Here is a 133024-nt window from a genome sequence, read left to right on the forward strand (position 1 = left end):
AACAATCTTGCACTGTAAGACTGAAGACGAGGCTGTGTTTTGAAATGCGTGTTGGTTACATCAAGATCCCTTGATGGGGGTCAGCTCTATGTTCTCACAGCCCAATGGTCCCACAGCTTATTCCTGCTGCTCCATTTTCCCACATTTTAAGAAATTATTCAAATATAGGCCCACAATTCCATGCTGCCACATTTCCGAGTAAACTGAGAGCATGTGCCTTTCTCCCCGCCATGGAACATATGGCCTAAATTTGAAAAAAATCTTAGAAATGTGGGAAATGGAGCAGCAGGAATATGCAGTGGGACCAATGGGCCTAAAAAATGTTAACGTTAAAAGTCTTAGTGATGTGGGACCAATGGGCTGTGGGAACATAGACACGCACCCCCTTGATGGCCCATGTTCCCAACGGTGTTGGAATATGGCTATGTTTCTGAGGGAAAGATATGGATGACATTTTACCAAATTTGCACTTAAAGAGTGAATACAAGGTTGTATTTTGAAGTGCATACCGACCAATGTTCTCATTGTTAGCGTATGGCTGTTTCAGAGAAAAATGTGTATTTTTATGGGTTTTATTTTGACCTCAAGGAAATTTTTATTTCAAGCTCAGTTTACTTACCAGACATGTTGAACCTTATGGTATTTAGGTTGTGCAGGCCCATCTTCTGAATCAGCCATTGTGTATTTAGGCTGTGTAGGGTCAATCAGTATCTACCGTTAGAGGGGCCGTGTCAAAACATGCAGCTTGTGTTTCAGAGCAAGTAGATCAGAATGACATGACGCCCCAATACAAGTGCACTTGTTATTGCAGCTTGGCCTGTGAAACCAAACTACTGAAGGGCCATATTTTGATTTAGACATTAAACCCCATTTAACCTCATGCTTAAAAAGACAAAAAATAGGTATAACTCAGGGGGCATGCTCTTAAATTGTATGAATACTTGTGATTTTGTTCAAAGTACTTGTTGAAATAAAAAAAATCAAAGTGTGAAGTTTGTTGTACATTATTGAAATTTTGTTATTGTGTAGAACAATGACAAAAGAAATGTATACTTGACTGATACATTTTGATTACCGCAATTGCCTTTTTGTAGTACTGTGAATGTCACTGTTCAGCAAAAAGATTAATCCGTGTTGGTAGAATGAGGAATTGAAAATTGACTTAATTAAGAATTCTTAATAAACATTACAGTGTTATCATAGTTGAGATTATCATGGGAACATTGTTGGCAAAACATGCCGACTGTTCAGCAAACAGATTAATCCCTGTTGGTACAATGAGGAATTGAAAATTGACTTAATTAAGAATACTTAACTATGATAACACTGTAATGTTTATTGAGATTATCATGGGAACATCATTGGCAAAACATAAAATTCTGAATGCAGACGGTTGCCTGCAAATTTTCAATATCCTCAACTATTTTTTTTAATGACGCTGATTAATGGAAAAATCTAATTTCTCACCATCTCCTTGGCTGACTCTATCAGCCAATGGGCTAAAGGGCCGGTCCACAAAGTTCTCAGCTTGAACCACAAGAGCCTTTTTCACCTTTTTATTGCCAGTGACAAACACAGTATGATCTCGGCCCAGATGCAAAGCAAAAATGTTGCCATAAACCTCAGCCATCTACAAAGACAAAATTGATAAGTTAGCCTACCTTTGCCTTAAAAAAAAAAAGCAGAAAGAAGAACCCTCTGAAATTTTTGATTTTAGAATTAAAGGTTGTATCAGTGGGGTAATGTCACTTCTGTTGACGTTCAAACAAAACAGAAATCTCGCTACTCCCTCCCCCTCCCTCCCGTGCAATTGAATTTCTCCTAAACGTGCATCTCGTCGGTGAATGGCCACTCTAGAATCTTTGGTTTGAACACTATTTATTTTGGTTTTGGGTGGTTGTCGTTATCGGTTGTCGTTTGGTTTTGGGTGATTATCGAGCTATCGATAAATTACTAGGCTACTGCTTTATTTTTTATATTCCTTTTCCATGAAATAAACACTGTGCAACAAAGAGCTAGGCCTATTTGTCAATTAACATACAAAGTCATTTCGGTCTAGTCATGAATATTTCATCATTGTTATCGTAACTGCAACTGTAAATAGTAATTTTTCCATTTTCACCACAGTTACCTGTAGGCTAGAGCTTGAGGCTACTTTAACCGTCTTCTCAAGCAGAATGAACATGTTTGCAATAAACTATGTAAAATATATAAATGATTATTAAAGCTATTCAATGGCATTTGTTTTAATGATATGGGAAAAGAAGAAGTTGAGTTTTTTTTCTCACCTTGGTTAGGTAAATATGTATGGTTGTTTGGAGTCAATACTGAAGAGGTTTCCCACGAAGGGTAATGCCAATGGCCCCGGGGGATAGTTTGGAGGTTTTCGATTCGTCAGGTAGTTGAAAATTAGAAGGAATATGACGATAAAAAGCATTAAGCCCTTTAGGTCAAGCAAATTCAATATCATATTAGGCTGCATGTTTGAGAAAAGGTTATTGTACTGCAAAAGACCTAATCCTTCACTGACTGTTTACTCTACAGAGCAGCTAGATGTTGTAGCTAGGGAACATCCATGTTGTTATTGCAGGGTAATAAATGTAGGGTAATAAAGGGTCATTCTGTGTCAATCACACAGTATCAAGGAAAAGGGTTGCACAGTCTCAGATTTTGCTCAAAGCTTGTCTACTACATAATGTTTAATTAGGTCCCAAAATGAAGACCTAAGATTTTTGTTAAATTTCAATGTTTTTATATTTTCTTTGCCCTTGGATTTTAAATGTCTTATGTTGGGAGCCATGTTTGAACATTGATATTTTAAGTAAGGGACAACGGCTGCTGAGGTATCACTATATATAGCCTACAGAATCAATGGACTAGGCAGAGGCAAAGAACTCCATGACGCACAGGCAGCTACTAGCAGCTACAGCGCTTGGGGGCATGTACATGGGATCTCACAGACATGACCCTAGAGTGTAGTGCTGTAGCTGCCTGGCTGCGTTAGCTGCTGGCTGTAGCAACTCGAGATTGGGAAAACCCCCGAAAACAATCAGTTTTACCTTATAAGGATAGGACTCAGTGATCTCAAGAAACGGAGATCCAGGGGATAAAAAGTATTACTCCTGGTCTTCCCCAGGACTTGTTTTGGGACCCATTCTTAGTATAGACAAGGTCAACAACATCAGAAATGGTGGAGCAACACCCTTTTCTGATATGACATGATTTAACATGAAAAGCCCCTAGGGGAACATTCTTTTAGTTCATGCAGGTGATTTGGAACCCAAAAGAATGTTTCTCTCACCCAAGTATGAATGTTTTACTCCGCCACGCTAGATGGCGATATGCGCCCAAACGCAACACAAACTCTCAATCTTAGCTAACTTGCTAGCGAACTTTCCATATTAGCTTACTTGCTAGCAAACTTTGCATCATCAGTGTAACTAGTTAAATAGTTGACATTACTTGCTGAAACTTTTCGTATGGACATTTTGGGGGATGTTAATTTGTATATGAGAGAAGCTTCAACTTCTGGGTATGTAGCATTGTGGCATAAAGCCTAACTCTGGCAGAAATCTCCGGTGTTTTTGTTCCATGTAGTTTCCTGCTGCAGCCACAGGGTTGCAGCAACAGCACGTAGACTAGCCTACAGGAAAGCTGCTGCGCATGAACCATGAACTCATTCGTAATATTTTGAAAAGGTAACAGCTATTCTGTCTTCTCATTTTGTAGACGAAAATGGAAGAGACATTTTATCTTAGTTTTTATTTCAAGCAAAACATTTTAGTTTCGTCTTTTTTCGGCAACAATAATGCATCTTAAGATAGTCTTAGTCAGTGTTTCAGGACATTAGTGCAGTCTCGTCATCATCTCATCTTAGTCATGGAAAAAAAGGTTGTTGACAAAAAACATTTTTCCTCTCGTCTCGTCTGACGAAATTAACACTATCTCTCTAAACCGGACAAACTTAATATGGATTTTTTGTTCTTTGGTTTAAATCAGCTTCCTTATGATTTTTCCCTCCTCTTTCTCTCTCAAATAGCAGGGTAATGATGCTTGTACGCTTATGGAAACATGTTTCCATGATTAGTGATTCATTTGTGCCTGTGTAGATCCTCATACCAAAAGAAATATACTCCCTATTGCAACTCTTTTAATTTTCATGCAAAACATTAGGCCTATAATGTGGGCAGTCGTGGCGGGCTTCGGGCTTTGTACCAAAAGGTTGCCCGTTCGATCCCCGATCTGTAGCGGCTGAAGTGCCCTTGAGCAAGGCACCTAACCCCACACTGCTCCCCGAGCGCCGCTGTAACAAGGCAGCTCACTGCTCTGGGTTAGTGTGTACTTCACCTCGCTGTGTGTTCACTAAGTCACGGATGGGATACATGCAGAGACCAAATTCCTTATATAGACAAGTATACTTAGCCTAGAAACCTGATTTACATTTACATTTAATGTTGCTTACTCAAGTTTACTTTGACCTATTCCAGGGCAACCCCTAGGATTTGAGATAACATGGATATTGAGATAACAAGGATTATTGTTCAGAGGCACAAAAGGCTTTGGCTTAGATGGCCAGAAGTTAGTCTTGTAGTATTACAACAATATAACTATCTTGCTGCTATTTCTACACATTGATGGTACATTCAAATGATGAAATACAATATTTTATTTTCAGACACACAGGCTCATGTTCAATATCAAGCACTTATACTATGTGAAACTAACTACCCCTTTTTATTCCAGACATGATTGTTGAACAGCTAAACAGGCATGTTTAAAATAATGTGCTTTCAAAACATAACATTATGTAAAATAACAAACAGAAGCCCTTAACAAAGGCAAACCCACCCAGCACTCACACAATATACTGTAATAGACTATTTAAAGGTTTCACAGGCAGGCAGCAGCCCAGGAGACCACATACAAGCTCGGTCAGGACCAACAAAAGCCCTGCAGACTGTTGTGTGTGAGAGCATTAGCAAGCTCTGGGGTTGCTTCCCGTGAGAACAGGAAGAGAGCTGTCGCTCTGTTTAAAAATGTGTGTGTGTGTGTGTGTGTGTGTGTGTATGTGTGTGTGTGTGTGTGTGTGTGGAGGGGGTGCGTCAGCTGGACAGCTGGTTATGTAAACTGGATTCAGACAAGTTTTCCTGGAAAACCTAAGGGTGAATAGAAGTCCACACATTCCTTTTCTGCACTTATACCCCTCCACTTGCAAAAGAGGCAATCTATCACCACAGAAAACACAAAATACATACTAGTGAAGGGCACTGTGAATACACACTCTCACACATTTTTTAAAGGCATCTTTACTTTACTTTTATTTTACCTTTCCATTGTAAATACTTCTCATGGCTTGAGCCTTTCCCCCTGGACATGCACATGTGCATTTGTTTTGAAGCCAAATTACATACTATGGAAGAATATTAGACTCAAAAGACTGTTCTGGCACTTTCTGTTGAATAGCCAAACCTTAGCATAGCCATAGGCTATTCAACAGGAAGTGCCAGAACAGTCTCATAAGTATTTGTACTTGCAGAAAATTTACTTGTGCGAGCGGCAGAGATTCGTAATGGCAGAATAGCTTTGTAATTCAAAGACAAGCAACTGTGGAAGGTTTAGTATCTGTGGAATATATTTGTAAGTGAAGGATATATGAGTAATCCTTCACTTACAAAAGTCCAATGTCAATTGAAATGTGCCCAAACAACAATACGCAACAATTACCCATAAACATAGATAAAAAAGCCTACAAAAAGTAGCCTTTTGTATCATCAGCTTAAGAAAGAGCTATTTCTATTTAAGACTTTTTTGACTACACAGTGATTTATATATGACGACTAGGTTTTTCACAATCAGACATGCATGCTAGACATTAATCTAAATAAACATCTCGCCTTTACATGGTTCTATGGTTCACATGATATGACATCCATTTCAGGATGTTAATGTTCAAAGTGATCCTATACCAGTATTATGTTGAGACTATCTTTGTTTGTTTCTTTGTGTGTTTCTGAAGGAAGAGGGCTTGGACATCACCGAGGCTTGGCACAGATCTTGTGGGGAGGAGGCGAGTAGGTGAAGCCTAGCACTCCCTCCAAGCTGAGCTCCACACCTGGGACTGCGGAGAAGGTGAACCTCTGCAGCAGCGAGGCAAACAGCAGGAAGAGTTCCATTCGAGACAGCTGCTCTCCTAGACAAACTCTCTTCCCTGGGGGGTATGAATACATGTGACAACATGAAGATACATACCGGACCTAAATGTACTCAGATAAAAAGCATTGTAAAAAAGAGTCAGTGACAACAACAACATTCTGTCTGTTGATTGCTTAGTCATTGACTACCACGGCAACAACAAACATGTCAGTTTGATTATGACATAATAATAAGTAAGGGATAATGGACTACACGTGGTCTGTTCACAGAAGTTAATGCACGGTCGAGGCCAAGATTCTGATGAACTTTAGCTTTGAAACATCGCTATTTTACTTAGCCTGCTGTCATCCATCTAGCTAAAAGCCACCTCCGTCATATGCTACAATGTTGCAATGTTCTGAACGTCTGCATTTTACAGCTCGGATGCAACGTGACAGTTCATTTAAACTTCACAACGAGTTCGGCGAATTAATATACTGTGTGATACGGCCAAAAAAATGGATCTACTTCATAGGTGTGCAGATAACATACGGTTAATGGTCGTTCTAAATTACGTAGGACAATGGGAAATTCAACCAAGCAGTGGAATAATGTGATAATAACATGTACTGAAGTTTTATATAAATGTGTGATGAGAGTCAGGCCCGTCGCTAGAAGGCAAGCAAACCAAGCAATTGCTTGGGGCCCCGAGCTGGCCAGGGGCCCCAAGACAACGACTGGTTAAGAATAAAATGCAACGACAAACTGTGAGCGCCCCTTTGATAGTCAATGCAGTAGTGCAATGACACTGTTACCGGCAATACCGCGATCCCCCTCAAGGGGGCCCCTCTCAGTAGTCGCTGACAGCAGCCAGCCAGCCAGGTTTGTGATCTCTGCTGCCGGGAAAATTAAATATAAAACCTCGGAAGTCATAATGAAGCGGAGTTATGTGTCCGGAAGCTAGAAAAGAATGAAGAGAAATGAAGAGGATGACAAGAAAAAATAAGATAGTGGTAAGTGATAAATTACACTGGATAAAATAGCTCTACTTGTCTTGTACAAATGATGTAATGTCGCAGCAGGAAGGCTAGCCTAGCAAAAAATGTTTTGTTAACTACCTGCCTGACGGCCCATGCTGCTTGTAACAAACTAGAACAGTTAGCGCAACTTTTTTTTTCGAACGGACGGAATATGGTTACATACTGTAATATGTTTATTAACTGGATAAGGAAGACGCAGATCTGTTCCAGAATCACTGTTTATCGTATTTAATGACATAACAATGCTATAGCTTTGTAATAGGTTTTGATGAAAGTGGCATAGCTTAACTCTGCTATACTAACTATTCGACCGTGATAATCTATTTACCAAATGGGGGTTAGGAAAACCACACGATAAATTCCGTGCATCAAAGCAGACTGGAACATTCATGTCTAGCAGTATTCATGTACGCCAGCTGTTTACTGTCTTTAAAGCACCAGGTGCGTCTGTCTAATTCTCAAACAGCAGAATGCTTAAATGCTATGTTAAGCTACAAGTAGGCCTAGGTCAATGTATAACATTAGCTTGGGATGTTTTTACAGTAAGCATTGGTAATTGTGAAACAGCTGCATCCCTTCTAAATATCAAAATATGGAAATGCTAACATATCTTTTCTTTCTCCCTCAAGGTGCTTTGCTTAAATTTATCAGCCCTCAGCCTTACTAAGGATACCTCCACTGATGAAGGTAGAGTGAATTTCTCTCACTGAGCTGAGCTGTTAATGACTCATTCCAATATGCTAACAGTGAAATGGTCAACGTACTTTACAGGTAATTTCAGATTTTTTTTTCAAAATGTTCAAAACTAATGCACAGTATATATATGCAACAGCAGTATTTTCACTGTCAACATTTTTTGTTTATATAAAGTGTCGGTGAACTTAAACTGCATGGCTATGCTGTGGTTCCTGTAGGCTGTGCGGGGGGTGTGGGGGGGGGGGGGGCCTTCAGGTCCATTTTGCTTGGGGCCCCCAAATTCCTTGAAACGGCCCTGATGACAGTTTTAAAAATAGATTTAGGGCTTGATATTTGGTCACCTGCTGAAAACGGAAAGAAAGCATCTCTCTTGCGGAAGTGTCCCTCGGAATCCAGGAAGTGTTCAGGGTTAAACACATCAGGTGTCTCCCACTGACTTTTATCATGGAGCACAGATGACAGGTTTGCGGTTATCGCTGTTCCCTGAACAGGAAAAAACAACATCATACCATTTATTAATAAATTCCAAACAATTTAGGCTGTGTTCACAAAGGGCTTGAAGTTTAACAGCTTAAATGCTGTTCTTGTTTGTTTGTTTGGTTGGTTGGTTGTTTTTTTTCACACACACACACTTTTCCCCCTTGCTCTCCATACTTATAGGGGTTCAATGAGCTAGGAGGGTAAGCATGTGGTTTTGCTCAGATGATTGAAAGGTCAAAGATCATTCACCTTGGGTATAAAGTATCCAGCCAGGGTGGTGTCTTTGGATGCCATTTTTGGAAATCCTAGTGGCACAACATTTCCCAACCTCTGAGTTTCATGGATGACTGCTTCAGTGTAATGCAGTTTAGGTCTGTCAGTCATGTTCGGGAACCGTGACTGGCCGATCACATTGTCTATCTCAGCCTGGACCTTTTCTGCAATAGAGAAATAGATCTGCTGGCTTAGACATACGTAGACACTTAAATCTGCTGATTATAGTGTGGAAACCTCTGATGTACTGTGATCAGTACTAAATGTCATATCTCATTCATAATGTCATTGTTATACATTATGCACTGGTAGGCATAGCATTGTTGTTTGTAAAAAAATCATATACATAGATGAGCATTTTCATGGTCTCTAGTGACAACTGGAATGAATGTTGTATGTAAAATAATGATAAAAAAAACCAGATTGATCACTTACGCTGCATCTCAGGATACTTCATCATGAAGTACAGGGCCCAGCGCATTGTAGTGGCAACAGTCTCTGTGCCAGCCTCAGCCATGTCGAGGGTGCAGACAATCAGGTTCTCCAAATTAAATCCTGCCTCCTCATTAGTACTCTGAAATGCAGAGAAAAGGAAGGGCAACAGCCCTTGCTACAGCATACTGGATGAACTTCCGATGTCAGCTTAGCTTGCTAATGTTGCACAATGGTGTTCTATCACAAATCTAATGTCAATGTGATGTAATCTAATGTTATCTTTAAAAAAAGATAACATCACAAAAAAGCCATGGCTACCTGTCTGTTTTCTCACAGGAACAAACTGTCTTCTGTCTCACCTTCTCCATTTCACCCAGAAACACATCTACATAATCACGTGGGTCTGACGGATCCCTGTCCTCAACGTGTTTCAGAATCTGCTGTCGCAGGAAGTCTTTGAATATCTGATAGTTGGAGTGAACGGTCTGGTGGGGACCTGGCAGGTAGTGGAAGAGGCCTGGGAAGGCATTGTACAGCTGGGAAGGAGTAGAACATCGACACAGATGAACATGGGAATGTGGATCAAAATTGATCATGGTGCATTGTGAACAGGAGTGTTTGTGGTAAAATAAGAGGTAAACTATGAATTCTGTTATCACGTTAAGGTGAACTGCGCCATGCGGTATCGGATTTTAAAAAAAGGCATTCAGAACATGTTTGATGATGGTGGAAGTTATTGCCCAATGTTTATAACAATACCAGTGATATTAAATGGTTCCTAGAGTGTTGATGAGTGTACATATTATGATTGTGGATAATACAGTGTGATTTTTGAATGTTAAAAGTTGCAGTTGCCGAATAAACTCTTTTGAGAGGTAGATATGGCTGAAATTTCAGAGGTGGATAAACTGTGTTTTATCTCCACTACAGCCCTGATTGTGAGGAATCAGAATTGTGGATTTTGCAACGTGTGATTCACTGACCTGTGCCTGTGCAGTCCCTGCCAATATAACCGCCTCAGCATCTGCCCGGAGAACGTTCTGGAACTGCTCATCACTGTACTCAAACCGACGCCCAAAGATGACTGAATAGATGACATTTGCTGTTGCACTGCACAGCGTGTACTGCGGATCAAACGGCTCTCCTGGACAAAACAAAAAACAAAGACAGTCATTAAGCATGTTTGGCCTATTAAAAACATGCTGCTGCTGATGACTTAGTGACTGTAACCCCCATAGTTATATATATACATAGATGCCCCCATAGATATAATACATCTATGGATGCCCCATTGTTCGTTGAGTTCTACTGACATGTATACGTTCTAGAGTCCAATGCAGTATCTATGGTAACACCTCTCTTACAGGGAGATTTTTCAGTGTGTTCAGCAGATTTCCCTCGTCGGAATAATATAAGACAATTTGGGAACTATTATTGCTCATTGCAAATCCATGAAATTTTGTGTAATGGCATGCCTCCGCAATGGCAACAACAGCAGTGGGAATGAATCACTGACTATTGAGTGTTGACTACCAAAGAGCGCTCCACTGACTTTGTCCCTTCCCCTATGAACCAAAGGTAATAAATGTCAAAATCAGAAATAGATTGACAGATCTACTTCTAGTAATCAATCACTCTTTGAAGCTAGACCTTAGGTCAATAGTCTTTCATTAATAATCTACAGCTTAACCAGCCATGTGTGGCCTCATTGATATTTACTGACACTGCTTTCGCTAACAGCTGTAGTGGCATATGTTTTGGAGTTACAATAAGCATGCATTAATATCTAAGCATGGAAATTATCTGTCTTTGACAGTTCAGTGTTGTTTCTATGTGACTCACACCTTGTTCCTCCTTGAATGCTTCACAAAGGTAGTGGCACTCTTGCTGAATGTGAAGCTCCAGGGTTTTCTTTCCTTCGCCAAAGTGTCTCAGATGGGCATTGGCAAATTTCTTCTGCACCTTCCACATATACCCATTACTCAAGGCAATACCTTCATTCAAAGACATACAACGCAAATGTTTTACATTCAGCATGGCCTTGCAGAACTGGCATGTCAAAATCAAAATGCCAATCATGCAGTTTAGCATCAGATTCTTTACTCACCAATCCCTTTAAAGACCTTGTGGAAAAGAGGAACGATTGGTCGGTCTGCAAAACTGTCCAACTGAGTAACCAGGGCCTCCTTCACCATTTTGTATCCTGATATAAACACTGTTTTTTCACTGCCCCACCTCAGGCTGTACACGTCTCCATACACCTCAGCCAGCTTTAAAAAGTAAACACAGTGTAACTTGTCAGGAGGTCAGAGATATTCCTACTTACTTACTTAGTTAACAAATAGTTTTTATGGTTTTAATTTTTTTTTTATGGTTGATAGCCTTCCAATTCTGTCCTGCTGAAGCAGCACACTGATTGGCTTGAAAAGTGTATAGTCCCAGCACCTTTATTGGCTTATTTCCCACAGACAAAGTTCAGGACCATGCACAGATATGTGCAGAGTTTTAATGATTATTTTATTATTTTTGAGGGAACAGAGTGGATGGAAAAGCTAGAGTTACATGAGGAGAATATGGCAGGAATTTATTACATGGCTCTTCTTCACAAGGCAAGTAGAACGCTCCATTGACTTGAATGGGATTTCCCAAAGTTCTAGCGGTCATTATTTTGTCCGCTGCGCGTCAGGGTCCGGTTCGCCCTGTCGGGACTTATTTTCCCAATAATGACCAGCGTTCTATAGGCTACATTATCCCTTAGGCCTACTTAAAATAGCCACCAAGCTGTGATGTATATTGGAAATAATGCAGGCTAAGGTCAAATAAATACAAGAAGCTATTTTTTACATTTACTGAAATACATTTATGGGTCTGTATTTAGAATTCTGCTTGATAAAGCAAATGCCACAGTTATGAAGAAATTTACTGAAATAATACAGCAATCTAAGCTAAGAACTCTGGTGGTGATACTTGTTTGTGTGCAATGACAATGTGGAATATTATTTTCCTACCTTGTCCATAGTTTTGAAATCTACTCCTGTGAAGACATTCCCAACTACTGGGAGAGGCCATGGTCCAGGTGGATAATTGGGAGGATCTTTGTTTTTGACTATATCCACTACAATCAAGAGAACACAAAAAACCACTAACCATCCTTTTAAGTCAAGCAAATCTAGCAACAAGTTTAGTATCATGACTGGACATGTCCTCAAAAGAGTCTTACTATGTGAATGCCCCTCTGTTGGGAGAGGAGACTATATGCTGTGTTATGTAACCCATTGCAAATTCTTCCTGAGTGAGGGGATGGGATGGGTGGGACTTAGTTCCTTTGTTTATAAAATGTGAAAGTTTATGCTCGATAACACTGTGCAATGGGAGTGAAGTTCTTCCAAAGTAAATTGCTTGAAAGGAAAAAAACCTTGGAGTTATGCCAAATGCAGTGCAGCTGGGAGCTTTGCAGTGTGATTGCTGTGTGAGCTATTTGTTGAATGTATTTGTGTTCCCTTTTTATATAATGTTCTCTTTATATATAGTGTGTGTGTGTGTGTTTTCTGTTTGCGATTACAATCAGTATGTAGTAGAAATTCCCTATTGTGGTAATGGTAATACAATAAGATTTCTATAGTAGACCTAGATAAGATAGTATAGTGGTTATATAATACTTCTATGATGTACACCTCTATAATATATTACTCTAGTGTTCCTAGGCTACAGTCTTAGTAATATTTTTACTACCATATTTATCTGGAGACTCAGTCAGGAAGGTCAATCAGGAAACAGGCTTTATTCTTTTCAACGATGTGCATCATGGGAGATGCACCCACAGTATTCACCAGTATCTCTGTCTATACAAGATTAATCTTAAACTAAAGTTAGGTAGACTGTGTGAACTGCAAGCAGCATGCTATTCAGTTAAAAATAGCAAAGATCATTATGCCTATGTTCACCTCACCTCACTATTTCTTAATCCGTGCTTACAGCACTGCTATGTCCTCAGGAAAAGTAGCCTACCACAGGAATGCTCTTGTAATATGACTTTATTTTAAAGCATCTTATCAAGAAGCACTGGCAGCCAAATTTGCTTGTTTTTATTACAAATTAGCTGGTTTTCAAAATGATGAGACGTCTTAAAATAAGTCAATTAAGTAAAAATGGGAAAAAAATATGAGAAAGTGCTAGGAAAATCTCTTTATAAGCTACTAAAACAAGACCACCAACTAGGCCACCTAATATAAGTTGAATAGCACTTGGTTAGAAGCAGTTTTTTTGCAATGTGTGGCATTTGCATTTTGTGTCTGGAGGCTGTAGCCTAGTACACACATGCCTATTGTCCGTTCCAATCTGAACAGAACTAGGACATTTGCAGGCTTCAGAAGTAAAACAAAAACCCAGATGAAGTAAATGAAAAGTTGATCGCTGTGATCTAAACTTATACGAATAGCTTGGACGACAAAAGACGAGGATGTCGCCGCTTTCTTTCTGTGCTTCTGAAGCAACTCTGAAAGACTGAATTGTTTATGGCTGCTATATACTTGCCAGGATTATAGCCTATGATTTTGAATGCACGCAAAACTGGACAAAAAAAGTCTAGAGAAAAGGCTAGAGTGGGCAGAGGCGATTCTAGAGTCTGTGGGGGCCCCAAGCAAAAATTTCAAGGGGGCCCTACCGACCAGTGTTCATCAACATTATGTTAGGCTAAAATAATCGGATACCAACGGAAAATTTATTAAATAAAACCTTTTTTTTAATTCCAAATGTTCCAAACATGAAAAACTTCTTTGGATAAAGTCTATCTTTTATTCTTAAATAAGCTACTTGGTTGACCCATCTCCTGACAATGTTACAATGTTTATTGTTTGCTTACAAGAATTATTAGCATGCAGAGTGAGAAGCGAACTGAAGGAGTTGGAGCTGGGAGAAAAATAACTGAGCCTATAAACAGGAATGGAAAGAAAACTTTGCGTTCATCTTACCCAGTTTCACAAATGCAAAACCTGTGTATCAGATATGAAACAACGCTGTCACAATAAATAATATTATACCACACTACAAAACGCAGCTATTTGCTCCAAACAAGCACAAAGGCGCAATATTGAAGCGCTGGCCGAGGTCTATGCACAGCTAGCAGGATCCAGTGCATTCTGGTGTTCTTTCTCATATTTGTTTAAGCACCAACTCACAGTCTGATTGGTGAATAGGTTATTTGTAAATCGATATCGTAAAATAAAAGATTTAAAAAAATAGGACTGCCAGAATAATTTGACTGGGCCAAACAATATAAGTGGCGGCAGCTTTGGCCGCCTGTTGCTGACCCATGTCGTAGATTATAGTTTAAACTCGAGGTGTGTCAATGATATTTTAATTTCATGTCGACTGAGCCGACAGGGATTTTACATTTTTTTTAAAAGTATAACGCCCATTCAGCCGACCGGGAGTTCAGAACTGCGTTAGGCGTTAGTGTTTGTTATCTTCATGACTAGGCCTACAGGAGGAAGGCAGACAGTAGTTAGTCAGTTTGAGGACAATAAACGATGCATCAAAGGGTCAAAATATTGGCACCAAAGAGACCGAGGTGAAGTTAGTTTGATATTTGATATTCGGATATTTGACAGATATTCAAAAAAAAATATGCGGCCTGTTTCACCCCGTGTTTGCAGACAATGTACAAACAGATGACCTGTCTACTTGCTCCCAGCCGACCTTAGGGACCGTCTAAAAAGTACCTTCTGAATTACCTTCATAGTCTTTTTTGTCAATAGCTTTGACATCATGTGACCTAGTGACTCCAAACCAATGCAGAATAGTTATCCTATATGGGACTCATCGGGCACACCTCTTTTTATGATCACTGTATGCACACTGTATTTTATATGAATATTTTGAAGAAAATACATTATTTCCCATAAGGAATGGTCTCCTTTTTTTCAATACCTCCCAAGTCATGTGACCTAGGAACTCCAAACCAATGCAGAATAGTTATCCTATATGGGACTCATCAGACACACCTCATTTTATTTTGGAAAATGGCCGCCATTAAAAATGGCAAATCAGGCAGATTTTATTGTATTGGTCTTGAGCTCATACATGCCTAATTTCATGCTTGTATCATAATATCTTTGGTCAATTCTGAGCAATAAATCAATTTCTGGGGTCTTTTTTTGGCGGCCATCTTGGAAATTGGCCACCATTTCAAGTGGCCAATCAGGTAGATTTGATTGTATTGGTCTTGAGCACATACCTGCCGAATTCCACGCTTGTATCATAATTTGCACGATTTTTCCTGTAGCCGCTCTACTCGCTGTCTTACATGCTGTCTTGCCGTTTTAATATTTTCCCGAATATCCCATATTAGCCTACTGTAGCCTAATAGGCTACTCTCATAACATTAGTCCTGCCATCTGGCCTGTCTCTGTGTTGTCCTGTTGTTACCTGTAGTAATGTGTCGAAGCGGATGGTGAGGCAATGAAATTCAAGTTGACGTAATTTCCTTTTTTTATTATTATTAATATTAAGCTACCGGCAGATTTAAGCCTATGGTACGCTCCCGCGTACGCGGCACTGGTGAGCGCGTGGCGAGAATTGCATCATTTTTAAGGCATGCGTAGCGTCTTTAAGTCGACCAAAATTTAACACCGCGCGTCAAAGTGACGCGTAGACTGCGCATGTGTGAAACGGAACTGCTGTAAACACTCCCCTCCAGTAGGTGGACCACATAGAAGAACAACACTTAAACCTAGAAACAAACCTAGACAGAAGAAGACTTGTTTGGTTACCATAACGATGATGGAGCAGAGTGCCTGTCCTCAGCTTGCCTGGTTTTGAGTTACGTGAGACACCACGACATGGAGTCAACTTCGACCGATGTAAAGCCACAATCCACAGATACATTCTTTAACATTATATTTAACGGTTACTTTACCATCTATGGTGTAGAACCCAAAGTATTTCATGACACCACATTTTAGATGAGTTGGGGACGTAATTGTCCACTCAGGCTGGCCGTTCTGTGCGTTATCTTTCATTGTCGAAACAGGGTGGCTGCATGGGCTCATTGTGGCTACTGGCTATTATATTGGCTTGATTTGGTCATGAGCCCTGGATCATAGAGCACTGAATGAGATGGCTAACAATAAAATAAAACGAATCATAGACTGTAGAAATGCGCTACACAGCACTAAAAGCCGAATAGTTTATTTATACGGATATTTCACGTCATGTTCGAATAAAAAGTGACAGCCCTACTCCCTGCATAGAGAGCTGACATGACTTTGGATTAAATGCATCTTTTAAAAATGAGCGTAGCCTAGCACCTATTACTGAACAATGCTGAAATCAAATCGCGAAACCCAGAGCCATATAGGCCTAAAGGTATATATCTACAATGCTCAGGCGAAACCCAGTAACACTTGCTGATCGAGATGCATTTTCGCCTGTTCCGTATATAATGCGTTATCAATAGTGATTATAATAATAAAGGGAATGTAGCCTACTGTACCTCTCCCAGGTGCAATCATTATCACCTAGGCTACTCCTGAACAATGCTGAACTCAAATCTCGAAACTCGCCTGTCAACACCGGATAATGCGTTATCATAATAATAATAATTGAAGGAATAACCTAGGCTACCTCTCGCTCTAAATACACCCATTATCACAGTGAGACATTATACATTATGAACACAAATACTTCAAAAAATTTTCTTGACATGTCATAATTACAGGTTTTTGGTTAATACTTTTTGGTATGAGGCAGGTGTGAAGACTCAATACAAATTTAATTGAGGACATCTGTACGCACAACTCTTTCTTACCATGACACTGCTGTGTTTAGAAAAATGTCTTTACTTTGTATCGCACCAATATTGCTGCCTTCGCGGCACCGAGTCACTTAGCTATAGGCATTATAGCTTTATTACTTAGCTATAGGCTAAGTAGCCTAATAAGCAAGTAGGCTAAGCTAGTCTCTCAGCTATACCAACAGGTGTGCTGTGTGTGTTCTGGTGGATGATAAATGGAGCGATGCGATGGGCCAGCTTATCAAACTTCCCAGCAGACAGGCGAACGTACTCGTGGGGCTTTTTCCTTCATCAGCTCTTCCTTCGTTCAGTGCTGGCACATCCCACGTTCTTCTTTTCTTCAGGCGTTTCAGGCTTCTTTGGTGGTTGTGTCCTACTTTAAGGCTTGACGTACCGCCTCCAGTTGGTGGGGCAGAGTATCACAGTTAATCCGTGGTGCGCAGTCGCTAACCTTAACGATTTAACGCGCATTCAGGACAGCAGAAGTTGGAGTATGCTTCACGTCCACGGCAAAAATGACGCACGTCTTGGACACGGGCAAATGTGACGCAGGACCATACCAGAGCCTTTAGGCAACAGACAAAACAGAAAACATTAAACAAAAACAGTGATCAAACGAAAAACAAACATGGGACAATGCCCGCAATAACTAGGCCCTCCATAATAACACTTGTCACACACATACGCCCTCTCACGACAGAGGCGAACTCCGAATGCAGCGCTCACTGACATTTTATACCATCGGTCCCAACCAAACCACAGCGAATAATCAATCGCCCATTTGACCTATTCTTTTAAGCCATAAACTGCATTAGCGCACACACTACTCTACAACATTCGTGTTCCAACATCCCCAATGCGCTGCAATACCCTAAACAACAAATAAATAATAATTGTCCTAAACACCCCTGCCTAAATGAGCGCTTCCCTTACGGGAGCGCGCCCCGACCATTTAAATGTGTCCCACCCCCTACCCTACTGTTTGCACCCCTGCACCCCGGAAGACAGGCATACCACAGGTAAGGTGAACATTCAATACATAATACAAACTAACATACAGGCACAGATGGAGCGATCTCACAAAGATGTAAAAAGTGCGCACATGAAACCCTCACAACCGCCCGACGCTATGCTTTGCATCAGACCATTTAGCGATACCATAACCGCGTATGACATTTCAATATTCCTTTGCTTTTCCCACACAAAGTATACAATTCAATACATCGTCATTCTTTTTTTTCCACATGCATCAAAGAAACATTTCATTTACCGCACCAGTCCGTATCCGTATATAATTTTCTAACACAAACTCCGGTCCCATTGTTCTACAACTGGTGGGAATTTTATTCCCAATATTACCCCCCCCCCCCCCCCCCTCAAGAGTCTTCGTCCCCGAAGACCCTCGACAGGAAGTCCGCAGTCACATTTTCTGTGCCAGCCCTGTACCGCACAACAAACCTGTACGGCTGCAGGGACAGGTACCACCTAGTTACCCGAGAATTTGTGTACTTCATACGATCGAGCCACTGGAGGGCCCAATGGTCTGTCTCCAGTGTAAAGTCCTTTCCAACCAAATAGTACCTTAATGAGTCCAGTGCCCACTTAATCGCCAGACACTCCTTTTCAAAAGTTGAGTACCTTTGTTCTCTAAGAAATAACTTCCTGCTGAGGAAGACCACCGGTTTTTGTTCACCCTGCAACAGGACGACCCCTAGCCCCACCCCTGATGCATCAGTCTGCACCGTGAAGGCCTGTGAAAAGTCTGGACTCTGCAGTATTGGGCTCTTGGTTAGACAACTCCGCAGCTCATCAAAGGTCTTAGCACATTGCTCTGACCACTGCACATGATTGGGGCTAGACTTCCTGGTAAGGTCAATCAGTGCTGCCGCCCTGCTGGAAAACTGTGGTATGAAGCGCCTATACCACCCCACCATGCCCAGAAAGGCCCGGACTTGGCGCTTGGTGGTTGGCACAGGTGTCTCCAGGATAGCACTGACCTTCCCCACTTGTGGCTTGATTGTCCCCCCTCCGATGATATAGCCAAGATAGTGCACCTCTGACTGGGCTAAGGTACACTTTTGGGGATTGAAAGTCAGGCCAGCCATTTTCAGCCGCCCTATCACATCTCACACAAGAACCAGGTGCTGGTCCCAGGACTGGCTGTGGATCACCACATTATCAATGTATGCTGATGCGTAGTCCCTGGCACCCTCCAGCACCTGGTCCATGAGACGTTGAAGCGTCGCTGCTGCCCCCTGTAGGCCAAAGGGCATGTAAGCAAACTGGTAAAATCCGAAAGGTGTCCGGAAGGCTGTGAACTGCTTTGAACCCTCCGCCAATGGCACCTGCCAGTACCCCTTGCTCAAATCCAGGGTTGACAGGAACTTTGCATTGCCCAGGCGGTCGATCAAGTCGCCTTGGAGAGGTGTGACAGCTCAACCCTTGTCTCCTTGGGCTGCGCCACTGGAAAATACTGTTCTTCCCATTCCTCTTCTTCTGCAACTGCCCTAGCAAACAGCTGCTGCCCCACAGGATGCTCCCTGGCCTGCCATTCCCTGAGCATGTTGATGTGGAAAGTTTGGTTCTTTTTCTTTTTGCCGGGGGTGGCGATCATGTAAGTGACCTTACCGGCTCGGCTGAGGACCTCATAAGGCCCCTGCCACTTGGCTAACAGGCTGCATCCGGTCTCGCATTTTTAAGACATAGGATAAAATGTTAATTCTCTGCTCTGGCTGTTCACCCTCCCAAGCTTCCTTGAGAACATCTAGCGGCCCCCTCACCTTTCTTCCATAGAGCAGCTCAAAAGGTGAGAAGCCTATGGAAGCCTGAGGAACCTCCCTATAGGAAAAAAGGAGGTAGGGTAGCCAGTCATCCCAATCGGAGCCGGTCTCTGCGACAAATGACCTGAGCATACTTTTAAGTGTCTTATTAAAACGCTCCACTAAGCCGTCCGTTTGGGGGTGGTAAGGTGTTGTTTTCAGGCCTTTTATACCCAGGTAGTTATACACCTGCTTCATCAGCTGTGATGTAAAATTTGTCCCCTGGTCTGTAAGAACCTCCTTGGGTATGCCCACCCTCGACACTAACTGAAGGAATGCATTGGCCACTTGTCTAGCCCGCACATTTCTCAGTGGGAACGCCTCTGGTTATCTTGTTGCGTAGTCCATGATCACTAAGATGTACCTGTTGCCCTTATGGCTACGCTCTAGTGGCCCGACGATATCCATAGCCACCCTGCTAAATGGGACATCTATGACTGGCATTGATACTAATGGGGCTTGATCCCTCTTCTTATTGGGTGCGGTCATCTGACGTTGAGGACAGGTTTTGCAGAAGTTCACTATGTTGGTATACATGTTGGGCCAGTGAAACCTATCCACAATCCTCTCCCAGGTCTTGTTCTGCCCTAGGTGCCCACCCCACCCCCTTGAGTGACCTAGCTCCATGACCATCTGACGTGACCTTTGAGGAAGTACCAACTGTTCTTCCTCTTCCCCATGCCGATAAAGAATGCCTCGCTCTAGTTTGTACTTGGGCCCTAGTGCATCACCCTTCTGATCCTCAACCAAGTCTTTAAACAAAGACTTGATTGAGGCGTCTTCTCTTTGTAACTGTCTGATATCAGTTGGTATTGCCAGATCAAAATCAGCTCCTAAATTGGGCTGTGGATCCCTCTCATCTAGTTGAGTACCCTGGAACTTCTCTTTCCTCCTAAGGTTCTTAGATTTTGGACGTGAGCCCACTGGACAAGGTAAGGACTCCCATGACCTAGCCGTCACCCCTGCCTTACTTTGTGCCCGTGTAATTGCCATGTTACAACTTTTCTCTGGCTCAACTAGTGAGGCTAACCCAGGAATATCCTTTCCCAACACCACCTGATAAGGTAAGTTGTCAGCTACTCCGACTGTGACTACGTAAGACACTCCCTCGACTTCCAGATAAACATCTGCTGTGGGGTAAGCTACCTCATCACCATGGATACAACGAATTACCAAATTCTTATCTGAGTGGACCTTCTCCTTTGCTAGCCACTTAGCACTAATCAAGCTTTGGCTCTAATCAAGCACCTTAACCATGGTCATGGATTCCCACCCCACCGAGTCCCCATCTTCCCTCTGCTGAGGTACGTAACAAATATGGGTTTGCTTAGGCTTTCTACTGGGGCAGTTAGGCTTAATGTGTCCTATCTGGCCACAAAAATAACATTTAACATCGTCAGCATTTTGTCTAGAACTTTTTGTTCCCCTTTTAATCTCCTGCCCACCCTCCTTTCTGACAGAATGTGGAACATTGGATTCTCTTACCCACCCCAGTTGGTATGATCTCTGCCCCCGCCGTGCTGTAATGAAGTCCTCTGCTAAAAGCACAGCTTCTCTGGCCGATCTGGGGTTATGTTCTCTGATCCAGAGGCGCACGTCACTGTTGACCATCCTGAGGAACTGCTCTAGCACGAGCATGTCTCCAATCTCCTCTTTAGACTGTGACTGAGGGCACACCCACTTGTTGAACAGCTCCCTCAGCCTAGTGAACAGCTCCTTAGGTGATTCACCCGGCAGTACTGGGGAGTTACGAAACTGGTGCCTGTACATTTCCGGGTGTATTTCGAACTTTTCTAAGATGGCTTGTTTGACTTTGTCGTAATCCCATGATTCTGTTATATCCATTGCCAGGTATGCTGCTCTTGCTTTTCCCGAGAGCAACGGTACCAGGTTCAATGCCCATTCAGCCTTTGGACACTGACTGATAGCTGCCATATGTTCGAAAGTAGCCAAAAAGTGCTCGATATCCTCGTCCTCTGCAAGACGTTGCATTTTTGGACCCTTCCATCCGGTGAATTGTCGTCCCTGCTCCGTTGCCGCTGGACCCCCCGCCGCCGCTGCTGCTTGGACACCTGCCGTTGCCGCTGGAGTGGCTGCCGCTGTTGCCGACGCTGTTGCTGCTGCTGGGGTAGGTGCTGCTGTCCACCCTGCTGCTGCTGTTGGAGTAGGCGCTGCCATCAGATCTACTGGTGCTGCTGTTGCTGGCGTAGGCCCTGCCGTCAGACCTGATGCTGCTGCTGGTGTTCTTGTTGGGACTTCTGCTTGGCCCCCTGTCGCCGGCCCTCTATCCCAACTCAGTATACCTCGTGCTGGGCTTGGGGCTCTGGATGCTGGCGCCGACGTGGAGGGTCCCCTCCCTCTCTCTTGCCTTTCTCGCTGGACTTCACTTTGCAGAAGGGCAAATTGCTGGGTCATATTCTTCCATCTTTGTTCTTGTCGTGCTTGCTCTCGAACATACCGTTCTTCTTGTTGCTTCTGCTGATGCATGAATTGCATGAACATTGTTTGTAGATTGTGGAGAGCTTCCCCCTCTTCACCTTGTGTCTGGTCGTCAACACTTTTCGCCTCCGTCCCATCTTCTTTTTTCTTGTGAGCCTTTGGAGCCATCTTTACCTTGACATTTCAGCCTGGTCTTTGGACACTTGTAGTTTTCCACTGCCACCAAATGTAGTAATGTGTCCAAGCGGATGGTGAGATGGTGGACAATGCCCGCAATAACTAGGTCCCCAATGCGCTGCAATACCCTAAACAACAAATAAATAATAACTGTCCTAAACACCCCTGCCTAAATGAGCGCTTCCCTTACGGGTGTGTGCCCCGACCATTTAAATGTGTCCCACCCCCTACCCTCCTGTTTGCACCCCTGCACCCCGGAAGACAGGCATACCACAGGTAAGGTGAACATTCAATACATAATACAAACTAACATACAGGCACAGTTGGAGCGATCTCACAAAGATGTAAAAAGTGCGCACATAAAACCCTCACAACCGCCCCGACGCTATGCTTTGCATCAGACAATTTAGCGATACCATGACCGCGTATGACATTTCAATATTCCTATTCCTTCAATATTGCTTTTCCCATACAAAGTATACAATCCAATACATCGCCATTCTTTTTTTTCCACACGCATCAAAGAAACATTTCATTTACCGCACCAGTCCGTATCCGTATATAATGTCCATTTTTCTAACACAAACTCCGGTCCCATTGTTCTACAACTGGCGGGAATGCGCCCGGCCTAGTGACAGACGCGGTGCGCTCTCACATTACCCCTTGCCCTTCCAGTGAAACAGATGTATTCAAATCATCGTTTGGCTTGCTTGAATGCGAACTCAGAGTGATGTTAACCTAGGCCTATTTAAGTTAACGACGTGGTTGTCGTAAGAGCACAATTTATTGGCTTGCAGTGTTCAGCCGTATGTCTACGTGTGCACCTGCCTATCAGACTCAGCTACGAGTAGACAAAGAATTCCCCTGATTGTAGCCTATATTCACTCCAAGTTGGCCTACCATAACTTACCAGTTCTACACTGTAGACCATAAACTGGCTATTTACCAAATGTATTTGTTCAACTTTATGAAGCAGAATTACGCACTGCTATAGCCAAACACATTTTTGTTTGCGCAGGAGAGAGAATGACAGCGATTAGCTATTGCACTTGTTTTGCAAAAAGCACTTGCAAATTGCACTTGTTGCTGGTTACCAATAAATACTATATATATTTTTTGCAAACAACAAAAACAGAAAGGATGGAGACAGCAAAGCTAGAGATGGGCAGGAACAAGGTCAATTGGTAGAAATGCTTGTCAAAACTGGATGTGTGGATAAAGTATGCTTTATGTTAAGCATGCACACTGTTTAAAGTTAAGCTACATGGTAAACTACAAGTAAACCAAAGGTAATTTTAGCTTTTTTAGGGCTGAATAAAGTTGACCAAATGAATAAAGGTTGTTAGGCGTGAATAAAGTAGGCTACTTTGTTGCTCCAACCCTTCCAACGTTAATGGGGACGAATGTTGACATTTTCCGTATTTTGCGTGAGAAACCCAGGAAATCTCCCTTATTTTCATCGTTCAATGTTGACAGCTATGGAACGAAATATAACGTTATATGGTGACAGAAATCAACAGTCAAACAAGCCACTTTGATTTGTTGCTGTTTTCATGAATAGGCTACAAAAGATGGGTGACCCCCCTCCTAGACAAAAAAAAGTTAGGTGACCCTCCCCTCAAAAAAGAATAAAAAGACATGACCCTCCCCTATTTTCCTCCGGTGGCCCCTTCAATAAATAACGAACAGTTCCTTAAAGGTGCCATGTGTAATATCCGCCAAAAAATCAATTCATACTCCACATTCCATAAAATATGGGGGCAGTATACCTCCAGAAAGTGAGTTGGTCTACCCTAGAGTAACAACCGAGAAACGTGTATTGCAGTTTGGCTGGCGTTTATGTTGCCCGCATACCGCCTCCCATGGCCAAAGCTGGTATTATGACACCTGTCGGGCTGCTAGTAATTTAGCATGATAATTCTGGTTGATATCTCTGCAGCACTATACCTTGCCATTTTTTAATGACATCATCGCCCTTATTTCTTCTCATTCTTTTGATGCGTGTAGCTCATTTTTTGGATATTTTTACCTCAATTCTTACACATGGCACCTTTAAAAGCAAAACGGACAATCTTCTGTCTCCAAGCAGGGGTGCCATCACTTGTGTGAAAGTAGTATTGCCAAATTTCTTGCCAAACCTATTTATTATATTGGAGAGAATACCATACCATAGCCTACCATAGCCTATAGGCCTACTCATTATAAATGTAATCAAAATCAAGCAATCCACATCCCAATCACACAGGCCATTAAGTCACATATGCTGTTACTGACTGCTGACAATTGTAGGTCTACTCTGTAGGCAGTGTTGTAGAAGTTCACAAGAGTTAGATGGACGTTGGACGTCGGAGTAGGCCTAGGCCTATTTTGTAAGAGATAGTGTGGATCAAAAAGGGGGGCGGGCATTTTTTTTTACAATTCTGGCTGTTAAATAGCCTGCACAATTTTAGCGCAATTTGGGAGGGACAGAAATACCTAAGAGAACAGAGCAGGACCCGTCTTGGTAGCTTCTTTCTGACTCCAGTGACGTGAACATTGGCTACCTGCAACCAGGGGCGGACCTGCCATTAGGCCTCGGCCACCAGGGGGCCTCGTCATTCCCGTATCGTATTTCGTTTTTTTTTTTTTAAATAAATGATCAGTGCATCCAAACAATATATTCTAATCCATAATAAAGATTGAAAAAATATTTTGCCTCATGATTGCTCATAAACTCATCATAAATCAGCTCTGTTCTAGAATCTTTGCTATGAACGAGGTCTTGGTGAGGCGTGGAGTTGAGCGATTGACAGCAGCCATGAAACGTTTCCAGAGTGGAAATGAAAAAAGAAAAAGCGAGGAGGAAGAATTTAGAAGAAATTGCCTAAATTAACCAACTTCTTCCAGTCGAAGAATTCTTCCACGGAAGAAAGTCATTTGGATAGCTCTTGTACTAGCCTACATATTGTAGAATGGGAATTATGTGAGGATGCAGTTCATTGACTTTAGTTCAGTATTCAACACGATAGTCCCTCTCACCTTGGTCACAAAGATGAAGGCCTTAGGACTGAACACCACCCTGTGTCACTGGATATTTGACTTCCTCACCAACCGTTCACAAGTGGTTAGAGTGGGGGGTCTGACATCTGACTCATTAACCATCAGCACCGGTGCTCCCCAAGGCTGTGGTTTGAGTCCACTGCTGTGGTTTGAGTCCACAACATCTACACACATGACTGCAAAGCCAACAGTAGTCATACCTCCATCATCAAGTTTGCAGATGACACAGTGATCTTGGGCCTGATTAGTAACAACAATGAACAGCTCTACTTGGATCAGGTTGATGAGGTGGCACAGTGGTGTCAATCTAACAGCTTGACACTGAATATCAATAAAACCAAGGAAATGGTAGTGGATTACAGAAGGAAGCAGCAGAACTACAGTTACACCAAGTCACAAGTTTTAAATACCTTGGTGTCCACATTACTGAAGACTTAACATGGACTGTTAACACTCAATATGTTCTCAGTAAGTCCAGACAACGACTCTACTTCCTTCGTCAGCTAAGGAAATTCAAAGTTTCTACATCCATCATGAAGGCCTTCTACACTTCAGCGGTTGAGAGTGTTCTAACTGGTAGCATCATCACCTGGTATGGCAACTCCACAGTTAGAGATTGTAGTACTCTGCAGAGAGTAGTGCGCTCAGCTGAACGTACTATAAGAACTCAACTCCCTGCTCTACAAGATATCTATTCCAGAAGAGTACTCCTAAGAGCCCAAAAGATTCTGAAGGACTCTTCTCATCCTAACAATGGTTTATTCCTACCGCTGAAATCAAGAAGACGCCTATGTAGTCACAAAGCCAGAACTGAGAGACTCAGGAGAAGTTTTTATCCCCAGGCCATCCGAACTCTGAACTCACACTATACTGACTTTGCACACATTCACTCCTCAGCACTCTCAAACATTTCCCAACTCTGAATTCACACTATACTGAATTTGCACTCATTCACTCCTCAGCACTCCTGACCCCCCCCCCACACACACACACACACCACACACCTACATGACTTTTAGCACTTTTATATCCCTCTCCCTATGCTACAGACCTTTTATTTATTTTCTTATTTCATCACACGTCAAAACACACACAAACACATATCTGACTTTCTCCAACTTTTGCACATCTCCATAGAACTTTTTATTTATTATTTTTGATTTCTCCTCCATCTATCTACCCATGTCCTTGATTGCCTAGCCTTTCTGCCCCCCCCCCCCCCCCCCCCCCCCCACCCCACCCCCATCCCCAACACACACATCATCACCTCACATACATACAGCACACTGCTTGCTACAGTAAGCCTCCTCTACATACTTGCTGCACACTGCCCCCCCCCTACATACACAGCACATTGTCTTCAGGATCTTCTCCAACACACATCCTCTACATACTTACAGCACACTGCCCCCACCTACCCACACACACACCACACACACACAGTCACTGCTCCACTCCCCTCCCGCCCACACACACATCTTCACTGTCATCACTCACATACATCATACATACTGTACAGTACTCTGCTTGCAATAGTAAGTCCCTTCACCATACTTGCAGTACACTGCCCCCCCTCTCCCCTACCTACACAGCACATTATTTCATCAGGAAGCTTCTCCAACACACATCCCCAACATACTTACAGCACACTGCCCCCCCCCCCCCCATACACAGCACATTGTCTCATGAGGAAGCTTCTCCAACACACATATTGCACACTGCCCTCTCCCCACATACACAGCACACTATCCCATCTCCCCTGTCATCCCCCCAACAGACACACCAAGACCCCTGGCAGTTGGGTTAGCCCCTTGAGCCGTGGATCTGCCTAAGGTTTCTTCCTTGGTAAGGGAGTTTTTCCTTGCCCCTGTTGCTCTTGGGTGCTCCTTGTTGGTGCCCCCCCCCCAATCCCAATCCTCCCCCACCTTTCTTATGCAGCCCTTGCCACTTAATCTACCCCCCTCCCTCCCCCATAAATGCACAAATAGGCTGACACCAGACATAATTTCACTGCATTTCTTACCTATATGCATGTGACAATAAACTTCCTTGTATCCTTGTATGTTCTACTGATGATGATGAATATGATGTTGATCTAAGTGAAACAGTCGTGAGGGGTCACTGTCACTGCCGAAGTCCGCACTGATGCTGTTGGTGCTGCTACGAACACCATTTCAGTAGCAGAAGCTTTGGGTGCAAACGAAACCAGTACGTGAGTAGCCCTAACACAACACCTAGCACTAGGCTACAGTTATCAGTGACGACCCTGCGTTATGGCCAGACACCATAAGAGATGCAGAGCGAGTTGAAATTGTTAAAAAAAGGCCCTGTGCAAATTAAGAACTTTGAATTCCCCAAAAATGCAGATAAACCACCCAGAAGATTCACGGTTGAACATTATTACATGACCATGAAAAATGGAGAAAAAATAAACAGAAAATGGCTAGTTTATTCGGTCAGTGCAGACGCTGTTTATTGTTTTGGATGTCGGCTTTTTGGAAGATCGAACACCTCACTTAGTTCGCACGCACACACTCACTCTCACTCTCTCTTTCTCTCCCTCTCTTCTACACATAGCCTACACAGACAGACTCTCATACATACTGTAGCTACAAAGAGTATATTCACACACAGAGACCCCAAACCCCTAGCCTACTCTCTCTCATCTCTCTCTCTCACTCTCTCTCTCTCACACACACACACACAGACCATTCATAATTGTAATACTTTCAAAGGTTTTTACTAATGTTTTTTTGATTGTCATCTATGGCAAAATATTTGTTGTATTTGAGTATGCCTCAGCGTCCCATTATTACAGAAAAAAGTGTGTTTTAGTTTTAGGGTTGTGGTGTGTGTGTGTGTGTGGGGGGCGGGGGGCCTTGGGCCTCAAACTGTCCAGGTCCGCCCCCTGCCTGCAACTGCATAATGTTATCATTTCACTAACACTATGGAGACATATTTAACGTCAACAATGGAGATGAAAACTAGCTTTCGATTAACTAATTAATTTCTTTGCACAACAGGCCATTCTACGTTCATTTCAGCGAGATGAGTGAAATAAATCTTTTTTTTAAGCTGCCATCGCCATAGGCTACTATTTGCTACAATATTCACCAGTTAGAACTAAAAACAAGTTGCTATTTCCTTTTTTTCGTGCAGTGGATTAGGCTATCAAATCGCTCGTTTGAACAGTAACAGTAATCCACGTCATTCGTGGTTTTAAATATAGTTGTTTCTGGCCTACCCACGAGAGGTTCAGTTTGTCAGTTTCACTTGTGTAGACACGTACATTGACACTCTACATGGACACTCTACTAGGCTACAATTTAATGTTATGCTTCTATATTTTATGACACCAAAATTAAGAAGTATGCTATATCTTGATCGGGTAAACTTTTAGTTTATTTTTCTTTCGATCCGATAATAGCCTGCTGCAAATTAACAGACAGAAGCACGGCAGGGCACGCCCCAAATGCAAATGAATGAATGGAATCTTGCTTCTCGCGTCAGTCCGGAAAAACACTGTTCACCAAGTCACGATGATCAGCTTGATCAGCAGCAGTGTGTGATGTTTAGTCTAGGCTGAGCTTAATCTTAGGTAATGGCATGTCATGTATGAGAACTAGTATTGCCTGGCAATAGGCCGACTACATTGAAGTGGCGGCGGCCATGTCTCCAGCCATGTTGGTGCTGTTAAAGTTAACATTAGTTTGCTTTGCATGTGAACATGACGGTGATGTGCGCTGTATGACACGAAGCAGTAGGCCTAACATTCCCTTGCACTAAAATTAGTATTACAAATAATTTAGATATTAAAGTCATATACCAAATTATAGCCTAATGGCATACTACAATTATAGCCATATGATATATTACAAGTCATCGCGAGTCCGAATGCACGATAGGGGTGTGCATTGGCACTGCCCTCACAATTCGATCTGATTACGATTCACCAGGTAACGATTCGATTCAATTCAATTCTATGATGCATTGCATGCATCAAAATTCTACTGCACACAACAAGGCAAATTTTGAGGTCATGAGGCAATACAAACAGTCAGATATTGAACAACAGATTTTATTGGCTGCTATGTGTGTAAGTTTACATTAATTTGTGCGTAGTGCCAGTGTCATTCATTTATTTTACATGTCTTACAACATAAATAAATGCATTCATAGTGAAGTCAGATATGAGCATACAAAGACACTTAGAACTTATGTTAAGCCTATAGATGCACACTAAATGCGAATGCGCAATTTGATGCAAGTAAAAGTATCGACTGTTACTAACAGGTATTATAGCAATATTATAAATGTGGCGACGGAATAGCCTAGAACTTGGGTACGCCTAGCCTTTGCACTTGCAGTGATAACCAAAACTAATGTGAATCGCGGACTATCCTACAACCAAAGAAAGTAAAGGAGATTATTTTTACCTGCGATAGCCAAATAAAGGACGGGACTGCACCCTTCACAAACCGTAAAAATTAAGTTTATTAGTTTTACAGTTCACTAGGCCTACAGTTGACAGTTGACTAAGTCCACACAAACAATTCTGGTTTCCTTGCACTAGCCAGTTTTGTCGTAGCCTACTCTGTCTGTTGTATGGCCTACACAGCACAAGCTTTGGTCAATTTCTGTAACAAACAGTGCCACCTATAGGCCTGGGATATGAAGTAACGCGTTGAGTCGTGTTGAGATGGATCCGTTTGGACACAAATATTTTTCATACGGTTCGAGGGAAGACGGAGGGAAAAAGGTCGGTATGGTACGTGTGGACTAGGCCTAATTCAGAAGGTACTTTAAAGACAGTCCCTAAGTACGTCAACTGGGTGCAAGGAGCCGGGCTGGGAGGGAGGAGACGGGCTATCTGTTTGTACACTGCCTGCCAACACTGGGTGAAATAGACCGCAATAACTATTTTGAATATATCAAATATCCAACATCAAACTAACTTCACCTTGGTACTTTACCTCACGATAATGACTGCTCCGTAGCCTAAACATTTTCATATTTTTGTATGCAGAGGAAATAAGATGTTAACTGATCATAAAAAGGCGTTATAAAACTAGACTATATAACGATAACTACTAGGCTACAGAAGGCTATTCAAACGTCTATCAACAAAAGAAGCAATCAAAGAGTATATATTCACAATTAAAATGACGACATTTAGCAAATATAGCCTATTATATATATATATATATATATATATATATATATATATATATATTGTTTTTATATACCTTATCTTATAAAAAATCACATGGATGTCTGATTTGAATTACAGCTGGCTGAACCAATACGCCAATATAATTAACATTAATTAACTAAGCCTGACGGCCCAGGCACACAGAATAAATTCCCATAATTGTGGCTTGTGTGCCATCTCTTTTATAAAACCAAGTCAAGGCTAAATTCAACCAGGATAACCAAAAATCCCCGCTTAATCCCTTATCTGGGTTTTTTTTTATTATTTATTTTTTAATTGCTTTATTGAACAATTTGACACAATACATATACATTAGACAGTACAAAAAGGACACTAATAATAATAATACAATAATAATAATAAAAAAAGTAAAAAAATAAAATAAAAAAAAACACACATACACAAACAATAAGTACAGAAAAGATCAATTATGTAAAGAGAAGGCAGATTATCTGTTAAGTGCTGTGTTAATAAGACACAACAGCCTATAATTTTTTGAGTTGTTTCTAACTACCTGTAAGGTATTGACAAGCGTATCCATTTCTAAAGAAAATAAAGATAAAGAAGGCTGCGATTTTTGCCATTTTTGCTTGTGAATGAAAAATTTTGCTTGCAAAATAAAGAAATTTACTACATATTCAAGGGATTTCTTTTCATGGTTTTCATAATAGAAAAAAATATCTTTCATACTAAGGGAGTAAGTTATATCTAAACGATCAAAAATGTACTTATTGAGGTCAATAAGAAACAATTCAGTTTTTTTACATTCAAAGAATAGATGAACTAAAGTTTCATCTACATCACCACAAAAGGAACACTCACTTTGTACATCTGCATATTTGGAGATAGCCATATTCACAGGATATATTTTGTGGAGGATTTTAAAATGAACCTCTTTAACTTTGTTTGTAACACAATATTTGTTCGGCAAAAGCCAAGCTTTTTTCCACGCAATTTCCTGAACAAAAGAGCTCCAATAAAATTTGCCCCTGGGAGTGATTATTTTTTTTGTTTGAAAAATTCGGCGTATATGTTTATTGTCACATTTCCTATCAACCAGATTGATTCCACCCAAACAAAGGCTATATTGCAGTACATTCTGAGTACCTGATAGGATAAATGGTTTCTAATAAGTTGGGTCAGCCCTGTGGGGATAGATAGAAGATGTTGCCAGAACTATCAAACAGCAATATAACATTGTGTATGCCATTATCAACCCATCTGGGGAAAAACAGAGATTTGTTCCTGATAGTAATTTGGTCATTATTCCAAAGTAGCATTTTGTGAGGAGAAAAATTGTGAACAAAACATAATCTCCAAGCAAGAAGGCACTGCTGATGAAACTTTGATAAAGAAACTGCTAATTTTGTAGGTGAATAATTGCACTTTAGAATAAAAGAGAGGCCCCCAACCTGGTTAAATATATAGTTAGGGATAAAAAACCATATAGAATTTGTTTGTATGAGACATCTTCTGATCCATCCTACTTTAAATGAATTAACTGTATCAGAGAAATCCAGGAAATCTAACCCACCCTGGGCTTTAGAACTAGATAATACCTCTTTTTTTAGTTTATGTGGTTTATTTTTCCAAATGAAATCCAAAAAGATTTTGTTTATCTCTTTTATAGTTTTGTCAGTGATAAATAGCGGAATGGAGGAGTATACAAAATGAGACAAACCATCCGCTTTTGCTAGGAGAACTCTGCCCAGCATGCTCAAATCTCTTTGCAGCCAAGAATTAAGAATATTCTTGGCTTTAATGATTTTCCCTGAAAAGTTTAAAGTTTGCCTATCCTTTATTTCTTTAACTATTTGAATACCAAGATACTTAACTGTATTTTTTATTGGAATATGGTGTATAAAGCTATCTTCACACTCATGTATAGCCAAAAGTTCACATTTAGAAACATTTAATCTCAGACCAGAAGCCTCAGCGAATTGCTCAACTAAAGATAAAGCATACAATAATTGAGACTTATCATGCAAAAATAAAGTTGTATCATCCGCCAGCTGGGCAATCTTAATAACTCTTTCAAAAATTGTTATGCCCTTTAGTTCAAGGTCATGAACAATAAATAGAGATAGTAGTTCAGTAACCAGCAAAAAGAGAAAGGGAGATATCGGGCAACCTTGTCTGACACTTCGCTTAATATTGAATCTTGTAGATGTATCACGGTTAATGATAACTAAACTGTTTATTCCTTTATAAAACATCTCAATTATACTAATAAATGAGTCACCAAATCCAAATAATTTAAGGGTTTGCAGTAGAAATGAATGCTCAATGGTGTCAAAGGCTTTATAGAAGTCTAGAAAAAAAATAAAAGCTGGGGATTGAATCGCATCAGCATAATCTAGACTGAGACTGTGTCTAAGATAAACCAAAGCCAATATCTTGTAATCAATGGTCAGAAGCGAAATTGGGCGCCAATTATAAATTAAAAGTGTGTCTTTGCCTGATTTAGGAATAAGGGAAATGATCCCCTGTTTCATAGTTGTAGACATTTCCTTACGTTTTATGCATTCGTTGTACGATGTCAAGCAAAGGAACTTTTATGTGTTCCCAAAAATTAATATAAAATTCAACTGAGAGGCCATCTATGCCAGGGGCCTTGCCTTTTTTCATGGAGTGTAGAGCTTTTCTAACTTCATCAAAAGTAATTTTAGTTATAATCATCTATAATTGGAACATATGTCCTTACTTTATCCATAAACGTAACGCATCTACTGGTATCAAATCTGGAAGAATAAAGCTCACTATAGAACCTAGTGACAAATTTAGAAATCACCATAGGGTCATTACATTTAATTCCATCAATGTTGAGGGAAGTTAAAGCCTTCCTCTGACCATTCCTTTTCTCTAATGCAAAAAAGTAGCCGGAATTCTTTTCACCTTCTTCTAACCACTTTGCTCTTGATCTGAAGGCACCTTTAGCTAAATCTGAGTACAGCCCATCAAGTTTTAAACTAATGTCTTTTATTTCTACTTTTTCCTCTTCAGTAATATTATTTCTTGTCAGTAACTCATTGAGTCTTTCAACTAATTTGGTCTCATACTGATATCTCTTGGCCTTCATTTTTTTACATCTTTCAATAGCAGTACACCTTGTCTTATATTTAAAGAATTCCCACTTTTTTGTGCCTTCCTTATCAGGATCAGAAAACAGTTCTACTATGAGATTCTTAATACTGTTAAATAAATAAATAAGTTTATTTTATATAGCGCCTTTCTCAAACCCAAGGTCGCTTTACATAGTAGGAAGGCAGGGAAACACAATAACAAACAAACAAACAATACAACAGAGACAAAAAATGAGCTACACGCATCAAAAGAATGAGAAGAAATAAGGGTGATGATGTCATTAAAAAAATGACAAGGTATAGTGCTGCAGAGATATCAACCTGAATTAGCATGCTAAATTACTAGCCACAGCCCGACAGGTGTCATAATACCAGTTTCGGCCATGGGAGGCGGTATGCGGGCAACATAACCGCCAGCCAAACTGCAATATACGTGTCTCGGTTGTTACTCTAGGGTAGACCAACTCACTTTCTGGAGGTATACTGCCCCCATCTTTTATGGAATGTGGAGTATGAATTGATTTTTTGGCGGACATTACACATGGCACCTTTAATATACTATATTTCAGCAAACAAGGCTTTGTTACAGGCATGAGAGTTGTGACCGTAGATATTGCATAAAATAAAAGTAAAATCCTCTTGCTTTATAACCATCATTAGCCATCTTCCTTCAGCGGATTTGGATACCTCCAGTACCTCCCCTTTAAATTTGTGTAAAAAATAGCTTCCCCTGCTGAGTTACTACTTCCATGATTATAGTACACAGTATTTCCCCACTGAACATTCCAAAACTTAGTGTCTGCTTCAGTCGAGTGTGTCTCTTGAAAAAAAATTAAATCTGCTTCACTTCTCTTACAAAACAAAAATAAGGCTTTTCTCTTTACCATATCCCTTATACCTCTTACATTGAAAGACAAGACAGACAAAGACTTAAGAACATTTACCATAAAGACAAAGTTAACACTTAAACCTGAACTTGGAAACTCACCTAAAGGAGAGGTGGATAACAACTGCAATTTACTATAACACTGTAAGTAAGTTCAATACTCAGTATCATATAAGTCCTTAACAGAAAATATTAGGTTTAATCCCAGAATAGCCTATTATGTACTAGTAGGAACATAGTAAAAAGTTATTCAGATTTGGGTTTTGCCAAACAAAAAACAGCTGGGACACTGCAAATGGAATTAACAAGGAAAATCACTGAGCAGAAAAAGGACAATCTGTTAAAACAAAAGTAGCCTCAGACTACCTAAACCATGGAAAACAATTACCCTAGTTTCTTTCAACTTTCAGGTCTATACGAATGTAATGGATAGGTGGAAGTTGGTTGATATCTTAATAGTTGACCTAGCTAGACCACCAAAATGTTTACCTTGAACTTTATTTGACATCAGAGAAAAGGAATTTCTTTCCGTCGATTAGGGCAAATGAGGCCCTGAAGGAGGCCTTCTCTAGCCTTCAGCAAGGGCCAAAGTTTGTTCCTAGCTGCCCTGTCCTCTGGTGACAGTGGCTCTGTGATGCGTAGATTATTCTCCTGAAGGAACTTGCAATTTCTGGCTGCTTGCCAAACTGCATCTCTGACGGGCCGCACTGCAAAGAGGATGATGACGGATCTGTTTTTCCCCGATTCCTTCGGTCCTAATCGATGAGCGATGTCCACTCCCATTTGTAGACTGTCACGGATGTTCGGCGCCACTTGAGCAAGAGATTTAATGACTTCTTCCCTTACGTTCTCTCCATCATATTCTTTCAGACCGTGCAGTTTCAGTAGAGATTTCCAGCTGTAACGTCGACTCTATTCCACGGCTTGTTTCAGCAACTTATTTTCCTCTTTCAAAGTCAATAATTCGTTTTGGTTTAGCTCCTTCCTATTTTCACCCACATCAAACACAAGCTGCTTAACAGTCGCCGATGAATTCTCAATTTCTTTAGAGGTAACTTGTGTGGTCTTTTCAATAGCTGAAATCTTACTAAATGTGGCGTCATGTTTGGCAGACAACTCGCGAATGGCTAACAGCACGTCCTTATTTCTGTCACTGTCCTTATCAGGACAGTAGCTAAAACATTGTTGCCATCAAGAACTGGGGATGAATCAAACCATATTTTGGCATCCTCCTCCCCAGAGTCGGCCGGGGTCTGAACTGCACTGGAGTTAGCACTCATTAATGCCATACCATCCATATCCTGTAGCATCGTGACTTCTTCGACTTTCTTTTTACCTTTTCTCTTAGTCTTTCTCCCCATGCACACTCAGTATTGAAGTACTCAGCTTAAGCAAGCAGAATACCCTAGTGTTTTAAAAAATCACAACGTAATTAGCAATTGTATTACCACTTCACTGAAGTTTTCTTGCAGAACTTACGCACGCTTTTGGTTTGGTTTCGGTTTTGTGAAATACCCCTCCGGTTGGGTGTTGCACCTAGTGAATCAGCATGTTATGGAGATAAATGAGCTGGCTAAACCAACCCGATCTGTAAGTTGCAGCCAGGGGCTTCTCGGCTAAAGAGCTTTCGGTGCATAAGGATAAGGTTAGTGGTGTATTCTACAACTGGCAGGTTACCTTACTAGATCTTGCTATCTTGAGCAAGTAACATGGCAGCATTATTGTATGTTTTAGAACTGTTAGACATCAAGAGTTTTTTGCTTTTTCTCGTAATTTTCCTCCTTCTGTTTGACTACGTCAAAAACAAACCACCAAAGAATTTCCCTCCTGGACCGTGGTCATTGCCTTTTATCGGTGACGTACATCATATTGACCTTACCAAAATCCATCTACAGTTTGTCAAGGTAGGCCTATGGTATGTGTGTGCGACCATTCTGCTGACTACATTGTTGTAGCCTACTTGCTCGGGGATATGCTTAGCCTATGTAAGAGGAACTACAATCTAGGGCATCGCGGGGCAAGTAGCCTAACACTTTTTGGTTATGGCTAAATAATTCTAAAATCATTTGAGTTTCACTAGTTATACTTTTACGTCATAGCGTAGGCCTAGACTAGTCTATCTCATTTTCACTTGTTGAACTGATTTATCAGGAAAAGTCTGATATTAAACCCCGTGCACAGACAACTTGCCTTCGTACTACATTGACTTGAAGGCTTCGGTATGTTGGGAATTCCGATTTGGGTAGGCTATAGGTCGCCAAGTGTAACATGCCTTATTTCGGGGACAATATGGCTATGTGTGTGTCAATTGTCAAAATACATTCATTACGAAAACATGTAACATCGTAACGCCTGTTGTCCACGGAATGCACGAATGAGTTAGCATTATGTCCAGGGAACACCTTCCTTTCGTGGACATTCTCAGGGGGGGCGGTCACTTTTTTTTTTTTTTACTTTTTACTAGAGCTTTGCAAGAACGTTTTGACGTCACTTGATTTAGTGAAAGATAAACAATGTTGTTGTTCCATGAGCAAAGTCACTTTTTATTAGCGTGCTTGCTTTAGCAAATCACACTATTCTTAAATGTCCTATCGCATTATTCTAGTTTGGGAACGTACGCACTGCAGCGCACATCCAAATTAAGGTGCACCCAGCAATTTATGGTAGGTGCACCAACAATTTATGGTAGTAGTTTTTGTAACTGGAGGGTTGCTGGTTCGAACCCCGACCAGTAGGCACGGCTGAAGTGCCCTTGAGCAAGGCACCTAACCCCTCACTGCTCCCTGAGCGCCGCTGTTGATGCAGGCAGCTCACTGCGCCGGGATTAGTGTGTGCTTCACCTCACTGTATGTACACTGTGTGCTGTGTGTGTTTCACTAATTCACGGATTGGGATAAATGCAAAGACCAAATTTCCCTCACGGGATCAAAAGAGTATATATACTTATACTTAAGCTGGACTATTGTAATTCACTGTTAGCTGGCCTACCTGCTTGTGTAGTTACAACTATTTCAGAATGCTGCAGCACGCCTGGTCTTCAATCAGCCGAAGATGACACATGTAACTCCTCTCCTAGTTACTCTCCACTGCGTCCCTATAGTGGCCAGAATTAAATTTAAATCGCTCACTTTGGCCTATAGAACACTGACTGGATCTGCTCCCTGCTGTCTTAATTCAATGATCAAGCTATACGTAGGCTATCCCCAACCGCCCACTTCGGTCTTCTGATGAGTGCCTGATGTGTCGACCAACCATAAACGCTAGGTCAAATTCAAGACTCTTTTCCTCAGTGGTTCCTTGTTGGTGGGATGAGTTGCCCAGGGGGCTATTCCAAATACATGGTTTAGTAACAAACCTGGGTAAGTTAACTCTGAGTGACTTTTCCCGCTATCGCTGATACAACCTTTAACTTTGTTAACAGGTTAACAGGTTTATCACTAAACCACGTACTTTGAATACCCCCCAGTGCTCTCCGTTCCTGTGATAGTTTTGGGTCTTTCAAGAGGTCTAAAGGCATATCTGTTCAACATGCACTTAGTTTATTAAGCGTTTCTTATGAGTTATGGTTAGTATATTAAGGTATTTATTTATTTTCATTAGGCTATTGATTGAATTGACATTGTTGTTTATTATTGCTATTCTCCTTAATGTAGTCTTACCAGCTTTTTAAATTGTTTACTGTTAAATTTAACTTTGTATTGTTGTTATTTGTATGTCGCTTTGGACAAAAGCGTCTTTTAAATACCATAACCATAATGAGCCCAGCGCCAAGCACAACAAAAATATTTGGGACATTCTCTCAACCAAGAGCAACCGGCGAGCGCATTGCATGCTGCATGCAATGTCATATTTATATGTTTTTCTCAGTAACTTACATCCCTTACTACATCGTCTACATCCACACAATCTGTACATCAATATCTGTAATAGGCCTACAGATGACTTAAAGGAACCGTATGTAAGAAATGTATTTCAATTAATCATAAAATGGCCCTGGTATGTCACTAGACATTAAGAAATCATGTTCATTTCAAATACTTATATCACTGACAACAGCAGTCCGGCCAGGATATTGTCATTTTAAAAAGTGAAGTTGAAGCCCTCAACTGATGTTGATGTTGTGTTTTGTCATGTCATGTTGTGTTTTGGCCTGATGTGCCACCCTCCACCTATGTACTAATCACAAAGTCAGTAGTGTTTCGGCATCCGGGTTGGGCAACCTCGATTTAGGGGGGAGGGAATACACTGCTCTACAGTAATTTGAAAGTGATTGCAGTACCAGTTTTGGCCACAATCTTAAATATGGTTCCTCTAATTGATTAGAAACACTGTGTTGTGCATTTTCATTGAATGCAGTTTTATGTTGGTATTTGTATTTCCTTTGTTGTCTTTGATAGTGTGTCTCTTACAGTTTGCTGAGAAATATGGACGCATTTTTAGCATTCAAATTTTTGGACCAAGGATGGTTGTTCTTAATGGACAGAAGCTAGTGAGGGAAGTATTTGTCCATCAAGGAGAAAATGTTGCTGATCGACCATCCATTCCTATAGCTGTTGATCTTACAGGAGACAAAGGTGATTTTCCCTCAGGATTATAAAGATCACTGTTTTCATTAATCATATAACATGCTCAACATCCATGTTAAAGAACTATTCTGTTATTATTTGGATTATTACTGTCTGATGTTCTCTGTGTAGGGCTGATTATGTCTAATGGCTATGCTTGGAAACAGCAGAGAAGGTTTGCTCTTCACACCCTGAGGAATTTTGGATTGGGCAAGAGAAGCCTTGAGCCCTCCATCCTTCAAGAATGCAGATATCTAAATGAAGCATTCGCTAATGAGCAAGGTGAGTGAGTAAGATGTATGGTTAAACCCTGTACAACTCACAGCTGAGGAGTGTATTAAATTTGTATTTGTTGAATTCAGTAAATTCTCTTTAGTTTTGCATGCAGACCCACAGTCTTTTTATTTTGGTGCTCCTAGGTAAATCCTTCAATCCACAATTTATCATTAACAATGCTGTGTCTAACATCATCTGTGTGCTGGTGTTTGGGGACCGCTTTGAGTACACTGATGATGACTTCCAGTCTCTCCTGAAGAACATCAATGAGGTCATCCTCTTAGAGGGAGAAGTTTGGGCCCAGGTGATTCTCTTCTCGTACTGTCTACTCTTTATATATCAAGAAAATGAAACATGGGCAGTCCATAGCTCAACATAGTGAAAATATGATAAATGTTTTTTCTTTGTTTATTCATAGTTGTACAACATGTTCCCATGGATAATGCGCAGAGTGCCGGGCCCACACAGGAAATTCTTTTCTATTTGGAACGGAGTTATTGATTTTGTAAAGAAAAAAGTAGAGGACCACCGAGTAGAATTTGATCCTTCAAACTCTAGGGACTACATTGATTGTTTCCTTGGAGAAATGGCAAAGGTGAGATGTGTCATTCCAACAATTACTTGGGGAGTATACCATAGATATTGGAAACCTACAGTAGATACCGCATTGTCCGACAAGTTCTATTAGGTGGCATACGTCAACGGCAACGCGGCCACCATGTTGCTGGGGGCAACACCTTACTGTCTATGGGCAACACTTGCCAGCAATCAGACACACCTATTTCTCCAATGGCCTCCAGTAATTACCGCTCGATTTTTGCCCCCACCAAGATGGCGGTGCTATTGACATACGTTCTGGAGCCCAACACGGTATCTAGGTTTCTAATATCCATGGTGTATACATACGGTTTTAAGTAAATGCAACAGATATTCCAACAAATATTGGGATACAGATTTAGTCAGATTGTATACCAGTATGGAATCATCTCAGCAATTTCTACATCTATACAGCACCATCCACATTTTTGGCACCCCTTATAAAGATGGATAAAAAGAAAATATATTACATTACATTTATTCATTTAGCATGCAAAAAAAAGCTTACAAAAAAGGGAAACAATCAAGAAACAATCAAGGTAGGCTATAGTGTGACAAAGACATGTTAGTGCAGTAATAAATACTACTCAAAAGTATCAGTTCTAGAAGGGGGATAGTACGGAGCCCGGGAGAGCTCACTTTAAGTGATATTTTTTTCTGGTCGTGATAATTTGTGAGCACATTTTCCTTTAATTGAGCCCTCGAATTAATAAAACGTGACCCCGTTGTAGGCCTAAATTGAGCTCTCGTAATATGTATTTCGTGCTCACATTTAGTATGCTTCGTGCCCTCGTTTTGTATGCTTAAAATGAGTGCTCAATTTAGTAAAATGAGCGCACACTATAGTAAAACGAGAGCACAATATAATAAATTGTGCACACGATTTAGTAAACCGAGAGCACAATTTAGTAAAACGAGCGTACGATTTAGTAAAACGAGTGCACGATATAGTAAAACGAGCGCACAATTTAGTAAAACGAGCGCACAATATAGTAAAACGAGCGCACAATGTAGTAAAACGAGCGCACATTCTCTCAACATGCAAAACATTTTGCGATGACACCTCTAGGGCTCCGTCGGATAGTCTAGTGGTAAGTGCTAGAATTGGCATGTCTAGTTGCTGGTAGTGCTAGATGAGGAGGTACTCTCTGAAGAGCTGGGTCTACAGCAGTTTTTTTGAAGGTAGAGAGGGACGCCCCTGCTCTTTTAGGAACTGGTAGCGCGTTCTAATAACAGGAAACAATAGTTATTAAGCAATAAGCCCCAAGAGGCTGTAGGTTACGCTGATTCTGTAACAGCTGAGGGGCGTTGTTAGGCACGATGCGCTAGCGGAGCGTGATTCAGCCAATCACAATCAAGAACGTGATTCAGCCAATCACAATCAAGGACAGGAACTATCAGTTTTAGAAGAACAGTTTGGATTGCTCTAAGCGTACATGAGGCAGAGCCAGACCCCATTCATTGGTCTGGAGATAACATATGCCTGTATAAGGGCGTTTGAGTAAGTGGGTGCAGAACCGGAGACTACTTTGTAGGCAAGCATTAGCGATTTTAATTTGATGCATGCAGGTACAGGTAGCCAGTGGAGCTCTATGAGCAGCAGGCTAATGTGCCCTTTTGGGTTGATTGAAGACCAGACACACCCTGCTGCGTTCTGGATCATCTGAAGGGTCACTATGCAGGCTGGGAGATCCTTCAGGAGGGCATGACACTAATCATGACATTAATTTGGATCAAGATGGTTGTCCCGTGAGTGGAATTCTGAGACCTATTTGGAGACCACCTGTTCGATAGCTTTGGATAGGACGGTGTTACCCGAGCCACTTTGAATGCTGTGGGAAAGCGAAGCGAAGCATTAATCTTATGTGTGATAGCTGATGTGATGGTAGGGCTAATGGATTGAAGTAAGTTTGTTGCTATGGAGTCGAACGAGCGCGTAGTAGGATGGCTACATGTCAAGAGTTTGGATACCTCACTCTCAGAGAGAGGTGCGAATGCAGAAAATTAAGTGCCAGCAACCGTTAAAGGTTGTGGATGTGCAGTATCTGATTCGGTCACGCCCTGCGAAGATAGAGACAGAGAGAGATATGTAGTAGGACTGCTACACGCCACAGTGTTGGGGGTATCCTTAAGCGGAGGAGACCGGTTGAGAGCGGACTGGTTAGAGAATTTCTTGCTAATTGCCTCCACTTTGTTCATGAAAAATCAGGCATTAGTATCAGCAGTAAGGCTGGTAGGAGGAGGAGGGTTGAGTAGTGATTTGAAGGTAAAGTTTCCAGGTGTCAGTGACACTGTTCATTTTGTCATTGTAAAAAGCCGTCTTTACAGCAGTAATGCTGGCTGAGAAAGAGGATAGGAGTGTCTGGTAGCTTTTTTTCTCAGCAGGTCTTAGCTCATTACACAGTGATCGAAGGGTATTATGAAACGTGTGAGATTGGTTTGATCGAGCTGGCCTCGTAGATAGAGGACACAGTTTGTCCAGACATGAGCTCAGCGTGGAGCAGAGCAAGTCTGTGGCATCGTTAACCTCCAGAGAGGAGAAAGTGCTGAGTGGAGGTAGAGTGGAGGCAACAATAGAGGAGAAGTGGGTTGGAGACAAGTCATGGAGGTTGCAATGGAACGTGACCATCGGCAGAAGAGAAGTTGGTTGCTTTGTCAGACTGACATTAAACCGGATAAAGAAGTGATCTGTTGCAGTTTTATATTTCAAAATTTTCATTTTTATAGGATTTTTTCTTCTCAGAATAAATGTGCTTCCCTTCAAGGTTGCATTTTTCCTCATTGTTTTCATTACAAAACTAAGATAAAATGCCAAAAAAGGATGTGTTACCCATCTTTTAACTAATTTTTACCAGGGATTCTGTATTATTCTTATCAACACATTAGTAGTCTTAAACATCTTCTCTGATGACACATTCCACTGTTATTTTTCTTACCTTTCTTTCTTTACATTTCTCTGTCTCAAGCGGAAAGATGATGAAGCATCAGGCTTTAATGTGGAGAATTTGTGCTACTGCACTCTGGACCTGTTTATAGCGGGAACTGAAACCACATCTACTACCCTATACTGGGGTCTCCTGTACATGATCAAATACCCTGAGATACAACGTGAGTATGTGTGTCATTCAACATATATGCACTTATTACCATCATGGACCAGGTAGTTGGCTGGAATCCCGCCCGGACCACTCTGATTTGGGCAGCCATGGCCTTACTGCAAACATCACCTAACCAACCGCTAGCTGTCTGTGTCCTGAATACACCGTAAAAAAAATGCAATCTCTGTGGACAGTCCAGTCTCCAAAAACGGGGACCTGGACAAACCTAGCCCAGAAAAACATAACAAACTGTTCCAGCAAATCACAGACGAGATGCGCATTTAGGATAGTTTCAATTGCACGGGAGCAGCGCGGGAGGGAGGGGGAGGAAGTAGCAAGCTAGCTCTCTGTTTTGTTTGAAAGTCAACAGCACCTTTAACCACATAGTTCATGGGCCAATTTCAATTTTCACCAGAAATTGCACCACACCTACTCCAGAGGCCACTGTTACCACCTAGTTTGGCCTATAATCAAATGCTTGACCTCTTTGAAAATCGGAGACTCTGTAGTTTCTTGGGAAACAATCAGAATAACTGTGTGAAGTACTGACAGTGTTACAGACATTAGAATATTGTTTTATTTTTCATTACAAGCACCACAACTGACCACATTTCAGCCTTCTAGGTCACTTTATATGACTCCGCTGAGCCCTAGCACCAGGTCTTGTGAAGCTGTGTGTAAAAGTAGATCAATAAAGAATAAAATATGAGTAGTTTAGAACATTATTTGCAAGGGTATGCCCATGTGTTTTGCAAAATGCCTTATGGAGACATCCAGTAAAGACCCTTGGTTACCCAAAATGCATACTGACAATAAAAGGCTTACTGTATAAGAACCCCTTTGTGTACAAGCATAATTTTGGTCTCAAATGAAAGGTTGACGTTTCATGCTTGCATTTGGATTGTATGTCAGGGGCTCTGATATGGAATGACTACACTAAATATGGAAATAATAAAACAAAAATATACATTTTAGCAATTTTATGTTGGTTCAATTGGTGTGTTTAAGATTAACTATACATCTACACAACATATCCATATAAAAAATGCATGGTCACTGGCGAATAGCTTAGGGGTTTGTCCAGTCCACATTGAGGGTGGTTTTGTTATCAAACGTTATCAAACATCGGACGCCTGGCGCAAAAAGGCGGTTCTTGTTTCTTAATCAGTCATGGATGTGTTTTGGGTGTAACATCCTTTAAACCAATGAAAATGACACCTGTCATTCCCTTTAACAGCAAGCAGCGCAACTTCAAACAGCGCATCGGTATTTTGATAGTCAGTGGCGCATTTGAAGGAACCTGCTTGCATGGCATGCACGCGAGACCGCATGGAACAGGTATTCCACTAAATCATCCTTTACTAAAACCTAGCAGAGTATAGCCTACACGCATCTGCACTCGTCTATTATTTTAACTCATTGGCAAAGTGAAACTAACTTCACCGTGGTGTCATAGTCAACGACAAAACAGTTATACACAGTTTACTTTCACTACTGGCTGACAATGGGTTACCATCGAAAACATAGCCTGAAAAAAGCAACACTTACCCCAATAATGTTCGAATGACTGAATAAAAAAACCTAAGGACATTTATCTTACAGAGGAGTTGCTGCATCTCGTGACAGTGCGTCTTTAGCTGTGCTTGATATGCGCCTTTCGCTACAGACCAGGTTTTTCTTGGTCAGTGGCGTAATGCTTTTTAAATAGTATAAGATAGCCATTTTTAGATAATGCGCCAGACCACACCTTAGGTCATTAATTGCCACACCCCTGAGCGCATTGTTCAATAAAAGAGAAAAATTCAAGTATAAGATTTGCATTGTGATAACGCTTTGCGTTGTGATAACAATATGCTTGATCGCCAAGATAGAGCCCATAGTAAGATCAATTTGATCATGTAAAGCACTACACATGTTTTACATGAAAGATGTTGTCATGTATTGATTCCTAAGAGTCCAATATGACTGCACTACATAACAATATGCATACTAAGTGAGTAGAGATGCTCTGCTTAGATTCAATTCTACCAGAGGATCTTTGATTCACCCTCTCAGATTTGTAAAACCTTTCAGATTTGTAAAACGACCTTTCAAATTATTAAAACATTGTCAGTCACACCTTTTGCTGTGCGTTTTTAGGAAAGGTGCAAGAGGAGATAGACCGAGTTGTTGGATCTTCACGTCAGCCCTCTGTGGCTGACAGGGAGAACATGCCTTACACTGATGCTGTTATTCACGAGACACAGAGATGTGGCAACATTCTTCCATTGAACGTTCCCAGACAGACCACCAAAGACACCCAAGTCGATGACTTCATCATTCCCAAGGTGACCATGACACATTGGACTGCACTTTAAATGGTCTATACTGCCAAATAACTGCCAATAAATCATCATTTTCTTTTCAGGGGAGATTTATCTTGAACTTTGTGATTAGAATAATTGACAAAGTGTTGCTCTCTAGAATTGTTTAATTGTCATGATCTTTTGTGTCTTCAGGGCACAATGGTGATGGCCAACTTGACCTCTGTTTTGTTTGATGAGACGGAATGGGAAACCCCTCACACCTTCAACCCACAACACTTCCTTGATGCAGAGGGGAAGTTCAGGAAGAGGGAGGCCTTCTTGCCTTTTTCTATAGGTGTGTGTTTATTTTTGAACGTGTCAGAAATAAGACTGAAACCATTACTGTAATAATCCATACACATGAGCTCATGCTATTATTTTTCAACTAAGCAGCTATTGCATTATGTTCTCGTATTCCCAAGCCTGTTTTTTGATTGTTTTCTGTGTGATTTTGTCAGGGAAGAGAGTGTGCCTGGGAGAGCAGCTGGCCAGAATGGAGCTGTTCCTGTTCTTCACCTCGCTGCTCCAGCAGTTCTCCTTCTCACCACCACAGGGCGTAGAACCCAGTCTGGAGTTTCGGTCTGGAGGCACTCTCAGTCCCTATCCCTACCAACTCTGTGCTGTTCCTCGCTGAGGCGCACATATCAACTATTTAAAATCCTATGCTTACCTGTAGTTGTTTTTAATTATATTAATAGTGAAGTAATACACAAATTCAACTCTGTACACACTTGTGGGGGCAGCCGTGGCCTACTGGTTAGCGCTTCGGACTTGTAGCCGGAGGGTTGCCGGTTCGAACCCCGACCAGTAGGCACGGCTGAAGTGCCCTTGAGCAAGGCACCTAACCCCTCACTGCTCCCCGAGCGCCGCTGTTGTAGCAGGCAGCTCACTGCGCCGGGATTAGTGTGTGCTTCACCTCACTGTGTGTTCACTGTGTGCTGAGTGTGTTTCACTAATTCACGGATTGGGATAAATGCAGAGACCAAATTTCCATCACGGGATCAAAAGAGTATACTTATACTTACTATACTCAAGTGACACAATCAGACACACTATTGTTCCAGGTAGAATCTAGTTACGGATTTTGCAACATTCAATGCATTTATTTACTATAGGACAGTAAAAGACCATGCCTCATACCTACTTCAATGGATACTATTTGAGACAATGTGAATAAACTTCCCATGCAATAACTGCCCATTTCTTTTTTGGAGCCCTTAACACAGCTTAGGCTACTTGCTCTCCTTCCCCTTCCATTTTCTACCTTCACAGCATCGGCACACAACAGCATACTGTGTTTACATGAAGGGTGCCCTGTTCTGCCCCGTCTTTTACTTTAAAACAGTCTGTGAATGTTATCCAATCCACTTTTGTAATATTCAGTGAATTGCAGAGGCATGACATGATTTCTTTCTTAACAAGGAAGATCATAGATTTAAAACAAGATAACCACACACAACCATGTCATAAACAGACATATGAATTTAAATGACATCTGATCCAGCGCGGAAAAAAAAATGTTACCATTTTGTCAGGTTGATGGGGTCAGGTTGGCTTGAAAATTACCCACCTCCAATGTGGGGAATGACAGAGAAAGTTTGAGAACCACTACTCTAATAGAATTTCTCTTGAAGAAGCCTGGAAGTTTAGCAAATAGTAGTAGCCGTATACTTCAGGACCAAGATGTGTGTGTATTCTGTGTTATCAAAACCCGGAAATTGTAGTTCAGTCTATTATACCTCAGTGTTCACTCTAGTGTTTGTAGCCTGGGCCACATCGTAGCTGGTTAGCCCAGCTGAAATGTGTAATATTTTGTGTTTTCTATAGCTTAAAGCTCCACCATTCTAAATTTAAAAACTGAATTTCCCCTTCAGTGGCTCTGAATGTCAGAACATTTTGCACAAAACAGAAACATTTAAGAAAACATAACAATATTTCAGAAAACAAAATGATATTTCACTAAACAAAACAACATTTAGAAAAACACAATGGCATTTCAGATTATTATCTACTCTTGGAACTTAGAAGTCAGCACTTTGTTCAGAGATTTTTTAGGTCCTGTATGGTTTATTATACCTTGTTCCCAAAATACATAAACCTTCAGACTTGTGGACAATACCAGGCATTTTATGGATCAAATAATTAAAAAAGATATAATCTGTGAGATCCCAGTAACAAACCAATTCAACCACAGCTTTGCCGATTTGGTCCTATTGCCTTCCAATGTCAAGACTGGTTTCTGAAATCCAACAGCTTTCGTTTAAGGTTTAGCGTATTTCCCTTCAACATCCTCACCGGTCGTGTTAGATCTCAGGTCAGTGTAGGGATTCTATTTCAACTTGATTTTATTGTATATTATACAATTCATCTCAGTGAAAAAGAAGACCTCTCCTTTTCACATGTATACCCTCCCATGCTACAAACTGTTAAAAGACTGCCTTTGTTTGTTGGTTTGTTTTCAGGGAACATTGGAGACAATGGAACAGCTGGAGACATTGAAGAGCTGGAGATCCAGGGAAGTTGCAAAGTTGTGAAGTTTGAAATGTAAAGTTTAAAATGAATTGAAGTTGAAGAGTTATCCTTGCTTGCTGTGAGGCAAGGGAATATATTTGGTCCGGAGTTATGCAGTGTTGCCTTGTTTGGACCTGGTGTGAAGAAATTGAAACTGTTGCCAGAGTTTGCTGAAGATCCTTTTATGCCTGGACTCCAATTGTGCTTCCCGGTTAAATAAATCCTGTATTTTTGTACGGAACTGCTGAAGAATCCCTCAACTCCACATAATCCAGTGGCACACCTCCCTAAACGTGGGGTGGCCACCTTGGTCCCTCACACTCTTTCAGCTCTCATTCTCCTAATTTTACATTAGGGACATCATCAGTCGATGCCTACTAGTTGTTTGTCTCATCTCTCTGCTTCATTCCTCAAACCATGATTTTTATCTATCATGATTCTATCGCTTTTTTAAACACACATAAATTGTCAGACAAGCTCAATGTCTATCATTGAGAATCTGGGACCTTTATTGAGGATTTGAGCCCAATTTTACAGTGGCCTATAACAGAGATGAAAATATGTAGTAAATTAAGATAATGGGGGTACCTATTAGCATCAAATCACTTTTTTGTGAGATCTGAATTAATGGTAGTGAGTTATAAAAATTGATTCCATACAACTCCCATAGACTGTTACTAGTGTGGACATCTAGTTCACTACAGAACTTTTCTGAACTTTTCTGAGAAGCAAGTGGATTATCTTTCTCTTAAAACTGTACAGTAACTCTAAGTTAATGTCATTTGAACTATTTAAGGAATGCTATGCAACTCAACTGGCATTGAAAATAGCCTACCATGACATGTCAACCGTGCCAAATGGTTGTTCAAGACAACGTGCCTATCCTACATATTTTTTCATTAACAATTCAACACTTTGATTTTATTACACTGCGAGTTGCAATGGATTATGCTACTGATGTTTAACTCCTACATAAATCCTACAGATGTTTTGGATATCAAGAGTGTTTTGTTGTTTCTTTCAATGTTCTTTATATATGACTATGTCCTGGAACGTGGTCATTGCTGTTCATAAGCGACATGCATAGCATTGATTTCAGTAGTTTTTCTGTAGCATCCAGTTAAAAGGCTTGCTACATTTAGTGCATTTACAGGCCCATGTCCAGGACCTGTGGATACTTCATGAGGTGATAATGGAATACTCAGGCAATACAATTGTCTTTATATTTTATACTCTCACTAACAGTAATAAACTCATGTTCTTTTGGGGCCCTCCTGTGGCAGAAACGTATTAGCGACCATTTAATCCCTGATACAGTGACCGCCCTAGACATTTCTGATAACAAAAAGCAAGTGTTATTTCTGTGAACAAGGCTGATAGGTAGGCCTACAAAGGGAAAAGGTGGGGAAGAAGAGAACACCGTACCACGTGATTTTCCAGTCCTGTTGTGTATTGGGTTGGTGTTTGCAGTCTATAACAGTTGCCTAACCGTCGCTAGAGCAAGCAAAATGACGGCAATATTGTATATTTTGGAACTGTTCAACATCAAGAGTTTTTTGCTTTTTCTCTCAATTTTCCTCCTTGTGTTTGACTACATCAAAACCAAACCACCAAAGAATTTCCCTCCTGGACCGTGGTCATTGCCTTTTATCGGCGACGTGCATCACATTGACATCACTAAAATCCATCTACAGTTTGTCAAGGTAGGTGTAAATCAACCTATACTGTATGTGTGTGAGGCCATTCCATCTGCGCACAAAGCTGTGTTCGTTGCGCTTCACACGAAGTCTTAAGAGTTTTTTAAGTCATAGCGTGATTTATCAGGAAAGGGCTGCTAGAGAGCTCTGTGCGTGGCACAGACAAACTTAAATTTGCCCCTTGTCCTTAGGCTACTTCTCATTTAGGCTCTGGTATTTTGGGATTCACTGCGGGTGAGGGAGGACAGTGTGTTAGGCTAGGCCATTCAGAAATAATTCAGTGACATTTCATTCATTCACACTCACAACCCACAGGTTGGGTTACTTTTGAAATGTAAAAGGCTACAAATTAGGCCTATTTTACCATGTTGACAATGTAAGCTAATAAGTAACAATATAGCCGCAAGCGGCGATGACGGGCCCGAGCACGTAGGCCTACGGTTCCTTGTCCCATGACATTTGCCTTATTCACCCGGCAGCCAGAATGATGCTACAGGGTACACTTGCCATTACACCTCAGCCCAGCAAATGGTGGTAATGCACTCCGTTTGCAAACTGCCAAAAAAAGCTCACGGAAAAAAAGGGCTTGCTTGCGCATGGCCTTCCAGAGTTAGGGGGAGGATTTTTGATTTTCGAAGACATTTGCCCATCACAGCCGATCGAAGCCACAGCAAAGCCGCCAAACAGGAAGTGGGGTCTAGGGCTGGGCGATAAAACGATAGCAAAATATATCGGGATAGACATGTAATCGGGTCAATAAAAAATATGTTCAATAGAACATTCGATAATTAAAAGCAACACGTTACGTTACGTTGTCCATAAATAAATAGGCTAAATATTGTATCTAGTATGTGCAACTCTACCAGAGTAGGCTATAGGCCTACCTTAACACAGACTCTGATTGAGTCCTTGCCCCATGCACTCTCTCTCTCTCCCTCTCAACAGACACATCCATCCTCAGCATGCACATTTAATCCAAACATTCACAATCTTGCAAGACAACTGGCTAAATTGCTATTAAATCCGGTTAGCATCATTAGCACACTGCGCAAATTTGTTCAAAACTGTTGCATTCAAGTTGACTGCTAAGTTCTTATCATCTCAATCCCGATGTAAATGCAAAAGTATTTTCCAAGACTCAAACAGGCCTGTCTCAAGGAGAAAAGTATTAACTTGAAAAACTTAAACACACATGGGGAAACTGAATAGTCCAACCAGTAGACTATGATGACTAACCAATTAAGCTACTTTGTTTACAATATTTCCAGGCTTCAACCAGTGCTGCTTTTCATTCAGACTTAAAATAAAAGTGTTTAAATGTAACTTTTTTTCTTCTCTTCTCTGCTCTGGTGAGCATGGTGTGAATGCAAGTGCGTGTAATTTAATTAGAATTATAAGCTATATATATATATGTACATATATATGTAGTTAATGTGCCAGCAGCTGCCTAAGCTATAATGCCATTTTCCTAATGCCTACCTTCGCTGCTTGCGACCCCTAATAATACAGATTACAATACAGATTATACTTTAATTGTTTGATTAAAAACACTATGCTGTGACATTGTGCATTTGCATTGACTTCAGTATTTGTATTGTGTCTTTGATATTGTATCTCTTCCAGTTTGCTGAAAAATATGGACGTATTTTTAGTGTCCGATTTTTTGGACCAAGGATGGTTGTTCTTAATGGACACAAGCTAGTGAGGGAAATGTATGTTCATCAAGGAGAAAACTTTGCTGATCGACCATCCTTACCTTTATTTGCTGATATCGTTGGAGACAAAGGTGATTTCCCCCACATGAGTATTAAGATCACTATTTTCATGTAAGGGATAATGTATAGAACGCCGGCCATTATGCATAAGTTCCGACAGGGCGAACCGGACCCTGAAGGGACTTATTTTGCCCTGAAGGGACTTATTTTCTCGATAATAACCAGCGTTCTATACATGATCCCGCTTGTTATACGGCTACTTACCAAAACAAAAAAAATAAACTCTTTAAATAAATGTCTCTTAACATTTATTTATTACCGTTTCATCGTGGCTTTTGCTGCAAATAGTTGCTGCAACAGACGCTGAACTTAAATCAAAGTTCCATTGCAAGACGTGACCGGACTACTAGCGGAGTAATATGAAAGACGTGAATCAGAAGCACAAAACCTGTTGCCATTGACAGCTGTCATTATATGTTTCAGTGGTCATTACATGGTGTATATTTGACCGTAGAATGTTTGGAAATCCCATTCAAATCAATGGAGCGTTCTACAAGCATTGTGAAGAGCCGTATAATAATACTGTGTAATGATAATGTACAGTGGAGAAAATAAGTATTGAATGAATCAACATGTATTAGCCTATGTTTCAGCGGTCATTACATGGTGTATATTTGACCGTACAATGTTTGGAAATCCCATTCAAATCAATGGAGCGTTCTACAAGCATTGTGAAGAGCCGTATAATAATACTGTGTAATGATAATGATAATGAGAAAATAAGTATTGAATGAATCAACATGTTTTTCAGTAAGTATATGTCTAAAGAGGCTATTCACATTACATTTTCACCAGACATTACTATTAACTGAGGGAATCCTCAAGTATGAAGTATTTACAACATTTAAGTCCATAGGTAAAGTGTGTGTATAATAAAGTGGAATGACACAGGACAAAACGTATTGAAAACGCTAAGAAAAAGCAGTTCACCAAGGTGTACGAGGTACATTATCCCTCATCTGTGCAAATTAATATGAGATGGGTTTGTAAATGTTGATGGGCTATAAATAGGTTTTTCCTTAACAAGGTGTCACACTAGAAACATTTCATAATGGTTAAAGCAAAAAGCTCTCCTAAGACCTTCATAAGCTTATAGTTGCAAAGCATTAGCCTGATGTATGTACAAGAACTGGTTTGTGATCCAATGATTCATTCATGTTGCTCAGTCTTTGTTTGTGTTGCACCTTCACCTAGTGTATTACGGGGTGTCTGTGCCACATTGAAGCCAAGTGTGAATTTCTCAGAGTTGAGAATTGTGGTTACCACTAGAATCACCATAATTTCATAACTACCAGAGCTGCTGTGGGCAGCCATCCTTAGATTTAAAACTCTATTCAATCATGGTCATTTATCATTTATTTGATAGATTGCATTTATGGTATTAATATATTCGGTAGCAAAATGAAATAACACCAAATGGCACATTTTAACAAGTTAATTTAAGCATTTGTCCATATTCATCCCCAATATAGCACACATGCTACTTTCATTTTTACTCCAATCATGGTTTTGTTGTAAGCAAGGCTAACTTGAGACAGCTTAAGGATGTCCATTTATAGCTAGAGGCTACATCATTCTAGCAAATGGTTCTATTTACCAGGAGATTCTTGCCACCCATCAGGATTATAAGGACTTCCAGCAAGACAACAATCCAAAGCATACAGCAAAGGAACTCTCAATTGGTTTCAAAGAAAGAAAATCAAGGTGTCATTCACGGCCTAGTCATTCCCCAAAAAGGCCCAGTCATTCACCTGACTTAAATACAATTGAACATTTTTTACGGAAGAAGCTAAACATCAAGGTTCACAAGAAAGCCCCCTAGAATCTTCAAGGTTTAAAGACAATCTGTTTAGATGAATGGGCCAAAATCACACCTGAGTACTGCAGCTGATTAGTTTCTTCATACAGGAAGTGTCTTGAAGCTGTCATTACAAACAATTAAATACATTTAAATTGCCGTGTTCAATACTTTTTTTCTCCATGTCCACTTAATTACACATATCTTTATTTACGGACTTTAATGTTTGAATTTTTTATATGCGTGGATTTCTTGAGTTAATACCAAAGTCTGGTGAAAATGTCTTCTGGATATATTTACTGAAAAAAAAAAATGTTGACTTGTTCAATACTTATTTCCCCCGTTGTATCATACTCAACTATATTCATGTTAAAGTACCGTTCTGTTATTATTAGGATTGTTTCTGTCTTATATTCTCTGCTTAGGGGTGGTTGTGTCTAATGGATATCCTTGGAAACAGCAGAGAAGGTTTGCCCTTCACACCCTGAGAAATTTTGGATTGGGCAAGAGAAGCCTTGAGCCCTCCATTCTTCAAGAATGCAGATATCTAAATGAAGCAATCGCTAATGAACAAGGTGAGTGAGTAAGATGAATGGTTAAACCCTGTACAACTCACAGCTGAGGAGTGTATTACAGTTTTTCTCAGTCGCTTTGGTGCATTTCTCAAATCATTATTAACATTTGTACAACAGTTAGTGCATTTCTCAAAACAAATGGAGCAAACTGCACTGCATAGTGTATTACCTACAAAAGCGTGTATCTTGCTCAAAATGCAAAATAAAGTATCTATCTACAGTATTTAAATGCTTTGTCTATGCCTCAAAAGCAAATATTTATATCAATGAAACTGTCAGTGCAATCAAAATTAGAAGTCCTGACGCCATTGTTTATGTCAAGATAGTCAAACTGTTTTGTCTTGTTGTCAATAAGACAGATTACTCTGTAAGTATTTTCTAATTAACAATGCACAAGGTAGCACTATTTTTTATTTCAAAACTACAAAGTTACACAGTGTTTACTGTTGACAGACATTGTGATAGTGTAAAGAAAACAAAGGCTTTTACAGCATTATGCACATGAGAAATGACCAATATACAGTAAAACACCCCTTGATAAGAGCTGTGCACCACTGTGCATCATTCTATATCCTGATGTTTCTGTCTGTCAGGTCGCATATATTTATATACAGTACCCTCCAGAATTATTGGCACCTCTGCTAAAGTTGATTAAAAAAACAGTATAAATAATCTGTTGGTGATTTATTGTAATCTCACAATGAAAAAAAAATAGGAAAAATCCAACCTTGAAGGGAAACAAATGTATTTTGAGAAAAAGTAAAATCTCATAAAGAAATAAATATTTTTAACAAAAACACATTGCTCACAATTATTGGAACCCCTGCTTATAATACCTTCTTAATCCTCCCTTTGCCATTAAAACAGCTTGGAATATTCACCTATGACACCCCATAAAGTTGGAGAATACAAAGCAAGAGATTTAAGACCGTTGACCGTTCATCTGACAATAGACCACACTTCCAGACAAAGTCACTGTACCATTTAGTAACTCCTGCCCTTTACATTGGTAATTGAATGACTGGACAGGCTAGCATGCCCTCTAAATAAGCTATTAGCAATGAGGTCCCTTTTGAAGATTTTCGGGGGAACTTGGTGACCCCAAGATGACACCTTTGTCTGTAACTCTCCAATAGTGGTTCTTATGTAATGTTTTGCCTATCTTACCATCCTCCATACTGTACGTGGGGGCAAGATAACCTTGAGTCTTTGTCCAAGCATGTTTGTCACATTTCCAGTTGATTATAAATCATTGTTTTAACTGTAAATATAGGCATTTTCAACAAGGTAGTTTGTAGACATTCCCCGACTTACAAATGTCAACACACTTTCTTTTCATTTAAATTTAGTGTATTCTCTTGTCTTTCTGATGTTGAAAAATGACTAGAGGATTTAGCCTCCGTGTCACCTTATTTTCATACCTTAGTGAAAAAGAAAGTCATGAACTACTTCTGAAAGTTCACAGACACTCTGATTAACTTAAATAAGTTTAAATTAGATAGGAAAATGCTTCTGTTAGGTTTTGTATATAAGATTGTTCTAGGGGTGCCAATAATTGTGAGCAACGTGTTTTCGTTAAAAATATTTATTTCTTTATGAGATTTTCTTTTCTCAGAATAAATTGTCTTCCCTTTAAGAGTGGATTTTGCCTCATTGTTTTCATACAATGAATGAGTACAATGAATTATTTTTTATACCTGTTTTTAGTCAACTTTACCCAAGGTGCCAATACTGGAGGGTACTGTATGCTAGACAGACTATGACAACTAGTTATGACAGCTAGATGAAATAAGACCAATTTGTTTTATGGGGTAGGACTATTCAGCAGAGAACCAGTATAGTGCATTTGACCAACAGGACATTAGCAATGGAAAATTAAAATGAAATGAAATGCAATGAAAATTAAAAAAAACAGCAGACACAGTTGCATGGATGTACTAAAGCATTGCTATTTGTTCAAGATAGGGAGAAACTGGTTTAATGTGATAAGATGATATGGAGTTTGGACAAACAGTTTTGAGAATTTCAGTTCTGATCTGAGAAATATGCCAAAGCAACTGAGAAAAACTGTAATTTTGTATTTGTTGAATTCAATAAATTCTCTTTAGTTTTGCATGCATACCCACAGTCTTTTTATTTTGGTGCTCCTAGGTAAATCCTTCGACCCACAATTTATCATTAACAATGCTGTGTCTAACATCATCTGCGTGCTGGTGTTTGGGGACCGCTTTGAGTACACTGATGATGACTTCCAGTCTCTCCTGAAGAACATCAGTGAGGTCTTCTACTTAGAGGGAGGAATTTGGGCCCAGGTGATCCTCTCCTCGTACTGTCTGCTCTTTATATATCCAGAAAATGAAACATGGGCTGTCCATAGCCCAACATAGTGAAAATATGTTAAAAATGTTTTTCCTTGTGTATTCATAGTTGTACAACGTATTCCCATGGATAATGCGCAGAGTGCCTGGCCCACACAGGAAAATATTTTCTATTTGGAACGGAGTTATTGCCTTTGTAAAGAAAAAAATTGAAGACCACCAAGTAGACTTTGATCCTTCAAACTCTAGGGACTACATTGATTGTTTCCTTGGAGAAATGGCAAAGGTGAGTTAAATCATTCCAACTATTACAATGAGTATTATACATTAACATATATATATATATATATATATATATATATATACACATATACATACATACCGGTACATGCAATTTTAAGTAAAGTTAAGAGATATAATGTGCTATTCCAACAAATAGTGGGATACAGATTTAGTCAAATTTCGTACCTGTATAGTCATCTCAACAATCACCTGAGAGATAATGCAATGCAATCATATGTAACATTCCTGATTTTAAGACCTCTCCCCCTCGGTGAAAAACTGTAAACCATCTCTCTCTCTCACACATGTCTTCATCTCTCTATTTGCACAGCTATACAGCACCCTCCACACCCCTTTAAAGATGCGTAAAAATAAAATAATCTGTTGCCGTTTTAAATTTCAAAATCATCTGTTGCCATTTTGTCATTTCTTTTTGAGGGATATTCTTGTTAGAATAAATTTGCTACTCTTCAAGTTGGGATTTTTCTTCATTGTTTTCACTATGAAACTAAGATAAAACGCCAAAAAAGGATGTGTTACCTCTTTTACTCATCTTTACCGGGGATTCTGTATGTATTCTTATCAACTCGTTATATGTAGACTTAAAAAACATCTTCTCTGATGACACATTCCATTGTTCTTTTTCTTACCTTTCTTTCTTTACATTTCTCTTTCCTAAGTGGAAAGATGATGAAGCATCAGGCTTTAATGTGGAGAATTTGTGCTACTGCACTCTGGACCTGTTTGTAGCAGGAACTGAAACCACATCTACTACCCTATACTGGGGTCTCCTGTACATGATCAAATACCCTGAGATACAGCGTGAGTATTTGTGTCATTCAACATCTATGCACTTATTACGACCATGCACCAGGTAACTGGTTCGAATTCTACTCGGACCACTCTGATTTTGGCAGCCACACTCTAAAAAATGTTGGGTTAAAATAACCCAAATATAACCCAGCCGCTGGTTAACTATTGGACCAACACCACATTGAGTTATCCTAACCCAATGGTCTGGGTACATTATTAAACCCAGCAGATTGGGTATGATTCTAACCCAAAACACTGGGTTATATCAACACGTTAGTTAAATTGGCACAATAGACTGGGTAAAGGTAACCAATGTGCTGGGTTATAACTATATAAATGTTGAGTAAAATTCACACAGTATATTGGGTATAGATTCAACCCAAACCACTGGGTTATATCAACAGAACTGCTAGTTAAAATAACCAGTTGTTGGGTTTTCTAAACCCAGTATTGAGAGAATGAAAGAGAATTGAGGGTTGCATTGAGAGAAAATGGGCAACAAATAGCCATGCAATGAAATAAAACAGTTCGACATAATTATTTATTTGACAGTTTACTTTATTTTTGAATGGATAGCCTACTCTAAAAGCAGCATCAGCATGTGATAAGTTACTTCCATGAAGACAGCTAGATTCCATGGTCCATTTGGGGGTCAGCCCTGTCAATCAAAGAAAGAAAAAGAGTAAATTAATCACTGCTATTGACAGAACTTTAGATCAAGACTTTCACGAACCATGATCAGTGAATGATGTTGACAAACATTAAAAATTCGGAGACAAAATATTAGCGCAACACACTCGGAAACCATGACCACCTCATGGAGTTGTTTAACAGCAGACTGACAAACATACGTTCAGTATTATTAACGTTAGTGGCAGTGATAGTTCTACCGTTAGCTAGCTCATGTTAACACATTCAGTTAGTTAAATTCAAGTTGTCTGTAACGTTAATGTTACCACCAAAAACCACCCAGTAAGTTACATGGCTATAATATGAAGCTACCCTGAATGAATTAATATGTTGTTTGGCATGATGATTACCGTACGTAAAGAGACTACTTCGACTGTATACATTAGCTGACACACATGCTGCACTAACACGAAGCATTTGTTAGAGCTAGAAGCTAGCATACCAACCGTCTGCTAACGTTAACCTAGCCAGCTGTTGGTATGCTAATTTTAGTTCTTTGTAAAAGTTTGTTTTGTTTCTGTTCAGCAGTTCATACCCAGTCAACACAGAACTATGTTTTTAAGAGTCTGTCTTTGTGTAGATTTAACATTAACATGAGCAGTAATTGTAAGACTGTAAATTAATGTTAGCTAACGTTAGCTGGCTTGAATGTCACAATTCTTAACCTGCTTAGGCTGAACGAAATTGGCAGGCAGAATATCCATTTATATCACGAAGGTATCTCTGGGTGTAGGCTACTTTTAAAATCCGTCTGAATAATAATAATAAAAAAGTTAAAAGCAGATACATACCTTCCAAAATCGCCTGATTTCCACTGCATGTTGAAAGCTGCTGGACTGCATGGACGGTTGAAAGAATAACGATTTCCCCCGAACTCTCAAATAACTATGCAGCTGTGTTAAAGTTACCCTGGTGCTGAGTAGTGTGCTCACGTCAGCTGGGGGAGAGGAGGGGCGCTGTCCTAAACTATCAACCCAACAAGCTGGGTTACAGAAAATAACCCAACATGAGTAAAAACAACCCCACACAATGACCCAACAGTTTTAACTCAGCGTTTGGGTTGAGAAAATAACCCAGCATTTTTTAGAGTGCATGTCCTACTAGTTAGGGAATCAGACTTGTGACCTCAGGGTGGCCAGCTTGACCCCAGAATGGTAAGCAAATTGTGGGTGGGGGACCTAATTGAACAGTGCTCTCCCATGTCCACATCCATTGCCCTTGATCAAGGCACCAAACCCCCAACTGCTCCCCAGCAATGGCTGCCCGCTGCTGCAGTTGATTGACTGAATCCCGATCTCTTCCCTAAGATCTAAGCCCTGAACCCTCAAAGACTTAACTGACATCTGACTGCCTTTGGATAACCCCGTGTTTCACGTCACAACACTATGAATTGTTAGTAATTCCCTTGAGTAAAGTCTGCTTAGATGACTCCTTACGGAAAGGGCACAGAAAAGGTGCGAGCGAGTATTATTTGCAGCAAAAGCCCTCATGCACTTCACAATTTCGCAGTGGGACAGCCCTAAGCCCTCATGAAGTTTGCGGGAAAGCGCATCAAAGTTTGTGAGTCCATGAGGGGAGAGATTTCAGCCTTTGTGTATTGCTCACTACCCTTATATTAGTGTGTGTCACTGCTCCTAGTGTGTGTGTGTTGTGTATTTGTTATTATAACCTTTATTTAACCAGGTTAGTCTCATTGAGATATATAATCTCTTTTTCAAGAGAGACCTGGCCAAGATAGCAGAACAAATAGCAACTTTCTAGTTACGGATAGGAAACTGCCCCCATCCCCCATAAAACATCAATCATTGTCAATTGTGCATTTTTAGGCAAGGTGCAAGAGGAGATAGACCGAGTTGTTGGATCTTCACGTCAGCCCTCTGTGGCTGACAGGGAGAACATGCCTTACACTGATGCTGTTATTCACGAGACACAGAGATGTGGCAACATTCTTCCATTGAACCTTGCCAGACAGACCACCAAAGACACCCAAGTTGATGACTTCATCATTCCCAAGGTGATTTTGGCACATTGAACTGCACTTTAAACATTGTATCCTGCCAGAAAATCGGCATTTTCTTTTGAGGGGAGGTTTATCTTGAACTTGGTGAATAGAATAATTGACAAAGTGGTCTCTAGAATTGTTTAGTTGTCATTATCTTTTGTGTTCCTCAGGGCACAATGGTGCTGGGCAGCCTGACCTCTGTTCTATTCGATGAGACGGAATGGGAGACCCCTCACACCTTCAACCCAGGACACTTCCTGGATGGAGAGGGGAAGTTCAGGAAGAGGGAGGCCTTCCTGCCTTTTTCTATTGGTGTGTGTTTAGTTTTGAACGTGTCATAAATAAGACTGAAACCGTTACTGTAATAATCAATACACATGAGCTCATGCTATTATTTTTTTTATCAACTAGGCAGCTGTTGAGTTATGTTATTGTGTTCCCAAGCCTGTTTTTTATTGTTTTCTATGTGATTTTGTCAGGGAAGAGAGTGTGTCTGGGAGAGCAGCTGGCCAGAATGGAGCTGTTCCTGTTCTTCACCTCGCTGCTCCAGCGGTTCTCCTTCTCAGCACCACAGGGCATAGAACCCAGTCTGGTGTTTCGAATGGGAGCCACTCACTGCCCTCAACCCTATCAACTCTGTGCTGTTCCTCGCTGAGATGCATATAAACTCTTTGAAATCTTAATCTTACCTGTAGTTTTTTAATTATATTTGTAGTGAAGTAATACACATATTCAACTCTGTACACTTAAGTGACACAATCAGACATAAACTGAAACTGTTCTACTGTTCCATGTAGAATAGTGAAGAATTTTGCAGCATGCAATGCATTTATTTAGTATAGAACAGTAAAAGACCATGCCTCATACCTACTTCAATGGATACTATTTGAGTGCTCAGACAATGTGAATAAACTTCCCATGCAATAACTGCCCATTTCTTTTTTGGAGCCCTTAACACAGCTTAGGCTACCTGCACTCCTTCCCCTTCCATTTTCTCCCTTCACAGCATCGGCACACAACAGCATACTGTGTTTACATGAAGGGTGCTCTGTTCTGCCCCGTCTTTTACTTTTAAAACAGTCTGTTATCCAATCCACTTTTGTGATATTCAGTGAATTGCTCCACACATACTCTAACTGTCAGTTTAAAAAAAACTTAGATGTACACAGCCCTGCTAGGTAAACTGGATGAAAAGACACAGTGGCGTCAACCATACCATAGAACTCCAGCCAACCAACATGTTTCTTCAGTAAAATGGTGGGGAGAGGTGTTTTGATTGGCTGTTGAGCTCGTTTATCAAACCCCTCAGACAAGAATCTCAGGAGGGTATTCCAGAAAGGAGGTTTAACAAACACTGAGATAAAACTTAACCCCTGGGTTGTCTGAACCTGTGACGACTAAACCCGAGCTGTCATAAAAAAAACATAGGTAACACTTTATAATAACTACACACAATTGATCATTTATTAAGCCTTTGTTACTTATTAGTTAATGGTTTGTTCATCATTAGTAATTTAGTTTGTTTATCATCAGTAAAGCACAATTATAAATGGTTTGTTCATAGTAAATAAGCCTATCCAAAAAAATATGTTTGTAAGTACATGATTTATACTTAATAAGTAATAACAGTGAAAGCCAGGAATTGAACCCCCAACTTTTCAGGTTACTCGCATGCTAGTCCAGCTCCTTATCCACTACACTACCTTGGCCCAAATAGAAACCCCTACAGTACAACTATGCAAGAGTTTCTGTTTTCTTGTACTACTGTTATTAAACATCTGTAAACTATTTTTAAATGCTGTATTCTTTTGTAAAGCATTATTCCTACATTGATTCTCATCTGTAAATCATGTTTACAGTACATACAGTTAAAAATGGTTTGTTCATAGTAAACACGCATATCTATATTATATTTTTGAATTGACTGTTGTAATACCACTGGGCAGAGGTAGTGTAGTGGATAGGGAGCCAGGTTAACATGCAGTAACCCATGAAGTTGGGGGTTCAAACCAATGTGGCCTTGCCCTTTAATTTAATTGACATGTGTAAGTCGCTTTGGGTGAAAGTGTCAGCTAAATGAATAAATGCAAGTGTAAACTTTATAACTCATTTGTAAATGTGTTGCAAGGCATAACACGTCCTCACTTTAGATGAGCTCACAAAATATCATTAGCTAACCATTTGTAACTCCTGAGTTAATTATTAATTATAGTATTAGGAAGTGGTTTATAAAATATGTATCCTCACCCTAACTAATCATTAGTGCATGTGTATGTAACAACTGTTAAATAATGGAAATATTACTTAATCAAAAACATATTATTGCATCATTTATTAAGTATTAACAATAATGTATAAACATATTTAAGATATAGGCTTATTTACTATGAACAAACTATTTATAACTGTGTGAACAAATGCTTTACTGATGATAAATAAGAAATTACTAATGAAGAACAAACCATTAACTAATAAGTAACAAAGGCTTAATAAATGATGAATTGTGTGTAGTTATTATAAAGTGTTACCTATGTTTTTTTTTTCAGTTCGCTGAAAAATATGGGATTATTTTCAGTCTTTGACTTGGACCCCGGATGGTTGTCTTCAATGGCCACAAAGTAGTGAGAGAAGCATATGTCAAGCAAGGAGAAAACTTTGCTGACCACCCATCCTACCCTTGTTCTTTGATAGTATAGGAAACAAAGGTGACTTTGATCAAAGTAAACACAGATGATCAGTATAATTTAAGCAGTTGTAATAACATACCACACTCATCATCACTGCAAAATACTGTTGAATCCTGTTACTACTATTTAAAGTGTCTCTGTCAGGGTACTCTGCTTAGGGCTGGTTGCATCTATGGACATCTTTGGAAACAGCAGAGAAGGTTTGCCCTTCACACCCTGAGGAATTTTGGATTGGGCAAGAGAAGCCTCGAGCCCGCCATCATGAATGTAGATATCTAAATGAAGCATTTGCTAATGAGCAAGGTAAGTGAGAATGTATGTGCACAAGATCTGAAATTAAAACAGATTGAAATAAGAATTAAAGTTTTCTTCGTTGTTGGGCAAGTCTCCCAGTTGTTGAGAGGACCAAGCTTGAGAAATATATTTACAATGAACATCATTTATAATAAGTAGTTGTTGATACTGCGACAATCCAGCATATTCAAGCCATCATATCAAATACATCAGAGATATTTATAACAAAACAAGTAATAAATGGATAGGAGGATTGATCCCATATATAGCACCTCGCTGCTCCAGCGGTTCTCCTTCTCACCACCAGAGGGAGTAGAACCCAGTCTGGCATATGAACTCGGATCTAGTCTCATCCCCAAACCCTATAAACTCTGCCCTGTTCCTCGCTGAGACTCCCTTTAAAATGCTGTGCTACGTCCAATAAACATGTGTATTTTTAGGAATCCTGCATATCTTAATTTTACACAATATTATGAATTACTATATGGTGCGAATTAATGCTCAAATCAAATTTGTATGCTTTATTTCTATTTGTATGATGAACAGTGTATATTCATATTCACTTTTAAACAATCATTCATATATATATATATATATATATGTATATGTAGGGCTAAGCTTTCCATAGTGACTGTATGGATCATTTTTGTTTTGAGTTGTAATGTTTTTTTTTCCCCTTTTATTTCCTTCCCTCATAAATTGATGTTTTAATGTATATTACCAAACTGGGTTTAAGTGGGGTTATAGATGTTAGTTGGATTATAGATAAATTAGGCCAATATAAAATCATGAATTACTGTACAATCATTCAGAAAACATTACTTTATGCTTTTCAGTTGGGGCGCCAAAACGAGTTTCAAGCAGGGGCCAGATGATAATGAAAATGCTACCATAGGTTACTAAATCAGAAAATAAAGTATGACTTATGGATATCACACTTTTTGAAAAGGAAAATAGATGAAGGCAGTGACTAACAGGCAAGGCTAGAGTTGGAGAAGTTCTGTCCTGTTGCTGTAAAGGAGACACGGGAGTGCCTGTCGCTGACTAACATGATAGGCTCACAGGTAAACAGCATGTCATTTTCTCAGCAAAATCCAGGCAGATGTACGATGACAAGACTGTATGGCTGGAGAATCAGACACCATCGGAACACCTAATGATTAGAAGTCCTGAACTTTGAGAAGAAATGTTAAGGGATTATACTATCTGTACACACATTAGATATCCTGTCCAGCCCAGGCCAGATACCGAAAAATGTTGTACTGACAAAACCAAAGACAGTGCCCCCTTGTGGATTAGGTGCATTCATAACAGTGTAGCCTCTGTTCTAACCCCATACAAGACCTACGCCACTCTCTTCTTCAACCGATGATTTTCTCTGCACATTGCACTATTTTCTGCAGCTTACACTTGCAAGTGTAAATACAGAGTTGAACCAAACAGAGAATGGAGGTTGTGATGATAGAGCTAGATCAGCAGCAGTGCTTGGCAGCCCAAATGTCTAGAGTTTGGTCTCAGGAAATACAACTGCTGCTGGGCCTTTTTCATAATTGCAGTACTCTGTCTTTCCCATCCACAGCCTAATCAGCCCCATGGGCCAGTGTGGGTGATTTGTAGTAGAATGATTGTCAGGTGCAGTCATTTCAGTTTGCTCAATGCCATCTTGTGTCTTCAAATGTAGTTCCTAAAAGTGCACAAAAACACAGAAATCCATTGTCCATTGCAATGATATATAGACCTAGGCCTATTTAATCGATAGATTTAGAACATGTTCTGTGTGATAGAATGTTCTCTGAGGACAGATCTCTTCATTTTGGACCCCTTAAGCTCAGGGCATTCTTAAATTGGGGTGGCACCAAAAAGATGGAAGGGGTCATGAAATGATTTTCAGTCTGAATTAAAGTTTTGTTTGAAGTAGTTTAACAAGTTTTAAAATGTAAAATAGGATATTCAGTTTCAACTTTCAACACAGATTCTACTCAGAACAAGCCAACAGATTAGCTTGAGGCACACTAACCTATAACAAACCCCAGACCAATATAAGTAGGCCTACCAGTTTAATTTCAACAGGGTCCACAATAGTCCATGTAAATATGAAAGTAGACACATGGGAGAGAGAGAAACAAACAGCCAGGCTAACAGCCAAAACCAAAGACTTTAGAGCAGAGTAGGCTACTGGCCCAAACATTACCTGAGGAGATTCTTCCACCTATTGGTCACTACTGCATTATAAGAGCTAGCCTATTCAATGATGTCGCAGTTTAGTTAATTTGATAGGGAGGTAATTCTTGAATTTTAGAATTCCAAGTTTTGATTTCAATAAAGAGTATTAGTAATCTCTGCTGTAGGTAAAAACTAAAATATTAGGTCTATCAATCCAGTTGCTTATGGGTTCTTTTATGCAATTTAACACTGAACAAATGGGGGGAGGTGCTGTGGAGGTGGCAAAATTGTTAGAGGTAATGAAAAACAAAAAATATTATTGCTCGCTCTGTCCAATCCTATAAAAGTGATGCTATGCAGTCTAATTTAAATTTAGTAGCCTTTATACCTTAACATAGGCTTCGTCCAGGGAATTATTATATATAAAAGTCCCCGAAGGTTTGAAAATGATCACATTTTACAGAAATCGTTTGTATAAAAACTGAAGACGTTGCTAAGGAAAGTTAAACAAAGACACACAAACATGCTTAAAGTGACATCTTAAGGAGCCTCTCCTGGCATATTCTCTGTCCATTTGACCAATGAAACGCGAGCATGGTGGGATTTCATCCTAGATAGGTAGTTTGAGAGTGCCGCCCATGACTACAAGGCGAGACGTCCAACGAAAAGGTTTGGCGCAGCGTTGGAGTGCAGTCCATCAGATGGTGATGTTAAATTTCAGTTTTTTCCATAGGTGTTGCATGCCATTAATTCACACTGGTCTGCAGAAATCAGTTGTCATTTCTATGATCTCTTTTAGCGAACTGCTGCTGAATTAGCAAGCCAGTTAACATTAGCTTGCTATGATATCACTAGCTGACTAGCTAACTTGGCGGTCACTGAAAATTGATTTTAACTTGGCTTTTCAAGCTAGCTAATAAGCTAGCTTAGAGATGCGGTCAGTTGGAAAGAGCATCCTTGTGAGGAAACATAGCTGACACTGTCAGCAATAAGAGATAATATTGGCAATCGATGGCAATAACAAACAAAAGTATTATAAACCCGTATAAGTATTTGTAGAACTTAAGTAACGTTAACGTTAACTCATATGATGTTAAGTTACAGATTTGGAACAAGGGTGGGGTAAAAATTAAACGTAAAACATCTTTGTTCACTGGGTGTTCAACAGATGTTCGTGTTCATACTGTCAATGTTATTTCTTATTATACTATTTTTGTAACGTTACTGGTTTTTCGAGTACATTGGTGATGTGCGCTCGCCAGACGCCGTCCCGCAACCGCACTATTTTATTAGCTATCAAAGAATAGCACTGCCCCGAAGTCACATGAAGCTACCCACGTCACATATCTATGATATCCTGACATCAAAGCGCTTTTATGATTTGACAGGGTCATAGGTAGGTTACCGATTAGTAATTTGTCAAAACTGACAACAGTATGAAAAAACAATAACACACAAATGTACTGTATTGGCAATGTAGTCATTCAAACAGTTTTGTGCCTGGCTCAACACTCAACAGTGAACGTTGCATCTTTGTAATCTGTGACAAAATTCAAGGGGTGTTTTTGTCGACGCAGAGTGTCTCTTAAGGCGAAAGAGGATCAGCCTAATTCTGTCTGACATGTTATAACTAATTCATTGGTGCACAAACTGCAGCCCCCTTATGCTTTTGGGATAAGTGCTCTCCACCTACTGTTTCCAAAATAGCACTAAATGGGAGAGAAGTAGCCTGTGTGTATTGGACTGGCTCTTCTGTGGCCCTGTGTTTGATTTGAATATGGTTGGACTGTTCACTATAAGTATGGAGAAAACCCACAGTGAATTAGTTGAGTCTACACAGGATTGCATCCACTGAAAACAAACTGGCATGCTTCTACTAGGAAGACAGGATTCTCCATGTAGTTGCAGTATGAGCAACAGACCATTCTACAGAATGCACAGAAATTATATTTAAACAATTTGAAGTGTTATTTGAATATAAAACAGGCCCATGTCCCTGTAGTCTTTGTCCTTGGACCAGCGGCTTGTGCAGGTGGTGGAAATGTCGCTGTCTCGGCGGGTAATCACGGCATGTGCTTCTCTGGCTGTGTGTATAATTAATCACATGCCAAGTAGATGGATATGTTGTTCAGGTTTCCATACAGTTTGTTCCACTATGTGACTATTGCCTCAAAATAAATATGCATTCATGCTTTTTGAGCTGCTTGATTTTAAAATCCATACAATTTAGCTTGTCTCTCTTAATATCCCATAGCCTAAAGTTCATAATCTTGACTTGCTGATTAAAATGTCTGGTTTCTACAAACCAGGGACTCCTTTCTATATTACAGAGTAATCAGTGTGTGTTGACTTGCACTTGTAGGTGCAGCAGGGTTGGAAATTAACTTTTTAAAATGTGAACTACCAACCACTGACAGACAAGTGGTCAAAAAAATCCACTCAATAGTAAATAATTGTTTTGTGTCCGTAATCCGCCAGTCACTTTCACATTGTACCAGCATTTGGCTAATGGTTTTTTACCAATGTCGTAGGGCTGTGCCCTATGATCAACAATATCAAAACAACACAACACAACACAATATAATGATTATTTTGCTGCATTCAGTTTCATAACAATGCTCTCGTTTTGCCTTGAGTTGTCGTGTGCATTATCTTTTTACATGTATTTGTTACCTGTTGGATTAGTTCCAAAATCACTGTGTAATCGTATTTAATAATCATGATCTCAATATTGAACAAAATAGTGATAAAATATTTGTATCATAATCGAGCAGCCCTACAATATCAGTCTTTATATAGGTGATTATATGGGTTAATTTCTTATATTAAAATTCAGTTATTTTATTATATGAAGTTTCAGTTAAGAGTGGCAGCTAGGACCTGATTTGTGCCTAGTGTACCTTTTGTCTAAATGTTGCTAATCGCACTCTGAAGATAATTTTTCGATTGATTGTCTGTTTACAGCCCCAGTATGAGGGATCAGTCTTTCCGGGACCATGGAGAAATATGAGAAGGTGAAGAAAATCGGAGAGGGCTCTTTCGGGAAGGCGTACCTTGTCAAGTCCAGGGAAGATGCCCGGCAGTACGTCATCAAGGAGATTGGCATCTCCCAGGTGAGGAGTTGTGAGGGAAATGGGGGTGGAGGGTGGGGTATGGGGAGTATAGCTGTCTAGGGAACACAACTGTCAGCCAATACAAACATTTCCGATGGACCGTCACCTGTATTGTAGCGGCTATTGTTTAGCGTAACTGTTTACACGGACCCGGTTGGGTGTTGCACTTAGTGAATGAGCATATTATGATGCATTTATGTGTGTGTGTCAAAGTTGAATAAAGAGTTTTTCTTGTTTGCCATAAACAACATATTTAGTGTTAGAGTGAACATGAAAGGAGCAGAATGCCATTACACTGATGCGCCACCAGAAATAAATGACTATTTTGTGGCATAATAGTCCACTGGCACCCTGAAGCTGTCACGTGTGGAGTTGCTCCAGCAAAAGATGACTGGAGGGCTGACTGCACCGGTGAGGTTCAGGGGCTTGCACTCTGTCATCTTCTCTCTTTTCCCAAAGTTATTCCTCCTTTACCCCCCCCCTCCTCCCGCCATCATTTTTTACAGATGTCAAATAAAGAACGGCAGGAGTCACGAAAGGAGGTGGCAGTCCTGGCCAACATGAGTCACCCAAACATCGTCCAGTATAAGGAGTCCTTTGAAGGTAAAGCCACTTGTTCCTAATCATTTTTGCAACATCTCTGGTATTTACTCTATTTCGCTGTCTGTCGTTTAATTCAACATTCAGCATTATGTCATGTGATGTGATCATGCATGCAAATAATGATATGATGTTGGAAAAACCAACTGCATACTGTATAAAAGTCTGTGGGTGTGTATAGCCTGATCACCAGTATCATTACCAAGCCAGTCGTGCATGCACATTGCACATCCTACATGCTTAAATGATTTTTCTGCTGCTCATATTCCCCCTGATAAATAGGGTATGGTGGTTAATGACTTTCCTTCTTGGTCCTCTCTACGAAATCAAAGTGATGTATGATTACCTGACTGATTGCCACTGTGTGTGTGTGTGTGTGTGTGTGTGTGTGTGTGTGTGTGTGTGTGTGTGTGTGTGTGTGTGTGTGTGTGTGTGTGCGCGTGTACATGTTGAAGACACTCTGTGATTGAATGAACAGGAGGAAATGGATCTCTTAATTAAATTGAGGAGGAAGGCCTGTCTGTTTGTCCTGTCCCTACCGATGATGTCTCACAGAGTCACCATTACTTATGTGACTTCGAAGATGGAGATGGAGAGACATCTAATGGCGTACTGATGTTGTTTTCTCATAAATGCCATGCCTAATTAACCTTAATGGGCTGTAACAGAACTGACTGTAGAAGCGGGCCTAACATCATGGTACCGCAGAGTGACCAAAATAGTCTCTTCGTGTCTGACAGTCTGTTTCACTTTGTGTTGTTAACCCAGGTGTGGGTTTTTGAACATTCTAACAAAAGATTCTGTTCTGCAACAGTTCAAGGTTCTAAAATTCTATGTTGTATTCAATGAACCCAGATATAAGGTGTGACGGTACACCTTTAAGGGTTAATGTTGATATCTGCTTTCTGTGTTGCTCTCTACTACTTACACCACAAACTCCATTTCTGCCTTTCTTCTTGCCTCGACCTCCAATCCACCCAACCCCCACACCCCTCTCTTTTTTCTGCTTTACCCACCCAAACCATCTTTTTCTTCCTGCTCTCCAGAGAGCGGTTGCTTGTACATAGTGATGGACTACTGTGAGGGAGGAGACCTGTTTAAGAAGATTAACTCTCAGAAAGGGGTTCTCTTTCCGGAGGAGCAGGTACAAGCCACCCCTTCTGAAATAATGGTAGAATTTTGGGTTTGGAAACCATTTTTATGTTTTGAGACGCAGAAGGGCAAAAATAAACATATTGAATAGAACAATGGTTCTCAAACTTTTCACAGAGAGTACCACCTCAGGAAACAATTGGTTCTCCAAGTACCACCGTTTTGGCTGACATTAAAGTATAGTAGCGTACAGTAGGCCAATTTAGTTACTGTACATATTTTGCATTATTATTTTACTACTGCTTTGCATTTTTTATTTTATTTTTTGCTACTTTAAATTTAACTTCAGGGTTAAATCACATGGTTAAGGATTGTTTATTATTTTGATATAATTTGGAGTGATTATGAAAAAACATCTCTGAGACTCCCTGAGTAACACTAGAGAGAGTCCCACAATTTGAGAACCAGTAACTACATAATTGTTTCCCCACTCACCCTTCACACATATCAGTATCTGTGTACACACACACACACACACATACACACATACAGTCTTACACACACACGTCAGTACATATTTTGAGCAGAGACCAGCCATTCTTGCTCAGCAGAGCCTTACATATGTTAATGGACTGCAGATTGCAGTTCTAAAGGTGACTTTGGGCCATTCTAAATCAAATTGATTTTTATTACATTACTCCCAAGATACTGGACTGGTTTGTGCAGATCTGCCTGGCTCTGAAACATGTGCATGACCGCAAGATCCTCCACCGGGACATCAAGTCACAGGTAAGCCACTGAAGGCAGACGATTCACCTGTGTTGTGTTCCGTGTGAAATATGCATCTTACCCGGATTCAGAAAGTAAAAGTCCTGTCAAATGGGGTATTTAAAGTGGTATATCGCAAAATCACAGGAATTTGTTGCTTCTCAACCGCGGTAGGAAAATACTGTACCGGTCCATACCGTCCCAGCCCTACACAGGCAAAAAGAATACATGATTGGACCTTTGCTTTCTGAAGCCGTGGTTGTCCACCTCTGTATTTTACATCAACCAGGATTCAGGATGGGTGTATAAAACTGTATTTTGGGTCATCCTGAAAAACAAATGCCGTCATTCAATCTTTTTCAGTGAAACTACACTTATATCTCTTACACTATATCAGTGTGGATGTAGTTAACTGTAAAAGCAATGATGATTAAATGATGTATAATAAATAGATATTTAGCTACTCAAAGTACTGACTTAAACAGAAAACACATTTTACGTAAATGTCTTTGACTTCACCTCAAATTGTTTTTGGTTATGAAGATATCTGAGTATGATCTATCGTGTGTGTGTTTTGCTTTCACAGAACATCTTTTTGACCAAAGATGGAACAGTACAGTTGGGGGATTTTGGGATCGCCAGGGTTCTGAACAGGTTGGTAGCTGCCTTCACGACACAGAACCTTACAGGGGGACTACACCTGGCGCGTAACTGAAGCGTTCCGTTTGCATTGTGTTTGCTGCAACAATTAGCTTCCACTATGATCAATGGAACTGGCTACACCAGATGTGATAGCAGCGCGTATGTTCAGAAAAAAATAGTCCAGTCTTCCAAAACTATTTTTGTGCGTCGTGAATGGAGCGCTTCAGTTACACGCCTCAGTACAGATTAAACTGTATGTTTAATTTGTGCTTCAGTAGATGCACACACTACTTGTTTAACAGTGAAGTGGTCTCTCTCCATGCAGCACTGTGGAGTTGGCCAGGACGTGCATAGGAACTCCTTACTATCTTTCACCTGAAATTTGTGAGAACAAACCGTATAACAACAAGAGGTAGGCTGCAGCCCTCTATCAGTGTTCCTGAGTGTATGCACTTGACTGGGTGTGCTTGTGTTGTGTTTGTGTCTGTATATGTGTTGGCTGTAGAAAAAGAAGTAGGCTTAGTCTTTTGACATAACTCACTTCTGCTACATGATACAGTATAATTACACACACACACACACACACACACACACAATTGCTCAGTAATGCTTAGTCATAGCACTGTAGACTACACTGATGGGATGAAGTAATGGTATTAAGTCTCTCATCCGAGTTGAATCAGTCAGTCTCTGTTACAGGAACTCAATATGGATTCTCTTTAAATGCCTTCTGTCCTCTGTGTAACCCTGGTGCCAGTCAATAGCCACTGTTTCTGCTAGTGATGCACAGGTCTGAAATGTCTGAATACCGAATACATTCTCTGGTGCACATTTTTATGAAATTGGAAATATCGTCCTGTATAAAATCTGATGTGATTTGTCAAAAGTGTGTGTGTGTGTGTGTGTGTGTGTGTACCGTTAACATTATGTTGAGGGTGTTGCATGTTCTGAAAATTACAACCCTCAAGTGTGTAACCCTCCACTCCTCTCTCCTTCTCTGGTTCTCCCTCATCCTCTTTTTCCTGCCCTCTTTCTCCTCTCCTCTCTCTCTCCCTTTTGTAGTGACATTTGGGCCTTAGGGTGTGTCCTGTATGAAATGTGCACGCTTAAGCATGCAGTAAGTACCCAGTGTATGTGCTGTTCCCTGTGTGTGTGTGTGTGTGTGTGTGAGAGAGAGAGAGAGAGAGAGAATTTGTGTATTTGAATATAGCAAACACCAGGCCTATATAAATATTATATTCTCTCTCTCTCTCTCTCTCAAAAAATAGTTTAGCAGTTACCATATTATTGATGTGAAGACAGGTGTCTGATGTCTCCGTGAATAACGTGTGTGTGTGTGTGTGTGTGTGTGTGTGTGTGTGTGTGTGTGGGCCATTTCATCCCTGAACTTTGTGTGTCATGTTTGTGTGACTTCTCTCAGTTTGAGGCAGGAAACATGAAGAACTTGGTTCTGAAGATCATCCGGGGCTCCTACCCCCCGGTCTCGTTGCACTACACCCAGGACCTGCGCTGCCTGCTGGGCTTGTTGTTCAGACGCAATCCCCGGGAGAGACCCTCGGTCTGCAGCGTTTTGGACAAGCCATTCCTCTCTCGTAGGATACAGAGGTTTCTCACACCACAGGTGAGAGGCATGTAATGCACATGCACATGCACACATGCACAGTCTGTCTTTCCTTGCATCTATATACATGCACTTCTTTTTTCTGGAGTTACACCAACAACATATGCAACACATGCTGGAGTTATGCAGAAAACCTGTTACACTGGTACACAGTGTTTAAAGAAGGTTTAATATCCACGTATGTTCCATTGTAAATTAAATTCAATAAAGAAGTGGTGTTTTGATTTACATTCCATCTGAATCTTGTGCTTTGTGTTTAGCTCATTGCTCAGGAATTCAGCCATAGTGTTCTCCAGAAACAACCCAAAGCGTGTGTAGCTCATGGCCCACCAGGTAATGCAAGAACAATGTAAAAGCATAGCCTATATCAACATTAAACAAGCATGTGTCTGATGACTGAGCTAATGTTATTTCCGTCCTTTCTCCTGCCCCTCGGTCCAGCAAAGCGCCCAGCCTCTGGTCCAGCTGCCGTCTCTCCTGCTCAGAAGATCACTAAACCAGCTGCCAAATACGGAGTGCCTTTGACCGCCAGGAGGCCCTCGGACGGCATCCGCAAGGCTGTTGATGCTGGCAGGAAGGCTGCTGAGCGGAAACCTGTGGCCAGACCGAAACAGGTAAGAGGGGGAGCTTGACCGTGTGCAGGTGGACACCCCAGTCCAGACATGGTGTATGGCCTGGGAGTTAGCAGAATCATTGTCTTCCCCTGGTTTCGTGTGTGCGTGTGTGTTTGCATGTCAGTGTCAGAGTGACTAAGCGAGAAAAGTTGAGTGTTTGCATTTTGTGTGTCTGTGTGTGTGAGTGTGTGTTGCGTCTGAGACTGAACCCCGATGTCATGTTGTCCAGGCCCCTCCCCCAGCAGTCCCTCAGAGGAGAGTGAGTCGCATTGAGGAGGAGAAAAGGAAGTCTGAGGTACCCACTGATAGCGGATGGCGCCCCCTATCTCCCAACCCCTGGCATTAACCCTCCTTCGCCTCCCACTGTTGGCTCTCATCCACTCTGACAGACACCACACATATCCTCTCTTTCTCTGCCCAGTCCTCCAGCTTTCCTGTTCAGTCCGCCTTCCCTTTAGACTCTCCCTCCTTCCCTCCCTCCCTCTCACTTTCCTTTCTTGCCCCTCCTTTTCATGCATACCCCTCATCCAATCGGAGGGCAGTTTGGCATTTGTGCCCTCCCCCTCTGCACTACCCTCTCCTTCCTCTAATGAACTACAGTATCCGTTTGTTTCTGCAATATGTCAGATTTGTCAGTGGGCAGTTGTGTTCCTTTGCCATGTATATTTCTCGTCCTCTTTTATCAGGACTTTTCAGAGGCTACTGTCTCCGTCCTATCTACTTTGTTTCCCCTATTCTAAAAAGCTTACTCACCGTTTTTTGCCTGTACAGCACTTGTGGTCCTCTGAATATTTCATGCACACCCACGTGTACTGTAAACATTTATGGTTTTACAAAATGGTTTCATAAGCAGTTTAGCGGTGGCTCGCCCTCAGTGTGTATCAAAGAGAGGCAATGCATTACCTGCAGCTCTGTTTTTCCTATGTAGGAGGCAGCGAGGAAGAGAAGACTTGATCTAATGGAGAGAGAGAAGAAGCAGAGAGAACAGGTGGACAGCATGTCTTAATGTTTTTTATGCAAGATGGCAGACTGACTGGGGCCTGTTCTACTAAGCAAGTATCTTTTTGTTAGTCCGTTGGACAAAACCTAACAACCGCAACCCTGAAATCAACCCAGGTTTTTCCCAGCTGGGTATGAACGCATTCACATGAAAGGGGTGTTGGAATTTGTCGACACCAGATGACCAATCGCAAATATAGAGAGGTCTAGAGTCCTCTATCACGACTGAGAAACAAACAATAAGGGTATTCGACTTGATGTAGCCGCCTGCAGCCGCCTTAAAATGACTGCATAATGTGATTATTTCTGAGATTCTGATACGCTTTCAACCATGATGTATGCACAATTCTGGTTTGAAAACGTATCACAATTTCACTGAAAATCCAGGATGAAATCTGAAGTAACCCCCAAATCCTGCTTAGTAGTACAGGCCATGGAAAAAAATGGAAGTCAAACTTTTTTTTTCGATGTAGATTTGGACTTGATGTGTGTCTTGCTTAGGCAAGCTATTCTAAGCTTGATTGTGTCATTGATTAGAATTTTGTGGCAAAGAAGATTGTAATTTTCCCTGATCTATCCTAGATATTTCTACTGAAAGCTGCCCAAATGAGAAGATTTGAAAAAGACAAAGTAGGTATTTCCTAGGGTTAGATATTGCTGTGTTAATGTTGTTGGTTATAACTTTACAGGTATATGAGACGTAATCTAAAATCTGCTGGAATAGACCAAATGGTAGATATTTCTATGTATTTCATTTTTTCAGCTCAGTCGTATCAATCGAGCACGAGAGCAGGGTTGGAAGCATGTCCTGAGTTCCAGCGGTGGCAGCAGTCCTGAGAGAAAGGTGCTTTCTCTATCATCATTATCATAATAATCACCCTTTTCACCTCCACTGTTACGGTCATCCATCAAAGTTTCTGCAACAAACACACAGCCAGCCTCGGTTACTCAGTTAAGGCTCTGCCACACCGCTAACAATAAAAGACAGCTGCAACAGAGATGTTAGTGATGTTCGTTGATGTTCCAAAACAAGTAGCGTAGCGAAATACAGTTTCTGTCGTGTTTTATTTGCCATTTTGTAAAATCCCATTGATTTCTGTTGGAAGACTCATTGCTCCTTGATATCACTGCACTACCGGAAACAGAAAGGGGGTCTGTCTACGTTTGTAGCAAAGTCCTTTTAGGCAAGTCCCTCCACTCGGCGGCCATATTGCAAGATTTTTGGGCACTCATCGGGCATCCTATTCGGCAGAAATGCGCGTGCGCAAGGCTTCACGACACCAACCTTGCTCCAGTGGCGAGTTGACAACACATGATTGGCACAATGTCTTCACAACACACCATATGATTGGCTCAATGTATTCACATCACACCACATGATTGGCTCAATGTATTCACATGTCGATGTTTTGCCGAGGAAGGGGTGGGAAATGTGTAGAAACGGCTATATTGGCGTTACAAACTAACCCCATGCATTTCTGTGAAGGATTTTTTGAGTGCTGTGTCTCCACATTAGAAAGTCTCTGGTTGTAGTCTTTCCCTGCGAGACCTTCTTTTACTGTCTATGCTTCAGACTCAAATATTGAGCGGAAGTTTATACAGGGTTGTGAGGTATCTGAAATAGTTCCACAATAGTAAATAACACGGATTGACATCATCTGATATATTTATTTTAATAATCAACGAACACCACCACTAACCACTCGATGAGCTGCACAGTTTTGAAAACAAACGTTAAGGGTAAGGACATGTTTGTGCATGCCCATAACCAGCCAGTTAAAGGCAATTCAAAACGAGTCAGAAAGTCGAGACAGGACCCATTGTCAAAATGTCAGTGTCCACCACTCTAGTTCATCCGAAACAAACCTGAAAAGGGACTCAAAGTGCTAAATACCTGAGTTATCCTTTAATGTGGCCTTGAATTAATTCAGTGGATTCTGATTGACTATCAGAGTTTCTATCGTTCACAAAATCTGAAAGTGGTGCCCAATGATACCGCTCCTCATGCCTTTGTCATCATTGTTATCGTCGTTCTTATTGTTGATGTTATCGTTCTTGTGAGTGAGGCCGATAACTTAAAACGGTAGCGGTAGTGTTTACGGTTATTGTTAGTTGTTGACTGTGTGGACGGGCTTTCACTCTTCCCTTGCTCACTACTCTAACTGCTTTTCTTCTTACCCATATTGGCAGTTTTACGGCGGTGGGGGCATGATGGCCGGCGCTCCTGCCCACGCCCCAAGTCACGCTCCTGCTCAGCCTGCAAACAGATATGACCACTTTCTGTCTGCTCTGGACCAGCTCGCCAAGCCTCAAGAGGAGGCCAAGGCTGCAGGAGACGTACCTGGCAGGTCAGTTATGTTGCCACTGGGATGACTGGGGTGGACAAGACCCACTCACTGCACCATTATTATGTAACCAAGTGGAATGTTTTTTAGAAGATTATGATTATGGTATTTTGTATACTTTTGTCCAAAGGGAGTTACAGGATTATTATATATAATTATAGTTAGTATGTATTAACTATATTACATTCTTTAACATTATTATTATTATTATTATTATTATTATTATTATTATTATTATTATTTTTTAGGTTGATGGGTGTTGTGATGGATTTCTTGGATTTGAACAGAAAGGGTGTGTTTTGAAATTTCCCCGATTGAGGGATTTTGACGTCGTATGCCGGCCTAACATTGTACGTTTTTTGTGCGATTTCACAGTCGGTGACAACATTTCCAAAGTCGGACAGAAATCATGGGAGTTATATTGGAGTTGTGGCGCTCTCCCGTCAACTAGATAATTTATTGTAAAGGGCCAATCTTAGCAGTTTTAAGTCAGTCCAAGTCAATCTTTTTGTGGTCTTGGGATTAAGACAACATGTTTGATATTATCGCAAGTCTTTTAGTGGTCGTGGCTCTTGCAAATAGTGACGTGAATAATATAAACCCAATAGTGACCTCTCTCCAACACCAAACAGGAAGGGGCAAAGTAGGCGACAGGTGACAGCTGTATATTATTTGTTATTTTGTTTCTTATAAATTGTTAGTCGGCCATTCCACGTGTCAGAACAACTCTATATCGGTTAGGGATGCCACACATGAAACAATGCTGCAGAAACACGAAAATATGAGTAGGCTATCGTTTGAGTTCCTGTTGATATCTAGTGCACGATGGGAAATAATTTAAAGGAATCTAGTTGCAGTCTTGTAAATAGTGACCTTGCAAGATCCCTAGTCGTTGCAAAATCAACTCTATGACTTGTCTTTAGATGTGAGAGGGTCTGAGACTACAGTGTAGTCTTTCAAAAATCTTTTCCAAATCTGCAAAGTCTTTGAGTGTAAGGAGGGCATTAATCACATACACATCTCCGTGTGTCAGGGGGCCGTTGGGTGCTGCCACCCCAGTGGTTCCAAACGGCCATGTTGGCCCCTCTGGTCCACCCGAGAGAGATGCCGTGAAGATGGAGCTGAGGAGACTGGAACAGGTCTCAAGAAATGCCCATGCTAACAGGTCATTCACTTAAATGTTCATAAATGCCCATGACAACAGGTTAATCAGTTATCAAAAAACGCCCATGCATACAGGTCAGGTAGTTATTACAGGTAACCAAAAATATCTAGACTGGAAAGCTGATCAGAACAAAGAAATTTCAAACACAAACGCAAATATGATAGTCTTAAATATCTTCTATATATTTATCTTAAATGATGGCTCAGTGTATAATATATGTTTTTATCTTTATCAGCTTCCAGTCTATGATGGCTCAGCAGCATGTATCATTTTTATCTTCATCAGCTTTCCAGTCTATGATGGCTCAGTATATATAATTCGTATCTTTGTCAGCTTTCTGGTCTATGATGGCTCAGCACATATAATGACCCAACTCTTCCCGCTTCTCCCCAGGCTGCGAGGTCATGTGGGGGCAGAGCGGGCGTTCCAGGTGGAGGAGTTCCTGCAGCGGAAGCGGGAGGCCATGCTGAATAAAGTGCGGGCTGAAGGACAGCTGGTAGGTGCTCGTCATCTCTCCTCTCCTCCCTACACCTGTTAAGCTCTGCATATAGATGCCAACATGTGTGTGCTGACAATTGCCACGCACATCAGCGACGACGCATTTTGAATCGACAAGCATAAATCGATTTGACAATCAACAATGGATTTTATTGAGTGGCGCCGACAAAAGTAGAACTAAATCGACGGTAGTGGCAGCATAGCTTGACGCTGGTGTGCGGGGGTTGTTTGAAAACAAAGGAATCTAATGTTTTAATCGAACATTGAAAGCGGAGTACGCCACACTTATGTCGGCGCCTATGTGCGGAGGCCTTCAGTAGGAGCGCTGCAGTCTGGCTGATAGGAATGGCTGCGGCAGTGATTTAATTGTATTGGCTTTGAGCTTTTCCGCCCCCAACACTCTTGGAAAATGAGGTGTGTCAGGTTATGTATCAAAAATGGTTGTGGAAATGTCATGGTGTTGATATGCAAGCAATGCTCGTGTACTGACATTAGTCTGACTCTGAGAGATGGTTGAGCTTGCCACAGTAAATTGATGAGGATGTCGACTGTATGTAGGTCTGTAGTGGTTGCCCACATCTACTGTAGAGTGAGCTTTAATCTTCTTGATATAAAAGTAAACGTGTCTTCACAACCGAGTCCACGTTGAGGTTCATCTCAGTTACAGTTTGTGTGATGTGGTTGTTGATGGTTGGTCCAATTGCTTACCGTTCGTCTGAAACATTTGGTTGGCTTGAAACGGTGCACAGGGAACGCGGCACAACCTGCCGGCCATCTATGGGAGCCGGCCCGGCACCATGCGGTGCAGGAGACCCAGGGTCAACAAGGAGGAGGAGGTAGGAGCCTGGCTACGGACGCTCCCCAACCCACCCGTTCCTCCACGCCCCCCATTCCCCTCCATTACATCACTACCACACGCGGAACCACCATCCCCATCGCCTGACTTGCGTTGTTGCTATTGTTGCCATTTATTTTGTGTATGTTTCCGCATGTGGCACTCCCTTGTAACGTTGCCCACAATTTGTCACATTGGTGCACAATCTCTTTACTTTGCATGAGAAGTTAGAGTCTGTATATGTGTGTATTCTATCAATATGACACTGTGTGTGTGTGCGTGTGACTGTGACTGTGACTGTGTGTGTGCGTGTGACTAACCGGTTGGATCATTTATTTTTTTTACTTCCCAGACAGGTTGTCTTGTCTCTTTATGTTCTCCCTGTTGCTCTTCAAGCTGACATGTTTCTGACAGCCGAATGCCACAAAGCAGCATCTGGGTCCCACCATTCAGTTGGTTTTACTTTGGTGCTCCACTCTGTTGCTGCCGTCCCTTTGATTTCTCATCCAGGCGCTTTCAGATCACCCCCCTCCAGTGTGTCCGCATCTCCTGCACCACCTGTGACTGGCTGCCCCCTCCTTCAGTTGCTATAAGCTTTTTATTCTGTTGCTCAGCCTGTCTGCTGTGCTAAATATTCTCTTTTTGCTCCTCTTTTCTTTTTTTGTTTTGTTTTGAAGGAGTACCTGTCGCGGCTGAGGCAGATCAGGCTGCAGAACTTCAACGAGCGGCAGCAGATTAAAGCCCGTTTGAGAGGAGAGAAGGTATGGCTGGTCGGGACACCCCCTTCTTTTTCAGACACAGCGGCAGTTCTGAGGGTTAACCTGCCTTGAGCTTTGCCTAAGGAGATCTTCCATGAACACTCATGCAAATCCTCTTGTAAATTTCGTAGCTTACATGTACAGTATGTAGTCACAGTGACACGACAACTTTTTGCTAGCATTCACTGGAAGTGAGTTAGACCAGTTAGCCTGTAGCTGAAAATAAGTGGTGTAACCCACTTCCAGTGAATTATGCTAAGCTAGGCTAATGGTGTCAGACTGGGTTATTGCACGCACAGTGAAGAAAAGGTTATGTATCCTCTTATCTAACTCTGGGGTAGTAAAAGTTTTACTTTTCATTTATTTTTTGGGCTTTTTATGCCTTTAATCAGATAGGACAGTGGAGAACGACAGGAAGTGAGTGGGAGAGAGAGTCGGGGTGGGATCTGGAAAGGACCACGGGGCGGGAATCGAACCCGGGTCGCCGGCGTACGGTGCCCCAGCTAGTTGCGCCACAGCTGGGGTTGGGGTAGTAAAAGTTGGCGTGCTTCATCACAGATAGATAGATAGATAGATAAAAACTTTATTGTCCACTGAATGTACATACACTGGAAATTTATCTTTGGCACTCTGGCGACATAAAAACACACAGCAACAGACAATATAAGTTAAATTGTAGTTACATAAATAGTTAAAAAATATAAATGAATAAATACTAGTGCAGTTCTCGTTGCTGATCCTTCTCATCATCACCCTGACTGGGTGGTGCATGAGTAAGTGGAGGGGGGAGTTATTTTAGTAGTATTTCTTTTAGTTATTTTTAGAGTTATTTTAGTAGTATTTAACAGACAATATAAGTTAAATTGTAGTTACATAAATAGTTAAAAAATATAAATGAATAAATACTAGTGCAGTTCTCGTTGCTGATCCTTCTCATCATCACCCTGACTGGGTGGTGCATGAGTAAGTGGAGGGGGGAGTTATTTTAGTATGCCTTGGTTCAGGATAGACACAGCAGAGGGAACAAATGACTTTTTGTACCCATTTTTTTCTGGCCAATGGGACCATCAGTCTTCTGCCAGATGGCAGTAGCTGAAAGGATGGATGAAGGGGATGGGTGGGGCCATTGAAGACCTGGATGGCCTGTGTTATGGAACGGCTGTATAGAGTGTGGAGTTGTAACTGCTTTTCTCCTGTAATTTTGCTGGCTTGGTTTACCACCTGAGCCAGCTTGTTCCTATGTTTCACTGAGAGGTTCCCATACCAGGAGGTGATGTTGAACGTGAGAACACTCTCAGTGAGTGATCTGTACACCATGGTCAGGGTGTGCTTGCTGGTGTTGAAGCTTCGCAGTTTCCTGAGGAGGGAGAGACGCTGTCTTGCCTTTTTAAAGATGCAGTCTGCATTAGGTTGGAATGTGAGATCTTCATCTATAATTGTCCCAAGATATTTAAAGTTGCTGACCTGTTCCACATCCTTCCCCTTCATGTTGATGGTCATGAAGTTAGGTCCTCTGTTCCAAAAGCACAGTTCCTTGGTCTTGCTGACATTTAGATCAAGGTAGCTGCTGTCAAACCAGGTGACAAGATGGTTGATGTGTTGAAAGTAGGAAGGGCTGTTGGCATCCTGTAGGCAGGCCACAAGGGCCATGTCATCTGCATATTTGATTAGATGTATAGAGTCATTGTTGTTGTAATTGACCTCATTGGTATATATGGAGAACAGAAGGGGGGACAAGACGCACCCTTGTGGGACACCGGTGTTTAGGACAAGACAGTCAGAGATGGTATTGTTCATACGGACACGCTGGGGCCTTTCCCTCAGAAACTCCCTAATCCATAGAATGAGACTATGGCTGACCTTCAGGGCACTTAGGCGTCCCAGCAGAAGATGCGGCTGAACAGTATTGAATGCAGAGGAGAAGTCCATAAAAAGTACACAGGTGAATGTTTTGGCCTTGTCTAGGTGACTGTGAATTTTTTTTGAAGAGTGAGAGTGGCATCCTCCACACTTCGATCAGCGTTATAAGCAAACTGCATGGGGTCCACATGCTCAGATGTTTGCAGTTTTAGTTCTCTGCACACTAGACGCTCCAAGCACTTGCATAATAAAGAGGTGAGGGATAATGGGATAATGGTCGCCATTTTCCAGGCCTGAGGAACAAAACTGGTGCTGAGGAACAGCTAGAATAGCTGGGTGAAGATTGGACCCAGTTGAGTGGCACACTCTTTCAGTACCCTTCCCTTGAGGCCATCTGGTCCAGGGGCCTTGCGGGGGTCAACACGCTGGAGGCCATCTGGTCCAGGGGCCTTGCGGGGGTCAACACGCTGGAGGACTGAAGTCACATCCCTTTCCCTTAGAGTCACAGGCATAGCTCTCATCCCCTCACAGGCAAAATCACATTTGTCACTGAAGTCATATTTATCAAACCTAGAGTAAAAAACATTCACATCACAGTGGTTTGGCGACTTGTTGACGATGTTCTGCTTTATGTTTTTCTCAGTATGATAGTGATGGCTCTGACAGTCATGAGTCCAGTGAGGAGGCAGAGCTAAGAAAAAAGAAGATCGAGGCGCTAAAGGTGAGCACGCCAGAGCAGAACTGATAACACGCCATTATACTATGAAGGGCATTGTTGTTTTAAATAGTGAAATTGTATTTAATTTGAACATTCTGAACTTGCCCTTCAGTATACAAACTTAAATCAGAGTGCACTTGCATTTTAGGTTTGCGTTCAACAAGTGCTTTGGTGACTTTTGTGGGAGATACAGTAGTCATCAGGACTGGTTGAGTAAGAGGTCTGCTTGTGTGTGTGACAGGCCCAGGCGAACGCACGGGCAGCAGTGTTGAAGGAACAGCTGGAGAAAAAGAGGAGGGAAGCGTACGAGAGGGAGAAGAAAGCCTGGGAGGACCATGTAAGAGGCTCTTCTGGCTTTCTGCTTTTGTCCCCTTTGTCTTGTTGTCTTCTGTCTCCTCTCCTCTCCTCTCCTCTCCTCTCCTCTCCTCTCCTCTCCTCTCCTCTCCTCTCCTCTCCTCTCCTCTCCTTGACATAGATGACTGCCCCTGTCCTCTTCCTTTCTCTCCCCAGCTTGCTGTTCGAGGGGTGAAGATGGGTGGCGGAGCCCCTTCTCCTGTAGCTCCGTCTCCTCTCCCTGACGCCCCTCCCCAACCGGCACCCACCCTCCCTGCCTCCCCCTCCCCCAAACCCTCCGCCCCGGCCATCTCCATGACGGCTGCGCTGAAGGATGTCGGAGCGGTCAGTCCCGGCTACCGATCACACACCTCTGTCCTGCCCCCATGTGTTCCTCTTGACCAGAGCTGAGATAACCTAGTCTGTAGGATGCTGGCACTGTACACAATAGCCTCGATCGTCAAACCTTGTCAGTAGCTTGCTCAGGGTCCCAACACTTACCAACTGTCCCCCTACCAGCTCCTCTAACCCAGTATTGCAAGGATTCGTTGTACCGTCACGTTTGGTTAATCTATTATTCATGGTGCTGTTTTGAAGAATATTTCTGGTTAAAAAATGCTATTTGGGAAGCGTTTAGCTTTCCGCCCCTAGCTAATCCACTGTTTGCGATTTGGGACTATAGCGTATACCAGAGGGGTATTCCAGAAAGCAGGTTTACTGGCTTAACTGGGTATGTTAACCCAGAGTTAGCGGTAAACCGGGGATTTCAGTTCCAGAAACCTCAAAAATGATCAGGCTATGTAAGTAACTATGGTAACATAGGCTCTAAACTTAACCTGGTAGGGGGTAGGTTTTGTTCAGGTTATGTTCAATTATGTTCGGTTATTTCAGTGCATGTTCAATCAGGCCGCTATTTTTACAGTTGTCACACAATGGCGTTTCATTTTGACGAAGGTCCGATTGACAAAGAAGCACAAAATCATGTAATATTCATCCCTGCAATTCACCGTGAGAGGGCGATAAGACCACAACATCACATGATGGCCTATCTATTCTTTTCCAAATGAGTTTTTCAAGAGGGCTAGAGTTTTTCAGCTGAATCCTAAATATAGGCTAGCCTACTTGAAAAGCATTCTCCATCCCTACATTACGCATGGTGGATTAGAATAGAATAAAATTAATCTTTAATGTAGGCTAGCTAGCCTACACCATAGACATTTGTGTTTGGCTCACCAGACAGATGGACAAACAACATCTCAGACACATTGATATAATTAAAACAAGTACAGTACAAAAAAGGGGAAACGTAGCCTATAGAAACTTAATAAATAAGTTTAAATATAGCTGTACAGCTCAGCCAGGTATGCATGTTGTTACTAAGTTTGGTTAAGAATGCTGATGGCATTTGGGATAAAATATTTTTGTAGTGTTGGAGACGCAGAGCATATCGGGTCGGTCGATGCGTGTTTGCCTTGCGCTAAAGCAGTTCCTGCGCCATATACCATATTCAGCAAGCCATAACTTCATATATTCATAATATTCATCTGTGGGCCAAATAACTTTGGCTTCATTCATAGTTTTGATGCCTTCAGTGAGAATCTACAATGTAAATAGTCATGAAAATAAAGAAAACTCATTGAAATGAGAAGGTGTGTCCAAACTTTTGGCCTGTACTGTACATTTATACCATGTATAGATTTAGAAGCCAAAACTTCTGTATTAAATTGTTTGTTTCATCCACTTGCAGTTGGCATCTGGCCAGAGCACTCCAGTGAAAGAAGAGTCCCCCAAGACGGAGGCACCTGTCCAGGTGGAGTATTTCACATGATTGTGGAGTCTGTTCTTTGCACCACTTTAATGCCATATTATTCTTACATTTGCCAACATGCAAAGTTGAAGTCTAACTAAAGCTAATTTAATTTAATGTTAACGAGGCAAACAAACCTATTTAATTTAACAAGGCAAACAAATCCAAGGCAAACAAATCTATTTCGTAATTGTAATACCATGAGCAAGATCCTAAGCACAAACATTGGTGGGTCAGCTCAAAGCTCCCACACACCACACACAAATATCTAGTTGAACATGTGCAAAACACTGCTCACTTAGTTGATTCAGACTGGCTGCGTGGCCTGTCCGTTTTTATCTCGGCATCCATTTGAAAAAGTTAGAGCTTGCACACTACCTGCGTGACATGCGTGCATGCTAGAAATAGGATCGACGCCTATTTTTCATGCGACACTCAAGCGTGTTGGAAGCGTTTCCATTCAAAACAGAAAGTGAAAAGATGTTTTTCAGACACGTTTCCGGTGTGCAAAGACATAGAAAACGGCACGCAGCCAGCCGCCACGCAACCGACACCCAACAGACGTGCCACGCAGCCAGTCTGAATCAGCCTTTACGCTCCCACACACCACACAATTGCCAGTTGAACATGCAAGAGACACTTTGCTCATTGAGGGACTTTGCTCCTCAGTCATTTGAATTGGGGCCCTAAGTGTCCTCATGTGGTGATGTCCACAGAGTGAGAAGAGGGAGATCCTGCGGCGACTGAACGAGAGCTTGAAGGCGCTGTGCCAGCCGTCGGGAAAGAGCGAGGTAGCTGCGGCGCCAGCGATGGTGACGATGGAGGGGCCTGGTCCCCCCGCCATGCCGCAGCAGAACCAGCCAGTGGTGGCGGTGGTGGAGGAGGAGGAGAGGCCGGTCTCCGGGGGCGACCGCAAGAAGTGGGAGGCGGGAGCACCACCTGTCCTTCCTGTGGCACAGCAGACGTTAGAAGAGACTTGCCTGACCTCACCTGGTGAGACTAAATAAACACACACACACACACACACACACATACACACCTACGTATGCAAACACATACTCAAGTTCAACTTCCCTCTTTTTCTCTCTCACTGAATGTCACATGCACATACTGTGTCTGTAGCCAGGCCAAAAGCGATAGTTCAAGTAGAATTCAACAGCTGCTTGGTAGTAGGAAAGATCTTTTTGTCCAGACTCTAATTACAAACATTGTGATAATGACACATTATGATACCATGTCTCTATTTTGACATGGTAAGAGGCCTCAGATTTTGTCACCTAAAATGTAATTTGTCATGACAATGTTTTTTTCTCTTGCTCAGCGTCCCAGTGTGCCTCCCTTTCCCCTGATGAGAGACTGCCCTCTGCTGGTGACAGGCGGAAGTGGGAGATGGCGGCTCCTCCCCTTATCCCCGTGGCCCAACAGACTTTGGAGGAGACGAGCATCACACCAGGTCTGTCACGCCGGATAAAACTGACTCCCCTCTGTCAGCCGTTCTCTACACGAATAACCTAAAAGGAATATCATATCTATGTGGAGTTCCTACTGTATAAGATCTGCTCACATGTTCCTGAAGTTGAACTGACTGAGCATGGTGCTAACATGGGGTGCCCATACTGATGAAGATGTATATCTCTGCACAGTATTGCACTGTTAAGTTCTAAATAGCTAAATGTTAATGTTAGTCAGTGTGATATATATTGTGTGTGTGTGTGTGTGTGTGTCAGCCACTTGCTGACAGCAATACAAACCTGGGTTGTCATTGCAAATGTTCTTGTGTTTGGGAGTCTTGGACATGCCATGTACACAAACTTGTTTTGTGTGGACTAAGCAAGCCAAATACAAAAAGACTTACAAAACTCGACTCTGGTTTATCCATTTCGAGACAATGATGCTCCCCATTTCTCCCCATAACCACCCGTGCAGAAAGGATGACTAGCGTACTGTCTAACATTCTGTGTTTGATCAGCCCTGTCTAAATCTGTAACATGCTTCCATCAATGTTTGGATCTGTAATTCTTCCCCAGTGTTAAGATCCAAACAAAAGCATTCAAATGTGTGTGTGACACTTTTTTTCTTCTGTGTCTACAGAACAAACGGCAGGCGAGGTGATCCGTCTGGAGACATGGCAGGGGGTGGTAGGCCCGAAGAAAGCCTGGGGGCAAAGTCCAGACGCTCCAGTCCTGAAAGTGCTGAAAGAGCCAGACCTTCAGCCCCTCTCCCAGCTGTTGGGCAGCGCCAGCATCTGCGAGAAGCCAGTCACTGGTCAGTCAAGAGGCGTCACTATTCTATCTCTTAGAGCCGACTTACACCAGATCTGTGGCGTGTGGTTGCCGTCACTGATGTGGTGTGGTCGCGTGTGTGTGTTCACACCAGGAAGGTCTCTGATGCAGGGCTGCTCAAAAGCTGCTTCTGTCTTTTATTCCAATTGGAATAATGGCTCAATTGGAATAGATTGAGCCATTGTTTTGATCGGAATAAAACTGTCAATCTGATTTGAATTTTAATCGGAATGAAACTGGTGGTTATTCCGTTCTTATTCCGGTTGAACAGCCATGTATACGGTAAATCGGATTGCCCGCTGTTCCGATCAAAGATTCTAAACCACTTAAGAGCACCTGATCGGAGTAGAAAGCACAAATATTTAAATCAGAATAGTTTAAGTGGAATGACAAAAAATAGTATCCACCTATAGTATCTTTTTACGGGGCTGCTTCCAGCAAGCTTATTTTCTAGATCCCTTGGTGTTCCAGTGCGGCTTTAGCAGCGCATCTCACAGAGATAGTAGCGCAGGTATCGCAGCCATCTTGCAGACGCCACGCATCTGGTGTGAATCGGCCCTTACACTTTTTCAGTCTGGAGTGCCAATTGAAGGTGTAGCCAGCTACATTACGCTAATGCTGGAATATTTGTGAATGTTTGTGTAGAGACTTCTGAGCATAAGTATTCCACCAGTGTTTCTTCATCACAGTTTTATAACTTATGAAGATGAAGATCTGATCACATTTTAGGTCATACTTATTCTTATTTCTAGAAAACAAGAATGGGTTCAGCAACCTTCTAGGGAAGTTATACCTGCCGGCTTTTAACCTTTGAATTTGCATGTTTCTCAAGTCTAGAAAAATAAAATGTTTCTTTTCACAATCATGCCCTAACAGTTTTTTTTATTTAGAACTTGATTCTCTGTATTCTCTTACTGGTTGATTCGGCAGACAGCCTTAGACCAACAGTCGGGCCTTCCGCTGCCCAGGAAGTGACCAAACCAGCACCACACATACCGCCGAGCACATCTGCCACTGGTCCAAAAACTGAGGTGCCATTCCCATTGGAGGTCAAAGGTGAAAAGGAAGCACCACTTTCAGCGGAGGAGACTTTAGTACCCTTACCCCAGTCCACAGACATTGTAGGGGATGGTAAGACAGTATAGATATGGGCTTATCTATCTGTGCAAGTGTCTTGCATGCCATGGTAACAATTTATTCAAATGCATTGCATTAGCTCATTTAATGCAGATGCATGCACAGCTGGGGATCATTGTTGACTTCCTGCTTATTTGTCAAACTATGGTGGAGTTCTGCTGGGACACTGAGCATTCTCTTCCTCCTCTCTCTCTCTCACTCTCACACACACACACACTTTATTTCTTTCTGTCTTTCTTTCACTCTCTCTCTCTCTCTCTCTCTCTCTCTCTCTCTCTCTCTCTCTCTCTCTCTCTCTCCCCAATTCCCCTACTCTGCTATATATCAGATCAACTGGAGTCACTGGTCCTGGAGGAGAAGCCCATGCGGGCCATAAATCCCCAGGCCGAGGTGCTCCAAGCCTGGGGCCCAGATTCTTCGCCGGCTGGGTCAGTACCAGGGGACCTTCCTGGAAGGGGCTTATAGTACAGACTTCTGCTTTGGACACAGTGCTTATTGTAAAAAGCAGCTTCAGTTCATCAAACTGAAAAGTTGTCCTCTCAGCAAACTGCGCTAATACTTGGACCAAATAGTAGGGAGTGCGCAACTGATCTATCATAATATGCTGAAGGCAAACCAGCAGCCTCTAATGTAGATTAATGCCAGACCTATCTGCTGCTTTGTATAGTGATGACACAGCAGGTTTGTGGGAACTCTGCCACCATACATCTTATTCTTAGTTCTCTCTCTCACGACCAGCATAGTTTAAAGAGATCAGGAGATTTCTGCGCAGGATATTTGGAGCTTAACCCACGTCTGAGTAGCATGAGAAAAGGTGCAGAGAGTTGTGTGAATTTGAATTTTGTACTGGTCTGTGCTAACAGTATATCTCTCTTAAAAGTATGTAATTTTCTCATGCCGATTGATCAACAATTCTTTGGAAATCAATGATCAATGCAATATATTGTTTCCGTTTTGCAAGAAGATCGTTTGGAACTTTTCTGAGTTTGTGTTGTTCTCTTTTAGGCCACCAGGGGGCAAAATGGCTCCACACACAGAGAGGAGGGAACAGAAAGAGTGTGAGGAGAAGCCAACAGAGCCTGCAGGTGTGTAGTAGACAGAGATGGATTACTGGAATATACACACACACACACACACACACTCACACACACACACACACACACACACACCTTATTCTTAATTTGGTTCTGGTGATGACAGATCATTCTCCCCCTTTCTTTTCTCTGCTCTTCCATCTCGTTGCTCTTTCTTCAGTGGTCTTCTGTCGGACTTGCTCTCCCTCCCATAGGTTCACTCGCACACCGTCTCTCTCTCTTCCCTTGTATCCTCTCATTATCAATTCAGTTCAATTCAATAAGCTTTATTGACATGACAAAAAGGTTTCCACTGTGTCGAACACAGCTGCATAGAGTTTTAACAAAATATAAAAAATGCAAAAACATAGAATATCATGCATGATGGTAAACAAATATCTATGTGAACATACACAATGTCTTACACACACAGGCACACAGACACACACGTTGGTTATGAACATGCATACAGACAAAACAAAGTAAATTAAAAGTGACAAGATAGCCTAAGGATGTAGTTGTGGGGTGAGGATTGAAGGCTACTAATTAGGGGATGTTGGCTCTTACATTGTGGATTGAAGCCACAAAGCTTGCTGCCAATCTGCAGGTGTTAAAAGTTTTGACATTTGGAATGTTTGTTGAATGCTTCAGGGTAGTGATGTCCTTGAAGGGAGTGCTCATTGCAGTGTAGAAGTAAGTGCATTTCATCCTGTCACTCTCTCTCTCTCTCTCTCTCTCTCTCTCTGCTGCAGGCGTGCCTCCGTGCGAGGAGCCTCTCTTCCTGAGGCTGTGCAGCCCCGCTCACCGGCGCACCGTGGCCCTGGCCATGATGTCGGCACAGTCGTCCATGGAGGAGTCGTCGTCCTCGCTGGCGTCCCGCTCGCGCTCCGTCTCCCCCATGCGCTCCAAGCACCACGACTCGCTTCTTATTGGCCTCTCCACCGGCCTCTTCGATGCCAACAACCCCAAGGTGAGAAGGGGAGGGTCAGCGGGGGCTGGGTCGGCCTTGACGTTTTGGTCCTGACCTCACAGGCCTGTGGTCCAGCTGTTGGCTCTTCTCCTCTCATTTTTCTCTAAAGATATTGGAGTTTTGCCGATATGTAATGGGATTTTTGCAGATATTTTTCAAACCCATTTTGCCTGATGCTAATGTATGTACACATCTTTGTCATATCACTGAAGAGAACACCTGGCCTTACAGTTCTCCTCTGTACTAGAATGGACATTTTCCTCGTATTGTGATGGACTATTAGACATTTACTCAATTTGGACTGCATGTAAAATATTCCACATTTATCAAGTTTGAGGCTCCCCTAGGACTTCATTGGCCAGACACATGGGGAGAAATGTTCACATCTGCAGATGATTACGTTTATGGAAGGCTGATGCCGATGTGCTGCTGATATTATCTTCATCCACCACTCTACTCCTCTGCGTATGTGCGGTCATGTGTGATTGTGTATGTATGTGCGCCTGCGTGCGTATGTGTATAAATGTGTGTGTGTGTGTGTGTGTGCGGACACATGCTGACATCCCTTGCTTTTTTCCTAATCTGTCAGTCATAGAGTTAGAGTCCATACCAAACTCTTATTGAGACGACATTGGAGGGGTGACTATCAGTTTGGATGCCTTGTGGATCCAGACATGACGGTATTACAAGTGAACCAGGAGAAGACACATTTGCTCAGACATGGATCACAGCAATAGCTCATTCTAATGCCTTTAGCAATTTTGTTCCAGTTTTCGCAGTAGAGAATTTTTATGTAAGCACCTTAATAAAGAAAAATATTCGTAATGTAGCAGAATTAATGTTGTTCCCCATAAGCGTTGTCTTCCAAAAGGCCTCACATGCCCTGAATTATTTGTCCGTAAGTAAACCTAAAACGGATGCCACTGTGCAGATGGAGTATTGCTATAATGATGATGATCATCATTAGAATCACATTACCGGGGACCCCAAGCTGTCTGATCTCTCTGCTGTCAGCAGAATGAATGTGCTAACTTTGAGGGTTCATCCCCCCCCCCCCTCCCTCATCATCAAAAAGTTTGAAAGACATAGCCTAGAAATCTAGACATACCCTAGCGGTAGCAAATGTAATTTGCAGCCAGGATAGTCTAGCAACTCTCCGTTGGCTTGCGAGCTGGAAAAATTAAACTTTGATCAGGCCAATCACATTGTGTATGGAGTCGGTAGGCGGGCTTAACATAATGATGACATAGTTGCGACGGTTCGGCGTGAATTCCCTGCTACTTGAAAACAAAGAAGATGGATGCTGCTGCTGGCGAACAGCGCGACATGAGTTAAGCTTTTTTTAAGTTGGCAAAGTTAAGTTGGCTCCCAGCATGCTACTGAAATTGTGTTGAAACCCAAAGCCTGGCACACCAGGGACACATATTTAAACAGGATGGGGTTGATGCTCTGATCCTGCTAGTGTTGCATTGATGATGCTACATTGATGAGTGTTGTGTTGCAGTAAGGTGATAATGTTGGTTGGCTATTTTGTAGGTATTGGTTATTAAAGCTAGTGCTGATGTGTGTGAATTCATTTTTTAAAGTATATTTATTGTTTTGGCTTTTGCCTTTATGTGTATATGACCGTCAAGTATGAGAGGAGGCAAGGGGGAAAGAGTGATGTAGGATGTGATTGGGAAATGACGACGGGTCATAATCAAACCTGGGCCCCCGTGGGCACTTGGATCCATATGTGGTCAGTTTTGCTGCCGCTTGTACCACAACTCCCCCGATGTGTATTAATTCTTTACTTTGAGCATCAGGTGCCTTTTTTCATCTGATGTTGCAGAGTGTGGAATATGAAATCACTTTGTTTGCTAGAAAAGATACAGAGTGAAGTATATGTAGGCTCTGAAATTGATCTGAGATATCTTTAACATGGACATGAGTCTCCAAGGCCTCGTTGAACAGCATAGATGTTCCCATCATAGATGTGGAAGTGTGGAATGGATATTGGAGTGTTAACCCTAAGTCAGGGACTAGCCCTCCAAGTTGTTAGCCTGGAGGACCAGACCCAATCTGAAAGATTAAGGGTCTGGCCACGAATAACGTAATGGCCCAACTCGAGGGGCAGCACCAAGCACGCATTTGAAAATCTCACTGCACGCAATTGGATAACACTATATGATCAATGTTAACTGACTGATTCCGGACTTCGATGCAATTGGATAACACTACGTCTGTCATCTGTTTAGCTCGCCTCTGGCCCGCCTATATCAGATACACAGATATGATTGGTTCCCTGCGATGCAAGGGGCAAAAGTTACATGCATCATTACTCATTGCCAGAGTCTCTCGCTGAGCAAATGCGGGAACTCTGGATTCCCAGGGTACCAAGTTGTCAGTTAAAGAACAGAAAGATGCTGTTGGAACAGAGAGAGAGAGCGATGGAGAGAGGAGCCATGTGTGAGTCGGTTTCTTGCTCCCCTGATGCTATCTGATATTAGTTTGATGAGGTTTTTCATGTCACTGTTCAAAGATAGTTGACAAACACATATGGTGGATAACACTGTGGGGGTACATACAAAAAGGTCTTTGAAGTATTTTTAAATGATATAGCGGTAAATGTGTTGGTTAGGCCTGAGAGGAATCATTTTGTTTTTGATTTGTTTTATCCATTACCTTACAGCTCGTCATTTGGCAGACAATTTTATCCGAAGCGACTTAAAATTGAGCAGCAGTGGTGCTGGAACCATGACATGGTCTTTTACTTGAATGTCAGCTCAAAAGACACCAGTGTCCACAAGGCTTCAGAAAGGAAATAAAATCTCCCCTGTGCGGCACGGCAAAATTCCAGTTCACTAACTACTGGTGCAGCCACTGAGATGGAAAAGAACATAACCTTTTAGAACACGCCGGCTCTCCTGGCATTTCAGTGCCTTGCAGATCTCGACTGGCATCCCCACAGGACCTTCTCTCTCTCTCTCTCTCTCTCTCTCTCTCTCTCTCTTTCTTTCTTTCTTTCTTTCTTTCTTTCTTTCTTTCTTTCTTTCTCTCTCTCTCTCTCTCTCCTTCCCTCTCTCTCTCTCCTTCCCTCTCTCTCTCTCTCTCCTTCCCTCCCTCCCTCCCTCCCTGGTGGTAGATGGTCACCCCAGATGGGTGCTGGGGGTCCGGGGTGCTGCTTATTTATAGCACTCTCATTTAGCCCTTTATTAATGAGGGGACATGGAGTGCAGCCAGGGCCATCCATCACATGACCTCCAGCGCGGCCTGACGGGATGGCAAGGACTCGTACCTTCTCCTGCATCTTTAATAACGCCAGACCATGTGCTGGCTGAAGAGGAGGAGGAGGAGGAGGAGGAGGAGCGGTAGAAGACCAGGGCCAAGGAAAGTGGGACTAGGAATAGAAGAAGGGGTGGTGATGAAGGAGAGAGAGACGTGTGTGTGTGTGTGTGTGGCGGGGGGGGGGGGGGGGGGGGGGGGGTTGATGAATGGTGTGTGTGTATGAGGGGGTGAATGTTGAATGTGTGTGTGTGTGTGTAGGAGGAAAGTAGATGAATTTGTGTGTGTTGGATAGACTGAGGGTGTTGTATAGTCTGCAGTGCATTGGATTCCTCTGACTGGAGCGTTATTAATGCAATTTTTCCACATCCTTGATGTGTCGCCATACCAGAGGCCATTCCAAAGGCATTTCTCTCTTTCTCTTTCTCACACACACACACACACTCACACTCTTACACTCGCACTCCCATGCATACAACACACACAGACTCACACACTCGCACTCCCATGCATACAACACACACACACACACATTTATATGCATCAGTGCTTCTCTCGCCCACACTTGTCCTGCCACATACTGTATGTAACACACACTCCCTCCTCTCCCCACTGGACTGTTCGTCACATGTTTTTCCCTTTTCCACCCGTCTCTGGTCTCATTCTTTCACATGCACATCCTGACTCAGTCAGCCTCCAAATCCTACGACACACACACACACACGATCAGAATTTAGTATTCGCTCCCATTTCCACTGTATCCCTCAGTCTGTCTCTGTTAAAACTAAAGTTATGGCCAGAGAAGTGCTTTGGCGTTTTGTGACAGCCTTTTACCCTCTGTCCTTGTTGTAAGGTCAGAGATAATTGTTGCCATGGATAAGGACCATAAATACTCCTGCCATGCACAGACTCGGATGAATAGTATTCTGATGAGCTATCTTAGTAATGAGTGTTTGGGTGATCTGGGGATTGATGTTTCACATGCCAAAGTCAGACAAGGCTTCAGTGCACCATGACGGCTTGCATCTGGCTACTTATTTAACATTTTTGGTACATCTGTTTGGTATTACATGCAGATGGAATTTTCCCATGCAGGTCTTTACAGCTCTTTACTTAGATTTTTTTTTTTTTTCGAGACATGATGTTGAAATATATGTTGTTTTATACAGTCACTTGGCAATCCAAAAATATGTTTCTGTTTTTATGTGTCTGATGTTGCATGGTCTATTGTCTCCAGTTTGTTTCCAGACATGATCTCATTACTTGCATGTGTGTTTTGCAGCCATTTTGAAAGCTAAAATAAGTGTTTATGTTTTTGAGGTGTTCTTTACATGGCTTGTCTGATGATGGGTGTGTTTTTCGTGGTCAGATGCTGCGGACATGCTCGCTGCCGGACCTCAGCAAGCTCTTCAAGAGCGCGGACCCGGACGTCACCGAAGGCAACGGCCCCGTTGCCCCTGACAACAACTTGGAGATCGAGGACCTGGAGGAAAATGGCAAAGGGGATGAGCCGTCTGAACCTGAGGAGTATGATTCATCCAGCATGTTTACTGTCTGCAGACATATTTACTCCTCAGCATAGTGATTAGAGGGGTCGTGCCATATGCAGATGTGATTAGACTCAAATATAGAGATACATGGTTGCTGATGATATTTCCTGTGCGTGTATGTGTTTGTGCGTGTGTGTGTGTGTGTGTGTGTGTGTGTGTGTGTGTGTGTGTGTTCCAGTGCCTATGAGGATGAGGAGGATGACTTGCGGGAGCTGCGTGCCTCCATGGAGAGACTTCTGCAGGACGCCAACAGCGAGGAAGAGGAGGATGAGGGGGGGGATGAAGAGGATGAGGTGGAGGACATGTCGAACGGTAGTCCGGGTGAGGACGAAGACTGCTATAACGGGGTGGAAGAGCGAGGGGTTGCAGAGAAGCCTGGCCTGCAACGAAGCCCTGAGGAAGATGATGGTGTGGACGGAGGTTTCAATGGGGTGGCAGGCGAGGAAGAGGAGGAAGGCGCCTCCAGCAGCAGCAGCAGCAGCAGCAGCCCTGATGAAGAGCCTGCCGGGCCACTCGCCAACGGAGTCGGGGAGGGGGAGGAAGAGCATCACAGCAGCGAGGACCAGCTGAATGAAGAGTGGCAGTCGGGTACGGTGCTACACAGAGTTGCCCAGTCACATCACAGCATGCAGATGTTGACCTGCCATGGCATCACAGATGGCTCATTTGTCACGTGCATGTGAATGTATGAGATGTGCAGAGAATGCCTGTGCTTCTGGTAGTTTGAGCATCCTAGTGTAGTGTGTGTGTGTGTGTGTGTGTGTGTGTGTGTGTGTGTGTGTGTGTGTTTGTAAATGCCAATGTGTACCCCTGAGAATGACCGGACGCAAACCCACTATCGAGCCAAGACAAGGCGATATTCCAGCCTACAGATTATAATGGCCAAGGCTTCACGTTGCCAGAATCAAAACATATATTTTCCTCCCCATTATCAGGCTGATAGCCCATCTGTGTGGTCCTAAATCCTGCCCACAAGACCACCTCGATGTGAACGTCATACCCAGATTAAGCGAGAGAAGTTCAAGCATAGTATCAAAAGTTGCTGCTGTTGTCTTTTTCCCAGTGGAATATTAACGTCCAAGATAACATGGAAATAACAAATAACAACCTGCTTCAAAGTCCTACGGAGGCACGATTACACTCCATAAGTGATTATGGGGAAGCGATTCACCTTCACACGCCTTAAATTGGCCGGCTTTGGTCCGACAGTGGGGAAGCGGTTACTGTTTTTTGCCAATGTTTGAAGTGTGTAATGACTCATGGGTGTGTGTGTCGGTGCGTGTGTGTGTGTGTGCTTAGATGACAGTGGGGAGGATGAGGTGGATGACATGGAGCCTCAGGACAGCATCTTCAGCCGTCTGGAGGAGTTGCGCTTCCAACTGGAGCAGGAGATGGGCTTTGAGAGCTTCATCGAGGCCTACAACAAGATCAAGGTAGTGCCTCCTCCATCAACCACACTCACGCACACACACACTGCAGCAAGCTTTGGGCCAGGGGGCCTAAAACAAGGTCAAACTAGGGTGACCTCCATCAATCACACACATACACACACACACACACACACACACACACACAACAGCAAGTTTTGGGCCAGGGGGCCTACGACAAGATCAAGGTGGGGTGACCTCCATCAACCACACACATACCAGATACGTACACACACAGATGCTGCAGCAAGCTTTGGGGCCTACAACAAGCTCAAGGTGGGGTGACCTCCATCAACCACACACACACACACACACACACACACACACACACACACACACGCACGCTGCAGCAAGCTGTCCAACCCTCTCTAATACATTGCCATTTACTCTGGCCTACTATATTCCCCCTGATTCAGCACATTGGGGCCTTTTGGGGATGTGTGAATGTTAGAGCCAGGTGTAAGATTTGGGTTGTCCTGTAGCTGAAGACTACTGGAATGGAGATGTTAGATAGAAGTATTAGGCTAGTGTGTGTGTGTGTGTCTGTCTGTGTGTGTTTATGTCTGTGTGTAGGCTATGTGTCAACGTTGGGCTGTGGCAGGATTTCTGCTATGTGTTCATAATCTAGAGCATCTACCTCCATGATTGCGCACACACACACACACACACATACACACACACAGAGTTGATGAATTATCTGAGACAAGCTGTTCAGGTCTGTGGTCAGGGAATTGCTGCTTTCCCAATGGGCAGCAACCCTGTTTTTCTCCATATGGTGAGCTTGTCCGTCCTGTGATGTAATGCCCATATGTGGTACCTGTTTAATGTTCCACATATGGCCAGTGCATATTCTAAATCTTCTATTTTATTGATATGTGTTATTATAATCATTTATTTTCTACTTCTGCTGATGCAAATGGTCAGTGTAATCTGATGTCTGCTCTTTTGCTGCCTGCAGGCTATTCACGAAGATGAGGATGAAAACATAGACATGGGCCCCAGCATGTTGCAAAGCATCCTGGGAACAGAACACCAGCACCTCTATCCCAAGATCCTTCACCTGGTCATGGCTGACGGAGCATACCAAGAAGGTAACATGCATCACACACGAGTTCACCTGGAAGTGGAGATGACACTGGCATACTCGACATCCACGTGTTAAGGTCTCACCACAGAACTAAAGCATTTCAGAATCAGAATGTTTTTTCGGTGTACACCATCTGTTGTGAGGCACGAGTATTTCCAGTTTCTTTATGTACTTCTATATGTGAAATATTCATTTATTTTGGGTGGGGGTCTGGTCCCTCATACTCTGTTTTCAGCCAGAAGATTGCTCTACTCTTTACCTGTGATTTACACACACACACACACACACAGGTACACCTCACACACATACACCTCTTTCAAACCACCTGGATGCTTTCCATATTACTGACACAAGTGAAGCCTGCCTGTGACTTGTGTGAGTGTGTGAACAACGTCTCTGGGTCAGGTTCTCATACACACACAGCGACACACATCAGCACACCCCAAGGCTCCCAAGCAGCCCTCAACCCCATGCCTTTGTGTCCTGTACCCGGCGTTAATATTGCTTTCAGATGGTGTGGAGAGACCACTGGAGGCTCGGTCCGCTATGTGAAGGTGTTGATGGGTGTAGTTGGTCGAGGGCCAGACGTCTAGGGCAAGGGGTGGACTCAGAACCCCGAGTCAGGGGTGGGATAATCCTTATTATGGCTCCGAGTGTCTCCCAGTCAAGGCTGGGGAGGGGAGATCTAATCTTAGTTCTCTCTCTCTCTGAAAGTCTGTATCTGCTCTGAGTACGGTTCCAAGAGTCTGACTTCTAACACGGGATTCCTTCTTTTTTTTTCTCGCACTCTTTTATTCTCTCTCACTCTCTTTTCTCTACCACTCTCATACTCTCTCTTCTTCATTCCTTCTCTGTTCTCCCATCTCTCTCTTCTTCTCTCCCTCTCCCCCTCTCCCTCCCTCTATTTTTCTCTCTCTCTCTCCGTCGCAGATAATGATGAATAGAAGCTATTCATCCACCCGGGCTGGCAGCTTCAGACAATCTGTTGGCAGACTGATGTCTTCCCAGGATGCACTTGAGGGGTTGTCTGCACATTATGGGATGGGATGGGATGGGATGGGGGACATGTTGAGAGCAGTGTTGGGTGGGGGGGGGGGGAGGGGGGCTTGGTTAGACCTCTAATAGAGGTGTAGGTCTCAGGCACGTATGCATGGAGAATGCAGCGATAGTTCACTTGAAGACTGAGTCTCTCCTTCCACACTTTAGTGATCGGCGCACTGTTTTTGTATGTAGTATAACATGTATATGGATGAGAGGACAGTAAAGTAATGTGGTGGTACTTAACCAAAGTCTAATAAGTTCTTACGTGGGTAACTGTCGACAGCGCAGCAGTGTTCCTTCTTTTCTGAAGTCCCGGGGGCCTGCCAGGTCGAATGTCATAGGTCGAAGGTGAATTTACACCTTGCAGATTGGGGAGGGGGTGGGGGGCTTCTTCACAACACAGATCTCACATGCTTGACCTTTCTCTGGGGCCACAGGCTAGTCCTATATCAGGACACACCAGTGCCGTCTCCTTACCAACCAGCTCAACCTCGTTTTCTGTACTTCTTTATGTCCCAGGTCAATTTTTACAAAGCTTAGTCAAATGCAGTTCTCGGATTTCTTACAAGCGCCGCACTAATAAACACTACCGATTTGAATGTTTACATGGTGAATGGCGGTTAGGTAGGAGTTACGGGTTGTTATGGTAGCAAAGAATTTGCAATATAAGGGAATTCTGCTGTTAATGGGTTGTGTCCGGATGTATGTTGATTGTACAGAGAGTTGTAAGGAATATTAAATCGGCTATCACAGTATGTTGCTCTTTGATAATAAAGCAGAACATATGTATCTTTTTAATAATAAATAAACGCTTACATTTTCTAAACGTGTGTGTTTGTATGTGTGTGTGTTCCAGTAGGTCTTTGATGTTAAAGCACAGAATTAGATAAAGCCTTTAACTAACAGCTGTCTGGTTTCAGCTGTTTGGATTTCCTTGAGTCATGTCTGGATAGGTGGGTCCTTGATTCAAGGTTCTCTCTGATTGGTAAAGTTGAACTGTCTGTCAGCAACAGGTGTGCTGTAGCCACACCCATCAGCAGAAGACACTGCCTGGGACTTCCCCTAACCACCAGCCAACTCTAGCGTGACCTCACATTCTCAGACAACCACAAATAACGTGCATGTGTCAGCTTTGGACAAGTGTGTGTGTGTGTGTGTGTGTGTGTGTGTTGCACACCTGGTTTGGCCTGTGTCTTTTTTTTTTTCCTTGAACACCCAGCCTACAATCATCTGAGGGTGGTTGTGTAAAAACTGTTTATCCTTTTCACAATCTGGAAATGAAGCAGAAAAAAGGAATCGTCTACAGGGTTCACTTCTTACAGTCGGTACACTTGAGTAATACATGCAGAAGGAAGGCGGGGGGAACAAGTCATGTGTACAGCATAGAGCAGCAGGACTGCTCATCTTGATCCAAAGTCTCTTTTCCCCTAAAACCTGCTTGTCAAAAAAACGTGAAAAGAAATTCAAATGTTCAACATCATTAAATAAATCCAGTATCAGTGGGTTTTTTTTTTTTTAAAAAAATGAATATTCCAGCAAAATAATTCATCATCAGCTATTTTTTGCAACCACTCTATATACAGTCATTGGTTGCAACTCATGAACTTCAATTTCGTACGTACAATATTTTTTGTCACCTTAGTCAAAATATTTATTATTCATCCCATTTGTTTTTTTGTGATGCTTCTCATTTTCTGATCCCATTTCATGTTTCAGTGGCTCAGGCATAACAGTTTGAATTGTGCTCACGCTTGCACTCTCTCTCTCTTTCTCTCTCTCTCTGCTCTGCTCTGCTCATGTCAGCGGAGTGTAAACAAGCGTACCTGTTCATTGGTGAAATGAGCCAGAGAATAGGGGTGAAATCACAGAGGTGTGCAGGCCATGATGAAGATGAGACGTGACACGCCTGTGATTAATACTTAATGAGTAGAACTGGGTTTGTGTTTTTTTTTTTTTTTTTTTTTTTTTCGTTTTTTGTTTAATAAACAGACTGCAGATGTTAAAACACCTGGTTTCATCCACCCCCTCTCCCTCATCCCATCACAAATACATGAATTATTCATGTTTAAATTCATATGGTCCCTCTGAATTGCAGAGAGAGAGAGAGGCATGTAAAGGGACCTGTAAAGTTTATGCTCTGTTGTGTTTGCTCTTTGCCTTGTTCAGCAGGGTCATTTTCGCCATGAATCTGCAGCTGCGTTGCCGATATTATTAGACAAGTGAGTCATTACTACTGGAACTGTTCCTTTTCATCACAGGAAGCTGCGGGTCTGGGGTGGGTTGCAGTCACACATTTCCACAAATGCCATGTCTGCCTCGGGGTTGCTGGCCCCTTTTTGAATTTCTTCTCACTTTATTGCGAATACAGCCAAGATACATGTCCACTGACGTTTCTCTTATTGAAAATCGTGTTATTTCATCTGCAACATGAATTGAATGAACCCTGGTGAAGTGGCCTTTTTCAGGCAAGGGAGGACAATGGTATGCTATAAGGTGAGTACAGTGGCATAATTCCAAGGCTGACTCTAAATATCCCAAACAGTATAAGCACGTGGACCTGGAACACATGCCCTGAAAAGGATGCATTATCATGGGAAGATTTTGATCTAAATTGGCTCATTTTTCCCAGGTGCTGTTTTTTATTTATGGCTTCCCAGGGACGGAAATAATTGACTTCCCTCTTGGAATCTCCCCAAAGACTCTTCCCTCTGATAAGCCGCTCGTTCTTCCTTCCTCTCTCTCTATCTGTCTTTTTTTTCTTCTCTCCATCCTCAGCTTCTCTTTTGTGAGCTGCATAATTTCTCATATTTCAGGGAATGGAAACCCACTCGTTTATTAATTCACCTTCAACTCTTGGTTCTCCTGTATAATCTCGCGAGGCTACGCCTGTGGGTATTCTCCCAGGTTAGATTTCACATGGGGCAGGAGATTGAAATGCAAATCTGCAAAGGGCTAGCCACAGTCCCTTAGACCCAGCCCCCTATCCCTGGGCTATCTTTGCTCTAATTCCCTTTTGCACCAGTAGGTGTTTTACAACCACAACTTAATTAACCCCTGCTCTAGTTAGGTTCATTTATTACATGGCTTAGCATCCAATCCAGTTTACTGTCTGCGGCTTCTTTTCCAGACAATTCCTCTGGGACACGATGATAAAATGGTGCCATTTAAAAAAAGGAAAAGAAAAAAATCAGTAAATTTTAGTCACGCTCATCTTGTGTATTCTGCTAACACTGGGTTATTTGGCCTGTGTGTTCAAGGGATTTGCACAGCGAGTCCTGAGTAAATTGTCTCCCTGCCTTTAGACCATGTTTTAAAAATTGAGCTCTAACACGTTCTGGATGAGCATGATTTATGTGCCGTGGCATTTCAAGCCTAACACTGTTTTCGCCTAAGTGCATTTCTCATCCCACCTTTAAACTCTATTGGCAGTTAAGTTAATAAAGATTTGTTTAAAAAGGCTTCTCTTCCTTCATCTAAATAAGACGGGTCATATGTTCGAGGACTGTGGAGGAACTCTAACTGGTATGTCATTTCACTTAAACAAAAGTCTTTTTCTTTTCTTTTCTTCAAATCCTCAGTGCCGGCGTGTAAGTTAGCATCATATTTTGTCTCATAAATAATGCATGTCAGAGTAAAAAAAAAGAGAGCACTCCTAGTTAGTATAAATCTCTCATGGGTTGGATGTATTATAATGTTTCAGCCCTTTGGTTTATGTCTTCATTTCCCACAATTTATGTAGTGTTTGTGCTCCCCATTCCATACACACACACCCCTCCTGCCTTGTTCCTGTGGCATGTGCTGAGGAACAGGGAATGTCGTATTGTCTTGTGGCTTCTTTTTGAGGTTTTGAATGTCTGTTTGTCTGTCTGGCAGGCAGCTCCAGCTCCACCCTCATCTTGACTGAATGACCTAACCCTAGAGCAAACCGTGTAGACGGCCGGGTAGAAACATCGGCCCACGCTGTGACTGACTCTGTCTCTCCAGACGGACAGCCAGTGCTTGAATTTGCAAGCAGGTTTCTAGTGAGTCTGGTGGCAGTGCTTTGCGGCAGTGAGACTCTGGGGGCTTGCTGAATCCATCAACACCATTGTCAGGCCTTGTTTCTGCTTTCAGGGGGAAGATAGGATAGCATATGTCATGTCATCTCTCTCTCTGGCTCACCCTCGCTCTCTCCCCACTCAGTCTGGCTTTATAGGCAATAACACAGCTGTCACCTCAATCATGTATGTGGCCTTTTTGTGTTGGTGTGTGTGTGTGTGTGTGCCTGTCTGTCTAAATGTACGTGCCGTAAAATTGTAGGCCTCAAATACATAATGATCATAAAATGTGGCCCTGTATCTGTCACCAAAGGATGGCTTTAAATGTTAAGAGGTTTTGATGTTTAAATGTCATTTGTGATTTGTAGGAACAAAGGCATAGAACACATTTTGCATGCCTGCCTACTCAATGTGTTTGCATGTTCCAGGTGCTCCCGTGCACATGTATCTAAGTGGACAGGTTCACATGCATACATAAGAACCTGAGGTGGGAAATCTGGCTTCAGAAAGTAAATGTCCTACCATGTTTTGGTTGTACCTGTGCACCTAAAACAGGTGATTTCACTAATTAGCTCATCTACCTGTCTGATGAGTTGAGCTAATAAGAATCAACAGGTTTTTACTAAATGGTTGGAACAAATATGTGGTAGGACTTATACTTTCTGAAGCCGGGTGTCCCATCTCTGATAAAAACACTCACCACATGACCGTGACGGCATCATTTTTGGTCCAAAGAGTAGTTGGAAAATATTACACCTTGGACTTTCTTTTTATCAGGGTAAGAATGCCGTCCGCATTCCTTGAAATGTGAAATATCTCTTTTAGGGTGTGTCCAGTGTTCTACAGTCTTAATGGGTTTATGTCTCAAAAATATGTTTACTCTCAGCTAGTTCCTTCCCAACCTTTTAGTACTATATATATTGTTAGGTCATTTGTTGTGTTAATCATCACCATTCATTTGTTTTGTTCTTTTGTCTATTTGAGTGGCCATTATGGCTTCAAGTGTTTGCTTTGCTTTTGCAGCCACACAATGCTAAATATAGACTTTATCTCTACCTGCACACAAAGCTAGGTGGTGCATAATTCAGGAGCAGGTATCTGAGGGTCAACCAGGAAGTAATAGCTGCAGCTTTAAAGTCCCTTCCTCATGGGGGCGGAGCATGTATCTCACGGCAACAGTGAAATATGACCCGAGAGCTCCTGCTAGGTCCAATGGGATCACATCCAACAGTAAAGGGCCAACATACCATAAATCACACACATTTATTGTTCTCTCTCTGTCTCTCCGGGTCTCTCTCAATATGAACTGTCCTGAAAATAGGATCGATATAAATCTTGCTCTTTATTGTTTTCTCTCTCCCCCTCTCTATTCTCCTGAGGTTCTGTTCTGTGTGTGGTAAGGGAAGAGAAGAAAGGCCGAAGAACTCGTGATTAAGAAATTAAAAAAGTAGGACTTGTCATATGATCACTATTATCTCTATCAACAATAAAGAAAACAACGTAATAGCTGTAACCCACTTCACAATAAGAGAAGAATGGTATCTTAGAGCATGGTTTCTTAACTGGTGGGTTGGGATCCAAAAGTGAGTCGCGGAACCATTCTGAGTGGGTCGCGGAGCTTGTGGTTAAAAACAAAAAAACAAACAAACGCATATTTAAAATGTTACCTTATCAGATCTAATTTTAGACCTTTCAGATTGGACAAAATGGGACAGTAACCCCAGAGTGTGGCATGCAGTGAATTGCTGGCATATGAGAACATGAAACCATCAAAACTAAAATGACACAAAGCACCCTTGTCAAAAACAAACCTGCAGAGTGTTTTAAGAGGTGATCAGGAGTTGAAGGCTTCACAAATGTAATGCCAAACATCACCACGTTCCAAACAAGTAGGCCTACAGGCATTTAAAAACAGTATATGGGTCGCGACTTCATGAACATGGGAAATAGTGGGTCCCAAAGCCAGACCAGTTAAGAACCACTGTCTTAGAGGATCCTACTCAGGGTTATTCTCTATTGAAACAGCACATTTTCATTTCAGAGACTGTGAGTGCCCACAAGAGTTAAACAGGTTTAGGTTGCTAGTAAAACATGTTGAACATGATAGTGACTGGACATCACAACCACCAATAATAATTCACCACCAAGAAAAAACAATTGGCACATGTGCATTTAGCGTTAGGTGTGGTGGCCTGGAGTCAGGTTAAGTGTGTTCATGTACTCCACATTTTCCACTGGAATGTGGTGGTGTGTGCACTGTGCCCAGCTGGATTGTTTTTTATGGTGACACGTTGTGCCATAGTGAAGGTCCACACACTGATAACCACACCACTGATGTAACTGACATGTGCATTAGCACGTAGTATAACCTTTGCCTGGCCTGCAGTAGGAGGGGCAGTGGCTCTGCACAGTAGCCACATATGTCACACATTTTAGTCATATATTATGCCAAATCCATATGTCTGAGACCAGCATGTTGTAGTCTACATACTAAGATCAAATAGATGAAATGTGAATGTAATACAAATGGAAAAGGCTACAATAATTGTTTCAACTGAAGACTTCTTATTCCAAGATTCTAAATGTTTAAATCTGAGGAAATAATAGTACAAGGGGGATTTTTAATGTGGGAGACAACGACAAACTGATTATTTTGAGGTGAACCACGGTTGCCTTCTGAGCCTTTGTAAGCACTGTAAAATACTGTTTAATTGGTGTTTATTATTATTTGTTAATATGATATGATATGGCTTAAAAGGACAAAGTAACCAGCTACTATTTTATTGAAGTGCGCGACTGTCACACTACGCCCTCCCGACTAAGTCGCACTATATAAGCCACTGGGGGTGCTACAAAGTAACAATCGAGTTCATCATGGCGTTTGGACACAGACGCCGGAGTTCTTTACCCATTTCTCTTTTCTCCTTACCCTGATTCTAGTCAAACGCCATCTCCAGCGTTCACGGATAATCCAAACGTCAGATATAATGGCGTGAACGCCAACGTTTTAACTTCGCGTCGAGGGAATGAGAAATACCCTACACAACAAACAACGGGCTTCTCTGAGAACTAGAGCTTGGGAAAGTAGCGAGAGGCGGCGATTGGCGTGTTTGGTCGGCTGTTGAAGTCGGAAAGAAATTGTTCTGGAAAGAGAGGAGAGGGTTAGAAAAGGAGGCGCAGTCTCCGCAGGTAGGTTCAATTTTTTTTTTCCAAAGACAAACTTCTGATATTAATATGTTTGTGCTCTTACAACGGTAATGTAAATGTTCCCTGTTCAGTTGGCAACTTGTTTTACGCATACTCATTTACAGAGAAGCTTTGTTAGCCTGATACATGTTGCCTAAACAGTGCTTCGTGTTGGCTGGCTATGCAGTCAGGCTATGTACTCATGGAGTAGTAGCCTATCGTAAGCTGTAGTTGATTCACAGTTCTGTTGGCTAGGTTACGTTGTCCACATCTCATTACCCTTACTATGAGCAGTTTGTTGGATTGCTGCTTAGTTGGTAGCGATAGTTCGTAGCCTATGAACGGAGGTTCAGTCCCCTATTCTTTACCGAGTTGACTAAACTCGCATAAGTTATTGAGTTAAGGGAGTCCTGCTGCTAGCTTAGTAAAATAGGCTACGATTCGCATTTAGGACTCCGTTTATGGTTAGGTCTCCGCGGAGCTTACGCTACCGGCTCATTCATCAAGGCTTAAACCAGAGTTGGGCCTACTGTCCAAGATGAAATACAAAAAACAAAACAATGCAGCTCGTCTGTTGTGATGCGATTGAAAGGAGGGTTACAATAGGGGTTGTCATATGGCATTTACATTCAGCCTAAGAAAGGTAATTAATGTCTCTAGATACTCACCTTCATTTTTTTTTGTAACCGCATATGATATTAACTTATAGCTTAAGCTACTCTTGAACAAAACTGTCCAGTTCTGTTTCAATGATGATAATTCTTCATAGTGATGCAGAGTCAGTGAAATAGCTTGTGTAATGTTAACCAATTTTGAGGTCAGCCTGTGAGAGTATGAAAACTAGAGCTGTGGTCTTTCCCATGCCGGGCTGTAGTATGTTTCAAACAAGATGATTCAAGCTGAACAATGAAGTCGCCGCATCTTGCTGATGACTGGATCGATTGACCCGGCGAGTCGGGGGTAAACAGCGAAGACTTTCCCAGAGGACAGAGAGGTTATGGGCGGGAGCTGCTGTTTGAGAGGTCGGGATCGGGTGTTGTGCACGTTTAGCAGTGCAGGCACGTAAATCCATCCAGCCAAACGTGACCGTAACCCTCTCCGAACCGTTGTCTTCTCCTGGGCACTAGTTTTCTAATATCTTGGTGGATTCTTTTGTACAGTTGCCTATTTAAGTGGGGCGAAAGACTAACTTATTGGTTCATAATGGCCTACTGGATCAGTGAAGAATCTAATTGGTCCTGTTGTATAAGAGGCATGTGCAGGGAATAGTCATTCAAAGAATCATTCATTTATATGGATCTCCTTGTCTGTTTCCGGCTATATGTCGTTTTTCATTTCCTGACAATGGATTGTCCTTTCTGTCTCTCACAGATGCTGTCGGTGTCATGGCAATAACCGAGGCATGGGAGTAACGTGACCAGGGCAAGGACTGTTGCTTCCCAACCAACCTACAAGCAGTATGGCCCTCCTGCCAGACTGAAAACGTCAGGAGAGGCCAGACTGGACAGCTTGAGAGAGAGAGAGAGAGAGAGAGAGAGAGTGAGAGAAAGACAGTGAGTGACAATATTTAAAACGAGAGAAAAAGAAAAGGAAATAACAATGGATGAGTCTGCACTGCTGGACCTGTTGGAGTGCCCTGTGTGCCTGGAACGTCTGGATGCCTCGGCCAAGGTGCTGCCGTGCCAACACACCTTTTGCCGGCGCTGCCTGCTTGGAATCATGGGCTCGCGGGGGGAGCTACGCTGCCCAGAGTGCCGCACGCTGGTGGAGAGCGGCGTGGACGAGCTGCCCAGCAACATCCTGCTGGTGCGCCTACTGGACGGCATCAAGCAGAGGCCTCGGCGGCCGGGCCCGGGGACAGGTGCCGGAGGAGGAGCAGGAGGAGTGGCCACAGCGGGAGGTTGTGCGGCCAACGGCACCGCGGCGGCACTGGTCAGGGCGCAGGCGACAGCGGCGGCCCAGAGAGAGCCAGGAGCACCAGGAGTGCAGCCCCAACGGGTGCAGGCCAAGAGCACCCTTGTCAGGGTGAGTCCGGTCCCCGTTGCTATTCTCAGCTTGAAAGTGCAGACTTTGTGATTCTGGCAAAATGTTCAACAGTGCTCAACAGCAAACCTAATTACATACCTTCCACACTTCTTAAGCAACGTTTTGATTGCCTGCAATAGTGTGTGGCTCATTCTGTTTGCTTCTCATTTACTGTCACTCTGTACAAACACCAGAGTTGTTATTGTTTTTTTTGGAGGACTCTGAGGAAGAGTTTGCTGACTGACAAAAAATGTAGTGGATTATCAGAGACTATGCCTTTCACTTCTTAGATTAGCACCCACAATAGCCTCCTCCAGGGGGTTCATGGGTCACTTGTACAACTGCCTAGGGAGGGATCGCCACAAGCTCTTGTGGACAGCATGGTGTACACACACTAATACATGGGAGGTGAAGTCTTCCAGCTCTTAATTCAGTTCATTAAATCATACAGGTGGTAACTTAAGTTTTAGATGTATTTATTATGTTCCTCATGATGTATCCTTATAATGTTCCTCTTGGCACAGATTGTTCAAGTCCACTTGATAGCAACTAAAGAATAGTAGTTTAAAAAATAGAAAAATTGTTTAAAAAAGAAAAAGAAGGAAAAAAAACTGAAAAACATAGGAATTGAAGAAAACATATGGCTCTGCAGGCTTAAATCGCTCCTCTGGATTACCAGTTGTAGCAGCCAGGCTAGGCCCAGTTGACCACTGGTCAGTGTGAAGAGCCATCTAGCTGCCTGTCAGTCTGAATTGATTGTTGCGACAACAGCTTGAATGTGCTGACAGTGTGTTTGCCTGAAGGGCGGACAAACGCACACAGACAGGGCTGAACATCTGAGGGCCTGGAATTCAAGGAAGTTAGGCTGGGCTGGGTCAAAAACTAAGAGAGGGTAGCCTGGGGTGATCTATAACAAGGAAAACAAGAGGTTGCTCTTGGTAACCTTAGTGGGTCTGGTAGTCAAATAGACTGTTGGTTGTTTGATGCAAAGGATTGCTTTGTTTACATTGATGAAAGGAAAGGATGAGGTTTTTCAAGATCCATGTGTTTACTGTTGAAATCCAAACGTAATGGACACGAGCAGTCCTGGGAGGCTCAGTGTTTAATTTGTTACCTGTGTGTGAGTTCCTTCCTGTGCCTTTTAAAAATGTTAAAGGAGATTGGTCTGTCTTCTGTGTTGCCTTTGAGGGACACGTTTGTTTGGTCAGTGTGGTATGTGTGCAGGTCCATGCTAACCCCACATCAGTGTTTGGACAAGTGAGATTTTAAGGGTTCAGCTGAAGCTTGACTATCAAGATCCGGGCTTGATGTAATGCTTACCGTTGAGTTCTGTTAACAGTGCTGAAGAACACTTTGAGTGGTGTTGGAGATCTTTTCCAGGAATGAGTCAGGTGTTGAGAGGTGAACAGGCATGGAGGTTGGAGGTGTTTATGAGGTAAAGGGCTTCTGCTGGTGGTGACGAGCTTAATGGAGGAGATCCAGTTTATGAAGCTCTTGGTGATGCCCTGTGGGGTATACTACGAAGCACAATAGACATATCTAGGCTATGTAGACATTTTGAGGCTTCACAAAGCCTTGACTCTGGGGTATATGTTAAGTGATACTACGATAGCAGTTATGTGATGTATTTGTCAAACTAGGCTTTCAGCTCAGATCTGTGCGCGTTCTCGGTGTTGGGATGACGTTGGCCAATCGTGAAACGTGGAGATGCACAAGACCGCCTCTATTTAAAAACAATTACTTCCGCATTCATGAGCGATAGCTTAATCTACACTGCGGTCATTTTTTGTGTCTAACTTTTAACATCAAATAAATCAATTGTCATCAGTTGTTGTATGGTATGCACGTCCATAGTGGGATATTTGCACGCACAGCACTATTAAAGCGCATTCGAGATCCAAAATGTTAGTAGAGGCGGAGCTCCACCTGTAAGATATATGACAGAATCCTACACGTGAGAGAACTTCGTTTTTAAAACAATTGATTGGTCAGTGGGCGGTAGATTACACGATTTGAGCTATAACTTAGCACATAACCTCCTCCCGACCAGGTTTGGTTGACAGCATAAGATACCATGGTGATATAGCGACACTAAAACAGATCCACTTTCGTGTCACAGCATACCCTGGCTTTGAGCGCAACATGCCTCGCTAACCCACTAATCGAGATTCGTAGTATACCCCCCTGGTGAACTCAGGAACCAGGTTAAGCCCACTTTACCTTAGGCATCTCATAGGGAGGTGTAGTGTGTGTGTGTGTCTTGTGTGTGTCACTACGTTTCTTGTTGCAACACGAGGTAAAGGCACTATACTCCAGGTCGCCTGTTTTTAGATAATTGCCATGACAACAGCTGTTTTTGTTTTTTTATTTGTTTCATCTCCCGGAACATGTCACATGTTTCCCTCCTGGCGAAAACAAGAGCCCTCTTGATGGCATGTCTACGTGTCTGCGTCTCCCTCTAATTTGCTTGTGCCTTCCCTCCCTGTGAAGGCGTCTTAAATAGCAAGGTGTTGGCTTTATCTCCGGGCTTGTTTTTGCACTCTGCGGCCGAAACTCTTGTGCACATAGTCTTGTCATGAATCACCCCCCTCACCTGTCAAAACAGTTAGCGCCATTGTTCGGTAATATAGTAACTGAATCTGCTCAGGTCGCCTCGCGCAGACGGAGGGAACCTCTCGCTCTTTTTCCCAGCTACGCTCTCCTCACTGACTGAACTGGCAAATGAGAAAGAAATTACATAAATTGACCTGAAATACTGGTTCTATAGCTGGGGGCTTAGGCAGTGAGAAATTTCTTCAGTCAAGTGTGTGTGTGTGTGTGGGTGTATAGATGAAGCAAATATACTGCTTCTAATCAAGATGAAACGGAGCAGAATGTTGTTGATGTGTGGTGCTTAAACCAACGTGAACGAACGCTTCACCTTTCATCCCGGCCTCCTGTTTTCTCATGTCTCCCTCTCTTTCTCCCCTTTTTTTTTTTTTTTTGATTCTGGCTACATTCCTCTGGGGAGGCCCATCTTCCTCTCTGCGAGGGCTGTGTGGCAGTGAGACGCCAGACGGCCTCTGTCCCACCCCCTAGCCCCAACCCCCCCCCTCCGTCATCCTCCATCCTTCACCTCCTCTTCCTCTGTGCCAGCCTGCACATCAAACGTGTACCCTGCTCCAAGAGGGAGGGAAAGAGCGAGAGGAGGAAAGAGATGGGGAGAGAGAGAGAGAGAGGGAAGAAAGAGACAGAGAAAGGGTTTGGGCCTGGCTGGAATGTGCCTGTTTGATTGCGATAAGAGGGGAGCTATGTTGGCCACAGCTCTGTTATTTGGGGGGTTTTGTTCGCATTCTGATACATGATCTGTGCTGGCTACAAGGAACAGGCGTATCCCACTACCCCACCCTCTTACTCATAAAGCGCTTTCCGACATACGTGTAAGACCGGAGGTTCTGCGGATGTTAAACGGTGGGGCCGTATATCTGAACGACATAACCGGTCATATGGAAGTCCGAATTTAGCCGGTTGTTCTACTCATCATCCGAAGGGTAGGACCTCCGTTTGACAAACCTCCGCATATACTCCGGAGGTTATATCTGAAAGCGCTTATACTCTCTCTCACACACACACACACACACACACACAAACACATGCATACACATACACTCTCTCCCTCACTCACTCAAACTCTCATACACACACACACACACACACACACACACACACACACACACACACACACACTCAAAAGCATACAGTATTCTTCTGAGGGGCACAAGTGGAATTGTTGTATGACCTTCTCCGTTAGTGCCTGCTAACCTTGAGCAGGTGTGATGAGATGAAGAGCCGTGCCAACTGGGGCAGTTTCGCTCCACGGAGTGCTATCACCCCCCCCCTTCTCTCTCGTGTCAGGGACAGGGTAAATCAGATTGGTTGGGGTACAAGCAAAGGGTGGCGGGGGGTCGTAAGGGTTTCTGAGGGTGTGCAGGTGGATGTTGTCGACAGATGAAAGCCCCAGAGATCAAAGAGCGTGTCACTGGCCCTGATCCCCCCCCCCCCTCCCACCGCCCCTGCCCTGCTATGAGGTGCCCAGTCCTCCAGAGACCCCCTCACGCGCTCCCTAGTCTTCTCTTCTCTCGTCTCTCTCTCTCTCTCTCTCTCTCTCTCTCTCTCTCTCTCTCTCTCTCTCTCTCTCTCTCTCTCTCTCTCTCTCTCTCTCTCTCTCGTTCTCTCCTCTTGTTATGTTTTCTTTTTGTTCTCCTGTTCTCTTTGAACTGCTTCCATCTCTTTTCACACTTACTTTGTCTCTTTATTTTTCCTCCCCTTTCTCTCACCCTCAACTTCTCTCTTTCTCTCCCTTTTTTCTTCCTTTCTCTCGTTCTCGTTCCTCCTTTTTTTTTTTTCTTTTCTCCGGCTTTGATTTTTATCTGAGCAGAAAAATACTGCTGCTGGTTAAAAGGGTTGGAGCGTGCTACACACACACACACACACACACACGGTTTTGTTTCCATGGGCCTCTGATCAGACTGACATGGGTTGAATGGGCCAGCAGAGAGAGAGAGAGAGAGAGACTGTGTTTTTGGTGGTCATCCTCTTCTACAGCCCCTGGGTATGCTGACTGTAGTTTAGTCATGGAAGAGGGGCTAACCTGGGTAACGGTGCGGGGAGGGGAGGGGGAGAAAAGAAAGAAGGAAGGAGAGAGTGATGAAAACTGACAGAGGAAGGTGACTGGAGTAGTCAAATGGCCAGAGGGCCAGATGTCACCTTCACACCAAAACCCACCAGCTGTAGCGTGTGTATGTGTGTGTGTGTGTGTGTGTGTGTGTGTGGTGACAGAGGGAGGAAAGAGACTGAGATTGTAAGGAAGACAGAAGGCACACCGTTAGCAGCACTCATATTTGTCACACATAAAATCTATATTTGTCATTGAAGAACACACATTCTCTCTCTCTGTCTCTCCTCTCTCTCTCTCTCTCTCACACACACACACAAAAACACAAACTCTTTGTTCCACAATCTCTTGTCAGGCTAGTCAAACCATCAGAGCTAAAAAAAGGCATAAAAGGACAAGAGGAAAGGTCAGGGGTGAAGGGTTAGAGGTGAGAGGTCACACCAGTGTGGGATCAGAAGAAAAAGATGAATTAAAGCTCCCATTCGCTAGAGCACGCCCATCTTACCCCAACCCATATTAATCAGTGCGCCATTTTAATACTTCCTGCCGATAAAGGGAAAACGGCCCCAGATTCATTATAATACATGAAGCCATGCATGATAAAGTCTAACCTTTTTTTTTTTATTAAAAGCTGCTGCATGCTCCCTCCACACACACACACACACACACACACACACACACACACACACACACACACACACACACACACTCTTCCTCCACAGTCCCACCCCCACTCCCTCGCTAATGTCTCCTAACGAGGTTCATTACCGATGCTGGAGATTCTCACCATTATTTAATGAGAGCTGGGGCAAGCACTGCTAATCTCATCTGTGATTAAGGGTGACTGCCACTGAGGTCACTCTATTGGTCAGTCTGTCTCTCGGACTGCCACGGCCATCCCCTGTAAGAGGAGGAGATGAAAGCAGGGACCAGCAGATTGTAAACCCACGTCTGCTGAGGGCTTAGAGCAAGTTGAGACGTATGTGTGTGTGTAATCTGTGAGTTGTAAAAAATTGTCTAGCTCTCTGTCCAGTTCAGATTAGTGTTCCATGCATGAAATTCACACGTAGTGTAATGTGTGAAAGGCTGAAGGGGGGGATTTTATATGGGTCTGGGGCTGCTTTACGGCAAATTTGTGTGTGTGTGTGTGTACACTGCCTGCTGTCCAGCCCAGCTGAATCACCGGGGGGTGTAATTAGGCCATTGTTTCTCCCGTAATAATGAGGGCTTGCTGTAACGCATCGCTGACTCGCTGACTCTCTCTCTCTCTCTCTCTCTCTCTCTCTCTCTCTCTCTCTCTCTCTCTCTCTCTCTCGCTCTATACCTCCAGAGGTCCCCCTCATTTAGATGGCAATGAGAAACCTTCAGTCGTTTTTAGGTCCGAGTTGTTTTGTAATGCGGTGGCCTCTGCTCCTCCTAGTTAGTGAGGAAGAAAGTGCCACTGATTAGCCTGTTAACTCTGGACTTGTTTTGCACTAAATTCCCTTGGTTAAGGGTTCTGCTTTTCTGATGTTCTTTCATCCCTTTCTTTTATCTTTTTTAGTCTTTTTTGCCATAAAACATTGGAAAGCCTTGAAGCTTGAACAGCCAAAAGCTTTTTTGGTTTACGGAACAGCAAATGTTTTGCTCTTAAGTTTTGACATGTCATGTTTGCTTTTTCTTTTGAACCTAAAGCTGTGTGTCTGTGTCTCTGTCTCTGTCTGTGTGTTGTGTCTGTTGTGTCTCAGTTTTATAGTGAGCAGGAATGTTGTTTACTGTGTTCCCCTGAACATAAACGGGCCCTGTGAAATTCCTCTGGCCTTTCCTGGCCCTGGGCCCTGCAGCCGCTCCTCTGCGGGCTCCTCTGAGTCACGCTGGCCCTTTTTGATGACATCATGGTTGCTGAGGAAACCTCTGGCTGACCCGGCCTGTGTCACGGAACCCCCTCATTATGCCTGAGCCCCTGCAGGCTAAAGCGCATGCTTACCGGCCGTGAACACTGGGAATATTCCCCTGTCTCGTACACTCAGTCTCGCTCTATCTGTTATTTTTGCACTCTTTTTTTTTTTTTTTCTCTTCCTTCTCTCTCCGTCTCCCTTGCTCCTTCCCACTTCCCAGGGCCTTTTTCCTCTACATGTAGGTCACATGACTTCCTTTTCTGTCTGTGTGTAGTTTTGTCCGTCTGTCTTTGTCTGTCTGTCTGTCTTATGTCTCTCTATTTGTGTCTTTCTCTTTCATTGCATTTTACTCCTGCTCTCCAACAGCACATGGCTCTCTCCCTCTCTCCTCCTCTCTGTTTTTCCTCTCTATTTTTCTGTCTTCCTCTCTGTTTGTTTGAGTGTTTATCTAACCGTCTTCCTCTCCTTTTGTTTGCATATTTATCTGTTGTCTTCTTTGGGTGTGTTCAATTCTTCTCTCCCTCTCTCTGTTTTTGTTTTGACTCTGCTAGTGTGCTGCTTGTTTGTGTTAGGCTCCTTTCTTCTCTGCTAAATCCTCTCTCAAATGCAGGAAACCACTGTTTTTTTTTAATAGAATGATGATTCCCGTCAGGGCAGTCATCAGAAAATCTCTGTGTTCACTCTCTCTCTCTTCCCACTCTCTGTGTCTGTCTTGTTCCTAACTGTGTGTGTGTGTGTGTGTGTGTGTGTGTGTGTGACACACAGAGAGAGAGAGAGAGTTAGGAACACACACACAGAGAGAGAGAGAGAGAGTTAGGAACATCGCCCAAATTATTTATACCATTGGCCAATATTGATTTAATGTTGGTTTTCTCTTCACCAATATGTTTGTTCTGACTGAAAGGGGTATGAATCATTTTGTTCCTAATTGTATGTATGTATGTATGTATGTATGTGTCTGTTTATCTCTCACTTCCTCTTCTGTCATATTCTGTCTCATTCACTCACACACACACACACACACACCCACCCACCCACCCACACACACACACACACACACTCCCTCCCATCTCTTGATTCTGCCTGCTTGGAGTCTAGCGGTCTGTGCTGCAGAGGGTCCAGTGTAATCCGATCAGACAGCTCGTCTCTCTGAGCTCTCCTCACGCCTCCAGACCAGCCTCCCCTCTCCTCAGCCCTCCACACACACTTGTTAGCTAGCCTGCGCCCCTTCTCTTTTCCACTCTGTGTGTGCGAGAGTGTGTGTGTGTGTGTGTGAAGGAGAAATGTTTGCATGTGTTTGCATGTTTGAGGGGAGAGGATTTATGTTTTTTAGAGGATTTATTTGTGTTTAGTTTATCCGTGTGTGTGTGTGTTTTGAAGACTGGAGAGCATGTGCACACAGACAATTGCACACGTGTGCTTGTGTTAAGGAGATGCTGCTATGTGTTAATGTTGTTGTTTTTTTCTGAAGTGAGTGTGAAAGAGAGAGAGATATGTAGATTCTGGATATGTCTTTTGCTCTGGTCGACTTAGGTGTGTGTGTGTGTGTGCGTGTGCGTATGTGCACGTGTCCGCTGGCTCACAGCAGGGTGGGACTGTGTTCTCAGCACTACCCTGGGGTTATATAATTTCAGAAGGATGGATCAAAAGATTTAATCAGGTGATTAAACTGTAGTCAAGGTGACTGACTCTCTCTCTTATTTAAGAATATTGGCCCTGGGGGGGGGGAGTGTTTGCGTACATGTGTGTGTGTGTGTGTGTGTCTGTGTGTGTGTGTGTGTGTGGTGTGTGTCTGTGTTGACTTTTGTTCAAAGAGTGTATTTGATGTGTGCGCGCAATTAATTTTTCACCACAAAATTGAGGTAGTTTGGGTTGTTTCTTGTGTTTGTGTGTGTGAACTGTAAATCTCTCACTTCAAACAAATAAGAGAAATCGGCGAGCTTTTTGTGTGGGTGCCAGAAAGGAAATAGTGTCGTGTTTTCTTTTATCCTGTCTCCAACGGCCGCTGTTGCCCATAAAGTGTGTGATTTGGTATGACAAGTTTGTACAGCACCTGCTGCAGTCACAACACCACACACACACACACACACACACACACACACACACACACACACACACACATATATACAGAGTCTCTCTCCTGTTCTAAAAGTGCTTTTGGGCACACACCTGTTTGCAGCTGTGTCTTGGTCCCAAGCTGTCCAATTCCATAACTCCTTTCACATCATTAATGTAATAATGTAGCACATTTACAGTGTGTGTGTGTGTGTGTCATAGAAGAATCCCCGGTTGTTTGATCGAGAGTCCTCACACACTTGAAGTACAATGCTGCTCAGTTTCATCATTTAAAGAGTTAGAGAATGCCATACGAGTTCTTTGTTTTAATAGACTTTTCTGACTTCGATTGCAGCCTCAATTAGGCTTCCTCAGTAGCAACCTTGTTTTAACATAGTGCAGCACATAAGGCAGATAGGGGTCATACAAAAGCATATTTGTCCTAAGGAACAGCCGACCTCTGTGTTTGTTCACTTGTGGACCACCATCCTGTCTAAATCCCCTGGTGTGATTCAACAGGTGTGTGTGTGTGTGTGTGTGTGTGTGTGTCTTGTCCTGTCTTGTACTGTTAAATATCTCATCAGCTGCTATTGACTTGAGCGGTACCCCACACACACACACTTTAGCAGTGTGTGTGGTCTAGTTATTCGGTTAAACAATAGGTTGCAGTGACTGGAATCCCTAATAGTATCTTAGTGTATCGCAGAGCTTTGCATGCGTGCACACACCCTCACACGTGCATCAACAAAATTACTATCTCCATAGACTACACACACACACACACACACACACACACACACACACACACACACACAGGCCCAGAGAATTCCCAGGTGTGAAAATGTACTCGCTGTGAGCTCATATCTATGCCTTGGGCTTTTCACACGCAAAGCATGAAGTGTTTTTCTACCTGTCGGGGGCATCAGTGCACTCTAGCATGAAATGATGCTCCAGTGGTACAACAGCTTAAGAAAAACAGCCCCTTACACACACACACACACACACAGGCTAATTGTTTGAATGAAGAAAAACACACCCAGCGTCTCTCTCTCTCCTGTGTGTCATGTACCTCTGCCCCCCCGGCACGGTCATGGTTCACCTCAAGTGGAGCAGTTTGACCCCTGGGCACCCCCACACTCTGAGGGCTCTGATTGGCCAGTTGTGATTGGTTCTGCGTGCCTCATTGGTGGGCAGGCATGTTAAGTGCTGCCCCACTCCCCCTCCCTCAGGCCAGCTGGTGATTTGTGGACAGTTTTTGTTTTTCAGGATTCTGACCTTTGGCCCTCAGCTCCATCCCTCAGAACAGGTCTTTAAAAGTGTGTGTGTGTGTGTGTGTGTGTGTGTGTGTGTGGGTGGGTGGATGTTTGTTTGGGTCTTTAACCCCTCTACACTCACATGTGTGGTCTCATGGAAGAAATATCATCTCCTTCAATTCTGCTCCAACTTCCTCTCTACACCTCCCCCCACACACACACACACACACACACACACACACACATACACTCCTCTACGAGTCTCTGGCTAAATGTGAAAGTTGAGGGTTGTGTTGTCCGGGGGCAAACCCCTGCGTGTGTGTGTGGCTGATGTGAGTTAATCTGCATTTGTTCTCTCAGCCGCATCCCTGAGCTGGAGCCACAGCAGGCTACACAGTGCCGCACACAGACACAGAGTACAGAGACAGCACTGTACTGTGGGTGGCAGTGAGGGAGGAGAGAGAGAGAGTTCAAGGAAGGGAGAGAGACAGGAAGGAGTGGAGACATGGGCGAGTGTGAAGGAGAGAGCGAGAGGGAGTCGGAGAAAGTGAGCTGGTTTCTCCCTCCAGAAGAACTGCAGGAGTCCCCAGTGTTGCTGGCACAATGCTGAACCCTGAGGAGAAAGACAACCCTGTGTGCCATTTACAGAGACATAGAAAAAGCTCTACATGTTTACACTGGTGTGTGTGTGTGTGTGTGTGTGTTAGCGGCGTGAGTTTAATACTAAAGGTAAAACTCCTAGTAAGGAACCTCAAGGAATGAAAGCTGGAAAGAGTGTGCTTGGTGGACTGTGAAGGATTTTAATGTGTGTCTGTCTGTCTATCATGTTTAATGAATAATTCAAATGAACCGGACCATACTACAAGCAGGCTGTTTAACATATTCTGTGAACACCTCTACCTTTACCAGAGGCTGCTGGAGTAGTGGGGAGATTGTGTTGCACCATGGGGCTGCGTCTCGTGTTTGTATTCCCCCCCCACCCCTCTCCCCCTCTCTCTTGGCATGTAAGATGACCTACTTCTGAGGGGCTCAGAGTTTATTTAGTGACTAAGTTTTAGCCACAGGCCTCACCTGAAGTTCTTTCCCTCTTGAAGCCACCACACACACACACACACACACACACACCTCAAGTTAAACATCAACACACCTGCTTAGACACTCTTTGTGTCTAATCTCAAGATGTTGACTTGAGCCGTGTGTGTGTGTGTGTTGGGAGTGGTGTCGGTACAGACAGTAATAAATGAGGAAGGGTAGGAAACCCATTAAAGTCCTGTTTAAGAGACCTTGCCACTCACCAGCCCATAATGTTGTTAGTTGCCAGTTAACGGTTGACACGGTGACTGAGCGCAAACTCGCCCAGACTCAGAGTGTGGTTCCCCGTCGTTCGGTTCCCTGTGGTGGACTGGAGCGAGAGGAGAAATGGAGGACACACTGTCTGCCCGTGCTGGTCCACTGGCCCCAGGAGGTACACAGCACTCCTGTTCTGAATTATCTGTGTGTTTGTACTGCGCAGTGCCAGGACAGTGTGTTCTTGCAGTCTGGAGGTCCATTCTGTGTGTGTGTGTGTGTGTGTGTGTGTTGAAGGAAGGGGAGAGAGAGAGAGAGATTTACTCATCTTGCAGTTTGCTGTGATTTCTGCCCACTAGGTGTGTAGGGGAGATGGCAGTGTACACACACACACACACACATACACACGTCCAAAATGGACCTCCAGGCTGCCAGAACACACTATGTGTGTGTAAATGCACAGGGTCTTCTTCTTCTGCCTTGCACTGCACACACACTAACAGGGTTCTGAAGGACACACACACACACACACACCCCTCCACCCCTCCACAGAAGCCCGCGAAGAAGGAAAGACCCACCACAGCCAACAGCAGCAGCCAAAACGGCCTGTTGGAGTGAAGGGAAGGCTCTCGGCACACAGGGCCATTCAGATCAGTGGATCTACTAATCTGGCCAAACTCCTGCTGGGCCCATCGCTCACATGTTGATGAGTGCTGTGTTTCTCTCCTTCTGCCTCTCGCTGTCTGTTTTTTGGCTCTGGAGGTTGTTTACCATTGAGAAAACTCCCAGTAAGTCCAAAAGGCGTGTTGAAGAATGCTGGGCTGTTTTGGTTTGGAGCTGTATCCAGTACTCATGTCTCTTTCTTTCCCCCCATTTCTCTCTCTCGCGCTCTCTCTTTTCTCTTTCAGTCTTCCCATTTAATGTAGTTTTCCCCAAAATTGTGCAGCTCTTTGGGTGGAAACACGACATTAAACACCCACGGCCATCGGTCTGACCTCACTGTGGTTCCTGTGTGGGCCCTTAGACGAGAGAGAGAGAGAGAGAGAGACGAACGAAGCAAGTGTGTGCGCGAGTGTGTGTTTGTGTAGGGTGAGACGGGGGGCAGAGATCCAAACCAAGGGAAACGCACACACTCACTCACTCGCTCACTCTCACCCTCACTCAAACATACTGGATGGAAAATGGGCTTGAGGGGAACAGGAGAAAAAAGGGTGAGCGAGTTTGAAAGGCCCCACTTGCCTTGCCTTGCCTTGCCTTGCCTTGCCTTGCCTTGCTCCCTCTCAGGGACACCAGCTAATTGGCTGCTCTTCAGGCCTCTCAGGTGGTCACGAAACACTGCGCACCTGCTCCTCCTACTCTTCATCCATCCATCCATCTTTAGCAGCTCTCATCCCTCGTTCTCTCGCTCCTGGGGAAACCATGGTAATGGAGGCACGATCAGGCGATGAGTGAGGGAAAGAGAGGGAAAGGGATAGAGGGAGAGGTGGCTCCAGTTTGAAGAAAATCAATAGCAAGATTCAGAACAGGACGTCAAAAAAGGAAAGCTGATGAAAGGGTAGATAAAAAGAATGAATGAATGAATGAATGAATGAGTGGGAAAAGCAAGATGTGTGCTAAACAAAACACCGGAGGTAACAGGTTGGCAAACGACACAGAATTTGTTTGCGTTCCTCTGTTGGGGTATGGAGTCCTCTGAGGAAGAGGAGGATAAAGGAGAGGAGTTGAGGATTGGACGGAGGAGAGGATGATGGGCCATTGAGAAAAGAAAAGCAGAGAGTGAAGCATGGTGAAGTCAGAGCCATGGGTATTAACCTTCATGGCGTGACCGGGAGAACAGGAAGTGCGAGACCCACAGTCATTGAGCCCATATTGGACTACTTTCTAACGGTCAGGCCAGCCACATTCTGTCTTTTTTTTTTTTTTTTTCTTTTCTTTTCCTTTCTTCTTCCTCCCTCCTTTTTTCTTCTTTCCTCTGGTGAACATCCGAGGCCTTGCCCTGATCTCCCCTCTCGCTAATCTCCCTGGCCTTGTTCTTCAAAGCGGAGCGGAGCAGTGCAGTGTGGAGTAGTGTAGCTCCGGGGCTCCAGGGCTGAGAGGGGCTCAGAGGTGTGGTGTAGGGCTGGGCTGGGCTGGGCTGCCCCACCCCCCCCCCCCCCCCCCCACGTGATCCAAGAGGCCACCCACAATCTGTCCCCCTGCCCTGGGAATGAGGCCAGCCAGGTGAAGGCAGGGTAACACACACACACGCACACACAGAGGCACAGACCCACACACATGCACCCACACGAAATATTCAAAGCAGCTCAAAGGAGAAGATCATGTACTGTATACAACTCTGCAAACGGATTCATACACATACGGTTCCTTTGTCTTTGTGTGTGTGTGAAACAACATGAGAGAGACACACACAGCAGATTTATCAAAACCACATGGCTCTGTTTCCATAATCCCCCCCCCCCCAAATAAATCCAGACCCCCTTCCTGGCAAAAATGGTTTTCTTTTTGATGACTAATCTGTAGCTTACACCATCTCCTCCCTCCCCACCACCCTCCAGACTCCATGAGCAGTGTCTCAGCCCAGCTCCACTCCCATTTGTTCCCTGGGTTTTATAGAAATGTCCACTCGTTTTTACCACATCTGAGGGCCAGAGACCCTGGTCCAACGCTCCTCCAATTTCCACATGGCTGCCTCATGGGCCTTGTGTGTCCACGCTCAGGGCAGGGGCAGGGCTTTGATCCCGGGCAGAGAACTACGTTTCCCATGAGGCTGTGGGGGCCAGCTTGCTTCAATCACAGCCAAATGACCGCGAGTCCCATGAGCCGTCAGATTGAAGTCCAACGGCATCAGCGTCAACCCAGAAGGCCAGTAAAGAGCACTTTTATAGGGGTCGGCAACCGGGTACTGTAGAGCAGGTGTGTGTTGTAATGACCGCGACAGCATGTGTGTGTGTGATGTTACGCTATTTCTGGAGTTTTACGGCAGGCTTGAGCTTTGACAGAGGAAGAGAAGTGTGGCAAAGATGGGGGCTGGAAGAAGAGGAGGATGAAGGTGGAGGTGAAGTGTGTTTTAATAGCTCAGGTTCACGTGTGATTCAGATATGGATGGACACATCTGGCCCCCAGATGTCTCTCTCTCTCTCGCTCTCTTTCTCTCTGTCTCTCTCTTTCTCTCTCTGTGTGTCTGTCTCGTTTTTTCAGTCGTCTCAATTTCTCTTGTAGCAATCTCTGAATTAACGTTAAGGCCAGTGTGATTTACTGTTCAATTCCTCAGTGTCTTTGTTAGTGTGTGTGTGTGTGTGTGTGTGTGTGCGCGTGCGCGCGCGCATGCAAGTTTTCATCCTTCCATCTTTGATGTCCCCGTGTGCTGTGAACATCAGTGGCAGTACACGTGTAGCAGTCACGCTTCTGTGTTTCTGCTGTGAAATTCACTCTAAAAATAAAAGCTTCAGTTGAAACCCTCGCTCTCTCACTCACACACACACACACACACACACACACACACACCATGATAGCCTGGGTAGGCCCTTTATACAGGCCCGCCTTGCATCAAGACTTTGAGACCCATAAATAGCAGCACTGGAAAAAAAAAAACGAGAGGAGCGGGGGGTTGTTGTTGCTGTGGAAACCGGAGCACTGAACTTGTACTTTTGTTGTTCCTTGTTCCATGTGCTCCTCTCCTTCGCCAGTAGTCATCCAGCAAGGCCCTTGCACTCATTTACCGCAGCTTGGGGGGCAGACAGTGGCATGACAAACCTCTAGGCGCCCCCCACGACGCCTGGGCCCTCTCTGGGTGAGAGGTGACTGAGCCGGGCTAGGGGCTAAAAGCCACATGTTGAGGCTCGAAAGTCTTCCTTCTCCTCCTCCTCCAGCTTCTCCTTTGGGCTCTGCAGACTTAGCGTGTTAGCGCCTGCCTAATATGATTGTCTTGTTTGCGTGTCTATTCTCGTGATGATGTTAGGGGGGCACATGAGGTTAGTCAGCACCTCAAGACAGGACATCGGACGTGTCCTGGCACTTTTATTTGTCCTCGGTGTTGATGCACTGTCGGTGGCTGTCATGCAGGTTTGTGGGCTGATTTCTGACCCGTTATGGTTAATTCGGCCAATCAGGCTACAAGGATATGCGTCACTGGCCTATTTCCACTCGGGTCGTTGGAGCCCCTCACACAACCCCTCCCTGTCAGCCCAAATAAAATACCCCAATGGGGACATCGGTTGAGCCGCACCACGGCAGTCATAAACAGGGCCATTAAGAACCAATTTGGGGTAATGGAGCACTAATGAAAACAAGATGCCCCCCCCCCCCCCCCCCCCCCCTGCTCGCCACCCCCACCACCCCACAGGACCCTGTCTTCAGCCATGGCCCACTGCATCCCTCCTGGGCCTTGCCATGAAACAAAGACAGCCTAATGAGGACGAGCTGGCACGTGTGTGTGTGTGTGTGTGTGTGTGTGTGTGTGCGCGCGCGCATGCATGCATGTTTTAGGGGTACAGTAGGCATACGGTCTCCTGGGAGGACATGTTTTCAGCAGACGGTCGGGGTGGGGGGGGGGGTGTGTGTCTGTGTGGGTGTGTTTGAGGAGGGGGGTTAGGGAGGTTGGACGGGGGCGGTCGTAAGTCAGACGACCCCCCTCTGGGGGTGCAGACAGACCCCCGTCTAGTCACCATACCCTTCCCCCAGCTCCCAAGCCCATAAAACAGAAATCAGGAGCAAAAGGATTTGCTTAAACACACACACACACACACACACACACACACACACACACACACACACACACACACACACACACACACACACACACACACACACACACACACACACACACACACACACACACACACACACACAGACTCAGCGGGGCTTGGAAATAACATGGTAAAAGAACCGCTGACCTGTGGGCCTGTAGCCAAGTGACTGTTTCCTGCTGAACAAACAAATCCATTCTGCTTCAATTCAGTTAATTCCCCTGTTCCTTAATTAATCTCCACCTCTCTCTCTCTCTCTCTCTCTCTCTCTCTCTCTCTCTCTCTCTCTCTCTCTCTCTCTCTCTCTCTCTCTCTCTCTCTCTCTCTCTCTCTCTCTCTCTCTCTCTCTCTCTCTCCACACAGACACATACACACACACACACTAGACCTACTTGACACTTTGGGAATTTTAATTGAATTGTTTGAGGGTTTTAAGTGTTTGGTTTCATCTTCTCAATATTACATCCTTTGAAGACTGTTCTGATAGAGACTTTATGGCATAAACTCCATGAACTCTCCACCACACCGAACTGTGTTCAGTTTTGAATGCTGTTTGAATGCACATGTATGTGTTTAAGAGCAAGCGTTTGTGAGTTTATGTATCTACGTGAGTATCATGTATGTATATGTGTGTGTGTGTGTGTGTGTGGGGGGGGGAGTGTGCTTGGGTCACCTCTTCCATGGCTACCGTGCCATGCTCCCTCTGGTGCCTGACCGTGCAGCGCTGTGCCATGGCGCTGTGTGTGTGAATGAGTGGCGCGCCGCGCTCTAAGCGCTCGAGGCCTAATTGCATTATGGCAGATAAACGCGGGATTAACCCCCCGCCTGATGCTGCAACCTGATAATGCCCTATCCGACGGGATAATGCCCGTAAGCTAGCCGATGATGCTACCAGCTGACCGCCATCTTGCTCCCTGGGGTATCGGAGGAGACGCTGGCCACACTGGGAGGGGCACAAATTGGGGAGTGTGTGTGTGTGTGTGTGTGTGTGTTGCAGGAGTCTGGTAAGGGAGGAGGGTGATTGAGGAAGGGGTGGAGAAAGCATTGGATTGGTGTGGGGTTATGGGAATGATGGATAGATGGCCAGGGGGGTTTTGTCTGCAACACATGTACCATTATTACGCGGTGTTATTCTTGCCCTTTTTAGATTAGATTACTGACTGTTAGTGGGCACACACACACAAACAGGTTTTACATTCAGATATGATTCTTTGAGGTGTGTGTGTGTGTGTGTGTGTGTGTGTGTGTGTAGGTTTTTAATACTAGCATTGCATCTGCACATACATATCCATGGCTGTGGCCACGGCTGGATATGGTTGAAAATGTGCTAGTGGAAAGTGTGCTAGTGTGATGGCGAAAGCCATTAGTTCTGCCTAGCGTAGTTTCTCATTAGCCATGCAATCAGTGGGGGAACCTGGCACTGGCAGTGATGGACCAAGTAACATAGCGTCTCCCATGAAAACATATTAAACTCGCTAGAGTAGGCTGCTAATGAGATATGGGGCTCAGGGGCCACTGGATAGAAAATGAACCCTAAGCTGTAATAAAACCTTTCCCAGTGTTCCTCCTCAGATCTAGAAAGAGCCATAGAGAACTCTGCATTGAAGTTCTGGTTATAGAGAACTCTACGTTAAAATTGATTAAGAACCATGTAGATGAGTTTGCATTTGACTGGTCAAGAATCATGTAGGGGATTCAATGCAGGTAACTGGATCAGACCCGTGTAGAGGACCCCCATACATTTGTGTGATCTCGAATGCATTTAGCTGGCCAAGAACCATGTAGTGCATTTAACCACATGGAGGGAACTCTTTATTTAACTGGTCAAAAACCATGTAGTCTAGTACTTGGATTCAGAGTGCACAGATGCTTGGGTTAGAGCAGCGGTCCCCAACCACCAGTCCGCGGAACATTCCTAACCGGGCCGTAGCCTACAACATGAGTTTTAAAAAAAATGCATGCAAACTAAACTAAATTTAATTCGCAATAATGTCACGTTTTTACATGGCATAGGCCTGTATGCAGTTGTTTGATTGCACGCATGTTTGCATTTTGCAAGGTCTATTTTCTTACGTCTGTCTGTCCCGCCTTCAACACTTTTACATATTGCCTTCAGCGCTGCGCAGCCTTAGGTCAGCTCACTTCACTTGATCAGTTCTTGGCGAACGGTATGTCACACGAAGTTAGCTAAACTGCTAGAATGAGCAACAAAAAACAAGCATCTTTAGCAGGTCACTGGCAAGAGTGTTTGAGTTGAGAGAGCCGCCGCAGAGATTTCTTACAGAAAAAAAGCTGCACATTTTAGTGATGAGGACTGGGTGTCAACTCGCTTACCTGTGTGACCTATTCGGATTGCTTAATGACCTCAACCGGTCACTCCAGGGGAGAATGACGACGGTCTTTAAACTGGCAGATAAAGTCGCTGCATTTAAAGCCAAGCTTGATTTGTGGGGACGACGAGTGGACCGGGGTGTATTTGATATGTTCCAAACAGTAGTGTGGGTTTTGGGAGAGACTGAGGCAGGGCCCTTTCTCTCGCAGCTGGTGCGCGATCACCTTGTTGCGCTTTCAAATGAGTTTGAGCGTTACTTCCCATCCTCCAAAGATCCACGGCAAACCAATGAGTGGGTCCGCAACCCATTTGTCAATATCCCAAATAGTCCTAACTTGTCAGCGCAGGAGGAAGAGCAGTTGATCGAAATTGCAAATGACGATGGTCTTAAGAGTGTGTATAAGGAAACCTCTCTGGCGGGTTTTTGGATCAATAACAATATCCCAGCAGAATATCCCGAGAATAGCCGTAAAAGCGCTGAAGACGTTGCTACCATTTCCCACCACGAGGCTGGGTTTTCGGCAATGACTGCAACTAAGACCAAATTGCGCAATCGACTGGACATTTCAAACACACTGTCTTCCATCATTCCATAAGCAGGGCTCCCACTGATTATATTCATAATGCACGTTTAGTTCCCATGTTTTGTTAAGCATGTTCACACGTAGGCTATAGATGTAGCTTCAAGTTGTTCAATATTCATAGTTCATATTGTTCAATTTTCACTTCAAGTTTACGTTTTTCACATGTTTAAGAGATCGTTACCTTCACTGTTCATACATAACTGGAGCTAGTTCTTTTCAAGTAATGCATGCACAACACATATGGAACATGGAACCCCCGCCGCCGGTCCTTGGGAAAAAATAGGAATCAAAGCGGTCCATGGTACATAAAACAAGGTTGGGGACCCCTGGGTTAGAGTGTGCTGGTTTGAAGAACAATGGAGAAATCTTTGTCATTAGCCTATATCGTGAGATGGTCTAGTTACAAAGTTGGAAAGGGGCTAAGTATGCAAGTGTGTGTGTGTGTGTGTTGAACTGGAGGGTTTCGTTTGAGTCTTAATGCCGTCCAAACATTCCCTCGCTCTCCTCCCCAAACTCGGGAAGGCAGAACCTGGCACCAGAACACCCCGATGTTCCACACGCACGTATTCTCAGGCGCAGGACTGCTGTTTGCACTGGATTTGGGCCTGGGCTGTGTTCTTTCAAGTCAGTCCAGTCCAAACACACACTCTTACTCACTCTGCACACACACACACACACACACACACTCAGTTTCCACTCAAGAGACAGGGCCGGAAGCCCACACACCAGCTCTCCCTCTTCTTTTTCTCCTCTTCTCTCTGTCTTTCTGCTGTCTGCCTTTACTCTCTGTCTATCTTGTCTCATTTCTTCTGTTCTTTCCATTTTCATACTTTCTCTTACATTCTTCTCTTGCATACTTAAGGCTGTGGTAGACACGTGTGTGTGTGTGTGTGTGTGTGTGTGTGTGTGTAAGCGAGAGAGAAAGAGTGGGACGAATAGTTGAAAGGGCAAGGTGGATTTAGGGAAAAACAAAACACCGTTTCTTACACAGCACAAAATGTTTGTCTGAACTCAGTCAGGTGTGGGTGTGTGTGTGTCTGTCTAAGTCTGTATAATATAAGAGACCGCTAAAAAAAGAACTCAGTCACACTTCATTCCAAAGCCTATTTCTCCCCAGAGCCTTTTAATGCTTCATTAGTATCTAATGGCAGCTCTGTGCCAATTTTCTCTCTCTCTCTCTCTCTCTCTCTCTCTCTCTCTCTCTCTCTCTCTCTCTCTCTCTCTCTCTCTCTCTCTCTCTCTCATTGCTCTTTCTCTTGCTTGCTCCCTCCCAGTGCCCCTCTTTCCAGAACTTCTTAAATCCACCCTCTTTAGCATCCGCTTCTGTGTCCTCTATTATTCTGTCTGTTTCATAACCGCAGTTTCTCATGCATCGTCTCGTTTTCTTCATGTTTTTCTTCTATCCTGCCCGCTCTCTTCAAAGGTTCCGCAAGTACACGAACAGCCATCTCGCTCTCCTTACATGTGTTCTCTCTTGTTCCATATTTGTCCCCCTCACGTTCTCTCTTTCTCTCTTGTTCCCCCCCCCCCCCTCCTCTCTCCTTCACTCTCTTTTTCTGTCTGTTTTCGGTCTCTGTGGGTTTGGACTCAGCGGGGTTGTGTTTGTGATTCCGAGCAAGCACTGCTCAGGATATGTAGCTGAATTGGGGGGGTTGTTCACGAAGACGTTTTGGGCCTTCTTGCCCCCCCTACTCTTCTCTGGGGTGGGTGCACGTCTCTTGAACGCCCCCCCCCCTCTGAAAGGCCCTCATTGAATGGTGGACCCCCTCTGTAGCCCGAGCCACCCCACCACCCCCTCACACTCACAGGGTCATTGTCAGGCCTGAATGGGTCTTTCAGGGGTTCCAGACGACTGGGCCGGACCACAAAGCCCAGTGTGGGGAGATAAATGGGCCTGCCCCAAGGCTTTGTGGGTCCCGAGATGTGTCCCCCCAAAGGCATTCTGGGATTTTTTTTTTTAGGGGAGGGGGGCAAATAGAGGTCAGATGGGTAAAAGCACGGGCGCACACTGCCAGACAGACAGACTGATGGAGCCTCAAGGCAGTGGACGGACAAGAAGGAAGATTGACAGCACATGAGCCGTGTAAACAAACAGGGCTGGGACTGAAACAAACACAGCAGGAATGTGGCGGGCAGAGGCCCTGGCACTCCTTTTGTAGCTAGGTGAATAGGTTGGAGCTAGGAGTTCTGAAAGACTGATGGCAACCAAGACCGCCAACCAACCTTTAGTTTTGGAGTGTGAAAACGGTGAATTTAGGATTGTTTAGTGAGTCTAATGAGCGAGCGTGAGTGTGGGCACTTTCATTAATACTGCTGCGTACAGGGCTGAAAATGGAAAGTGTTTTTTAGAACTGAGGCATAGATCTCTCGCTATCGCCCACTCGGTCACTCACTACTGTGTCTCTCTGACTTTTACACACACACACACAGAATTGTGTAACTGTCCCCTCTTCTCTCCCATCTGGTTCTGAAAAATGAATGCACTTTTGAGTGCCGCAACTGCTGCATTATCCATGACTTTCTGCTATTTCAGTTTCAGACCATGAATGACCGCTCGCTCGCTCTCTCTCCCTCTCCCTCTCCCTCTCCCTCTCCCTCTCCCTCTCCCTCTCCCTCTCCCTCTCTCTCTCTCTCTCTCTCTCTCTCTCTCTCTCTCCTTTCTTTCTTTCTTTCTTTCTTTCTTTCTTTCTTTCTGCACTCACCCCCCCCCCCATCATCTCATCCTTGTTCCTCTCCATCTCTCTCTGCAGGGTATTCCCCAGCTCCCTTGTGCCAAAGCCCTCTACAACTATGATGGCAAAGAGCCCGGCGACCTCAAGTTCACCAAGGGTGACATCATCATCCTGCGCCGGCAGGTGGATGAGAACTGGTACCATGGCGAGATGGGCGGCGTGCACGGCTTCTTCCCCACCAACTTTGTGCAGGTCGTCAAGCCCCTGCCCCAGCCGCCGCCCCAGTGCAAAGCGCTCTATGACTTTGAGCTGAAGGACAAGGAGGCCGACAAAGACTGCCTGCCCTTCTCAAAGGTCAGTGTGGGGTCAACCGACTCCGCCACGTAGACCCCTCTGGTGCAAAACCAATGTTTTAGAAGATGTCAGGGTCCAGACCATTGTTTTTTGGACGGCTAAGATGCATTTTGGGTTTTGCGTCGCCCACCTGTAGAGGTCACACAGCTAGTGCTGGTTTCTCAGAGGTCCTTTTCATTCTCTCTGTCCCACAACCACACAATGTCCCTGTAAGAAAGAGGGGTGCAATGGAGGCTTGTGGTTGAACCTTGAGTGTGTGGCGATGGCCCCAAACTCCTGGATAAGTGCTGGTGTGTGTGTGTGTGTGTGTGTGTGTGCGTGTGTGTGTGTGCGTATGTGCGTGTGTGTTTGGAAAGGACAGAGTTGGTTCTCACTGACGCACTCACCGTCCACCCACGCTCCCACTGAGAATAGCTCCCTCTCACTCAAACACACCTCTTTGTCGCCTCGCAAAAGACGCGGCCACCACCGCCAGCTCAGCCACTCTCACATCTAGCAAACAAATCCGTGACGCAAACGCCTGAAGTTCCATATTTATGGGAAACGCAACAATTCTCCTTCTCCCACTAACAAGAAATCTCCTGTACGCTTGTACTCTTTCAGCTCATTTGCTGCTTTGAAGCAGCAAAAGTGATTTAAACCGGAAAACAACTCTCTAGATGAACTGTCCTAGTATTAGTTTTTCTCTTCTGCTTTCCTCTTCTCTTGTTAAGGCCCTGTGCATCCTTACGAGAGTCTGGATGTATATTACCATTGTTTAGGTTTCCTCCTCCATTTTATTGAACTCGTTTTTAGTTCTGCCTATTAAGCACAAAAGACATCCAAAGTAAAGAAATGAGAATGCTTTGAAAAGATATTACATGGAATTGTGGCTGCCCCCCCCCCCCCTCTTTAGTGGTTCCTTCTTCTTTATGTCTTTCAATAAAATATTATACTTGCCTCGGTCTGATTTATAGAGAGGAAGAAATATTCCCAATTAGCATTTTTAATCATGTTCATCTCTCTCTCTCTCTCTCTCTCTCTCTCTCTCTCTCCTCTCTCTCTCTCTCTCTCTCTCTCTCTCTCTCTCTTCCATTGCTTTCTCCTTGTTTTTTCAGGATGATGTTTTGACTGTGATTCGTCGTGTGGATGAGAACTGGGCTGAGGGCATGCTGGGAGATAAGATTGGGATCTTCCCCATCTCTTACGTGGAGGTGAGCCTAACGAGACCACTCTGAATCAACACACACTACCCCTTAAAAGCTCACAGCTGCAGTTTTATGACGATGAATGATGAAATAATTGTATAGAAAACGTTTCTGAATGCTTGTGCATCACTGTCTGTCAGTACCAAGTTCTTCCTCCCACCCAAGGAGCCCTGCTTAGCCACTAAGTGCTGCCTGAATTGGACTGTGATGGTGAAGGGTGACAGAAGGGCAACATTTACACACCAGAAGAGATGTCTGGCCCACGCCACTCGTTTGCGTCAAAAGTCTCTGTGGTATTTATAGGGTGCACTGTGGCCCTGCCGGCAGGGTGCCAGCGTCGAGCAGAAGGGGAGAATGTGGCTCATCTTCACAAATAGCACTTTTAGCAAGGCCCTTGTGGATTCTTTCTTTCTTTCTTTCTTTCTTTCTTTCTTTCTCCATATCTCTTTCTCTCTCCCCCTCCCTCCATGCCTTACAAAACCAAAGAAGCCCTACTCCTTTCTCAGCACCAGGTAGTAGACGGCGTTGCCCATTTGGAGCCCCACCTGTCTCCACCTGTCGTCCACACGCTAGCGCTAATGTAGCGAAAGAGCATCTAAAAAAGACTTCTAAGGATAGGGAAAACAACCAGGCTGTCAGAATTACCTGCTGTGGAAATGGCTGCAGCGAAGCAGGCGCAAAGTGTTTTTGGAGTCACACACTGTCATACAGATCACAGAGGTGGTGTGTATGTGTGTGTGGAGGGGCGGGGGTGTGGGTCTCACAAAAGACAGAGCAATTTAGCCCAGCCGCAGGCATTTTCACCTGAAAGCTTCTGTGAGGGGACAGGCGCCGACTCGGTGACCATCAGAACTGACATCTGCGCAGTCTGGAGGGAGGAAAAATGGTGCCATTTCCCCTGTTTTGCTTGACTTTTTTACACAAAAGAGGGGCGTAGACTCGAATATAGATGTGGCTTTGAATGAGTCAAGCGCATTTCGAATTGCTTGTCATCAGGATGCAGCCTTTCCCTACTGGGGAATTAGTTTGCGCTAACTGGTCCGATTTTCCCACCCATGCGTGTGCTTGTAGGGAATTTAATAGGCCACACTTCTTCTCCTGTCTTTCTGAACAGTGAGGTTTACTCTGAAGGCTGCATCATTGCCTCTCAAAGCGATTATATGTGTATAACTAAACCACGAGTAGACCCCAGGGTCCATAATGACATATCATTAATAATGAATGTAGTGCATTATTTTTAATGTTCCTAATTTCAACGGGGGATCATCTGACTCCTATGTAGTTTCTTTCTGTCCAAATGGTGTTCCATTTCTGTATCCTCAGGATCAACCCTGAGAATTTACATGTCATTTTTGACAGATGCTTTTGAGCATTGGTGGATGAAGGGCTTTTATGTAATTGTGCTCATTTCAGTGAAGGAATGTGACTAATTCCTAGATTCTATGCACAAGTGATCCGCAGGGTACAGAACCAAATGGATCAACCCTGAGCATCGGTAGATGTGGAGGTAGTGTGCATGCCACGGGGAACTGTAGATGAACCAAACATGCTCGTCCCCTCTCAGCCGAGTGAAGTAAGCACTGCACTTAGAGCCTTCGTGTCTGTTCAGCAACCAGCGAGCGAGCGAGGCACTGAGGTAGCCATGTAGCTCCAGGCCATGTGTGTGTCGTGGTGCTCCCTCGATCATTAGCTAAAGCCTTTTTTAGTCTTTCTCTTTGATTTTTGGCTTCGCACATGAAGCCTACTACACCCTCACCCTCCCCTAAGCGCGCACACACACACACACACACACACACACACACACACACACCCTATCTAGCCCCCTCACAATCAGTGCTAAGCATCTTGCTCTGAAGTCGCACAGGTTTTTGAAGTGTGTATGGAGGTCTCTCTCTTTTCTTTCTTTCTTTCTTTCTTCTTTCTCTCTCCCTCTTCTCCTTCATTCACTCTCTCTCGCTGTCTTTCTATTTTGTTTGGTTCTTTCTTTTGCTGTATTTTTTTTCTGTCTTTTCTGTCTCATTATATTTCTCACCTCTTACCTTTTTTTGTTCTTTCCTTTAACCCCCTCCCCTCCCCCCTTTGTCATGATGCCCCCTCCCTCGCCCACCCCCCCCCCCTCTCCTTTGTGCTTTGTGTACCATCTGATGGCTGTCATTTTCAGTTTGATGTTAATTTAACATAATTTGGC

At 43.1% G+C, this 133024-nt stretch overlaps 5 protein-coding genes and 2 long non-coding RNA genes across 16 annotated transcripts in view; 5 read left to right on the plus strand and 2 right to left on the minus strand.

Moving 5' to 3' along the window:
* Window positions 1-4646: 4646 nt before the first annotated feature.
* Window positions 4647-12307, minus strand: LOC121678097 (cytochrome P450 2J2). 4 transcript variants are annotated; one of them, XM_042057310.1, is made up of 9 exons: window positions 12065-12304; window positions 11164-11326; window positions 10901-11050; window positions 10040-10197; window positions 9416-9592; window positions 9057-9195; window positions 8598-8785; window positions 8210-8351; window positions 4647-6208 (listed from the first exon to the last, which is right to left on the minus strand). In XM_042057310.1, exons 1-9 carry the CDS (start codon window positions 12245-12247, stop codon window positions 6033-6035), a joined length of 1476 nt encoding a protein of 491 aa, XP_041913244.1. In that variant the 5' UTR covers window positions 12248-12304; the 3' UTR covers window positions 4647-6032. The 4 variants fall into 4 exon arrangements, with proteins under 4 accessions (XP_041913244.1, XP_041913243.1, XP_041913242.1 ...); XM_042057309.1 differs by having other exon boundaries at window positions 10040-10200; XM_042057308.1 differs by lacking the exon at window positions 4647-6208 and adding an exon at window positions 6525-6788 and having other exon boundaries at window positions 8171-8351; window positions 12065-12307.
* On the plus strand, window positions 6987-9481 carry LOC121678104. The gene is made up of 3 exons (XR_006021156.1): window positions 6987-7145; window positions 7802-7943; window positions 9393-9481. It is a non-coding gene; the product is annotated as an uncharacterized LOC121678104 (long non-coding RNA).
* Window positions 12308-35645: 23338 nt separating the features above from the next.
* Window positions 35646-49492, plus strand: LOC121678099 (cytochrome P450 2J6-like). Of its 5 annotated transcripts, none has more exons than XM_042057314.1 (10): window positions 35646-36407; window positions 38915-39077; window positions 39201-39350; window positions 39488-39648; window positions 39763-39939; window positions 42908-43049; window positions 45179-45366; window positions 45538-45679; window positions 45843-45963; window positions 47847-49492. In XM_042057314.1, exons 1-10 carry the CDS (start codon window positions 36213-36215, stop codon window positions 47881-47883), a joined length of 1476 nt encoding a protein of 491 aa, XP_041913248.1. In that variant the 5' UTR covers window positions 35646-36212; the 3' UTR covers window positions 47884-49492. The 5 variants fall into 5 exon arrangements, with proteins under 5 accessions (XP_041913248.1, XP_041913247.1, XP_041913249.1 ...); XM_042057316.1 differs by lacking the exon at window positions 47847-49492 and having other exon boundaries at window positions 35650-36148; window positions 36321-36407; window positions 38901-39077; window positions 45843-46199; XM_042057313.1 differs by lacking the exon at window positions 47847-49492 and having other exon boundaries at window positions 35647-36407; window positions 45843-46202.
* Window positions 49392-60772, plus strand: LOC121678098 (cytochrome P450 2J2-like). The gene is made up of 9 exons (XM_042057311.1): window positions 49392-49598; window positions 51216-51378; window positions 53591-53740; window positions 55892-56052; window positions 56168-56344; window positions 57021-57162; window positions 59670-59857; window positions 60016-60157; window positions 60325-60772. Exons 1-9 carry the CDS (start codon window positions 49404-49406, stop codon window positions 60498-60500), a joined length of 1494 nt encoding a protein of 497 aa, XP_041913245.1. The 5' UTR covers window positions 49392-49403; the 3' UTR covers window positions 60501-60772.
* On the minus strand, window positions 57627-58768 carry LOC121678105. Its single transcript, XR_006021157.1, has 2 exons — window positions 58635-58768; window positions 57627-57811 (listed from the first exon to the last, which is right to left on the minus strand). It is a non-coding gene; the product is annotated as an uncharacterized LOC121678105 (long non-coding RNA).
* Window positions 60773-65550: 4778 nt separating the features above from the next.
* Window positions 65551-99408, plus strand: nek1 (NIMA-related kinase 1). Of its 3 annotated transcripts, XM_042056297.1 has the most exons (36): window positions 65551-65693; window positions 67954-68102; window positions 68609-68705; window positions 69749-69846; window positions 70500-70583; window positions 71149-71216; window positions 71530-71616; window positions 72267-72321; window positions 72625-72825; window positions 73086-73158; window positions 73267-73439; window positions 73669-73734; window positions 74368-74427; window positions 75021-75068; window positions 75202-75282; window positions 76629-76786; window positions 77817-77948; window positions 78342-78444; window positions 79196-79282; window positions 79959-80042; window positions 82543-82620; window positions 82859-82954; window positions 83128-83295; window positions 84698-84760; window positions 85474-85750; window positions 86079-86210; window positions 86849-87022; window positions 87970-88170; window positions 88505-88604; window positions 89182-89261; window positions 90002-90219; window positions 94853-95010; window positions 95212-95621; window positions 96333-96466; window positions 97419-97551; window positions 98478-99408. In XM_042056297.1, exons 2-36 carry the CDS (start codon window positions 67986-67988, stop codon window positions 98489-98491), a joined length of 4308 nt encoding a protein of 1435 aa, XP_041912231.1. In that variant the 5' UTR covers window positions 65551-65693; window positions 67954-67985; the 3' UTR covers window positions 98492-99408. The 3 variants fall into 3 exon arrangements, with proteins under 3 accessions (XP_041912231.1, XP_041912234.1, XP_041912232.1); XM_042056300.1 differs by lacking the exon at window positions 79196-79282; XM_042056298.1 differs by lacking the exon at window positions 73669-73734.
* Window positions 99409-105498: 6090 nt separating this feature from the next.
* sh3rf1 (SH3 domain containing ring finger 1) overlaps window positions 105499-133024 on the plus strand; it is a 50906-nt gene continuing 23380 nt past the window's right edge. Inside the window, exons 1-4 of the mRNA XM_042057084.1 lie at window positions 105499-105814; window positions 107183-107836; window positions 129374-129649; window positions 130747-130861. Of these exons, the coding sequence (XP_041913018.1) occupies window positions 107411-107836; window positions 129374-129649; window positions 130747-130861 (817 nt within the window). The 5' untranslated portion in view covers window positions 105499-105814; window positions 107183-107410. The remainder of the gene's footprint in view (window positions 105815-107182; window positions 107837-129373; window positions 129650-130746; window positions 130862-133024) is intronic.

This window comes from Alosa sapidissima, chromosome 12, assembly GCF_018492685.1.
Source record: "Alosa sapidissima isolate fAloSap1 chromosome 12, fAloSap1.pri, whole genome shotgun sequence".
NCBI lineage: Eukaryota > Metazoa > Chordata > Actinopteri > Clupeiformes > Clupeidae > Alosa > Alosa sapidissima.

Bases quoted from the DNA above. Each gene is read 5' to 3' on its own strand.
- nek1 (XM_042056297.1), top strand. From the start codon at position 67,986: ATGGAGAAATATGAGAAGGTGAAGAAAATCGGAGAGGGCTCTTTCGGG. The intron at 77,949-78,341 runs GTCATTCACTTA...GCTTCTCCCCAG, and splicing joins AGAAATGCCCATGCTAACAG to GCTGCGAGGTCATGTGGGGG. The intron at 80,043-82,542 runs GTATGGCTGGTC...TGTTTTTCTCAG, and splicing joins CCCGTTTGAGAGGAGAGAAG to TATGATAGTGATGGCTCTGA.
- LOC121678099 (XM_042057313.1), top strand. From the start codon at position 36,213: ATGGCAGCATTATTGTATGTTTTAGAACTGTTAGACATCAAGAGTTTT. The intron at 39,940-42,907 runs GTGAGATGTGTC...CTCTGTCTCAAG, and splicing joins TCCTTGGAGAAATGGCAAAG to CGGAAAGATGATGAAGCATC. The intron at 43,050-45,178 runs GTGAGTATGTGT...GTGCGTTTTTAG, and splicing joins CAAATACCCTGAGATACAAC to GAAAGGTGCAAGAGGAGATA.
- LOC121678097 (XM_042057307.1), bottom strand. From the start codon at position 12,247: ATGATACTAAACTTGTTGCTAGATTTGCTTGACTTAAAAGGATGGTTA. The intron at 11,051-11,163 runs GTGAGTAAAGAA...CTTTGAATGAAG, and splicing joins CAAGGTCTTTAAAGGGATTG to GTATTGCCTTGAGTAATGGG. The intron at 9,196-9,415 runs GTGAGACAGAAG...TCTGCATTTCAG, and splicing joins TTCTGGGTGAAATGGAGAAG to AGTACTAATGAGGAGGCAGG.
- LOC121678098 (XM_042057311.1), top strand. From the start codon at position 49,404: ATGACGGCAATATTGTATATTTTGGAACTGTTCAACATCAAGAGTTTT. The intron at 56,345-57,020 runs GTGAGTTAAATC...CTCTTTCCTAAG, and splicing joins TCCTTGGAGAAATGGCAAAG to TGGAAAGATGATGAAGCATC. The intron at 59,858-60,015 runs GTGATTTTGGCA...TGTGTTCCTCAG, and splicing joins ATGACTTCATCATTCCCAAG to GGCACAATGGTGCTGGGCAG.